Below are 121,599 nucleotides of genomic sequence, written 5' to 3'. Positions count from 1 at the left end.
CCTGGGGTGCATTAGACAGCATTAGGTTGGGGTGGGCTAGTGTTGGCTGAGACGCAGTCTCTCTGCAACATGTTCGGGGGCAGTTCTGAGCGCCCGAGAGGAGAGGAGGCCGGCCTTCCAGTCCCACCTGGGTGGCTCTGGTGGTTTTGCTCCTGTGGTTTCTCTCCCGACTTCCCGTCCAGGTGTGGTGCCCAGCCCCAGTGGATTGGATGTCAGGCCTGATGGATGCCGAGCAGGCTGATAGGTGGTGAGCTCGCCGTCAGAGGAGGTATCCAAGGGAGGCAGCCAGGCCTGAGGAGGAGGAGGTCTCCACCCGGAGGTCTGGGGCTCCAGGTCGGGTCAATGGGCCCTGGGGCAGGGAGGGAGGTCGGGGAGCTCCGGGCCTCCCCACCTGCCGGCCCTGACTCGGGCCAGGCCTGAGCTTCCCCTTCAGGGGATCCGGCCTGCGGGGGGGGGGGGGGGGATGGCACATCGGGGAGGGACGGGACGGGACGCTCGGGCCCGGCACCGCCCGCTGTCAGGCCCGGCCCCGGGGGCGCGGCCGCCCGCCCGCCCGCCCGCGCCCGGCGGCTTCCGTGCGCCCCCCGGGGGCTCGGGATCACCAGCCGCCGCCGAATGGCGTTGTGGCCGGAGCCCCGTGGACCACCAAGGCCGGCCTCTTCCTCCCAGCCCCGCGCGCCCCGACGCAGGAAGTGGACGGGAGCGAGCGCCCCGGCGCGCGGCGGCGGCCGCCCCGGCTCCTCCCCGGGGCCATGCGGACGCCCCGGCCACCGCCGCCCCGGCCACCGCGCGCCTGAGCCTGCGAGCCGCGCGCCCCGCGCCCCGCGCCCGGCATGATCCGCAGCGTCGGGGCGCCCGGGCGCGGGGACCCCGCGGGGTAAGTCCGGGCGCCCGCGCCCTCGCCGCCCGCTCTCCTCCCGGCGCCTCGGGGCGCGCGGGGACCCCCGGCCCCGCAGCCCACCCCTCGGCTCCGCCTTCCCGCCCTGCCCGGGGCCCCCGCGGGCGCCCTGGGAATGGAGCTAGGGGACCCCTCGAAACTTCAGGTGCCTGAACCCTGGATGGACGGAGGGCTCCCCGCGACCCCCTCTCCGGCGGCCCGGCCGGGGCCTGACGGTGACCCTCGGCTTTGGAGAGGGTCCCGGGCTTGCGCGCACGCGTGGGGATCCCCGGGGCCGAAGACACCGCGGGGCGGGGGGGTGGAGAGGTGAGCCCGACGGCCTGGGGACAGGCTTCCAAATGGGGTCCCCCGGGTGTAGTCTGGGGACCCCCGCCCCGCCTCGGGCAGGGCAGCTCTGGGGGGGGGCGCAGGGGGAGGAGCGCCTCCCCCCCAGGTTCCGCCCAGCCCCCGGGCAGCCCGGGGAGGTACAGATCTGGGGGGAGGGTTCGCCCGGGGTCCCCCAGGATTCCTGGGAAAGCCTCTGCCGCCTTCCCGGGCTGCACAGCTGATGGAGTTTAAAAAGTCCCGGGCCTGTTTTGCGGTAGACGCCCCCGGCTTTTCCTGACCTCACCTCCTGGGGGGCCCGGGAGCCCGGGGTGGGGGGAAGCTCCACCCGGTAAGGCCGGGCGGTTGGCAGAGCTGGCTGGCACGGCCCTGGATTGGGGGCAGCTAGAGGGGACTGTGGGGGGGGCGTGATATAAGAGCAACTCCTTGGCTGCAGCCTTATACCCTCCGGGAGAAACTGGGGTGTCCGATTTCAATCTGCCACACCCTGGGATTGTAGCTGGCTAGGAAGAGGGGGGCGGGGGCGACGCGGGAAGGTGGAGGGGCCGGTGGCTGAGCTCACCTACTTCCCATTTTCCCAGGGATGACCCGGCCTGACCCCTTTGTTTATTCATGACTGGACCCGTTATTTAAGGGAGAGAGGGGGTGCCTCCGGTTACTTACCTATGAACTGGGAATAAGTTGTAAAGCGTTCACTACCTTGGCCTAGAAGGGAAACCCCGAGTAGTCATTATTACCGTTACATTAGCACCTGTGACCTTGGCCTCTGCCTCCGCCTGTAACCTGGGGGTACGGGTGACACCTGCTGTCATGAGGTTGTTTGGGGACCGCCTGTCCCAAGCAGCTTCGTCGAATTCTGACCACCTCCCCGCCTCAGGTGGAATAGAGCTGGGCTAGCAAGGGCTCAGAGAGTATTGGTTTGCATTTCAGGTTAGAGCACCTTTGGGGCAGGGAGTTCCTAGACAGCATCTGCCCCAGGCTGGCCAGGAGGAGGGACTGTCCTGAGGACACTGTGTCAGGGCCGGCGTGCTGCTCACCCTCACCCCTTTGTGGCCGAACCTTTGGCCAGCAGAAGCCTGTGAAACTTGAGCCTCAGCCTGGCTGGTCTGACTTCTGTTTGTGGAGGCCCTGGTTTTCCCTCAGGGGCCCCCTCCTTCTGCACCCTCAAGAAATACAGGACTGAGCTGGTGGCTCACGCCTGTCATCTTAGCTACTCAGGAGGCTGAGATCTGAGGATCACGGTTCAAAGCCAGCCCAGGCAGGAACATTCGAGAGACTCTTATCTCCAATTAGCCACCTAAAACCCAGAAGTGGCGCTGTGGCTCAAGTGGTAGAGCACTAGCCTTGAGCTGAAGAGTTCAGGGACAGCCCCCAGGCCCAGAGTTCAAGCACCACCACCAACAAAAAATCTACAGGGCACTTTGCAGGTGCACCATAGCTCCTGGGCTGTGTGTCTACCCCAGCCCCTGCTGGCCACCAACTAGGTCTGAGTCCTGGGCCAGTGTATCCTGGCTCCCCTTTAGGAAGACCTTTAAGAAGCTAAAGGTCTTCACAAGCAAGCTCTGCTTTGTGCGTGGCGGGGGGGTTGGGGGCAGTGGTAGTAATGAGGCTTGAACTCAGGACTAGGCAGGTGCTTTACCAGTTGAGCTGCACCCCCTGCCTCTGTCTGCTTCTTGTTCACCTGGCACGCTGGACCCAGACCCTTTATCTTCTGCTGTTCAGAACTCTGCCATTTATTCAAGGTTCATTCATCACCCCCACAAATCAAGCCCTGGCCACTAGCATCTGATGTCCCAGGAGAAGGAACAAGTCAGGGCAGGAGGTGGGGGGACGCACAGGGTGTTCTTCTGGTCAGGTGGTCTGAGGGTGACACTCGAGGAGAAGACATTGAGCAGAGGCCGGACGGAAACGGGGACTAGGAGCTATCGTGGCGGGGATGTGGTTAGCTGTGGGCAACAGGACAGCAGATGGGGCTTGGGTGAGTCTCAGCGGGGCCAGCGCCCAGCATGGCTTTGTGCAGAGAAATGATAGATTGAAGACAGAAGCAGTGGAGGCAGGGAGACCTGAGGGGGCCCTTTTGGTGGCCAGGATGCTGGGGTCGGCAGTGGAGGCAGGGTTTGCTGTTGGGTTGAATTGAGATGGAGAGAAAGACGAAGAGAAAGAGGGGAACTTGACTAAGGCTGACACCACCAAGGGGTGAGCATACCTGAGAATGACATCTCTCAGAGCCCATTAGAGCCATAAGTGGGGGCTAGACTGGGGGAGCAGCCTAGCAGACAACTCGCTTACTCTTGAGGGTTTAAGATTTCCTTTGAGCTAGGCCTCCGTGGGTCATGCCTGTAATCCCAGCTATTCAGGAGATTAAGATGAGGATCACTCTTCAAAGTCAGTCTGCACAGGAGAGACTATTAAGACTCTTTTATCTCCAATTGCCCAGCAAAAAGTCAGAGTGGAAGTGTGGTAGAGTGCCAGTTTTGAGAGAAAGAAAAGCTTAAGGGACAGCACCCAGGCCCCTGAGTTCAAGTCCCAGTAAAGGTGTGCACATGTGTGTGCACTCATGCACACACACAATTTCATGTGAGAAAGAATTGTACTCTGGACTTCTGTGTACCCAAGAGATACTTGAGTGTAACCTTGATGCCCTCAGCCACCAAGGCTGTGTGGCAGGGATTTCTTCCTGGTGGTCCCTAGAGCACCAGCTCGGCCCTTCCTGGCCCTAACAGACACCTGGGGTCCCTTCCCAGCTCAGGTCTGTGCTCCTGGGCGCCAGGAGCCCTGGGGAGCGCAGGCTGGGGAGAGCCTGGGCACATTCCCCCCTCACACCCTCCTTGCCTCTCGCCCATTGTAGCCTCCTTTGGTGGCTCCCTGCCCTGGGCCTGGGTCCCAGAAAGCAATATGATAAAAGCTTAAAAATGTCCCGGGACCCCTGTGCTCCAGCACAGAAGATGCAGTGGAACCCAGCAAGAATGGTGTGTGCTTGAAATTGAAGGCCAGCCGGGTGCCCATGGCTCACGCCTGTAATCCTAGCTACCCAGGAGGCTGAGATCTGAGGATTGTGGTTCAAAGCCAGCCTGGGCAGGAAAGGCCATGAGACTCTTATCTCCAATAAACCACTCAGAAAACCAGAAGTGGCGCTGTGGCTCTAGTGGTAGAGCACTCGCCTTGAGCTGAAGAGCTGCCCAGGCGCAGAGTTCCATCCCCATTACCAAAGAAAGAAAGAAAGAAAGAAATTAAAGGGCACCCACAGCGCTCTATACCATGCCGGCCCTCTCTGCATCTGTTGTTCGCACATCACGCTGGCCCACAGAGCCCCAGCCACAAGGCCAGAGTGAACAGCAGCCGATGGCTGACCAGTGACTGCAGCTTCTTCCCTGGGCCCTCTCCTCCCCCTATCACGGCCAATGAGGTGAGTCACCCCTCTCTAGATGGGGACAAATGAGCAGAACAGAGCAGACAGCCATACCTCAGGGAGGGAGGGCCAGAGCACAGGCTTGGAGCTGGTCAGCATGGGGCAAAAGTGGAGTGAAGCCGGCCAGACTTCTGTGTACCCAAGAGGTACTTGAGTGTAACAGATACCAGATAATAAGCATTAACGGGGAGACAAAGACTTTGGCCAGGGAGAGATGGATGGAAACGGAACAGGGCACAAAGTGTGCTCTCCTGGTTATTCTAATGACTTGAGGGGGGCTATATGCCCAGCAAGAGCCCCAACCTAAGGGAAGTAGCCCTGAGAACCTTCACTTCCTGTTTGCCCTGCTACCTTCCTCTCTTAGATGGTCAGTTTAGAAGGACTGGAGGGGCCATGACTTATCTGGCCAGCTTTAGAACTTTCTAGAAGTATTGTGATCTAGGAAGTCTCACTTCTCTGGTCTCCCTGGAGGATCTAAAATGAGGAGGTCCCCAGAAGAGTGGAGCTGAAGGTGAAGGGCACAACTTCAATGGATTTTCTGAGCTGCTGCTCTGCCCCACCCCCTCACCATGACTGTTTTTGGTGACATGGTTCTGGCTGGCAGACACTGGACGGCCACTCTCTATCTGTGGAGGACTCTCTCAGGTAGAGTAGAGGGGTCCTGGGGCACTCTGGCTGCCTCAGAAAGGGTCCCCAATTTAACTTTTCTGTACCCCCAAGAAATGAGTTTTTTTTTTTTTTTTTTTTTTGGTCAGTCATGGGGCTTGAGCTCTGGGCCTGGGTGCTGGCCCTCAGCTCTTCAGCTCAAAACAAGCACTCTATCACTTGAGCCACAACACCACTTCCAGTTTTCTGGTGGCTCATTGGAGATAAGAGTCTCATGGACTTTCCTACCTGGGCTAGCTTTGAACCAGGATCCTCAGATCTCACCCTCCTGAGTTGCTAAGATTACAGGCGTGAGCCACCAGGGCCCGGCTAGAAATGAGGAATTTAAGAGTGTTGTTCTGTGTGTTTGTGTGTGTGTGTGTGTGTGTGTGTAAATACTTGACCATCTAAGAGTTGTCAGTTTATCTACTAAAGAAAATAAGACAAATTTACACATGGATATAGGGTCCTATCTAAAAGGTTGAGGCTCTACAGGTGAGTGTAACAGAATAGATAGACTATAGCAGCGTTTGAGTTGGGCCTTGAAGGACAAGTGGGGTTTTAGCCACTGAGACTGGCATATGGAGAGGGGAGTTGACCCTGGGTGGGACAGTGGGACAGGTCAAGTGCACGGAGCCCGGAGCAGCCCGGTGTGGGGGTGTTGGCGGGGTGCTGCGTGTGGTGACTTGGCTCTGTGGAAGAGTGTGACTCTTATTTTCCATAGGCCTGCTCCTCCACTTAGTAGCTCAGCCAGCCTGGGCAAGATGCCGCCATTTGAACCTTTTCTTCCCCCTCTGCAAAAGTGAGTAGCCCACCTCCCCGGGGGTTGTCATGGTTACATGAGATGATGTTCTTTTTGGATTTGAGGCTGTTGGGGACTGTGACTTGTATGTGTACTGTTTGTTGATTTTTCAACATCAATTTTTATTATACACTTCAAAAAGTTCAAATGCAAGCACAAAGCCTATGGCTAACTCTTGTAATCCAAGCTCCACCAGAGGCTGAGATCTGAGGATAGTGGTGCAAAACCAGCCCAGGCAGAAAAATCCTGGAGACTTATCTCCAATGAACCAGCAAAAAGCCAGAAGTACAGTTGTGGCTCAAGTGGTAGAGCACTAGCTTTGAGCATAAAAGCTCAGGGACAGTGCTCAGGCCCTGAGTTCAAGCTTCAGTATCAGAGTCAAGGGGGAAAAAAAAAGTCAAAAACCAACACCGAGAAATAGTGAAGTTGAAAACATCAAACACATACTTAGTAGAATCTGTACCCACTAAAAACACATAATTGTCTCCCTTTTTTTGAACGGGGTGTGTGGGGAGAGACAGAGACAGACAGAAAGAACACACCAATACTGAGACTTGAATTCAGGGTCTCACACTTTCGCTTAATTTTTTCATTCAAGGTTGGCTTTCCACCACTTATCCACACCTCCACTGCTGGCTTTCTACTGGTTAATTAGAAATAGAAGTCTTGCAGATTTACCTGCCAGGCTAGCTTTGAACCTTGATCGTCAGATCTCAGCCTCCTGAGTAGCCAGGATTACTGGCATGAAACATGTGTGCCTGCCCAGTTGTATACTTTAAATCCATGAGTGCATGTTGATTTGAGTTCCTCATTTTACACAGAGGGTTACTACTTCCTGTGCATTGGACATGTGTTACCCCACACATACCCCATCTCCCTGCCGTGTGAACCGCATGGATCTATGCCCCCCGGATTTTGTAGCTCAACCTATAAGTGTCATTTTAATAGGTAGAATTGGCTTGTACTGACTTGACTTTGTCCCACTTCTACTCTGTGTTAAATGAACCCCCTAAAAACCTCTGTGGGCTTGGGTTTAGGGTCCACTTCTGTGGAATTGGTCACCATCCTGGAATCTTTGAGTTTGAGGGTGAAACAGAGCTTGTTGATTAGGACCCTGAATTTTACTTGGGAATAAGTTTTAACCACATATTTCCCAATTTCCTTGCAACTAGATGTGGTCATCTGATTTAAGTTCAGGACAGAGAAGTCTAAATAAAGGGTGCAGTTTGCTTAGAGGTGCCCTTAAAGTAGGGGGGTGTCTTTCCTCTTTTTTATTGTCTGAAATGCAGCTGTGATGGCTGGGACTGAGGCAACCATTTGAACACTGAAGTAAACCTTGAGAATCAAAACTATGCAGGGTGGGAGTCACACGTGTTAAAATATCATTGTCGCTCAGGACTGCTTGCCCCAGAATTTTATATGTGAGAGGAATACATCTTTATCTCATTTAAATCACTATTTCTTGAGATTTCTGTCACCCACTTGATCTAGACTAAGTGTCTTGTCTCTTATCCATAACACTGGATTTTTGTGCCAGAAAGAAAATAGAAAGCTGCTTTACAGGGCTCCATCCTTCCTCCTTCCCTTTACTAGGGGAATCAGGGAGGAGGGTGGGGAGGGAGGGGAAGCAGGTGTACACTCACTAAGGCTCTTCCTGCCTTAAGGACTGCATTGCAAACATTTTTTTCCAGGTTGAGTATTTGTGCATTTTAGATTTCACTGGAAGCTTCAGACAGTATATTCTGTCTTGTGCTTCCTTCCACTGGGCTAGACATCACTCACGGGGCTTTAGGTCCACAGCGCTCTCTCCTAGGGGCCAGTGTTCTGTATCTCCCTCTGATGATGTGCCACAGCAGTCCGGCTGGGGCTGGGCCCTAGCTCCAGTCTGTGCCCTTCCAGCTCCTGCAAGCACATGTCCTTGTCACAGCTGAGTCTCTGCAGCTTGGTATTTTTGTGTTGGAGATATCATTTCCAGTAGACCAGAGCAGAGTGCTGGAATATGATATTCCTAGGTGTAAGGTGGCTGTCCTGTGCCTTAGAGAAAACTTGCGCTACATAAAGCTTCACCAGTCCTGCATTGTGCTCGCTCTCACGACACCAGCCATGCATAGTCAGTGCAAGGCCTCTAGACAGAAACACACAGAAAACAGGGTTGCCTACTGAGCCAATGCCCAGAGACTCCCAGGAGCCCAAGCCCTAATAAAGTCTTTACTACACGGTGCGATTGTACCTCTCCACTGCTTGGGCCTCCAAGTCAAGATCATCTTATCTGGAAGGGTGTGGTGTGTGTGTGTGTGTGTGTGTGTGTGTGTGTGTGTGTGTGTGTGTGTGTGTGTGTGTGTGTCTGTGTGTCTGTGTGTCTGTGTGTCTGTGTGTCTGTGTGTGTGTCTGTATGTGTGTGTGTGTCTGGGCTGCGTCCTGTCCCTCTGGTCTCAGGGCTGTGGTCCTCTCCCCCCTTGGGTGATGTCTGAAGGTTGGAAAGGACCATGTCCATGGAGGACAGTGGCCAGCCTTAGTGGCTTATCTTCTGTGATTCTAATGGAACAATTCTTGGGGAGGGGCATTTATGAGTGATTCAAGGCAGATAAAGGACAGGGACGCTTGGAGTTCACAGATAGATCTCTACCAAACACCTTCACTTGTATCCTCTGCACTGACTTCAGACATTTTGCCTTTTTTTTTTTTTTTTTTTTTTTTTGATCATGGGGCTTGAACTCTGGGCCTGGGCGCAGTCCCTCAGCTTTTCAGCTCAAGGCGAGCGCTCTACCGCTTGAGCCACAGCACCACTTCCGATTTTCAGGTGGTTCATTGGAGATCAAAGTCTCACGGTCTTTCCTGCCTGGGTTGGCTTTGAACTGCAGCTCTCAGATCTCAGCCTCCTGAGTAGCTAGGATTACAAGTGTGAGCCACTGACACCCAGCAACCTTTTGCTTCTTGAACTGAGGTCTCCAGGCTCAGTTGACCGGTGAGACACAGCAGGAAACACAAGAGAAGCCCTCAGCAGTGAGTGGCAGAGCCGCAACTCTATCCAGGCCCAGCATGGAGTGTATGCTGACTCTCCCCCAGCCCCTCACCCCTGTGCTGCCCGAGGCTCTGGGCCTGTGGTCTAAGTCCAGTGATGCCTGGCTCAAGGCTGGACTCCTGCTGTCTCTTCCCACCTTAAGAGCCCCACCCAGGAGGGGTGGCCTCCCCCTCTCCCCACCTGACTCCCTGTAGACAAGGGAAGAAGAGGTCAAGAAGGGCCCAAGTCTACCCAAGTCTCCTGTGGCATCTGCTAGCAAAGTCCCTGTTCTTGGAGTCAGGAGGGGGCACATTTGAACCTGGGTGAGGCTCTTCCTTACTTGTGTCTCTGAGGTTTCCCTGTCCCGGGACCTCCCTGCTTCCTACTCCAGCCACATGCCTTAGTCCAGGCAGCCTAGGGAGATTCTCTTCTCTCCACCCTGGAGGCTGGACGTCTCAGATCAAGGCCTCATCCTGGTGCTCAGCCCACTGCCTTAGTCCTCATGAGGCAGAAAGTCTGGCAGTGGCCACCTTTAGAAGGGCACTAACTCCTCACGGGCACACCCTCCAATCACCTAATCACCCCTAATCACCATGTGCTAACCCCTTCACTCAGGGTGGGAAGGGTGAGGGTTTACCAGCTCATGCCTGTCAGGAAGGATACACACATTCAGTCTGCGCAGCCAGTGTCTGGCTTCCTCCATCTTCCCACTCAAAATCTCACCATCTCCCCAGGTGGGCTGGGTGGCATGCGGGCAAAACCACAGGGTGGGCCTGCAGCCACGGAGGCAGCATGCGCTTGGTGTTGTGAGGTGGCCTGGGCCTGAGAGGCATGCACCCCCTCCTCTCCCGCCCCCCTCCCCCACACCCCCTCCCCCCACCCACTCCAGGACATCACAGACATGCTTGTTTCTGGCAGAGGAAATGTGGTTGCAGCGGCCGCTCGTGGGCTGCAGGCCGGCCCAGCGTCACCCGTGACTGGAGGATATGAGGTACTGACTGCAGTAGTTTCTGCAAGGTGCTGGTCAGGGCTGGCAGTGTCTCACGTGAGGGCAGCTACCAAGCATCTGTGTTGCATTCTGAGCCCCTTTTACTTCAGAAATGAGGGTTCACTTGGTCATGAAGTAGGTGGGGGCAAACAGCCTCTCTCTGTTTGTCTCTGTCTCTGTCTCTCTCTTTCTCTCTGGCCAGTCCTGGGGCTTGAACTCAGGGCCTAGGTCCTGTCACTGAGCTCCTTTTGCTCAAGGCTAGCACTCTACCACTTGAGCCACAGCTCCACTTCTGGCTTTTTTTGGTAGTTAATTAGAGATAAGAGTCTCAGATGTTCCTGCCCAGGCTGGCTTTGAACCATGATCCTCAGATCTCAGGCTCCTGAGTAGAAAGACTGGCATGAGCCACCAGTGCCTAGCCCCTTTCACTTGTTTTACTGCTGAGAAAACTGAGGCCCAGAGACAGATGGAGATTTTTCCCAGGTCACACAGCAAGCCCATGGCACAGTCTAGAATAAACCCTGACTGGCTCAGCTCCAGATATCTTCCTGCTGACCCAACCTTTCCAGTTGATCACCACTAAGACTGGAAAGGCCAGTCATAGTGCGCTCAGATACTGAGTGAGGACAAGAAGCTCCTTGTCCATTTGTGGGGTGGTGGTGGGCTGTGTGGGGTGCCAAGTAGTTTGGGGCCCCAGGCAGAGGGGCAGCCAGTAGGCCTCAGCCTCCTTGCTCCTATCTCTCCAGTGGGATCCCTGAGAGAAGGAAGGACAGGGCTGGGGTCATTGGAAGCCTAGGGCTTGGTGAGAGCAGGACCAACAGACACCAGGATGGACAGACACTAGGACAGATGGCCTAGGACTGGAATTTCATTTCCTCCAAGAACACCAAGACGGGAGCTATGGCTCGTGGTAATAACACTGCACGTGTGTAGTTTTCCTCTTAAAATTCCTTTTTTTCTTTTCTTTGCATTGAAAAACCAAGTTTGCAAGCAGTACCTGAATTCACACATACTCCAGAAAGATTGAAACCATAGAAAAGTCTAGATCTGCATTGTCCACTGCAGTAGCCACTAGCCACACGTAGCCACTTAACAAATGCAATGAAATTAACTGGGACGAATGCATTTCCAGTAACCACATTGTTACAGGTGCTCCAGAGATACACGTGACTGGTAAACAGTGACTACATTGGATGGTACAGATCTAGAATATTCCATGACAACATGGCTAGACTATGAACTTATGAAAACCTATTGCCAGCCAAAAGTAAATTTAGGAATCATTCTGTTTCCTTTGCAACTGTTTTATGTATTGACATGAGCATGATATCCATAGAGACAACATTCCTGAGTTTATATAACCCTCCATGTTTACAGTTCCTTCAGATCTGCCCAGTTCTTGGCTCTGTGGATACCAGATAGGAAATGAGTAAGAGTGTGGATATGAGAATTGTTCCCTGACTGTATTAGTCAGCTTTCCATGGCTATGACAAAACACCTGAGGTAATCAACTTAACGAAAGAAAGGTTTATTTTTGTTCCAGAGATCTCAGTGCACGGTCACTGGGCTCCGTGGTCCCTAGGCCTGTGCAGGCGCTGAGCTCACATCCTAGTGGGAGCATGTGGTAGAACAGGTATCAGAGGTGGCAGACAGGCAGCAAAGGGAGAAGAGCTGGCTTTATATAATGGAGTGCCTTCTCTGAAAACTGCTAAGCTGTGAATCCACAAATTGGTTAATTCATGGCTGAGGTCAGAGCTCTTGTGGTCCAGTCACTTTGCAAAGGGGCTGCCTTTTAATATTGTGCATCAGGACTGGGGCTGAGGAAGGGGCATTTCCTATCTCAGAAGTAACATAGAGACACACAGGCAGGGTAGGAGCCCCTTCTCTGCTCCTACAGGTTTGTTCTGCCCCTAAGTCAAGACAGTCTATCTATAACTGTGTCTTAGGCTATAAATGAGGGGCTCTGCTTTATGTTGCCTTTACCATTTGTGCCACAGCTCCACTTCCAGCATTTTGCTGGTTACTTGGAAATTAGAGTCTTATGGACTTTCCTGCCTAGGCTGGCTTTCAAACCTCAGTCCTCAGATCTCAGCCTCCTGAGAAGCTAGGGTTACAGGTGTAAGCTACTGGCACCCAGCTCCACAGTTTGTTTTAGATGATCACAAATAATTCTTTTCTTTTCTTTTCTTTTTTGTCTAACAAGGCAGCACAGGCCATACAATGCTGTGCTTTTGTACTTAATCACTTATCCTGGAGAGTTTCCACAGCAGCATCAAGAAAATCCTCATTGTTTTCAGTTGCCTCCTATTCTGTTTACTTAGCTAGTCCCTCCTATTCTGTTTACTTAGCTAGTCCCTCCTTCGTGGATGGTGCTTTTAGGTTGTTTCCAGTCATTGCTTCACTTCAGACAATGCTCCAGTGAGCCCCAGTGAGTCCAAGTGCCCGTGGGTCTTTCTGTACTCTTCTGTACTCTCTTCTGTGTCTGGAAGGATGCTTCCACAGCTGCTGGATCAGAATGCATGTGCATGTGCAGTGTATTCCCAATTGCTAAGTAGCCCTTGGTGAAGGCCGTATTCACTGATGTGCCCGCCCACCTTATGTGAGGGTGTTTTAGGGAGCATTTTCCATGGCTGTGTATTATTTCAGAATCTGCAGGAAATGGAACGGCTAAAATTGCCTTCTTCGTAGGACCAAAGTTTCCTATGGTACTAATATTTCCTTACCTACACCATTGTTGAGTATTTTCTTCTTCAACCACTATTCCGTGGCCTGAGCACACAGAGCCAAGTCCTCCTGACCCTGAAACAGAATCTGAGCGGGAAGGGGCTGAACATGGGGGAAGGAGGTCCTTCACCATTCCTGTCCAGTGTTCCACAACCGCGCGTCTCATCGCAGTGGACATCTTTGTCCACTGAGCTTTGTTTGCCTTCAAGGATAACTCTTCAGAGTAGGTTCAAGAAGGTAAAGGGCCTACCATGGTAGTCTTAGCCAAACAGAAGAGCAGCAGTCTGCCACCAGGCGTTCACAGAGCCCCTCTCTGCTACATATAATAAATCCTTCTTGGCCTTTCAATTTCCAGTATAGACACATGGCAGTATAGACACATGATCCGAATTCAGAAGGCAGAAAAGGCTTCGGGGAGGTGCTCCCCCACCCATCACCCGCCTTCCTACCCCTCCAGGTGGTACTTGGCCCCTGTTCTCTCTGTCCTTGGATCAGCTCATCCCAATGTGCATGTGTAACACCATGCACAGGCGCAAAGAGGTTAGCGGGACAGGCCTAGTCAGATCTGGTGTGGGCAGCAAGCGGCTGGAATCCATGAGGCAGAGAAGGTTCTAGAAGGAGGTGGTAGAATTCGGCTCAGGCTGCCAGGAGGCTGAGAGGAGACCCCCAGGTGAAGGCAGAGCAGCTGGGGATAGAAGCAGACAGAGGGCTCTGATGCTGTGAACCACTGGGCATCTGCAAAGGGCAGACCTGGGCAAGGGCAGGCAGACACAGAAGGCCCTCCGCACTGAAGCTGGTTCTGTGGGGGCCATGTGGTGCCCAGTGTGTGCAGGGAAGGCCTGGAAGGGACCAGCAGGAAGGCAGTGATGATAACCAGGTAGTGCCAGACACACCTAGAGGGGCAGGGACCTGCAGCATGCAGAAACGGAAAGCTTGAAGACCTTTGCCCTGCCAGACCCCTTGATGTGGGCTGCGAGGCAAGGCAGCCTGACCTGCTCTCAGCACTTCCGGGGGCCGGAAGACTAACTTCCCCTCTGACAGCCTGTGGGTAGGCCTGGGAGCTGGCCCAGGCTCTTGGGCTCAGCCACAGGGTGTCAGGGGCCCCACATCATCATACAAGGCCTGGTCATTTTCTGGGTGAGGGGAAACCTAGGAAAGCTCCTCAGAGCATAGTTTCCTGACACTGTGTTTGGCCAGAACCTTGTGCAGTTCTTCCCCGGGAACCTGGCTGCAAGCATTTGTTGAGTGTTTGTGAGAGACACTTCTGAAAACTGGCTCCTCCTCTTCCATCGTCATGATGCCCGTGATCAGCCTAGCGCTGTGGGCCTTTAGGCACCAAAGCCTGGGCCGGGGGTAGCCAAGGCAGCAGTGGAGGCCCGGCTTTACACACTCAGGAAAAAGATCTGGCAAGAGAAAGCTATGAAAATCTAGCATGGTTGCCTGCCTTCTCTCAGCTATCTGCTGGGCAGGGTCAGCCTGGCTAGGAAAGAAAAGCTGTCAGGTGGCCCCAGCCAAGGGTCAGCTGAGCCACAGACCCATGGAATTCACAGTGCTTGAAGGAACCCCAGTCCTTGGCCTGTTCCTTGGCCCAGTAGGCATGTAACGTGTCTGTTCCTCTTCTATATGGAGCCCTAACATCCCTAGTAGATCCCTGTACTCTCTCTTCAGCCTTCAGCATTCACAGTTCAAACAGTTGCTACCAGGCAGCTGGAGTTCACGTGGAAGTTCAGCCTACTGGCCATTTCAGGTTTAGTCCAACATTTCCTTTCTCCTGAAGAGACCACTGAGCCTGGAACCAGTCCATGGTCTGCGCAAGCTCAATGCCTGTCCCTTATGTCCCGAGGAGTCTTAGCGCTCACCCCCTAAGCCCTTGCTATCTCCCCCATTTCCACAAGTGTGGTCCTGCCCTCAGAACTCTAATTTCCCACAGCTTCTGAGAAGCTACAGAAAAACCAATGCCATCTTAGGTCTTGTTAATAGGAGTAGAGTAACTAGATGGAGGAAGGTGATAGTTACAATTCTAGGGGATTGATTCTTTCCCTGTATGACTGTATACATCAGAGGTGCAGAGACAGACAGATAATCAGAATACTTTTAAAGTATTATGAGGAGGCTCAAACATACTTCATAATGAATGGCCCCCGATGGTTGATTAGGCCAACAAGACTTGAAGACTTTGTCTTCAACACATGGTGCTTAGACAGCTTCACACTCATGTGCAGAGAATGAGATTGGACCCCTATCTCACACCATACATCAAAATGCACTCAAAATAGCACACACACAGACCTGAATGGAAGAGCTAAAACTACAAAACCCTTAGAAGAAAACTGGAGTTTTTGTCACCTCAGATTAGAGGTTGAGGAGTAGGAGTGTAAGTTTGAGGTCATGATGAGTTACACAGTGAGAACTTTTCTTTTAAAATGAGTCAGGTAGGGTGCTGATCACTCCTGCCAGCTTCTCTCCTCACGAGGCTGAGGATGACGATTCAAAGCAGCCTGGGCAGGAAAGTCTGAGACTCTTTTCACTGATTAACCACTAAAAGAAATCCACAAGTAGAGCTGTGACTCAGGTAGTATGCTCAAGCACCAGCATTAAGCAAAAAAAAAAAAAAAAAAAAAAAAACAAGAAAGAGGGTGAGGCACTGAGTTCAAGCTCTAGTGCCAACACTAATTAACTGTCTAAATAGCCAATTACAAAAATCACTCAGGTTGGAAATGTGGCTTAGGGGTAGAGTGCTTGCCTAGCATGCATGAAGCCCTAGGTTTGATTCCTCGGGACTACATAAACAGAAAGAGCAGGAAGAGGCGCTGTGGCTCATGTAGTAGAGTGCTAGCCTTGAGCAAAAAGAAGCCCAGGGACAGTGCCCAGGCCCTGAGTTCAAGCCCCAAGAGTAAATAAAAAAAATAGACAAGATCTATAAACAGTGAAGAACCACAGTTTTGGCCATATAATGCACAGGTGATTGACTGATCTCAGCTACCCATGGGACATGCAAATGAAATCCATAGGAGACCCTTCCGCACCATCAGGATGACTGTAACCAACAAGACAGACAGACAGTAACAGTGTTGGAGAGGTGGTGGGGAAACCAGAGCTCCCGTGGCCTGCTGGTGAGAAGGCCAATGCCCACAGTCACCTTGGGAAACAGGGAGGCAGCTCCTCAGAATGCTCCCCATAAAGCTCCCTTATGACCATGAAGTTCCACTCCTACGTATCCTCTGGAGAGAATGGAAAACAAGCGTTCCATACAGGAACTTGCATGTGAATATTAGCAGTGTTATTGGTAATGTCCCACAAGTGGAAACACAAATATTTACCAACTTTGGATGAATAGGTCAAATGTGGCATGTCTATACAATGGACTGTTATTTATGGGTTAAGAGAAGTGAAACACTGATACATTCTATTAGCTGCTGCAACATAGATGACACTTGGAAACATTATGTCAAGTGAAAAGAAACACAAAAGGACACATATTTCTGCTGGGCATGGTGATTACACATTCATATTCCCAATACTTGGGAGACTGAAACAGGAAGATCTTGAGTTTGAAGTCAACCTGGGCTACACTGTCTTGGTTTGTTTGTTTGTTTTTAAGGTTTAGAGCTCATATCTTGTATGCTTCTATTTATAGGGAATATCCAGAATAGGCAAAATCTATAAAGATAATGAGCACATTAGTAGGGCCAGAGTGTGGGATCACTGGGAGGAAACAGGGAATGACTTAGGAATTTTATTTTGAGGGTGATGAAAATGTTCTAAAACTGTTGATTGCCGGGATGGATATGCAAATATGTTTATACTAAAAGCCGTTATATGAGACTCTTCCAGGTGTTATTAACAAAAGGAAAATCCTAGCTATTCAGTAGGCTGAGATCTGAGAACGGTGATTTGAAACCAGGCTGGACAGGAAAGTCCATGAGACTCCAGTAAACTACCAAAAAAGCCAGAAGTATAGCTGTGGTTCAAGTGGTAGAGCACTTGCTTTGAGCAATAGAAGTTCAGGGCAGTACCCAGGCCCTGAGTTCAAGCCCCGGAACTGGCAGAAAGAAAGAAAGGAAGGAAAAAAAGGAGGAAGGAAAGAAAAAAAAGAAAGAAAGGAAGGAAGGAAGGAAGGAACGAAGGAAGGAAGGAAGGAAGGAAAGAAAGAAAGAAAGAAAGAAAGAAAGAAAGAAAGAAAGAAAGAAAGAAAGAAAGAAAGAAAGAAAAGAGGAAATAAAAGAAATTTCTGGATACACGAATGTAAACTCCTAGCTCAGAGGGCATGGGGGAGGGGAAGCAGCTGGTACAGTTGACCTCTGGGTGGCTTTGTGGGAAAGTGGATGACGTCTGAGCCCATAGCTGGGAGAGGTGCTGGGGAGGAGCCTGTCCCTGAAGCTCTGTGAAGTGTAGAAAAAAGCAAAAGGCAACAGAGGAAAAGGGGTGGGGGGGCCAGGGGGAGGAAACAGGGACAGATTTCAGTTAGACAGAAATTGAGAAGTGCTTGCTTCCTGGATCAGGGACAAGGTTGCCCCATGTGGCAGGGAGCTTCCATCCTTGGAGGACTTCAGACAGATAGGACTACTTGCTAGTGATGGTCAGCAGGGACTCGAGTTCTAAGGGAGCATCTGAGAGCCAGGGCAGCTGACATGCAGGGCTGGGCTTCAGCAGGCTACATCTCAGAGGCCTGGCCTACGGTATCCAGAAGCTTTGCAAGTAAGTCATTGAGGTCCGCCTTCAAACCTACTCTGGTCCACCTCCCGCCCCAGTGGGGGTTCCATCAGCCTTCACAGCTCATGTACCACCTTCCTCTCTTTGGGTAGGCCAACTTTTTCCTTCCTTCCTCCCTCTCTTCCTTCCTTCTCTCTTCCCTTCCTTTATTCTTCCTTCCTCCTCTTTCCTTTCCTTCCTCCTTCCTTTCCTTCCTCTCTCCCTTCCTCCCTCCTTTTCTTCCTCCTTCCCTTCCTCCCTTCCTCTTTCCTCATTTCCTCCCTCCCTCCCTTTCTCCCTCTCTCTCTTCTTTCCTCCTTTCTTCCCTCCCTCCCATGCTTTGCTGCTGAGAAAAGCCCTAGAGCACCTGCCCCCGTGCTGCACCTGTGGATCCAGCAAGGACAGCTGGGTACATGGACAGCTGGGAATGAGAGGGCTGCCCGGGCCATCGGCACTCACTGCTCAGGTCATGCCTAGCCTGCCATGCAAGGGCTTCTTGCTCTGGAGCTGCTGGAAAACTCCTGAAGCTGGTTACTTTGCTTACACAGCACTGTTGGTGACTAGGCGTCAATGCCAAGGCCCTGCCTTGGCAGGGCCCTCAGCAGAGCCGGAGCTCGGCCCCAGAGAGGCAGGATCTGGAGAATGGATAGCAGGCCCTGTGCCTGGTGGCCTAGCTCATAGGAGGAGCTGGCATAGCAGGCCTGGTTGACAGCAATAATCACAGCTGGAAAACCAAGTGTGGCACAGAGTTGGCTGCAATTCCTCGCTTCTGGCTGCTCCCAGCCAGCCTTGGCGGCATCTTAAGGCAGATACCTTGCTCTGTTGTCTTTCCTTGGTCTTCCAGGGCAGGTGCCTTGGGGGCTGGTTTCTGGAAGCTCTGCCACTTCTTCAACCTAATTGAAGATCCAGACCAGCCCCAGCCTCAGCTGCTCCTCTTTCATCTAGACCTTGCTTGGAGGCCAGGGGCTGCAACTTTTTTCTTTTGGCCATGGGGCTTGAACTCAGGGCCTGAGTGCTGTCCCTGAGCTCTTTTGCTCAAGACAAGTGCTCTACCACTTTGAGCCACAGCGCCACTTCCAGTTTTCTGGTGGTGAATTGGAGATAAGTCTCATGAACTTTCCTGCTGGGATGATTTTGAACTTTGATCCTTAGATCTCAGCCTCCAAAATAGCTTGGATTACAGGCATGAGCCACCAGCACCAGGTTGGGCTGCAGCTTTTGACTTCTTACAGATTCCTCCTGCTCCTAAGAGCCACCACTTTGTCATGTAGCAGGTGCTGGCCATTCCTGGAAAGCACAGTGTGGAGGCTCATCCCTGCCAGGTGTCTGGGGTGACCTCACTCTTAGCTGTTGTCTTTTTGTGGCCACCAGCTGGGTTCAAGGCATGCATGGAGGAGGGAGTGGGGGGATGGCCTCCTGCTGGTTGGTACACTGCCAAGAAAAATGGCTTTTCTTGGTGATTGTGTCTATGTTCATGCCAGTCTACATGTTTCCTGTGTACTTGAACTTGACACAAGCAGACCACAGATATGTGCCTGAGTCACTCCTAACATCAAAGTTTGTAGCAGAAAGAGAACTCCAACTGGGGAGGTAGAGGAATAGAAAAACATTGGCTAACATTTACTGCATTGCATATTCTAAGTCCTTAACAGACACTGTGCTCATTTTTCACAGTTAGCCTATTAAGCAAAGACAAATATACACAATTGATTAAACCAGAGCCTAGAGCAGGGATCACACTGGCTAGAAGCAAACCTAGGGCTCTGAGAACAGCAGGCAGGCTCCATCTGCATGGACCTTTAGGGACAGCTCTGTGGGAGTTCTGAGGGTGGCCTCTTCTCACCAGCCTGTGGTATCATCAGTCTTTTTAATTTTAGCCACTTTTGTGGCTGTATTGGTTGCTGTATTGTGGTTTAAATTTGCATGTCTCTAAAGAACGTGAATTTTGAGTCCTTAGCCCACTTATTAGCGAATTTGTAAGTCTTCTTTGCAGAATCTGTTCCAATCATTTGTCCTCACCCTTTTAAAAAAAAATGATTTACTTGTCTTCTGTTAAATAGATTTTTTTTCTAAAGGAAGGATAGTTTTATTATCTCCATGTATGGGAAAATTAACATTGCTAAATAGATATTTTTGTGAGTATTTTCCCCCAGCCCAATACACAGAAGTCTGAAATGATGGTGCATTTTAATTGATATCTTCCTTTATGCTATTGCTTTTCATGTTTGGTCTAATACTTTTGCCTACTGTTTGGAGAGGATCTTGGGGGAAGAACCAGCCCCTCCCCCCAGTCTGCAAGTGACAGGGTAGAATGAGGGGAGGGGAAGTGCAGAGTTTGTTAGAGGTGATGGACAGAGGAGCCATGGAAATGGGGGCTTATAAAGAGAATGCCTTAAATATCAGGAAACTGATCTGGATTTTTCAGGCAGTGGGAGTCATGGAGATTTCTAGAACAAGGAAGGGACACGATCACAAACAAGTACAATAACACAGTCTGGGGGAGTGACTCACACTGGAGCCTGGCAGAGTTTCCATTGATCATGCTGAGTAGCAGCACCTGGTATCTCACCAAGCCAACTGTGGAGAGGGCGTGGCTTCACCTTTGGGATCCTCAAAGACCCAGCAGGCACCCCAGGTTTCCTAGACTCAGGAAGCCCAAGGTCTGCTGTAGGGGCCAGTGAGCAAGCCAGAGGCCCAGCCCTTTCTGGGTTCTGAGGAAGTTGCTTGAATACAGAAACTTAGAGCCAACTTTCCACTGGTTCCTGAGACCGCTGGGCCCGCCTCTTCCCCTCTAGTCTTAGCCCCTCTCACCTCCTTCCCTCCCTGTGGAGTCACTCAAGGTCTGGGAGATTGCCCTTCCTTCTGTCAGGACGTCCTCCCCCAGATACCTCTATCCAGATGTCTAGTTCACTAAAGTCACCTTCTGGGGGGAGGCTTTCCCCACTTCCTTGGTCCTTCTTTTTCCCTAGGCAGTACCTCTCTCCCGGAATGGAAATGTCATGAGGTTTTTGGGAGGGAGCCGTCTCCTCTTTTCCTTCATTTCATTGTGACCATGCCTGGAAGCTACAGCTGTGGGTCCTGGGAAGCTGGTTGTGGCAGGAGTGACTCAGGTGAACCCCCTCCTCCCCCCACTCCAAGCCCATTTGATGCTGGGTCAGATTCTACAGGAGAAACCTGGGAAGAGTGCAGGGCCTACCAAGGGCTACTCAGCAGATGATAGAATCTTCTCATCCCTATTCCCCTCCCTCTCCCCCTCCCCCCCCCCCACACCATCATATCAATGAAGAAGCCAAGGCCTTGAGAGGATCAGACTTGGACCCTTGTTAGTAACCGAGAAAATGGCGCTGGCTGTCTCACAGCTGGAACAGGATCCTGCCTAGCCTCTGGGGAAGGCCTAGAGCAGAGCCAGGATGTTGATCGAAAGGCGCTTTGTGCCCTCCACATTGCCGTGTTTCCAGGTGGGGCTGGAGGAGCCTAATGGCCCCAGGATGCCTCTTTGCTGGGTAATTCTGGTCTTCCTCTTTTCCATTGCCTTCCCAGAGGAAGTACTGGGACTGGAGAGCCAGGTCAGTGCCAGCTGGGCCATCCCCGTCTTGACCTCCAGATGATACTTGGCCAGTCCACAGTCCTGGACAAGCAGGCATGCCCACTCTGCCCTCTGATTCCCACCATTTCCTGGGACCCCCTATTTTCCTAGTGCTCCAGCTCTTGCTTCTGCATGGAGCCCAGGCTGTGGACGCCAGGGCTGAGTGACACACCTACTGCGGTCACAGGCTGTATGGTGGAGACCTCCTCACACCCCCTGCACACAAGCTCACACTCATCTTCACAAGTCCTTCCCACCTCCACCCCCATGCCTTCCTGTCAGGCCCCTGCAAAACAGCCTCTTAATAGGACACAGCTGGACCTGTTGACCCTCCCCTGTGGGAAATGTGGTCTCCTCAGTCTGGATTTCTGGGTCTATCACCCATCCATTGTCCTGTGTTCTTCCACAGGGCTCATCCAGGCTCCATTGTCCCTTCCCTACCTTCAAGCTGGTCCTTACAACAAATACCTTGGATGCTTCTAGAAGGGGTGTCACCCCTGGGCAATGTCACAGAGACTCTTAACAGGCAGGGGCACTGTTCTTCCTTCCTGGGTTTGTTGGTGCCAGCTCTGTGTGATTAGGGTTTCCAGCCTGCAGGTTCAGGGAGAGACTTGGTTCCACAGGGAGAATGAGTGCAAACAACTCATAGCCCATCCTAGGATGCGAGGGCCCAAGGGGTCTCCTTCCCAGCTCTGTGTTGGGAGGGGGTCTTGTGGGAGGGGGTGTCTTGGTTCCCCAGTCCAAATCTCTTAAACCAGCCACAGGGAGGGACAATAGGAAGTAGTTTAGTTTTGCTGTTTATTGAGTCTAGAATCCTCTTCCTCTCCCCACCCTGACATGGTAACACATCCTAGGGGTGAGAGTACAGACTGTTGTATTGGGAGGAATACAAAGGAACCTTCTGGAAATCTTCCATGCCATCATTGTCCATAGTCGTATAATGCAAACCACATAGTAATTTAGAATTTTCTAATGCCCACATTAAAATTGATTTTAGTAAGTTGTACTTAATCGTACCTAAGATATTATTTCAATATATAAATATAATATATAATGAACTATTTTATGTTATTGTATATATGTAATGTATTATGCATATATTATATATAATAGAAAAAATTATTCCTTTCTGTACAGACCATCTGTGTTTAAGAGCCAGTAGCTGTAGCATGGGCAGCACAGGTCTCTCCGTCTGGGTGGTAGTTATGGGAGTACAGACTTGTAAAGATGTGGTCAGGGTGCATTTCACTGCCTGACAGTTAAGAATTTTGGAAGGGTTTTTGTTGTTGTAATTGTTGGTGGTGGTGGTGGGTGGGGTTTTTTGGTGTGTGTGTGTCCTTACTGAGGCTTGAACTCAGGGCCTGGGCCCAGTCCCTGACTTTTTTGCTCAAGGTTAGGACTCTACCACTTGAGCTACAGCTCCATTTTTATTTTATTTTTTTGTGGGAAGGGAGTTAATAGGAGTCTCAAAGAACTGGCCGGGCCAGCTTCAAACTGAGATCCTCAGTGCTCAGTTTCCTGAATAGTTACAGGTGTGAGCCACCGGCACTTAATTGGCACTTGGCCAATTAAGAAGTTTTAAAAGTGTTCTTCTTAGCCAGGCACTTGTGGCTCATGCCTATAATTCTAGCTACTTGGAGACTGAGATCTGAAGATTGAGATTCAAAGGCAAGCCTGGGAAAGAAAGTCTGTGAGACTCTTATCTCCAATTAACCAACCCCACCCCAAGAAAAGCTGGAAGTAGAGGTGTGGCTCAAGTAGTAGAGCGCCATTTTTTAACAAGACAGCTTCATGGACAGTTGCTCAGGCCCTGAGTTCAAGTCCCCCATACCAGTACACACACACACACACACACACACACACACACACACACACACACGTGCCCTTCTTCCAGGCTCTACTCAATGCCACCCGTGCATTCCTGAACTACCCCTGGCACTGCATTCCCAATCTAGTCCTTCTTTATGCTGTTCCATCTGCTTTCTGATAACTACCATAAGACAAGGTATTCGTTCTGTATTCCCTGACCCCCTTGGCTGGGCACATAAGTAAGCACAGGGAGCTGAATTTCATCGCTTTGTTGTACCCCATCACTCAGCCAGTTGCCGGACGAGCTGATCATTTGATCTTGTTTCTCAGTCCTATTCCAGATGTTGGCAAAGGAGAAGGAGAGGAAGAGAAAGAGGAAGACAGCACGGGGCTCCCTCAGTCATCCACCTTGAAGAGCCCCCGGCCTCACCGAGGTATCAGCATCCTGGAGAAGCTAGTGAAAACCTGTCCCGTGTGGCTGCAGCTGAGGCTGAGCCAGGAGGAGGCAGCCAGGATCCTGCAGCAGGAGGCGGCTGGGGTGAGTGCGCTCTCCTCCCCTGCAGCAGCCAGGGGCTCCCATGCTCCTCGTAAGGAAGCAGCTGCCTCCACAGCACTAACTGTCTGCTTTCTTTTCCCTCCTCGATCTGCAACCTGGCCACAGTATTTTCCCAGAATCAGCAGTGGTAACTGTGGACCAACTGGTTTCTGCTTGGGGAACAGGGATGGTTTGATAAGGGCTTTCTTGGCACCTGGCACCTAGGAGGTAAGACTGGTGCTGTGAGGAGGCCCATGCCAGCCTGCTCTGGCTTGGAGAGCTGGGTCTGGTGTTGGAGACCACAGAATGTCAGAGCCAACACAGTTTAGACCCACCGATAATACTTAACACAGGTTAGAGGCAGTGTGGTGGACAGAAATGTTGGGGGAATGAATGGTCATCCTTTTATGCAACTACTTAAAGAGAATAAAAGTATAATTTTAAAATGCTTTGGACGAAAGTGGTGCTGTGGCTCAAGTGTTAGAGCACTAGCCTTGAGCTAAAGAGCTGAGGGACAGCACCCAGGCCCAGAGTTCAGGCCCTATGACCGGACCCCCCCAAAAAAATGCTTTGGAGTCAGGCTATGGGTGCTGGGTTCAAGTCTTCTGAGCCTTATTTTGGTCACTTTGAAAAATGGGGCTTTAACACCCCTCCCAGGAGTGCCTATGCTCCTAGAAAGAGACATGGATGAAGAGATGGGTAGACAGATGATGGATAAGTAAAAGATGGATGGTGATAGGATGGATGTAGGTGGATGCATAGATGATAAGACAGACAGATCGATGATAGACATAACAAATAGATGGGAAAAAAATAAATGATCGATGATAAAACATGAACCAGAGCTTCTCATGTGTTACTTTCATCCCCATACACGTTTTCTTTTATGTTATTCCCTTTTCTAAAGAGCAATTTAATTTGCTTAATTATAAAAGTGGTACCATCTATATGTCCATTACCCAAGCTGGACAGAAGTGAATAAGTCTCATAAATGTCATTTCCACCTACTATAACCCAGCCCACTTCCAAGAAGGCTTATTTTTAAAACAGAGATGAAATTTGCATCACAGAAAAACAGCACTTCACATGTTCATGGTGGTGGCGTTTTTGTACCATCACGGTGTTGAGCAGACACCACCTCCTCCAGTTCCAGGGCCGTTTCTTTCTCCAAAGGAAAGCCTCCTCTCCATTAGTCCATGCTGCCCACTTTGCCACTGCGCTTGGGACGTATCCCCTGTGTGCTGGGCTTGCTTGGGACGTACCCCCTGTGTTCTGGGCTTGCTTCCTTGTCCTGCTCAGGTATGCCCACAGCACCCCTATGACCAAGGTCTCGCTGCAGAGGGACTCAGTGAGCCACTGGCAGAGCTGGGACTTGAACCCCAGCTGTCTGGGTGCTCCCGTGCCCTAGTGCACACTGTGTCTGGTTTGACACTTAGACTCCTGTCTCCCACCTGCTTTCCCCTAGGTGCTGGTTTATCCTGAAAGGAGCCCATGATCAGATATGTGTGGGGGTTCTAGGTGCAGGGCAGACTCGTTCACCCCAGACTAGGTTAAATTCTTTGAGTCGGAAGTTGTACCTGCAACCTAGAATGACTGAAACGCTTGGGTCTCTGGCAAAGTCCCAGCCTCCCCTGGCACAGAGTCTGGCCATGGAGCTTGGGGCTGGAGGGGGAAAGGTGGCACAAGGCCTCCTGGGTAAAGGCAGACAGTTGTCTTGGGCCAAGCTGGCCGCTAGGTCAGTTTTCTGGAGGGGTGAGTGGCAGGAAGGAAGGGGAGGCAAGGGTGTAGTACGGAGAGAAGCCTTGCTGTTGATGCTATTGCCAGAGCTTTGCAGGAAGGGAGGCTTCAGGTGGTGAGTTGGTGCCTTATTCATAGAATGGACTTAACACCAGCTAAGATGGCTGTGCTCAGTTTTATTGGATCTGCACAGCCAGTATCCTCAGCAGGCCCAGGTGGCAGTCCAGCCGCTGTTACTCCTCTGGGAGGTTCTGAGGGGATGCTTATCCCCTGACATCTAGAAACAGGCCCAAGAAGCAGGCCAGCTTTCCTTAGCCATATGAAGGTATGTGTCTAGACCCTGTGTGTGGGTGGGTCTGGGCCAGTGAGGGGCATTCAGGGGCTCTGGGACAAGCTGGGGTATATGAGTTGTGATCACTTAGTCAAAGGTACAGTCCTCGGGCTGGGAGGGAGGTCGGGTCTGCTGAGACCACATGACTAGTGAATTGCTGGGCTGAAATTGGAGTTGGGTCTTAGCTAGGCCAAACAGCCCTCCACAAGGGAGCCAGCCATGGGAAAGAAATGGAAATGAAGTTGGGCCTCCATATCAGCACCCACAAATCCAGCAACCATGGATGGGAAATATTTGAAGGAGATTGCATATGTGCTTGCATGTGTAGAGATTTTATTCTTTAAACAGCATAACAACTGCTTATGCAGCAGTTACGTGGGTTTTTTAGATATTGAGTCTACAAGATGATGTCATTTATGTCCAAATATAGTTGTGTTGCTTAATGACAGCGCTGTGCTGAACAATGCATCACTGGGCTTCTGTGTTCCCATTGTACCAACATAATAGAGTGTATTTACACAGGTCAAGATGGCTACCATGTGCAATTTTATTTCATCCTCACAGGTAGATGTAATTAATGTCCCCAATTCCAGGTGAGGAAATGAAGGCACAGAGATGGTCACTCACTTACCTGAAGTCAGGTTTTGCTGTGTAGGAGCCTTTCTACAAAACTGTGGAATTCCCATCGGGGCCATGACATCATCATTTTGAAAGATACAGGACCCTGGGAGACCTGAGCTATGACAGCAGGTGGTACCTGGAGAGGCAGAGCTGGCCTTGAACCAGTGGCCTTGACCACATCCCACCTCCTTCCCCAGTCCCTGCCTCCCTTCCCTGTGGCCTGTTCTCTGATAAGGATGTGGGAACACAGGAGCATTTAAAAAAAAATTGTATGTATCTAGCAACAAGGTCATCAAATGCTACCTTTGTTTGATTTGCTAGCTTTTTAGGCTATTTCTAGCATAATAGAGAAGCTGCAAAGACAGAGCAGAGTGTTTTTTCCCTGACCTTCACGTCTCCTGGACTTTCCTGCCCCCACTAGCTTTGAATCTGTGCGAACAAATCATCAAACTATGCAACTGTGGCTTCCAATCATTGAACTTCCTTGGTCCCTGGAGTTATCCGAAGCCCACTTCCTTCAGATGCCCTCAGATTTGACCTAATGCCCTGTTTATCTCCCCCACCTCCTCCCAACTCCATCTTGGACACACATTCCACGAAGTCATCGTGTCTCGGGACAGTTTCTCAGACTTTCCCTCCTCTGTCACCCCTGTTCAAGGAGGAGCAGCCAGGCTCGGTAGGATTTGTGCAGTGGTTTGGATGGGTTTGGATAGACTCACAGAAGGACCTACAGGTGAGGGCCATTCTAGTCGTATGGGATAGAGGGTACTAGTGTCAAAACAGCTTTCTCAGGAGGTGCTGGGCTTGCTCAACTGCTGAGCTGCCGCTCATGGGGTTTTCCACCTTGTCGTTTACCTTTTCCTCCTTCCATGCTGGCCTCCCAACAGGATAACAGATGGCCAGACCAAGGGTTGTACAGAGTCGAACAATCATTTGGTTCGTGATGGGACAGACACAAATGATTGTCATATGCTGCTTCTTTCCTCCTCTCCCTCCTTTTCCCCCTCCTCCTTCTGTATGTGTGTATGTGCATGTTAGACCTGGGGCTTGAAGTCAGGGTTTGGGCACTGTTCCTGAGTTTTAGTGCTCAAGGCTAGCACTCTACCACTCTAAGCCACAGCTCCACTTCTGGTTTTTGGTGGTTAATTGGATAATTGGAGATAAATCTCATGGACTTTTCTTGCCCCAGCTGGCTTCAAACCACAATCTCAGATCTGAGACTCCTGAGCAGCTAGGATGACAGACCCACCAGTGTCTAGCTCTCATATGCTTCTTAATGGATGCTTTGGGCTGTCTGCCTATATTGATCATTTTGTGTGATCCATATGGGTCCCTCCTGTAAGAGACCCTGCTCAGCTTCCCCCTACCCCAGGGGGAATGGCAGGTTTTACCCTCTCTCCTGGGTTAGATAGCCACATAAGTGACTTGAGATTCATTCTTCTGTTTAAGGCATCTGTCTCTTCTTCTTCACCTGTTTATTTATCCAGTCACTTGCTGGCATCACCATGGAACTGTGGATTCTTACTTGACACTTTAGGTTATAATACTATTCTACTTTGTGTGGTTGTTTAAGTTGCTCTATCTTTGATCACTGGGAATCTTTCAAGTGGCTTGCCAGTGAGTGTGCATGTACGTGTATGTATGTGTGTCTGGGCCTTTGTTTGTGGATTGATGTGAGCACCTTGTCTTTCTACCAGCCCTAGTCTGGGAATCAGCTACTTTTCCAAGGACAGTTGTTTCCTTTTATTGGAGAATGGTCTTATGAAGTGTGTTAGTCAGACTTTTTGTTACCATGGCAAATGTCTAAGAGAAACAATAAAGTGGAAAGATTTGTGTGTGTGTATGCTAGTATTGGGGTACTAGTATTGGGGCTGGGTGCTGCCTCTGAGCTTTTTTTGTGCTCAAGGCTAGCACTCTACCACTTGGGCTACAGCTTTACTTCTGGCTTTTTGGTGGTTAGTTGAAGATAAGAGTCCCCTGGACTTCCTTGCCCCAGCTGGCTTTGAACCTTAATCATATCTCAGCCTCCTGAGTAACTTGGATTCTAGCATGAACCACCAGTGCCCAGTGGAGAGATTTACTTTGGTTCATAGTCACAGGTTTCAATCCATGGTCAGCAGGCTGCATTGCTTTTGGGCCTGTGTGAGACAGAGCGTGGTGGAAAGGCCTGGCAGAGGAAAACTACTCGCCTCCAGGCAGGCAGATAGGAGTTAAGAGGTAGGCGGGAAAGCCAAGACACACCCTGCAAGGGCGCCCCAGCTGCCCACTTCCTCCAACTAGGCCTCCCAACAGTCCTAGCTCAGAGCCCTTATATCTGATACCTTTGGAAACACCCTCATAGACACCTCCTCCCCTCCCCAAGCTGTGCTGTGTTAATCTCCCAATGCCCAGCATGCAGGAGGCTCACAGTCTCCTTCCTGCAAGGAACACTAACTCCAATATTATTCGTTTGACAAGTGTATTTGGTGAGGCCTTGTCTTGCTCCCTTCCCAGTGCCCAGGCCAGGGGAAGAGGTGCTATCGCTGCTGCAGGATAGCTGGGTGCGTAGGAAGCATGCATGGCAGAGGCCCCATCTCCATTTGCAGTGAGGTCACCCAGCCCGTGATGAGGAGGGGCCTGCCGTGAGTAATCTGGCCACCATGTTGTGGAGCCTTGTCTTCATTTCACAACTGACTGCCTTCAGGGTGCCAGTCCTGGGGCTTGAACTCAGGGCCTGAGTTTAAGTCCCTGAGCTTTCGTGTTCAAGGCGAGTGCTTTATGACTTTGAGGCACAGTGCCACTTCTGATTTTCTGGTGGTTTATTGGAGATAATAGTTTCACGGACTTTCCTGCCCACCCTGGCTTTGAACTGTGACCCTCAGATCTCAGCCTCCTGAGTAGCTAGGATTACAGGCGTGAGCCACTGGTGCCTGGCTCTACAAGAACTTTTATAAGCCAATATTGACTAGAGGTCTAGCTCAAGTTCCTACCTACAAAACAAAGAAACAAAAAACATTATCAGGCCTAGTGTGGCAGTGCATGCCTACAATCCCAGCTACTTGAGAAGTAGAGACTGGGTGGGGGGAAAAAATCACACTTCGAAGCCAACCTTAGGCAAAAAGTTGTGAGAACCCTAATTCAGACAAGTTAGACATACATAATATGTGTCTATAATGTCATTGACAGAACCCAAGCCAGCCCAAGCAAAAAAAAAAAACTCAAGACCTTATCGAAAAACTAACAAAGTCAAGAAAGGGGCTGGGAGCAGGGCTCAAGTGATAGAGCACCTGCATAACAAGTTTGAAGCCCAGAGTTCAAACCTCAATACCACCAAAACAAACAATAGCAACCAAAAAAAAAAAAAAAAAAACCCTCCAAAGCAGTATCTCAGCTTTATACCTAGAAGTCAGTACTTCTTTGGTTGAGCTTTGCTATGCGTAGCCAAGCTCCAGGTGAGCAGTGAGCATCCTGTGGGTTTGGCTTTACAAGCTATAATTTGTAAATCTCCCACCTGAAGCCAAAAGACAAAACAAAACAAAACCACCTGCTGGGAATTGCCGGAGCCCTGGGCTTGTGAGTCAGAATACCCACCGTGCCCCTCCTACTCCTGTGCAGGTCTGTTCTTTTGGCTTTGAGTATTTGGATCTCTCCTTCTCCTTCCTTTTTTTAAAAAAGAGATAGAATCTCACTTTTGTAGCCGAAGCTGGCCTTGAATTCCCAGTTCTGCCTCGGCTTTCTGAGTGCTGGGATTACAGGCATGTGACACCACACCCAACCTGCCTTCCGTTCTTGAACCAGAGAAGTTAATTCTCCCATCTGAAGCCAGCGATTTCTTGCACTTTCAGTAAGAAAAGCCAGTAGTGTGTTTTGAAAGTTCTCTGGGTAATTGAGAGCTACAACCAGCGTTGAGAAACAGCTCAGCACCCTGCTGCAGCTACCTTCTAAAGGATTGGAAAGGTGAGCCTCAGCTCCCCCAGGTTAAAATTTGGAGACTGAGCGAGAAGAGCAATGTATCCTATCTTCCCAGTTCCAGGCCTCAGAGATCCTGGCAGCTCTGCGGGCTCTGGTAAGGCTTTACTTTAAGGGTGGCTACCATGTCCATGTGTGTCCAGGAGGCTTTGTTTGGCTACAGCCACCCACCTCCACCGCACAGCTCTGCAGTCTTGAAAAACTGACCACCTCTGTCCCTGCTTTAATGGCATGGTGGGAAATTTCCCCGTACAACTGGAAAAATAGTCTTAAAATAGCGAAAGTAGAAAAGCAGACGGTTCTGAATTGTGCCGGCCAAAATATGGATGGTTAAAGTCCAAACCATTTATAGTGCATTTATTTCACTTTGGGTTTTAATGCACTGGGGATGGGAAGGGTGAGGTTGCTACAGAATTCTCTGCCCAAGCAAATTCTGTCCCAGCTGTGGCTGACATTTTGGGCCTTTAAAAACCCACACTGGACCAAGGCAGACAGGGAGGGAATCTAGTCCCTCTGGGAGTGCCTCAGTGTACAGCTCTGATCGGGGGTGTGTGTGTGTGAAACACTCCAGGAGTGGTACATCTAGAAGAGTACTTTCTAGAAGGAAGGAGACTTGTGTCTCATCTCCTTCTGTACAGCCTAGAAAAAGCCAGCTTGAGAGAGAGCCAGTGACCTGCTAAGGGACACAGAACAGACTCGCTCAGAAATGGAGAGGGCATCCATTCCTCTGCTCACGCCCAGAGCTCTTGCCAGCCTCCCGCTGGGCTTTTGGGGGGAGATGGATGGAGGAAGCCTAGCTTCGAAGAAAGCTGGACCCCAGAGTGGGCATGGCACCAGGAGTTGGCACAGATGCAGACAGCGAGTTATGCTTTCTGATAGTTCCTACGTCAGGCTGTGGTGGGAGGAAGAAGTTGACAGAGGGAGAAAAGGGGTGAAGAGGACAGAGGGGGGCTGACTCTGTTGTCAGCTCGGTGTGGCACAGGCATGGCGTACTCCCAGAATGCCGTGGGTGGGAACAATGCCAGGGCTTCAAACCACAGCATGGCATGACGGTAGTGTCAGCCATCGGGTACTCTTCCCTACCCAAGGAGAAATCCAGAGGTTGAGCCCACGGAACTCAGTGATGGCTTCTGTTCCAAGTTCTTCCTGCCCTTCTGCCCCCCATCATCAAGATGTTAGCTTTTGAGCTCCAGATTTGTTTCCTCATGGTTACAGAATGGCCAAGACTGCTCCAGACCTCTCACCCATTCAGAGAGGAGTTAATGGGCTTTCTTCTCTGTCTTTTTATTAGAGAATAAATGTTTTTCCATGTGCTTTATTGGACCCCTCTAACTGTGAGGAAGGCTGGCGGAGGTGAGCAGGATAGTCATGATTAGCTGTGGCTAAGGTGGAAAGTTCTAGAAGTAGTTATGTAATGGGAGTGAATGAGCCAATTAGATGACAATCAATGGCTGGGGGTGGGGAGGGAGACCAAAAACAAAGGGGCAAAGGTAAGTCTCAGGGGATAGAAATACAGCACCTGTTACACTGGGGTCCTGGCCCATGATACAGGTTTCTCTTGCTAATAAAAAGCCCTCCTTATGGTAGGCATGGGTCTTCTATTTTCATCTGTTTTATTTTATTTTGGGGGAAAAAACCTTGCTGATCAATTCACCCTAATGGATGTGATCCAGAGTTTGGAACCTGGCATCCTTGCTTCTGGTGTGAAGAAGGGGAGCCCTGCCCTGTGTGTGAGCTCCTGGTGGCAACCGGGACCTCTGACCCCATCCAGAGAACACCAGGTCCCTCAGTTAAAGTGGGGTCCCCAGGCCACCCACACTTCGGTCCAACATGGCTTGCAATTTGAGGGCTCCCAGGGCAGCTGTTCAAGTGACAGGGCATCTCACAGAGCCCCCTGAAAGGTTGACGATCCGATGACAGCTTTATTACAAAGCATAGAACTCAGGAAGTACCAAATGGAAGGGATATGTGGGGTGAGATCTGGGGAAGGTCGGGTACAAAGCTCCCCTGCTCTGAGAAGCTGGGTGCAGCTCGCTCTCTCTCTCTCTCCCTCTCCCTCTCCCTCCCCCCCTCCCTCCCCCTGTCAACAGCCAAGGAGCCCCTGAGCTCCCACATCAGAGGTTGGATGTCCTCATCATGGCTGACTAAAGCATGGGCTCTATGGGGAACTGTCTCCAGCCTGCTCCCCTCCGTGGTGTTAGGGTGTGGCTGAGAGGTGCAGTGCTCTAATCCTGCTTGTTCCCTGGGACCAGCTTCTTCCCGGGAGTCAGCTGTCGGTGTTATCTTGGGGGCTCTCACAAGGCCTCCTTATGAATGAGACCTGCCCTGGCTCTCAGGAAAGCCCCAGAGGTTCACAGTGCTGTGCCAGGAGTCAAGGACAAAGAGCGGCCACGTTTTATCATACCCACTTGCTTGCTATCGCTCACACCCTGGCGCCTGTCCCACCACTCTCCATGGGTTTGATGGATGAGGAGGCACTGGGCCTTGAACCTTTAGAAAAGAGACAAAACAAGCCATGCCTGAGGGGCAGTTCAAGTTCAGGTTCTGTGTAGCCTAAGCAGAGGAAAGGATGGGAGCCGAGTGCTTCCTCTGAGCCCAGGGCAGGGCTGGGAGAAGTAGAAGAGCGCCAGCTGGCCCCCAGCCCGCAGGAGGGCTCCTCCAGGCTAGCATCCCCCTTCCTGGTTCCCTCTGCCTGCACTTGGCATGTGGAGAGGGCTAACTAACCTCCTTTCCCAACACAGCCACAGGCAGGGACTAATATAGACTCACCCTTACCACTCCTCAAATGTCCTCACACACTCACAGAGCCCAAGACCTGGAGAGAAATCAAGGAATGGGGGTAGAGGTCTAATGTCCAGGCTCTAGAGTCTTAAGGGCCTGAGCTCAAACCCAGCTCCAGCACTACACTCTACACAGTGATCAGAAGTATTTCTTGCCACATTCTTCCTCAGTTTCCCCATCTGTAAAACAGGAATCACTACAGAAGCCAGTGGGATCATGAGGCCCAGTGCTCTGGTGTTCGGGCACGGGGCAGCCAGGGCGGGGAAGGTGTCATCCATACATCTTAGTAACAATTACAATGATCTCACTCTATCACTAGTAGCCAGCAGCAGGATTTGGAGCCTAACGGGAAGTGTTCTTCCAGAGTTCCCCACACGGGGACCATGTCCCTGCCTTCAGGGACTGGGTCATACTCCAGCCATAGGCTTGGGGACCGAGCAGGGGGACTTCAGACTCCAGAGGTGCGGTGTATGTTGGGAGGATGGGTTGAGAGAAATGGGGAAAGTGATTCAGCCCCTATGTCCTTGAGTATCTGTGCTGCAGGTAGCTGGGGACATTCTAGAAGGCATCACAAGAGGAGGGGTAAGCTTGGGCAGGACCACTAGAGACTGAAGAGGGCATTGTAAAACAGCAGAGGTAGTGGCAGGGAGAGGCCTGTCCAGAGATCAGCCCTGGAGGCCACTGGTCCCCCTCCCTCCCCCAACACCTCCTGATGCAGAACTAATGCCCAGGCCCTTTAGAGCCACCATCTGGCATGACCCTTGCTTACTAAAGCACAAGTGCGTCCTGGCCTAGAGGCAGGTGTCTTTCTGTCAGTGTAGAGAGAGGCCCAGCAGCAGAGCCTCATCAAGCAGAACTTGCAGTCCATAAGGAGAAACCTTAAAGCGTAACAGGCCCAAATTCAATAGCCTGAACCCCAGCTCACTTCCTTATGTATAGTCAACCCTGGCGAGGCAAACCAGTGTCCTATAGTCCCAGGCCTTTCTGGACCCCTTGAACCCCCACTTCAAAGCCAGCCCCACAGTGTAGAGCCAGCATCTTAGGTGGAGGTCCTGAATGCTGAGCCCCCCCCCTCCCACCCCTTGCCCAGACTCCCTTATCTGCAGTGCCTTGTGACTGACATGTTCGGCAAGCCAATGAGAAAAAGACTCAAGGAACCTCCACGTGGCTGTGAGCCAGGTCCAAGTGCAGCCCCGGGTAGTCTTCAGGGGTGCTTGGCTGCTCCCCACCCCACACTTGTTTCAGGAACCTTCCAGCTGACTTCCACCTTACTGTGGTCTTTCTAGCCTCCACCCAAGTCTGACTCAGGAGCTGACTCTGTTTCTTCCGTTTCAGACGTTCCTCGTCCGCCGAGACAGTGGCTCGAAGCACCTGGTGTTGTGTGTTCACTTCCACTGTCGAAATGACAGCTCCTCTGAGGTGCTGGAGTACACCATAAGAGAAGAAAGATCCAGTAAGTCCTTGTCCTCCCCTCTTCCCCCTCCAGCTCACTTCCCCCTCTCAGCAGCAGCAGCAGCCATAATAACCCATAATAACCACAGCCTCTCCTCTCTACACCCACTGTGTTTAAAAGTCAAAGAATGAAAATTCGTTCAGCCTGCTGATGCTCCTTGGCCAGACCTGAATGCTAGAGAGAGGGAAGGAAAAAGGGGAAAAGAAAATGTCTGCCTTCCCCACCCCTGGTCCCGGTGACATCTTAGCCTACACACAAATGGTGATGAGACAAGTCATTTGGTTCTGTGGAGCCTCAGCATCCCCTTCTGTCCTAGGACATACAGTCCCCATGCCTGTGTGTGTCTCCAAGCTTTGTGCAGGCTGAAAGGCAAATGCGCTATGTGTGTGTACAAAAGAGGCCTGGGCCTTGATGGAGAGCTGTGTGGGGTCTCCGGTGCTGGGGTGGGGTTTTGCTGATGGATAAGATTTTCAGATTTGGGCCTCTCTAGACTTCTGGGTTCAGCATCAACCAGTCCCTTCCTCCTCTCATGGCCAAGCCTGTGTATACCAGGTGTTAACAGAGAAATCCATGGAATGTTCTAAACATTGCTGGCATCCGCTGAGAAGTCATGTTGCCCGGTCAGAAGCACAGTCACATTAAAGAAGTCTCTTTAAATATTCACAGCCAGTGGCTCTGCCTAGAATCCTAGCTGCTCAGGAGGTAGGGATTGGGAGGACTACAATTTGAAGCAGATGATGATAAGTGACAGCAATGTCAGTTGGAGAGTCATGGTGGGGGAACGTGGACATACAGAAGCTTCATTTGCTGGGTGTAAGGACTTTCACCCAGAGGACGCTACCTTCTGCGCACATGCAAGATTCCTCTTCGACAGGAACCTGTGGGTGACAAAGGCTCTGGCACATTCAGCATGTGGCCTCCAGTTTCTTAGGGCTTAGTCCATCCTACATGCTAGAAGGGAAAAGATCCTGGAGGAGCCTTGAGGGTAGGTCTTACTGTCCAGGCTTGGAGTGGGTGTGTCCCCTTTTGTTCACATTTTATTCGTAGGAACTCTCAATCACCTGATCCAACCTACTTGCAAGGAAGCCTGGGAAATGTAGTCCACGCATGTACTTATGAAAAAGCAGACAACCTAGATTTTCATGAGTTGCCAGGATTCTGCTCCCTGTGTGTGGGGGGGGGGGGGGAGGGGGGAGAGGGGGGCGGGCTTTGGGGCAGATAGAGTAGAACTGGGACAGACTGTTCATTTATATAGACACGTGTATAGCCAACTTAAATGAGTAGAGTCTAGAGGTGAGGGGTAAAGGAGTGGTAAAGAAAGGGGTTCTCAAAGAGGGATAGGACTGTTATATTTCCGCAGACCAAGTACTTAGTGTCTTATGGTAACTATAGAAGAGGTTGTTTGGGGGAAGGAAGGTGCGTGTACTGTTCTCCACGAACCTGAGTTCTTTCTCATGTGGCCAGCAGCAGGTATTGTCTGTAGGTGTTTCTAGGGCCAGAGGAGGGAGTGTTGCTCAAGGGCAGGGACCCAAAGTTTCTTGAAAAAAATCAAGAGGGGAAATAAGCCAAACCAGCACCCTGTCTGGTTCTGCTTTTCTCCTTTGGGCCTGTGCCCTTCCCACATTGCCATCCCCGCCTCCACCATCATTTCTAGGTCTTTGCACCCCAAATACAACACAGGTCCAGGAGACTGTATCTGATTTCATGACTCATTTCCAATTAATAGCTCATGAAAGAAAAACCAGAATTGGGCAGTAGTTAACAGGCTAAAAATGGGTGTTAAAAAGAACTTCAGTTTAAAACTGGCCCAATCTGGAATGCAGCATGGGCAAGTGAGAGTTGATGACCAAGGAACAGGTGGGTTGGGGGATGGAAAATAACTCGGGGGAAGCTGAAAGGGTAAGGATCATTCTTAGGTCATTCTGACCTAATGGCATTCTCACTGAAGACAGGCCAAGATGGACAGACACCACCTGACTTCCAGTAGATGAAACACTTGGTCCGATATTGAGGTCAGTCAGATCACAGGGGTAGGATGCTCTTGCTAAAACTGGATTTTTATAAGAAAGCACACAAAGTAACTTAGGAGAAAGTCCAGGGACCTGAGTAAAGTTTGATATGGTAAAAAGGAAAAAAATTCCATGAATCCCAAGACACACCAGAACTTTCAGGAAGGAAAGAGTTTATGTCCCTGAGTCCTGTCTTCCTCCCAGACCAGTAGAATTCTACCTCCTGGTAGAATTTCACTTTCCATTTTAAAACTTAAGAATTCAAGCTGAGCACTGTTGGCTCATACCTGTAATCCTAGCTACTGTGGAGGCTAAGATCTGAGGACCATGGTTTGAAGCCAGCCTGGTTAGGACAGTCTATGAGATGCTTTCCTCCAATTAACCACCAAAAAAAGGGGAGGGGCTGGAAGTGGAGGTGTGGCTCGTGTGGAAGAACACCAACCTTGAGCAAAAAAGCTCAGGAACAGTGCCTTGAGTTCAAGCCCCAAGAACAACACATACACACACACACACAACACACACACACAACATAACACAACACACACACACACACACACACAATACAAACAAAAAATTTCATGTAACCTAACTTTTCTAATCAATCCTTGTTTGAGCACATTCTCCATAAACATCCATTAAGCATGCCTGTGCTTTTTATTTTTTATTTTTGGTTGGTCATGGGGCTTGAACTCTGGGCCTGGGCATTGTCCCATAGCTCTTCAGCTCAAGGTGAGTGCTCTAGCACTTGAGCCACAGAGCCACTTCTGGTTTCCTGGTGGTTCATTGGAGATAAGAGTCTCACAGACTTTCCTGCCCGGGGCTGGCTTTGAACTGAGATCCTCAGATCTCAGCGTCCTGAGTAGCTAGGATTATAGGTGTGAGCCACTGGCTCCCGGCTGCCTGTGCTTTTTGTCCGCTGTGTCCCATACCTCCTTTCCCTGGGGCCTACCACTAGAGCAAAGGCCAGACAGTGTCAAGGAGGTAGCAGGTGGTCTGTCACTCACTGCTCCAACCTGCACTCTCTCTGTTCTGTCCCATACCCATGACCATGTGGGAAGAACATAGTCTGTGGAAGCCACAGAGCCTGTTCAGTCCCAGCGCTGAGTCTTCCTATGTGACCAGGGCGTGGGACGGCGCCGCTTCTGGCCTCCCTCAGAGAGTTCTGGAAGGAGCCAATGTGTCCATAGTGCCTGAGACTTGAGCCACTGTGGCCAGGGCGGGGGAGGGGTAGGTTGAAGAGGAAGTGGTCAGGGGAAGGCCCAGGCCTGGACCTGGAGCCTACACTGGGGTTCCCCACCCAGAGCAGAGGAAGGGGATGAGATAAGGGGGTGCCCCGAAAGTGAGTGGTCAGCCTCCGCTGAGGCCCCACACCAAACATTCCCTTTGACCACTTCTGTGTTTCTGGGAGCTTGGAGTGCTCTGTAGTTTCTTTGAAAAACACTGAGCCAGTCAGTTCAGGGCAGTCAGTCTTGCTGCCATGACAAACAACCTTACACCCCAGTGGTTTGCACAGAAATAACTTGGATGTACCAGTGTGCATGTATGTATGTGACCTGTGTACCCAAAGCAACATGAGCATATTTCTCACTTGTGTGATGGGCCGGCTGAGGCTTTTAACAATAATGTCTTTATGCTTTAGTGCAACTAGAAGAGCAACATAGGTTGGGGAGGGGAGAGAGAGAGAGAGAGAACCTGGGGGAGGGAGGAAGGGGGAGAGAGGAGAGAGAGAGAGAGAGAGAGAGAGAGAGAGAGAGAGAGAGAGAGAGAGAGAGAGAGAGAGAGAGAGGAGAGAGAAAGCAGAATTTCATGATAGCTCTGGAAGGTTCCACTTAGAAATGGCAGCCACCACTTCCCTGAGCATCTCATTGGCTAAACCAAGTCACATGGCCAGGTCAGCCACCAATGAGATGGAATATATATATGTGATCCAGCATGGAGAGAAAGTAACTCTTTTCTGAACAAGAAGTGCATGAGGAGTGGGACCCAACAGAAGAGGCTGGGCAAAAGGCATATGTAATGAAGCCAGACAGCAATGGATGAGGGTTTCCAGGCCTCTGGGTGGTAGCCCTGCCCGCTTGGTGTCTGAAACGGGCCATCTTGCCAGGAGAAGACTGCAACAAAAGTACCCCTTACCGAAAATGCTTGGAATCAAAAGTATTTTGGACATAGGGATTTTGGGGGGGGGGGCTGGAATACTTATGTATACTTAATGAGAGATACTATGGAAAACAGGATCCAAGTCTAAACACAAAACATTCATAAACACAAAACATTCATTGTCCCATATGTTCAAGATGTATCTTAGGCACGTAGCCTGAAGGTTAACTCTTAGAATGTTTTGGCACTTTAGCCTTCTGACTGCAGTTTGTCAGCTGTACTTGTGTTGGCTCTAAAAGTTTGAGATTTGGGAGTATTTCAGTTTCCAGTTGGGGGTGTTCCACTTGTACCTACTTTTTCGTTAATGTGCTTAGAAGGTGGTTACAATGGCATATTCATGGATGCCATTTTCCTGATGGCTGTTAAAAAAAGAAAGAAAGAAATGAGGAGAAAGGGTGGGAAGGAGGTGGAAGGGGAGGAGGGAGGGTGAGCAGTTGGCCCCTCTCTGGAAGAGGAATCCGGAGGCAGTGATGACGGAGTGGTGTGGTGTGGCCCACGCAGGAAGTACCACCACCTGGCATTCACAGTCAGAGCCTCAGCCCACTTCATTCCCTGCTGTTCCCTCCATCTCCCTGACTCCTGGCTTCCAAAGGACCTACCTGGCCAGCTCAGGTAGGATGTCTCCTCACCTGACCAAATTTCCCACTCTTGGGTGTGTGACTTTAGATCAAGTCATTGATGTGGGTACTGTCTCCAGGGCAAGTATGGTGACCCCTTCATACTCTTTGGCTGGCGATCACCACCACTGTAGCAGGGTAGTCCTGTAGCAGGACTTTTAACCCCAGCAAGGGAAAGATTGTAGGTGAGTCCTCCTGGGCAGTAGAGTATATAGCTAGGGCAGAGTGTCGCCAGGATGCCTTGGATTTCTCTTGGGCTCCTGAGTTACTGGAATGACATTTAATCTGTATTTGAATCAAGATGGACCAAGCCTATCAACAGACTTAGTCTGCTGAATAATAACCATTATTCATAAAGGAAAGGTTGGTATAGAGAAGGTAGCCTTAACCTTGTAGCTGGAAGCAGTATTGTCAATTGGATCTTTGTGGATCTTGCATTTGATCAATGCAAACCCTATTTATGTTTCATTTTGTTTGTGCGCCAGTCCTGGGGCTAGAACTCAGGGTCTGGAGGCTGCCCCTGAGCCTTTTTTTTTTCCTCAAAGCTAATGCTCTACCACTTGAGGCAGAGTTCAACTTTCAACTTTTTGGTAGTTTATTGAAGTTAAGAATCTCACAGATTTACCTGCCCAGGCTGGCTTCAAACTGTGAGGCTCAGACCTCAGCCTCCTAAGTATCTGGCTGTAAACCTTGTTCTTAAGAACATGAGCTTTGAGCCAGGTACCAGTGGCTCATGCCTGTAATCCTAGCTACTCAGGTGGCTGAGATCTGAGGATCATGGTTCAAAGCCAGCCTGGGCAAGAAAGTCCATGAGACTCTTATCTCCAATGAACCACCAGGAAACCAGAAGTAGCACTGTGGCTCAAGTAGTAGAGCACTTGCCTTGAGCTGAAGAGCTGAGGGACAGCACTCAGGACTAGAGCTCAAGCCCCAAGACCAACCAAAAACAAAAAAAGAACATGAGCTTTGGAAAGATGGACAGTGCTGCAAAGACGGACAGTTCTGGGTTTTTCTTGGGATATTCAGCAGGCTGCCAATCTGTGAGATGGGAGCATCTCCTTCACAGCCTATGGATGATGAAGAGGAACCAATCACTTAGCATGCACAAGGCTTGGGCCCCCCCTTGCCTGCATGTGGACATAGACAGGAGCTGCATGTTGCAACAGCTATTCCAGCCCAAGTGTAATAAATGCTGAATTCACATTAGCAGCTAGAATTAACATGCAGATCACACCTCCCAGCCTCACTTCCTGCCCTGCCCAGCCCAAGAAACCAGTACATTTCTTATAGCCCATGGAGGGATGGGCAAAAATAGCCATAGTTCACTTCCTTCTGATTTCACCATTCTCTTTTTTTTACCATGCAAACCTGAAGTTGGATTGAGGGGAGAGGAGCAGACAACTCACTCCAAAATCTTTGGCAAACTTTCTCTCTGTATGTGCCTGTAATAAGGCTGACACTCAGCTTTTTGCTCAAGGCTAACACTCTATACCACTTCAGCCTCAGCTTCACTTCTGTCTTTTTGGTGGTTAATTGGAGATAAGAGTCTCATTTTCCTGCCCAGTCTGGCTTCAGACTGCAGTTCTTAGATCTCAGCCTCCTGAGTAGCTAGGATTACAGGGGTGAGCCACTGGTACTTGGCCTTGGTAAAGTTTTCTAAATAGATTTTGAATCATAGTCATTTTTCAGCCCTCCTTCATCCACTTAAAACTTTTGGTATGAACTTTCTCTAACAATTAAACATTCCAAAGTCTTTGTTGCCATTAAGTATGTGCTGAGTGGCTTTTCAGGGAAAGTACTTATGACGGCCTCTCTGAGACAGGACCCCTGGCATTGACTCAACAGGGGAACAAGACACACATGCATTTAATCCCTGTAGGGAAGACTGTCCAAATTGCTTGACTATGAGTGTGTGCTTGGGGCATGACAGCTCATTACTCAAGCCAGGTGTCAAGGTGCATGCTTGTAATCCAGGTATGAGGGGAGGCTAAGGCAGTGGGATTGTAAATGCAAAGCCATCTTGTCTACAGAATGAGACCTTGTCTCAAAATAAACAAAAAAGTGCACCCCCTCCCCTCACCAGACTGATTGAAAGGGCAATAAACCCAGGGCTCCTTTGGGCCTTGGAAGTTGAGAATCATTATGATGAAGAGCAAGTAAGTGATGAAAGAGGACCAGCTTGGGAAGCTGAAACGTCAGCCTGCATCAGAGCTCAGAGGCAGGCCGGAGGACGTGGACAGGGCCCAGGTATGGGAGGCAGTGGAAGAGGAGGCTGCAATTGAAGGATTCGCCAGCTCGCCAAGGGCTGTGACAATCACCTTACACAAAAGTTTGGAACAGGAAGTGGCCCATGAGATTGACAGCTCAAGAAGCACTGCAAGGAAGGTGACCACCACAGCCAGGGCAGAGGCCGAGGAGGGAGGGACTGCAGAAACTTGCCTTGGCTGATGGCACGGTGGCTGCCCAGGAATGGGGGTTGAGAGCTAAGGAGAGGGACAGGCTCTGCAGCAGCCACAGGACAGGACAGGACAGGAGGACAAGACCGGAGGACAGGACAGGGAGCCCCCTGGGTAAGAAGCCAGGTGCAGCAGTACCTCTCCAGGACTTGTGGGCAGAGTTCTGGTGGAGGAGTAGGTTCTCCTCGGAGAGACGTGGACTGGGAAGGAAGCTCACAGACATGGAGAAGGCCCATCTCCAAGCCCAGGCCCTTGGAGGCCAGAGGAGGAAGTGGGTTGGTTGGTGTCAGCGGTGGCCTGGTCTTTTGTGCACATGGACTGCCACCTACAGGGACTTTGTAGCTTTGGGAACCCCACCTTGGGGAAGTAGCTTGTCTCCTCTGTTTGGGGGGAGAGTCCCTTTCTCTTGAGGGCTGACAGGAGGGCCGGGCTGGTGCCCTGGGTTTCTTGTCACAGGCCTGGGTTGTCATAGCTCTCAGCATGAATCCATGTGTGCAGCTATAACAAAACACCCGGGATTGGGCAATTGACAGAGATGAGAAATTTATATCTACTGGAAGCTGGGAAGACCAAGATTCCATTCCAGTGTCTGGTGAGGACTGGTCTCTGCACCAAGATGGTGCCACCCTGTGCAGAGGTGGATCACAGTGTCCTCTTTCATAAGGGCCTTGGGGTAGGGATATAGTTTAGTGACAAAGCACCTGCCTACCATGCAGGGGGCTGGGGTTCTAACCCCAGTACTATTAAACAAACTAACACAAACAAATAAATGACTTAATCCTTTCCCCAAAAGAGGAACCTGTATAGCCCAATGTCCTTAAAGACCCCACCCCCATAGACCGGCATGCTTTAATGAGGACACTGATCCCACTTCTGAGGGTAGCTTCCCGTGACTTACCACCTCCTCACCTCCTAGGATCCTACCTCTTATTCCTGTTGCAATATGGGTTAGTTTCTTGGGCTACCACAGATGAATTGGGGGCAGAAGTGGGGATTACCAGTATTCGCACCACAGCAACATGGAAAGGAGATCACATTTGCATCTGGGCCATCCACTTAACCCTACCAGCTATTTCTACCACCCTCTACTGTGCTTCATAAAAGCCAATACTCTGAAGATTCTTCACTCATGAAACAGATTTAGACTAGCAGATGAAAGACTAACGTCACCATAAAATCGGGTTCCCTGCAAGAAGCATGTGCATTGTAAGAGCAGTGAAAGGCACGGTAGCTGTAGTGGCAGAGGGGCAGGCAGAGCAGGGACACTTGTGCTATATCAGGCTGACCGCATCCCCTCCCCCCTGCCTGTCTTCCCTACAAGGCGTCTCAAGCCAGCGGTGGGGTTGCACATTTCCTTCATGTTCTTGTACATTCAGAGCCATTTCCTCACAGAGCAGGGGCTTCTGGAAGAGTGATTACCTGTATATCCCTGTCTACAACCACATGCCTCATTCCCACTGCCTCCAGTGTGCCTGGCTTGCTCTCTACCTCCAGACCTCTCAGCATGGGGTTTGTGTCTGGGTTTGTGAATGAGTACCGAGCACTCCGGTGATGCTCACGATGGTTACTTGCATGGCCAAGGGTGTGGCTTAATGGTAGAATGTGTCTGTAGTATATGCAAGGCTCTCCGTTCACTCCTCTGCACTACTATGTGTGTGTGTTCCTACACACACACACACACACACACACACACACACACACACACAAATTAACTTGTGTCTTCCTCATCCCTAACTGCTCTCTTCCCATGTGGCATAGGTCTTAGAGTTAGTAAATTTGGGTTTGGCTGGGCATGGTGATGCACACCTGTAATCCCAGCTACATTGGAGGTGGGAAGATCATAGTTCCAAGTTCAGCATAGAGCAAACAGTGCTAGACTCTATTTGAAAGACAAACTAAAAGCAGAGAGACAAGAAGTGTGGCTCAAGTGGTAGTTTGCTTGCCTAAGCAAAGAACAAAGGTCCAGACTCAGTACTTCAAAAAAAAAAGGGGGGGTGTGGTGGCCCAGGTTTGGTCATGTCTGGCATATAAGCAGATGAAAGTATCCCTTCTGCCCTAGCAACAGCTGAATGAATGGAGATATCAGCCATTTTTCTAGATTCATCAGAGTGGTAGGAACCCAGGGAAACCCACTGCTCCCCACACTAGAGCCATGACAGGCAAATGCCCAGAGCAGAAAGCCAGGCGCAGACTTCCGCGGGACCCAGCGGGGTAGGGAAACCTCACGCAGCTGGCCAGCTCCCCAAGGCAGATGTGAGAGTGGCAGGTAAGGACGGGGCGACGGCTGTGCACAGAGGACCCTCGGGTCTTCCAGCTTCACCACCAGGAACCCTGCCAAGTCCTCACAGTGACAGGCAGATTCCAGCAGGGGGATGGACTGTTATGTAATACACAGAACCTTGTGTTCTTTAACAAGATCTGACCTCAAGCTGGGGTTTTATCAGAGCCCAACCTACCCAACTGCAGTCCACAGTGGCCATCCCATCTCAGGGGAGGACAGTGATGGGCCCGGGTAGAGGTCAGGGGGTCAGAGGTCCAGGGTCACTAAACAATGGAGACCTACTCACAGGACTGCTGGCCTCTGCCCTCCCACAAGTCTGTTCACAGTGCTCTCTCTCACCTAGTATACCATCAGGCTATCAGAAAAATAAGAAGCCAAAACATGGGGTGGCGAGGCACTGATGGCTTATACCTGTAATTCTAACTACTTAGGAGGCTAAGATCTAGAGGATCATGGTTTGAAACTAACCCAGGAAGACAAGTACAAGATATTCCATCTCCATTTAACAAGCATAAAGCTGAACTAGAGACATGGCTCAAGTGGTAGACCACCAGCTCTGAACAAGCAAGCCAAGAGAACATAAGGACCTGTCTGACAAAAAAAAAAAAAAAATCCACAGGTTGAAGAAACTGACTCAACGTTAGATTTAATACTCATCTATGGGAATTACCAGACCAAGAATTAACAAGTATGATCAAGATGTGGAAGGCGCTGATGGATAGAATAGACACAGCAAGAAAAAGCCTAAAAGAAGTGCTAGAGATCAGAACCACAGGGACCCAATTGAAGAGGGTCTGGGCTGGACTTATTGGTTGACTAGACATGGCTGAGAAGAAACTCACTAGCACTGTAGAGAAAAGAGAATAAAGACTGGGGAAAAAGAACAGAATATTCAATAACTGTGATGATTACAGAGTATAGCATACATGTGATGGAAAACCAGGGAGGGAGGGAGGGAGGGAAGGGGAGGGAGGGAGGAAAGGGACCATAGAAGCAAAAAAGGAAAGAATAAAATATTTTAAATATTTTTTTTTAAAATCCACCAAATGACAATTCTGCATCCTGTGAAATTATCTAAAAATGAAGGATAAGTAAAGACTTTCTCAGACAAACAAGAAGTGAGGGATTTGTTGCTGACAGACCTGACTTTCAAGTGTTAAGATTTTTTTAGAGAGAAGAAAAATGATAAAGATCAGAACGTTGACTCTATCTAGAAAGGAAGCACATCAGAGAAAGAATAAATGAAGGTGAAATATTTCTTTTCTTACTAACAGGTAACAGTTTGTCCAAAGTAATTACAGCAGCAATGTGCTCCATTAAAGATCTACAGTGATGTCCAAGTGTCAGCAATGCTACAGGGATAGGAAGGAGAAATTAGGATTGTTTTGTTATTAAAATGTACTCCTACTACCTATGAAGCATTGTAATGCTATCGGAAAGTACATTGACTTTTTGTAAATATAAATTGTAAACTCTAAGGCATTTCCTAATCACTAAGAAGAAGTTCAAAAGTAATTGTAGCTTCAAGGCATTGTGATACATGTCTATAATCCCAGCTACTTGGAGATTGAGGTGGAAGGATAAAAAGTTTATGGCCTGCCTGGGTTACAAAGTAAGTTCAAATCCTGCTGAGGCAACTTAGCCAGACACTGTCTCAAGATAAAAATGAAAAGGACTAGGAATGTAGCTCAGCAGTCCAGTACTTGCCTGACATATGCAAGTCTCTGGATTCAATGCCAAGTGCTGCAAAAAATTAATAAAAATGAATTTAATTTAATAATAATTATTATATGTAGCTAACACTAAGGAAGGGAAAAAAGAAGAATTCAGGTAAAATCTGAAAGGCAGAGAGAGAGAGAGAGAGAGGAGAGAGAGAGAACAGAAGATAAAAATAAGACCCAACGTAAGAAAGCAATTTGAAAACAGTAACAAATATGGTAGACATCAGTAGTCAGCTTGTGGCTACTGTAACAAACTACCTGCTATAAACAACTTATGAAGGGAAGGTTTAGCTGGATGCCTATGGTTCACACCTGTAATCCTAGCTACTCAAGAAGCTGATATCTGAGGATCTTAATTTGAAACCAGGCTGGGCAGGAAAGTCTGTGAGACTCTTATCTCCGATATACTACTCAGAAAAAGCCGGAAGTGGCACTGTGGCTCAGTGATAAGAGTACTAGCCTTGAGCCCAGAGAGGCTCAGGGACAGCACCCAGGCTGAGTCTAAGCCCTAGGACCAGCAAAAAAATATTGGAGGAGGAGGGGGAGGACGACGACGACGATGATGACGACGACGACGAAAGGTTTGATTGAGCTCAGGCTCAGTGGTCTCTTGGTGAGTCACTGTAGGCCTGTGTGGAAGCCGAGCATCATGGTGGAGAACATACAGTGGTGTAGTGTAGCAGAGCTGCTCACCTCATGGCAGCCAGGAAGCAGAGAGTAACAGTAAGGGAGGAGCTGGCATAAGATACCCTTCAAGGCACGCCCACAGGGACTACTTCCTCAGGCCAGACTCCAACTTCTAATAGCCTAGTCAGCTAAGAACTCATCAATGGATTAATCCATCGATAAAGTTAGCATCCTTGTGACCCAGTCACCTCTGAATAGTGCTGCCAGCTGGGAACTAAGCTTTCAACACTGGAGCCTTTCTGGTAGATACTTCATACATCCATAATGACTGAATGTCAGTGGTCTAGAACAGTGGCCTGTCCCAGTGGGTCAAGAAACAATACCTATGTGCTGAATATAAACACACTCTGAATATAAACACACAGAGGAGAAGGTACTCCTTGTTTGCATTAATTAAAAGACAATAGAAGTAACTATATTAGACTTCAGCCCAGGACAAAGAGAGCTGTTAAATACTGATATAGGATCAGTTCAAGAGAAGAACCTAATAATCCTCAGTGTGTATGTGTCTAATAACAGAACAGCAAAATCTGGAGACAAAGACAGATAGACCTTGAAGGAGAACTAGAGAGATCCACTGCAATTTGGAGACTTCAAACCCCTTCTGTCAGATGTGGACAGATCCAAGTAGCAGAAAATCAGCAAGGACACACTTGAACTGGATGCTGCCACCTCTGATAGGAGGAACCAGACTATCTGTAAGGTGCTTCAGCCAAGAACAACAATGCATACATTCTTCAGCTCAACTGGAACATTTGTCAAAGTAAACCACATTCTAGGTCATGCATTCACCAGTTTGACAGATAAATTCCCACAGTGTCTGCTCCCCGCCTGCAATGGAATTAAACTGGAACTCAACAGCACAAAGAGAGATGCAAATCCCTAAATACTTGGAGATTAAACAACTCCTATCTAAATAACACATGAGCCAAAGAAGAAATCACAAGAGAAATTTAAAAATACTTGAAAGTAAATGAAAATGAAAACACAAACCTATCAAATTGGGGAAGGAGGGCAACAGAGGGCAGATCTAGAGGGAAATCAATAGCATTCATTGGATGAATACATTAGAAAAGAATAAAACTTGGTTTCATATTCAGTTCTTTCAGTTGACTAGCTCTGGGAACTAAAGCAAGTTATTTGACTTCTCATCCCCATTTCTCTCTGCCAATGAGGAGCCCCACAATACCTCCAAGGAAGCTGTTAGAGGAATAGACAAGCAAAATGTGTCAAAAAAGAAGAGCCAGCATCCAGGCAGACAGATTTCATGTCAGTGGGTCATTTCCTGTCTTGTTGAACTTGGGCAAGCTCCTGAGCCTTCTTTAAGCTCACTCTCCTCACTTGTAAGACCCTCTGATAGACTCTGGGGAAGACCTAGAGAAGGGAAAGCTATGTGTTAAAAAAAGAAAGAAAGCTCATGCCCCTGTGAGAATCATATCCCAGGACAACCCAGGCCACACACACACACACACACACACACACACACACACACACACACACACACACACACACACACACACACACACACACACACACACACACACACACACACACACACACACACACACACACACACACACACACACTGCAAAGAACAAAAGCAAAATGGGTTAAGGTGGGTCAAGTGGTTATACCACCTGCCTAGCAAGTACAAGGCCTGAATTCAAATTCCAGTACTTCAAAAAAAAAGAAAAGAAACTTCTTCTATATAGCCCAACTTAGAACATTCTTCATATGCCTCTCCCTCTACTGAATCATAACATAAATATGTGGTAGAGCACCTGCCTAGCAAGCACAAGGCCCGAATTCTAACTCCAGTACTTCCAGAAAGAAAGAGAGGTAGGGGAGGGTAAGAGGGAGGGAGGAAGGAAGGAAGGAAGGAAGGAAGGAAGGAAGGAAGGAAGGAAGGAAGGAAGGAAGGAAGGAAGGAAGGAAGGAAGGAAAGGAAAATTCCTCTATATAGCCCAACCAAGAATGTTCTTCACATGCCTCTTCTTTTACTGAATCATGACACAAAATATGTGCTGACATTTGGTAGGTATTGGGCCTGGGCTGGGTGTAGGGAGAGAGGATAAAGAAGTAGAACAATAATGAGTCATTTGTTAAGCCTTTTGTATGAATTCATTTGTTCATATATATATATATATATATATATATATATATATATATATATTCATTTTTCATGAGCCATACCTCTAGCCCTCTGGTTATTTTTGAGATAGAGTCTAATTGCTATCTACATGCCTGGACTGCAGTCCGTGTCCCCACCCCCCTGCTTCTGCTATAGCTGGGACAGCAGGTGCCAGCATGCCCAGTGTCTCCATTAAGATGGAGTTTCATGTTTCATGGCCTTGAACTATGATCCTTTCCATCTCAGCCTCCTGTGTAGCACGGATAACAGATACACATCACATCAGGCTCTTGGTATGAGTGAGATAACTTGCATTCTATATATATTTTTAATTTTTATGTTTATTTATAAGGGTGACATACATAGGGTATGAGTACATTTCTTTTTGGAAATGTCACCCCTTCCTTCTGTGTATTTTTTGACGGTTGTGGTCTGTAGCCCCTGCCATCAATCTGGGCTAGGCTGTGGTTTCTTTGACCAGCTAACTGAGGCAGAAGTGAGCTGTGCCAGGTCCGCATAGGTTTTAAGGGAGCCAGAGTTCTGCCTGGACTGTGAGAGCTCTTCTCCATCCTGAAGACAAGGACCTAGAGACTTTCTGGGACAGATGGAAATGCAGGATGGAAATGGGGTTGGCTGCATCCGGTCTGAGCATTCCCAGCTTTGCACAAAAATGTCTTGGACCCTCCAGACCAGACCAGCCACCAGCTGCACGCCACTGAGTGACGCATGAGTGTTCCAAGGAATGGAAGAGTCATCCAGCCGAGCCCTGCCCGGATTCCTCGCTCACAGCTCATGGCTGCACTTAGGTGGTTGTTATTTGAAGCCAGAAAGTGTTTCAAGTAATGTTTTCCCACAGCAATACAATAGATAGCCAAAGCAATCAGAACCCCCACTTGACAGAAACTGAGGCATGGAGAAAAGCTTGTTAGCTTCCTCAGAGTCACATGTTAGCAAGCGGCAGAGCCAGGACTTAGACCCAGAAACCAGGCTCCAAACACATGTTCCTAGCACTGTGTTGCTGCTCTTGCGTTGAGAATATGCCCTCGGGAAAATATTAATTAGAGGATTCCGTTGACATTTGTTTATTCGTTTGCTGGGTTTGAGGACAGCAGGCATAGGGGTGTGGAGATGGGTGTGTTCAGATGGTGAGGATTTTATGGCACTAAGGCAGAGTACCCCCAACACCAGTGAGTGGGTGTGACTTGGGAGTGTCTCTGAGGGGTGGATTGTCCTTTGGGTGAATAGAAATGTCTTATTTGGACAAGTGGCACAATGCTGGGTGTGTCCTCGTGGATGAGGTCAAGCAAAGAAGGGGAATGCCAGCCAAAGACAGCCGGGGCTGGCTTCCATGGTGCTCCTGGCCCCCTGCCAGGCATCTACCAGGTACACACATGGACTTCCACTCATTTGGAGGCCATCATCCATTTCCTTGTTGCAGGAGGCGGACTGGGCAGAGCAGAGCAGGGCAGAGCAGGGCAGAGCAGGGCAGGGCAGGATGTCTGCAGCATCCCTGGCCTCCAACCACTAGGTGGCAGTCACACTATCTCCTGAGTTGTCTCAGATTCCTGATCCTATACCCTGTATAGAGTATCACCCTAATGTATGAGAATGGAGCCCAGGGCCTTGGGCCCTATGTGCAATGACATCTCCAGCCCTGAGATTTTTTTTAATTGCCTGTGTGTCCCATATTCTATTCCTCGTGGACTGTGTGGCCTAGACCAGCAGTCCAGGCCACAGATAGAGGAGTTGGACTCTTCCAACCCACGTTCTACATCTTGACACTCCAGATCTGTGACCAAGCTGCCCCCTCTGTTCCCCGCTTCCAGGTCTCCAGCTCTTCTGAGTGCCAGTCAGGTTTTTCTAGACCTAGAATTGAGGTTCCCAAATGCAGTGTGGGAGGGACTTTGAAGGATCCTGATGTCGAAGCAGTTCATGGGGGGGGGGGAGTGGAGAGTGTCCCATGGCACTTGGGGCTGTGGTCCCCAGAATAACCTGCCTTCCCCCTACCCATCATCCTCTGCTTCCTGACAGCAGCGTTTTCTCAGTGGATCCCTTCACAGACATGCCCTGGCCTGCGTGGGAGCAGAGAGGGAAGTGGTGTCTCCTAGGTCCCAGCTCCCGGGGCTGGCACCTCTGCCCTGCCCCTTCCCCTGCCTGCTCCTTCTCCCCACACCTGCCATTAGCTCTTTATTTAGTTTTTCCTGACACACAGCAACTGGAAATCTGTCTATTGTCCCCCTTGTGTTTTGGCATCTGAGCCTATAAATAGTTGCCAGACAAAGTCCCCATCTGCACAGTGACAGCTCCTCCTGTGAGCGCTTCTCACACTCTGAAGTCTCACGTTCACGCTTGCTCAACAGGAAGGACAATTCCAAAAAAGGGGGTCTTTTATGTTAGTCCGAACAGCATAGTAAAGCGTCACCGCAGTTCCACTGCCTGTGTGGAGTTCACAGACGATGCTCTCAGAAAACACAGGCCCCACCACACACAGGACATAGCCAGAAAGTTCTAGACCTGGGGCTGTGAAAAGAGCTGCGTTCTGGGTCTGAGTCGGGCCCGTGACCACATCATGGTGGAAGTCACAGCAGTGGCTTTCAGGGGTTCCCAGGGCCCAAGCCAGGGAGCAGGGCCATAGTTCAACCCACAAGAGCTGACTCCTAGGGAGAAGGCATCTTCTGTCTGTGAAATAGGACTGTGGCCTGAACCCCAGTAAGAAGCCCAGGCTCCGCCCTCCATCCTGCGCTGCTCTTCTGCACCATAGGTGACTGGTGCTCTGGATAGAAGCTGCTGTGCGTTGCCAGGGCCCTGGTTGTGGGAAGGTACTGGCATCTGTCTGGTCATGACTTGGTCATGGTGACTTAATGTATTTTAGGGTTAGCCTCCTCCTCTATAAAATAGAGAGTGAGACTGATTAGAAATTAGAAGGATGAAAAATCCAGAGCCTGACATGATTATTAAAACCTGTAACTCCTCAAATCTGTCCATGGGCCAGCACTGGGAAGCAGGGAAAAGGAGACGGTCAAAAAAACAAAATCAGGGCTGGGCACTGTGGTTCATGCCTGTAAGCCCAGCTATGCAGAAGACAGAGATAGGAGGATTGAGTGTTGAGGTCACTCTAGACAGAGTTACCCAATAACCTGAGTATCATGATACACATATGTAACTCTAGCCATGGGAAGCAGACACCGGAGCATCATGGTCTAAGGCCAACCTTGGCACAAAGCAAGACCCTCTCTGACAAACTAAAGCAAAAAGGGCCCAGTGGTTCAGATTAAGTGGTTCAGTTGGTTGCCTAGCAAATACAAGGCCCTGAGTTCAAGTTCCAGTATCACAACAATAACAAAGAATAAAAACTTATAAACTCCCCAAAGCAGTACCAGAGAGAACCATACTGGAAAGTTCCCAGGCTGCCAACGTGCAAGATGAGGATATATCATCCCTGGACCTCAGTTTCCCCATCTGTGCGGTGTTATGGGCCAGAACTGTCTGTGGGCCTTGGTAGTGAACATCTGAAAGAATACTGGCTTGGGTCCCTGGGTGGGTGGGGCCCTGGGCCTCCAGGAAGCCCTCTCTCTTCCCCCAGCTGTCACTCCTGGGGACAAGGGACGCAGTTGGCATGTTTCAGAAAACGGGGCCTTTGGCTGGGCCTTGTGGTCATGGCGGACATTCCTTCACCACACACCAGCCAAGTCGTGGTTCCCATGGCAACTATAGTGCGACTGGCCTCTACCACAAAGCAGCTGTGACCTGCAAAATGGGGAAGGAGCCCAGTCTTCCAGGGGCTTACCGGGGATCCCCTGGTGATGATGGTAGGGGGGACATCCCCTAGAAGAGGGTTCACCTTCCCCTTTCCTACACGAGGCCCTGAAGCGGCTCCCCAGCCCCCTGTCACTCTGACGTTTTAGCGCTGTGTCTGCACCCCCCCTCTTTCCAGTCAGGGGCCCAGCTCAGATCAATTGTTGCTTAGGAACGGGGGTGGGTGGGCAAGCACCTATCAGGATCCAGTGTTCCCAGCCTTTTGGGGTGGCAGGGAGATTAAAAGGATCTTGTCTCGGCTATAACAGGGACCTTGGAGTAAAGGCTTCTTGTTGTGCTCTGGTTTGGTGGGTCCCTCTCTCCAAGCATTGAACCCCGCCAAGGTCAGTCCACTCTGCCTGCCCTCAGGGACAGGATGTCCACCCTACCTGGAGTCCCTTTGGCTTTTTTTCTTTTTGGTCAGTTGTGGGGCTTGAACTCTGGGCCTGGGCGCTGACCCTGAGCTCTTCAGCTGAGGGTGAGCACTCTACCACTTGAGCCACAGCGCCACTTCTGGTTTTCTGGTACTTAATTGCAGATAAGAGTCTCACGGACTTTCCTGCCCTGCCTGGCTTTGAACCTTGATCCTCAGATCTCAGCCTCCTGATTAGGATTACAGGAGTGAGCCACCAGCGCCCAGCCTCCTTTGGCTTCTAATCTACCAGGCTTCTCTGTTTTGTATGTGTGTAGTGAGACCTCAGTCTGAGCATTTTTCCCACTATCAACCTACTTTTCACTCATCTAAAGAGATTGAGCTGAATGTTTTGAACCTCTGCCCCCAGGAAGGAGTTCTAGAGAAGTGCCCTGGCCAGAGCCAATGGAAAAAAAAAAAAACCCTGTGGGCTTCCTGTCTGCTACCATATCCATCTACTCATTACCCTAGAGCATGAATGCAATAATCACTTGCTGATGAAATAATACATAGGATAAATGCCCAGCCAGAGAGTAGCCCTGAGCACAGCCTTCACATGAGCGCCACAAGTGGAAAAGTGAACTAAGAAGGATTGTTAGTTGGGTGCTGGTGGCTCACACCTGTGATCTTAGCTCCAGAAGAAGCTGAGATCAGGAGGATCATAGTATGAGAGAGGAATTGTTCACTAGGTTCTTGATTCACAATAACCAGCCAAAAGCAGGGCTGGAGGCATGATTCAAATGGTGGAATGCCAGCCTAGCAAATTCTAATGCCACCAAAAAAAAGGGAATTTGGACTGTTGATCAAAATGTGTAAGAAGTGAGAGATTCCAGGGTTACCAAAGCTGTTTGCTCCTGTGGAAGGTTGAGTTAGTGTTCGTGGGCTTCATCCATAGCCCTTGGTGTAAGGAAACGCCCCCCTCGCAGACCAATCTCCACCCACGAAGGCAGCGCCTGCGCAGTAGGTGAGGCGCCGCCCACTTCCGGCCCAGGGGAGACAAGAGTTATTGTAAGCAGAGCTAACACTTGGCAAGGTGAATTCTCATACAATGGTCCTTTTCTCCTCAAAGTCCAGTGAGGCCTGGATTCAGATTTACTACCCTTTATTTGTTGGCTGAGATAAATCAGAACCTGAAGAATTCAGGTTCAGTGGCCATTCTCTGTATGCAGAGGGCATGATAAAGGTCTCGTTGGGTGAATATGAATTCACCTTATCCACTGGAAGTTTGTGGTAATTACATCAGGCATGCCTGACTTTGAGAATTTCTATAGAAAAAGTGTCTGAAGAATATTAACAGCCAGGTGCCGGTGGCTCACACCTGTAAACCTAGCTACTCAGGAGGCTGAGATCTGAAGATTGTGGTTCAAAGGCAGCCTAGGCAGGAAAGTCTGTGAGACTCTTATCTCCAATAAGCCACTAGAAAACCGGAAGTGGCGCTGTGGCTCAAGTGGTAGAGCGCTAGCTTTGAGCTGAATTGCTGAGGCACAGCGCCGAGGCCCAGAGTTCAAGCCCCACAACCAACAAAAAATAAAATAGCCCTGCTGCTTTGAGATGTATTTTGATAGTTTGCTGAACATACCAAATTATCATACAACCAACACCAAGAAAGGAGAGCTGCTCACTGTGGGGTAGCCCAGAATGCCAGGCTGGGTTTCTGTGTGCATACGCGTGCGTGTGGCTTGAACTCAGGGCCTTAAGTACTCCTTTAGCCTTTTCACTCAAGGCTGGCACTCTACCACTTGAACCACACAGACTCTCCCAAGCTCTCCTGCCTAGGCTGGCTTTGAACACTTAATCTTCAGATCTCAGCCTCCTGGAATAGCAAGGTTCACAGGTGTGATCTCCTGGCATCACCCACAGGGATGGGTGAGGTCCAACTTCCTTCTCCCACTGATTGTGTGGTCCAGGGCTCTATTCCTGCTGTGTTACCCGCCCACCCCCCCTTTGTGGCAAGATGGTGCTGTGCTGAATTCAGGCCCTAGGTGGCGCTGGACCCTCATTGCCCACCTCCCTCCCCCCCCCCCCCCCTCGCCCCGTGGGGAACACTCAGAAGCTGGAAATGACTGTGGGCTGGAGTTTATCTCACATCTGTGTGAACCTCCACCCAGTTCCTCTACCCAGTTCTTCCTCTCTCTACTTATTTTTCTTGAAACTCATTTTTAACATCTGACCTCATGAGAAGCCCCCATCTCTTTGCCACAGATAAATATACATATTTTTAGGAACTATTGAGCCTGGTGCTTAGAATCTAAGGCAAATAGAAATCAGAGTTGTTGGCATACAGTGTGTGGTTCTGGGTGGTGGAGAGCTATTCTGGGCTTTGGATGCTGGGTGATGGTCACACCGAGGCCTGCTTCATCCATTCCAGTGTCAATCGGGCCCCTGCACCCAGGTCCTGCCCTCTTCTCTCCCCCATCACATGGAAACTGGGGCTCAGCTGTGCTGCTCACATGGCACCCTCTTCCCCACTAATGCCTGGAAAGCCTGTGGGCCCCTGAGCTCAGGGCGCTTTGCCTGGCATGGGGTGAGAAGGTTGATGAACGGCGACAGGAGGTGGGATGAACTGGGGACCTCCCACCACTGACCAGGCTGCCCTGTGCCCCTGGCCGCATGTAGTCCAGAGCCTGGTTCTTCACAGGGCGCCTCCTAGAGGCAGGGCTGGGCCCTTCTTCCCACTCACCCTTCCCGGTCCCCAGGTTACTGAATGGTAAGACTTAAGATTAGTGTGATCTCACACACTCCTTTTTATTTTGATCTGTCTGAACTACAGGCCTCAGTTCCTAGACATTCTTTCTATCACTTGAGCCACACCCTCAGTCCTTTCTGCCGCAGTCATCTTGCAGATGTTTTTGCCTGGAGCCCACCTCAGACTGAGATCCTATAACTCACACCCTCAGGCAGAGCTGCGATCACAGGTGCACCCTGCTGTATCCTGCTTGTTGGTGAAGATGCAGCCTTGGCAACTTTGTGCCTGGGCTGATCTCCAGCCATGATCCTCCTCAATCTCTGCTGCCTGAATAGCTAGGATTACAGGCATGAGCAACCATGCTCTACCTTGACATGGTTGGTTTTCCTTATATCTAGAATCCTCTGTGTTCATTTGCTAAAATAATAATAATAATAATGTGTGTATTCGTTAAGGCAAGCTATGTTACTCCCTAAACTCTCAGGGCATTGACACCCTCAGGCGGGGGTCAGTCGTGAGGCTTGAACTCTGGGCCTCGGTGCTGTCCCTGAGCTCTTCAGCTCAAGGTGAACGCTCTATCACAGCACCACTTCCAGGTTTCTGGTGGTTAATTGAAGGTAAGAGTCTCACAGACTTTCCTGCCCAGGCTGGCTTTGAACCTTGATCCTCAGATCTCAGCCTCCTGAGTAGCTAGGGTGACAGCTGTGATCCACCAGTGCCGGGCTCACCTCAGGTCTTGGTGGCAGTGGTTTGCTTGGAGCTGTGCCAGCCAGCATGACCATGGTGGAAGTCATGCCCCACCAGCCCTCAGGAGCCGTCGCCTGCTCCCTTGTGTTTGGGGTATACTAACCTGGGGCCTCTCTTGTCTCTCCACAGTATTGTACGTGGAAGGCTCTGTTCTTGTGTTTGAGGACATCTTCAGACTGATCGCATTCTACTGTGTCAGTAGGTGAGTGGGTGGCTCCAGGAATGGCTGGGGACAGACGTCCATCAGTCTGTTACGGACATCACTGGTGGCTGTGGGGAGGCAGGTCAGAAACAGCAGCACAGAGATGCGGAGATGCAGCGATGCCTCTGGCTGCCATGCCCCTTGGCTTTGCTCTGGTAACCATAGGAGAGGTGTTGGCTCGCTGGCTTCCTGACCGGGGGTAAGACCCCCACCCCCACCTGTCCCCCAACTTCCTGCATGATGCGTATCACAGACAGCTTTGGGGTCCTGTGTGACCCTGACCATGCTTTAACAGGGATTCCAGAAGGAACTTCCAGCAGGGGCAGCAAGAGAGGCTTCTGGGGCTCCGTGGGTGGGAGCTCCCATGATGGCTCAGTGGCTTCTGGGTGGAGCAGGCATCTGCAACCAGCCTCTGCCCCGGTCCATTCATTCAGAACTGGTTTCAAATCAACAAGAATTTAAAAATATATTTTGGTGCTATAAGCCAGTGGCTTAAGTTGGAGGTGTTTAGCCAGTATGGGTAAGGTGTCCTGGTGGGCGGGCATGACAGAGCTAATTACCATAGCCCATGCCTTAGCAGCCCCAGCCCTGCTCTGCACCAAGGGTGTGTGTGTGTGTGTGTGTGTCTGTGTGTGTGTGTGTCTGTGTGTCTGTGTGTCTGTGTATGTGTCTGTGTGTGTGTGTCTGTGTGTGTGTCTGTGTGTCTGTGTGTGTCTGTGTGTCTGTGTGTCTGTCTGTGTCTGTCTGTGTCTGTGTGTCTGTGTGTCTGTCTGTGTCTGTCTGTGTGTCTGTGTGTGTCTGTGTCTGTGTGTCTGTGTCTGTGTGTCTGTGTGTATGTGTCTGTCTGTGTGTCTGTCTGTGTGTGTCTGTGTGTGTGTCTGTGTGTCTGTGTGTGTGTGTGTGCTGGTCTCGAGACTTGAACTCAGGGTGTATGTAGGTTCTGTCCCTGAGCCTCTTTTTGCTCAAGGCTAGCACTCTACCACTTGAGCACTGTTCTACTTCCAGCTTTTTTGGTAGTGTCCAGTATGCAGAATTTTACACCCATACAGGTCTTTCCAACAACTCCATGAGGTGACCTGTAGTGATCCTGGCTCCTTATTGCACAGATGAGGAAGCCAAGACAGAGCAGTCACACAGCTGGTAAACAGCAGGGCAGGATTCAAACTGAGATCTGGCTCTAAAGCCCAGCTGTTTGCACTGCTGCCCACTGTGTACATCCTGTAACAGTGCCAGTGAGCTGGCATGGCCCGTGTGTGCCCCAGGCTACACTGAAGAGGCCCCTGGCCCTGTATGTGTTAAGATGTACCAGGCTCTTAGGAGACACACTTTTCCTATTCCAAGAAGTTTTCCCCTCAGAAATAGGAGCCCAGTGTAGTGTTTGGCATATGCTAGGCACTATGGATGAATGAAGGAAGGAAGGAAGGAAAGAAGGAAGGCATAATTGCAAGGCTCAGATCTGGAGCTGTCACTTCATCTGTCTGATCCCCACCGTCCTCATCCATGAAATGGGAACGATGCCAGTCCCATCAGGGCTGCAGGAGGGAATTTGGTAATGCACAGGAAGAGATGGTGCAGTGCCCAGTGCCCATCAGGTTGGGAGTCTGCTGGGCTGCGGGCTTCTTTGCATCCAGGAGCTGGGATCACCAGAGCTCAGTGATGTCACCTCTTGAGTTTTTCCCATCTTCAATGCTCCAGGAGAGCAGGTGACAGTTTACCTTGCCCTCAGATTCCCAAAGGTCCCTGGGGGGCACTCACAGGACACAGACTGGCCTGACCAGAAGGATGGGAGTCCCTGAGTTTCTAAGCATCTCAGGAGTGAAATGTCCTAGTGGGAAGATGCCCAGGCTGGGAGCTCAGAACCCATCTCCTGCAGCTGTGACCCCAGAGCAGACACCTGCCCCAGCTGGCACTGTGGACGTGCAGACTCCTGCAGAACCTCATGCCTGAAGGCAGCTAGACCCGCTCCCAAGACACTTCATATGCCTGGCATCCCCTCCAGAGGGGTGCTTTGATATGCTGGTCAGTGCTCACCGTTACATAGAGCTGTGTCCCCAACCCTACAGCAAGCCCAGGCCTGGCCCTGAGCAAGTCCACCAGCCCCCCTCCTCCTCCTGGAGCCTGCTCCCCACAGGGCACTGGGGGCCCTGCTGGCCTGAGCCAGAGGCTACTCATGGAGACATTGCCAGGACAGCATGACCAGCCCTGGCCCAGTGTGTGGTGGTGACTTCCTCAGAAGGCCTGGTCCTTCTTGCCCTGTGCTCCACAGAGGCTGTGTTCAGGGCTCAACAGCAGCCCACGCCCAGAAATAGAAAAAAGGGTGCTCACCTCGAACCCGACACTCTAGGCTGGGTGAGGGCTCTAGGTCCTGACTCTGGGTATCAGATGGGCCCAGGAATCTATATTAATAACCAATTTATAAGCAATGGATCCATAGCCCAGGGTTTGGAAACTTCACCCAGGGATCAACACGCAGGGGGTTTCCCAGGATGGGCTCCCAGGGCAGAATTCAGGCACAAGGGTTGAGTAAGGGCAAGGAAGGGGAGCAGGGCAGGGAGGTGGACGGGACCCCAGCTTTCACCAGCTCCTACACTCAGCCCAGGAACATGGGAGCAGACCTTAAAGTCATCTCAAGTTAAAGCCACAGAGCTGGGCTTTGGCACCACTCAAACCAGACGTGAACCCCCTGGCTCACATTTGTGAGGTTCCAGGAAGCCAGGGTGCGGGTCAGCCTCATCTTTAAAAGTAGCTGCTGTCCAGCTCTGTTGTACCCAGAGAGCCCTGATCTGGGGCCCCCAGAAGTTCAGGCGAGCTGGGACTGGTTGCTGATGTTGAAATTGGGGTGGTCTCAAAGGACTGACTGAGCCTCAAAATCTGCTGTCAGACTCAAGATTGACTCACGTTGAACTGTTAGATGCTCGGTCACTAAGACTGAACAGCTGGGAGCTGGTGTTGGAGAATCCTTCTGAGGGAGGGTCGTAAAATGACTTTTTAAAACAATGAAATAGTGAATCGGACTAGAAGTTTTCAGAAAGTGTCTGGTGTAGGTGGAATTAACTCTTGTGATGCCAAACAGACTCTCATTGAGGATTCTGACAGAAATTCTAGCTGAGGACAGAAAGATTAGGTGTGAGAATTGTTCTTTGCATTGTGTGACCCAGCTGAAATTTGGAAATACATTTTTTAAGAAAAAATAATCTATCACCTGTACTAGTAAGTCATACCTATGATCACAGCTAATCAGGAGGCTGAGATCTGAGGATTGTTGTTCAAAGCTACCCAGGGCAGGAAAGTCTAGTTATCTCCAATTAACCACCAGAAAGCCAGAAATGGAGGCATGGTTCAAGTGGTAAGTGCTAGCCTTGAGCAAAAATGCTCAGGGACAGTGCCCAGGCCCTGAGTTCAAGCCCATGACCAAAAAAATTAAAAGAGCATAGTGCTTATACCCCAGTGTTATTGTAAAGATTAGGTAGGAGAAAAGGTTCCAAAAATTACAAGCTTACACCTGTAATCTTAGTTGCTCAGGATGCTGAAGTCTTAGGGGTGAGGTTCAAAGCTAGCTCAGGCAGGAAAGTGTGAGATTCTTATCTCCAGTTACCAGTAAAAAGCCAGATGTGGGGCTGGGAAGGTGGCTCAGTGGTAGAGTGCTTGCCTGGCATGCCTGAGGCCCTGGGTTCGATTCCTCAGCACCACATTAAGCAAAAAGAAAAAAGCCGGAAGTGGCGCTGTGGCTCAAGTGGTAGAGCGCTAGCCTTGAGCTGAAGAGCTGAGGGACAGCACCCAGGCCCAGAGTTCAGGCCCCACGACCGGACCCCCCCCAAAAAAAAAAAGCCAGATGTGTAGGTGTGGTTCATGTGGTAGAGCACCAACCTTAAATGGAAAAGGCTAAGGAACACCACGAAGTCCCTAAGTTCAAGTTGCAGTACCAGCGCACATGCTTGTGCGCACGCGTGAACACACACACACACACACACACACACACACAGTAAGTGGCTGAAGGTATTGCATTAGCTGGGTGGTCTTAGCAAATCTTTTAACCCCTGAGCCTCTTCGCCATCATCTGTAAAACAGGAATTAACATCTTATTACAGAGCTGCTGCACCATCACACAATAATAACAATAATAATAATAATACAGACAGTTAGCAAACCTCCCATCTTGTGTGTGGTCTCGTTGGCTGGGAAGAGGCACCCCTGGGTGGGTGCCAGGTCATGGGGTGTGGCCTTGGAAGGCGAGGGCTGTGTGGAGTGTAAGTAGACGTGTGGCGGTAGCTGCACACACGTGTGTCCAGGACCGCAGGACAACGCGGAAGGCTGTGCGGGACCGGCGAGGGGGAGCGAGCTGGACAGGCAGTGCAGGGACCCGCCTGGGAGGTGGGCGTGGCCAGGGCTTGCTCCCCTGCTGTCCCCTGCAGTGTCTTGAAAACGACAGGGTGGAGGGACAGGTGTGGGGAGATTGGCATAGCATCCGGACTGGTCTGCTGGTAACAAACCATTTGAAAACCCACCCACAGGGCAGCCCCTCAAAGCTAGAGACTGGGGTAGTGGCGGGGAGGGGAGACCTGAGGTGAGAGCCTGCCCAGCCTGGGGCCAAGCCACTCCTGCCTGGAGGGGCAGCCAGGCAGCTCCAGATGGCCTTGGGTTCACAGGAGACTGGCAGGACGACCTAAGATCAGCTGGCAGTCCCACCCAGTAGACAGTAGGGACGGCAAAGGCCACGTCCCGAGGCTTAGTGCCCCTCTGGGTGCTCTTCCTCCCCCTAGGGGAGTGTTTCCCAAGCAGGGGGCGGGGCACTTGCATCAGCCCTGCCCATCAGTGACCTTTGCCAAATCCTGGGAGACCTGGAAATGCTTCCCTGCTTCTGCCAGGAGCTGGAGGGCTCCAGTCTAGGATTCCATGGACAGGAGGAATGACAAGGAAACATGTAGCCCTGCCCAGGGCGCCAGGGAGGCTTTCAGCACAGGTGGGATTTGGGCACTTGGAACTGGGCTGGGGGAGGGGGGGGCGGGCAGGGAGGACACAGGGAATGAGGGAGCAGATCTGTATCCATGTGGTCCTGACGGCTTTAAGGTCTCTTGTTGGTGATCCCTGGGTCTTCTCATCAGAGAAGACGCTCTCTGGGGAGGAAGTGGGCTGAGCAGGGGCAGCCGCACACCGAGGAGGGGCAGGAGGAATGGCAGGGAAGGGCTTATCAGGCCTGCAACGCCAGGATGAGGCATAGAGCCAGAACCACCCACCCTGGGCTGCAAGTGAGGAGGACTGAGGCCCAGAATACTCTGTCCACGGCCCACCACAGGGCCAGAACATCTTCGTTTTCCTTCTCTGGGCCTCAGTTTCCCCTTTGCATCATTTCTTGCGATCCCCGGAGGGGGCTGTAAACCCCGGGGTCTGGCTGTGGGCGCACCCGAGTGCCTGACTGTGCATCCTGCCTGTCCCCACACAGAGCAGTGCAGGTCAGAGTGCGGAGTGGGTGGGATGCTAAACAGTGCCTTGGAGGAAGCCTGGGCCTGCCAGGAGAAGCCCGAAGTCATGACTCTGCCCACTCCAAGGGCTCTCCTGCATCTTGGGGGTCCCTGGTGCGGATGCTGGACCTAGATATCATCCAAACTTCCCTCAGCCTCAGTCCTTGCCCCCAGCTCCAGGGACGTTTCTAGTCTTGTGGAAGAATGGAGTAGCTGTGGGAGGAGGCCCTTCCCGTATGGGCTGCGGGTCTGGGCATGGCTCAGAGCACCTCTCCCTGCCTTGACTACTCCCTTTGTGTCTTCACAGAGATTTACTGCCCTTCACGCTGCGCCTGCCCCAGGCCATCCTAGACTCCAGGAGCCTCTCAGACCTGGAGACCATCTCCAAACTGGGCCTGGGTAAGTCCTCTCAGTGGGAGCAGGGAGCAGGGGGGCTTGAGGAAGTGGGGCTCAAGGCTGTTCCCCCGGAGCCTATTCGATGAGGCTTCTGATGGATCCTACTCTGCTCTGGCCCAGGCTATACCCAGGCAATTTTCAGTCGCAGGAACCCAGAGATCCTAAAGCGCAGTCTCTTTGTTGGAAGCTCAGAAAGAATGACTACATCAGGCTGGGGCTCTGAGGAAGCAGGATCAATGAGACTGTTCTGGATAGGGGGCCAGAGAGTTGGCCCAGCGGCTGCCACAGCCCTGGCTCCCAGGAGAAATGCATCATGGGTATGACTGGATTGGAGTGGCCACTCACCCCCTTTCCTAATTCCCTGCCCAACTAATGATTCCTAAGCACAGACCCTCAGCTTTTGGATGACAAGGAAGGAAAAAGGAAAGAAGAATGAGTTGGGGAACAGAGGTGCTCAGCACCCCTCCCCATTTTTGTTGTTGTTGTTGTTTTTGTCAGTCGTGGGGCCTAAACTCTGGGCCTGGGCGCTGCCCCTCAGCTCTTCAGCTCAAGGCTAGCACTCTACCAATTGAGCCACTGCACCACTTCCAGCTTTCTCTGCTTATGTGGTGCTGAGGAATTGAACTCAGGGCCTCATAGCATGCAAGGAAAGCACTCTACCACTGAGCCACCTTCCCAACCTCCCTACTTTTTGCATCATTGCAAGCGCTCATGCTGATTAGCTGCTTTCTGTGTATCAGGTAACCCTGAGTGCTCCGCAGGGCTTGATAACTTTGACACTGGACTGTGCCTCACCATGCAGGCCCTCGGCACAGCGCAAGAGCTGCCTAAGGCCTGGTCTTTTAGATGTTGGACTTATGCCCTCTCAGGAACTTGAGTTAGGACAGGTGACTATTCTTTTCAAGTACATAGTTCAGATAGCCTTTCCCAAGGCCTCAAACAACAGGCATCTAAGCATCATTGTGGATCATGGGTTTGTTTCATGCCTGGAATCCTAGCTACTCAATGAATGGTTACATTTGTATAAAGCAATCAGAAGAGGCCAGTGTGCAGAGTCAGAAAGCAGCTTAGAGGCACAGAGAGAGGGAGTGACTGCTAATAGGTGTGGGGTTTCTCTTGTGGCTGATCAAAATGCTCTAACACGGATTATAGTGACAGTTAACACAACTTTACAGCTACTAAAAGTAGTTGGGGAAGTAGTTTTTGTTTCTGCTTTTTTTAGCGGGTGAATTAAGGGAATTGGTATGTTGATAAAACAGTTACACGGAGAGCAATGGATTCAGGACTCCCCACACTGGGATAGACACAATTGAGATTCACACTTGGGGTTGGCTGAACTGGAACTTGTGTCCTGTGTCTGTAGGTACTGCCAGTCCTGGTGACCATGCTGCCCCCTGCCCCTTTCCTCACCTGGCCTGGCCTCCAGTGGGAAACAATATGTACTGAGAAGACCTGGGCATGGATTGGGACTGGGGAGCAAGCCCTACCCTCTTCATCATTCCCTGTGTGAATTTCTGTGTGTGTGTGTGTGTGTGTGTGTGTGTGTGTGTGTGTGTGTGTATGTGCATGCACATGTGCACACACTAGTACTGGTATTTGAACTCACAGCCTATTTATTATACTTTAGCTTTATCATTCAAGGCTGGTGCTCTACCACTGGAGCCACACCTCCACTTTTGGCTTTTTGCTGGTTAATTGGAGATAAGTGTCTTGTGAACTTTCCTGACAGGACCAGCTTCGAACCATGATCCTTAGATCTTAGCCTCCTGAGTTCCTACGATTACAGTCATGGTCCACTGTCCCCACTCCCCCCACCCCATGGTTAATATTTTTAATGGCATTTTTAGGAAAGGCACATGCTCCACAGTGCTTCCAGATTTGCCAGTAGCTTTCCCCCTTTACAGTATAAAGTGTGAATTCCCCCCACTTATTAGGAAGCATTGGAAAGTTGATTTGGATTGACTATCCACTAGCCCATGTTTGGAATCATCCATACACAAATCTCCTGGAGTCTCTAGATACGTGAGCTGATTCCATACAGCATGGCACTTTACTATGTTTCCTTTTCTTTTCTTTTTGACCAGTCCTGGAGCTTGGACTCGGCCTGAGCACCGTCTCTGAGCTGCTTTTCCTCAAGGCTAGCACTCTAACACTTGAGCTACAGCTCCACTTCCTTCTAGCTTTTTCTGTGTATGTAGTACTGAGGAATTGAACCCATGCTAGACAAGCGCTCTACCACTAAGCCCCATTCCCAGCCCTCTACTGTATTTCCTTGTCCCCTTTCTACTCTGTGGCCAGCCCAGACCTCCTGCGATGGAACGTTAGTTTTCACTCAGGATCACCGCCAGCCCAGCACGTCGCAGGGTCCAGGCTCTCAGAATGTGAGGCATCCTAGCAGGTAACATCCCTCATGGAAGCTCAGGAGGCCACAGGGCCAGTGCACACAGACAGAGCGATGGAGGGACAGACCCTTCTTTATGGGAACCTGAGAGGAACCAAGCTGAGGCTTGGCGTGGTGCCACCCACCCAGCATGGGCACCCAGGCCTCTGCTAACCGCTGGGATTGCGTGACACATTTCGTTTCTCCTCCGGCCTTGACATTCTGCAGGCTGCACTACTTCTACTTCCTTTTTTTTTTTCTTCTTCTTTTTAGCAGAAAACACTGCTCCTATGCTTTCCTAACACCCCCTCCCCACATCCGACAGTGAAGCCCCTAATACCCAGCTTCCCTGAGGGGACCACTACCCAGGCTGAGTTGGGGGCACGGATGCAGCATCTTGGGCTGAACCCCAGGGTCTGCTCTACTTCTGTAAGAATCCAAATGGTTCTCGAATGGCGGCCCTTCCTGTGTGCCCTCCTTTAGCCTTCCTCCCGGATTCTCTCCTCGCCCCCTCACCCCTCAGGCTGTCCCCTCCTGGCCAGCCAAGCTGGGGTTGCACTGAACCCTCCCAGATGCTGTCTCCAGCCTGGCTGGGCCGATCCTCATGGTACTCACCCTGACTCTGGGCAGCTGTCCAGTGCAGAGTCCTGCCTTGGAGGCTGGAGGTTCAGAGATGGGTGAAGAATTGGGGCTGCCGGATAGAAGCCCAGAGTGTGCTGGAGAATCAGGCAAAAGGGGAGAATTACAACTACAACTGTGGACACTATAGAGATAGGGACACAGGAGCAGCCCAGAGGCACTGGGCACCTTCCACCAAACAGAGCATAAGTAAGAGCTTGGCCAGTGGGGAGGGTGGAAAAGAGTTCCAAGTTGCAGGAACAGCACAGGCAAGATCTGGAGGTGGGTGGCACCTGACATAGACAGGAAGAAGTAAGTAGCACATGGAGCAGGGAGGAGACTCAGTAGATAATTCTAGAAGAGATGTCTGGAGCCGGATGGCACAGGCTGTGAACAATCGAAGCAAGCAATAGTAAGAGTGCCCAGGCCCCGCTGGGCATTCAGTTCCAGATGGTATCTACCCCATGACTTCTTTCACATAAAGGACATCTGTGGGACCCTGACGGGGATCATTGGGCTGAGCACCTTGCCGTTCAAGCCAGAATGGCTGCCTAGTGCTCCTCACCAGGACATCTCCCAGACTGGAAACCTTATGGGCCCGGTGAAGACATGGACTCAGGGCTCGCTCACACCATGGGGCCAGAGAATCTGTAAGCTCAGTGCCAGGCAGCGAGTCTGGTATACTCAGATCAGTAGCTGCCCAAGGAGGGATGCCATGGCCTGGCAGGTCCCAGGGCGTGGGAGAGCCCTCCAAGGACGTGCCCTGGCCTGGATCTCTATGGTTGTGCGGAGCTTTGCATACGAGAGAGACACATGGAATCTTACCATTGTTATTGTGGGCACAGCCGGCTGTTCAGCTGGCTTCCAGACCCAGGGCAGGCCTGAGGGTGAGCTCCACCCCCTTCCTGGATCCCGTCTCCCTGGAATGGGCACATACTTGGCTGCCCTCACCTTCTTGCGATACCTCCTTTCTGCCATCAAGAGCCTATTTTGGTCTTGCTACATTTCCGGTTTAGGGCAAGCCACCCGCCCCCCCCCTCAGACTCCGAGACAGCAATCGAGGTAGGAAATGGCGCAAGTTCCTCTGAGGGGAGGCCCTAAATCGAGTACAAAACACAAACCTGGGAGCCAACGTGACCCCGTTCATACCCCAGCACCTGCCCTTGCCATCCTATGGCCTCGGGCGAGGGCCTTCTTCTCAGAGCCTCTGGTCTCCATCAAGGGCAAGGCCTGTGATCAGGGCTCAAGAGCCAGGCCAGGTGAAGTCTGGCACCCACAGGCTGGCTTCTCAAGTGAGCTCAAGAGTGGCCTGTCATCCAGATGCCCAGTCCCTGTGCCATGTTGGAGGACCCTAAGCATCTTTTGGCATGTGGTACAGTGTGATCCCCAGCAGCCAAGAATCCCAGAGCCAGACCTGCCCTGGTGGTCCGGCTCCGCCACAGCCGAGACCAGGAGGACCGGTCAGCAGTCAGCCGTGCAGGACTCGGCTCGGCAGGAGCCTCAGTTTGCTGCACCCCTGTGCCCCTCACCCCATCCCAGCTGCAGCTCCTTCGTGTTAACATTGAGCATCCAAACTTGGGCTGCTTGCCGTGACAAGGGCCCCCAGGGACAATCAGGACTGATTCAATGGCCATAATCCATCTGTCCTTCATTCTTCCTGCAGGTCACAGCCATGGTGGCCAGATTGGGCCCAAGCCCCTTTCCTGCTGTGGCAGGGTGACCGCTTTGCACCCTGTGATGTGGATACTAGGGCACCTTCAGGAACCGTGTCCTCTTCCTCCCCATACAAGTGTGCAGCTTCCTTGGCCCTGAGCCGGCCAGCAGCACCTGTGCCCTGCACAGTGGGCGGGCTCCTCACAGCCCCTCCCTGCTGGAGAGGGCGGCTCTGGGGCTTCCCCCAGCTCAGGAAGCAGTGGGAGGGGCTGGCAGGCCCCTTCCCCCATCACACCAAGGCCTCTCCCCCTCTGCTTTCTACAGGCTTCTGGGACTTCTCACAGAATCCCCAACGAGCAGCCAGCGGGGAGCCGCCCAGAGACTCAGCCCCCGGAGCCCCCACAACCTCCAGCCTCAGTCCCACTGCCCATCCGGCCAGCTGTTCCTGTGAAATCGAGCTGTCCATAGGAAATAACCACCTGTGGTTTGTGAATCCCATTTTCATCGAGGACTGTGTACTTCCCACTGACTCACCGCCTGCAGACAGCTGCCCAGAGTCTGCCACCTCGGATGCTACCTCGCTCCCCTCCAGGTGGGCCCCACGACGCCCACCTCCCCCACCCCCAGTGCCTGCCCTGCCACCCTGCGGCCCGGCCCAGCCTCTGGAGCTCCCTGCACCCGCTGGTCCTTTGCCTGGCCCCCCGACAGCATCTGCACCCCATGCCCCTGGCCCCCTGGGCCCCCTCGGGGAGGAAGATGTGAAGCTGGGGACAGCCCCCAGTCCCGGGCAGCCGGCCCTGGCCCCAGCGCCTCCTCTGCCTATGAAGAAGAAAAGCCTCCCCCTTCCTCCTCCCAGACGGCGAATCTCTGGGAGACTGTCCCTAGAAGAGCAGAGTGCCGGACCAGCGGCACAGAGGAACCATCTGGGCCTTTCCAGGGCCATTTCTCTCTGCATGCCACCTCAGGGGACCTCAGATAATCCTAAGGACAGACCTCAGGGCACCACAGAGCAAGGCCAGGAAACAGAGACCAAAGCCAGGGATCTGGGCAGCATGCCAGAACCTTCCAGGAAGACCAAACAACCCCCAGTCCCTCCCCCCAGGAAGAAACGGGTCTCCAGGCAGGTGGCCCCTGCCCTCCTGGCTGCCCTGGAGAGCTCCAAGCACCCCCCGAAGGAGGCGACCTCTGAAAAGGCCACACCTGATGCAAACAGAGAAGACGGGAGTCCTGCCTCCCAGCCTCTGACACAGAACCTCCATGTCCAGGCCTCTGTCTGTCCTCAGAGCACGCCAGAGTTCACAGGGTCCTTGCCCTCACTCTCGGACAGCCTGGGGGTCCCTGCCCTGGCCACCGAGCAGGACTCCTATTCCACCAGCAGCACTGAGGAGGAGCTGGACTTCAGCAACCCCAGTGTGAAGAAGAAGCCGTCCATGATCCTAGACAAGGCGCGCCACCGCCTCAGCTTGGTCAGCTTCGCCAGCGTCTTCCGTGTGTTCCTCTCCAACGACCGCAAGCTCTACAAGAAGGTAGTGGAATTGGCTCAGGATAGGAGCTCCTACTTCGGCTGCCTGGTGCAGGACTACAAGGTGTACAGCCTGGAGATGATGAGCCGCCAGGCGTCCAGCACGGAGATGCTACAGGAGATTCGAACCATGATGACCCAGCTCAAGAGCTACCTGCTGCAGAGCACCGAGCTCAAGGCACTGGTGGTCCCCAACCTGCACTCGGATGAGGAACTCGGTCAGTGCTGAGCGGGGGCTTGGAGCCGGGCCGTGGGGGGGGGGGGGGCAGGCAGGGGAAGGGTCCTGTGCAGTGGCCACCAGTGACCATCCCACCCTCACCCCTCTTTCCAGATGTGTGTATCCATCTCTGTCTGTCGCCAGGTGGTCTGACCAGCCACCCCCTTTTCTAGATCCTTCACCTTAGTCATTAGGAGCTGTGATTTCCCCCCCCCCCAACCCTGCTCTGCAGGGGCAAAGGCACGACCCTTCCCTTGAGCGGGATCACTGTGGGGTGGTTTCTGCCTGCAGGCCCGTTCTCTCCACGGGACAGAACCTTCCCTTACTGAGCCAGTAGCCAGGTCCCCTCCCTGGAGATAGTCAAAGGGCAGCATAATATTTCTGCTGCTAACCGGGCACCGGTGGCTCACGCCTGTCATCCTAACTACTCAGAAGCCTGAGATCCGAGGATTGCAGTTCAAAGCCAGCCCTGGCAGGAAAGTCTGTGAGATTCTTATCTCCAATAAAGCACCAAAAAACCAGAAGTAGTGCTATGGGTAAACTGGTAGAGTGCTAGCTTTGAGATGAAGAGCTGAGGGACAGCGCCCAGGCCCAGAGTTCAAGCACCATGACCAACAAAAAGAAAAAAAAATTCCTACTGCTATCCAGAGCAGATAATTGTCACTTTGGAGTTGGGTAGATGTGAGTTCAAATCCTGGCATGGCTTTCACCCTATCAGAGCCCAGGTAGGTTGGTCCCTCCTTAGCCAGGGGTCAGAGCACAGGTTTTGTCACAGTTATGGTGACATTAAGGTTCACTAACTCCCGTCCATGAGTTGATCATGACTGTTACGTGGTGATAGCATTTGAGTAGTGAAGGCAAGCCGTGAGGCAAGGAAGATGGTAGGTACCAAGGTCCTGGGGCAGGAGCAGGCCTGGCAGGCTAATAGAGCAGATGGGTGGGTCAAACAAACAAAGCATGAGTGAAAGAGGTTTGGGGCAGATCCAAGTGTGAATGGGACTCATTACAGCAGAGGAATGTCATGACCAGACATGTTGTTACCAAACACTAGATCTGTGTTGACCGTGGGCTCTAAGCCAAAGCAAGAAGCTGCTGACATCATCAGCAAAGAGTGATGGTAGCCTGACCAGCCCTGCCCAGGGTGACGGTGTAATAACCCTAGAGGGAGAAAATCCATGGGGGCTCTGTTAGAGGTGACAAAGGAGTTTTATTAGTTGGTCTGCAACCCTGTCCTGGGTTTCCTCAGAACTAGGAGCAGCTGTAGTCTCTAAGTGGGGGGCAAGTTTCTTCTTCCTTTCCTCCTTCCCAGAGAGCTTCTCTGCTCTCTGCAGGCCTCTCTGCTTTCCGAAGGCCTTTTTCCGTAGGCCTCTCCAATCTCTGCAGGCCTCTCTGCCTCTCCTTAGGCCTCTCTGATCTATGCAGGCCTTTCTCCACTCCACAGGCCTCTCACAGATGTTCGCTTCTTCTGCAGGACTCTGCCAGCCCGGGTCTCCCTTCAGGCCAGCCCTGACTCCTCAGGCAGGCCAGGGCTCTCCTCCGCTCTGGGAGCTGTGTCCTGTGCCATCTCTTGCAGCATGCCCTCTTCTCTGTCTCCTCCCCGTAACCCCCTCCTCTCTATATCCAGTGGCCCACCCCCCAAACCCCCTCTGATGCCCCACCCCCCTGCCGCCTGGCATGTGTGGCAGTGAAGTCAGCGTGGGGCGGGAGTTTCCACCTCCTCAGGTCCTCACAGTGGCTTTGGGAGTGATGAGAAGCCAGGTTCTACATCAATTGTGTTTTCCGAGACTCGAGTCAAGTGGATTTAGAAATGGGAGGAGGTCACCGCTGGTCATTTCCCGGGCACACTGAGTGACCTTGGTGCGGTCAGCACTGTGACTCTGCGCACTGACGGCAGGCTGGCCCGAGCCCGCCCAAGAGCAGCACTAGAGTGCAGCAGTGGGTGGTCTGAGGTCCCTGAGATGCCTTGCCAGTGTCACGCCACCCAGTGGCAGGGCAGGGTGCAGCATCTCCACCGCAGGCCCGCTCACCCTACACTCTCACCCGCCACAGAAGCCATCGTGGAGTCGGCCCTGTACAAGTGCGTGCTGAAGCCGCTCCAGGCGGCCATCCACGCCAGCCTGCACGACCTGCACAGCAGGGACGGCTCGCTGCAGCAGCTGAAGGAGAACCAGCTGGTGGTCCTAGCCACCACCACCACTGACCTGGGCGTGACCACCAGCGTGCCAGACATGCCCGTCATGGAGAAGATCCTGCAGAAGCTGGCCGGCATGCACAAGGCCTACTCGCCTGAGAAGAAGATCGCCACCCTGCTCAAGACCTGCAAGCTCATCTACGACTCCATGGCCCTGGGCAACCCAGGTAAGTGGCCTGGGAGCCCCTGGGGAGGAAGGGCGCCATTGCTGCCGCCCCAGAGACAGGTGAGAAGCCACACTGTTTGTGTGTGCCAGGGGCAGGCTGTGTGGGAGTTCGATGCTGACACTGTTCTGAACCTGCTGACTCAAACCACAGCAGTGTGACTAAGAGCTGGAGGGCCCCTGGGGAGCTGGGAAGGCCCTCCCACCTCTGGGGCCCGCTGACTCTGGCAGCTTCTGGGCCTGCAGGACTCCAGTCTGTACCCAGATGATCCTTTTGCCTTGGCAGGCCACTGGCCTCCTCTCCCCTCCCACATGGACTGGAGCCGTGGTGTTGGCCTGTGAGATCTGACCCCGTTTCCACAGAGGTCACTTCCTTCCTAGGCCTTCAGATTTTGAATGGGAAGGGGACACTGCCATAATCAGGGTGGGCAGTGGATGCAGGCGTGCGGGACAGCGGTGGCCACTCTGAGAGGGACAGTGGTCACTCTGAGCAGGAAGGCAGTGGTCACTCTGAGTGGAACAGTAGTTACTCAGTGAGTGACATTAGTCACTCTGAGCAGCGTAGTAGTCACTCTTAAGTGGGACGGCAGTGGTCACTCTGAGTGGGATGATAGTGGTCACTTTGAGCAGGACAGCAGTGGTCACTCCAATTGGGACAGCAGTGGATACTGAGTTACTCAGGCCTCGGCTGTGCTCGCAATGGCTTGTGTTCAGTGCAGTTGGAGCCGCTGGTTGAGGCCGGCTCTGGCAGCAGGAGGGCAGCCTCTGCCCGTGGCCGGAAGCCTTGGAGACCTGGCCTGAGCTTATTAGGGGAGCCAAGGGGCTTTTTTTTTGGGGGGGGGGGTTGTTGCTAGGACCTGCTGCAAAGTCACATTGCACATGAGACCCACTGCACTGGGCCTTCCTAACAGTGCCTCCCAGCGCTCCTCTGAGCAGACAAGAGCAGGAATCCCTGTACCACAGCAAGCAGAGCACAGATGGACAGACAGACAGACAGACAGGAGAAGTTCATCCCAATCACCCTCCAGCTGGACATGAGCAACCTGCCCAGCTGCACATGGCAGCCATGGTCGTGGGGAGGAGGAAGATGGTCATCTCTGTATCCACACAGATTGGGTTCCGATTCCTGGCCTGTCACTTGCGATGACAGTGTTCTGTCATTGGAAGAGGGCCTGAGGTGCGGGCACAGCGCGTGTGTCCCCTCGATGACGCGGGCTCTGGTTGCGGAGCGGGGCCTCTCATCCCGCTTGTGGAGGAACGGGCCTGTTCGCCGCAGGGATGTGGGTGGGGGTCTGACACCGGCCCCGCCGCCTCTCTGGTTGGACTGTGGTTTGGGTTGTGGCCCTCCGACTGTTCATGAGACAGAAACACCCTCAGAGGCACACCTCACAGGTGGGGCTGTGGCTCGTGTGGTCATGGTGGGACTGTGACCAGCAACCAGGGCTACCGCAGAAACAGAGGGTCGTGAAGGCTGGCCTTGACGGAGTGGGCTGTAGGTGGAAATGAGGTGTCTTGTGCAGTCTGCAGTCCTGACAACAGGCCCAGGCTGGGAACGCAACTGAGTCTCTCCTCAAATGTCCCCAAAGAAGTAAGGGGACAGCCAGGCACTGGGGGCTTCCGCCAGTAATCCTAGCTACTCAAGAGCCTGAGGTCTGAGGATGGAGGTTGGGAACAGGAAAGTCTGTGAGACTCTTATCTCCAGTTAACCAGCAAAAAGCCATAGAGATATGGCTCAGGTGGTGGAGACAGGGGGCAGGCTGTAGAGCCCTCAGAGAGGGCAGCATGGACTGGGCGCCCACAGCTTAGGCCTGTAATCCTAGCCACTAAGGAGGCAGAGATATGAGGATCGTGGTTCAAAGCCAGCCTGGGCAGCAAAGTCTGTGACACTCTTTATCTCCAATAAACCACCAGAAAACCAGAAGTGGCTCTGTGGCTCAAGTGGTAGAGCGCTTGCCATGAACTGAATTGCTTAGGGACAGCGCCTAGGCCCAGAGTTCAAGCCCCATGACCGGCCAAAAAGAAAAAAGTGGGCAGCATGGTCAGCCCACAGCCCAGAGCCTGGAGAAGACACCTGGTTTGCCCGGCAGCTGCCACGCGGAGCTAAAGCTTACGATGTGCGAGAGCAGGGCTGGCAGAGCAACGTTCTCACCTGCACCAGCCAGGGCCGTCCTGTATGGCAGGTAGAGGGACAGCCAAGAAACGAGGTCCAGCCAGAAAGGACACAGCTGTGTGCACCTTCCGCTAGACTCAGAGGGCCGAGCCAGCCTGGGACCTCAGAGGAAAAGCAGGACAGCCAGGAGGCAGACCAACCATGCATATGCCATCGTCCCTGCCTCAGTTTCCCCCATGTGAGTGGGCACAGCCATCCCACCCACAGGCTCTCGCGAGGCTGTCATGTGCTGCTTTCTGCACGGTCCCCTTCAGCTGGGACTTCATGACTACAGATCTCACCTTGCGTGACCCCACTTCCAATGGGGGCCATCTCCCCTCCTGGGCCCCCACAGGCTGGCTGGAAAGTCAAGGCCCAAGGGCTTGCAGACCCCGAGACAGGACGGGGACCCCACAGGCGGCCGGATCCCATACCGCAGCCTCGGTGTGTCCCCGCGACCCACAAGCCTCTGGCTTCCTGGAGTCCTGGTAAAACCCAGTCCCCGGGCCTGCCCGTCACACACCGTGAATTTTACTGTCGATGAGTTTGACTCCTAGAAACCTAGCCGGGCCCAGGGCTGAGGGGCGGGGCCAACTGCAGGTGCATGCACAGGGGCGGGGCAGCAGGAGGACTCAGAGCAGAGGGAAGCCAGTGTGACTCTGCGCTCTCCAAGGCCAGCTCCATGGGGACATTAAACCACCAAGGTCCCAGCAGGACCCTGGCTTGGCACAGATTCCCCAGAGAACCCAGCAGGTGCCTCATGGGATTGTGGAGTCCTTCCACAACAGCTGATCACTTGGGCAGAAGTTGGTAACTCCCAACTTCATCTCCCCTAGGGGGGAGGGCAGAAGCACCCCCCTGGGAGCCCAGCAGCCTCACCTGCAGCGCCCCCCTACAAGAGTTGGCTTTCCAGGCTCATTGGTGATCCTGGTTGGGACCCCAGCTTCCATGCTGGTCTTAGACAATAACGTCACGGGGCTTCAACATGAGGGTACACCGTGCGTGCCTGTGAGGACGGCCACGCAAAGCCCCCAGAGTGGGGCTCAGGCCCTGTCCCCAGGTCTGTTCTCCTATTTATAAAGTACAGCTGGGAGCCTGGGGCCCGAGCTCGTGCCTGTAATTCTAGCTACCCAGAAAGCTGAGATCAGGATTACAGTTCAAAGCCAGCTCGCACAGGAAAGACTGTAAGACTCTTACCTCCAATTAACCACCAAAAAGCCCCAACTGGAGGTGTGGCTCAAGTGGTAGAGCACTAGCCTTGAGTGGACAAGGTAAGGGATGGCGCCCAGGCCCTGAGTTCAAGCCCCAGTACTAGCAGTCATGTGCATGCACACACACACACACACATGCACATACATATGCACTTACACATACAGATACAGCTGTGGGAGGGCCCAAGGATGTGTGGGCTCTGATGCCCGGATACCTGAGCCGCTACCCTCCCACACAGTACCACAGCTTGTTTCTACCTTGACGGCCCCCCAAAATGACAGTAGACAGCTGAGCCCCAGCCACTTCACCACAGCCAGTCCTGCTGGACATCTGCACACAGGCTTCTCTGTGCGATTGTATGGGAAATAAAAATGCTTTTTAAAAAAGTCATTCACTTGGAGATCTTTTCAGACTGCACACAGTCCAAGGACAGAAATAGAGCTGATTAACTTCCTGCTTCACCTGCGTGCCCCTGCCTCACTCCATGTTTTGAATGGATTAAGTCACACGTCTGCTTCTACACACACACACACACACACACACACACGCACACACACACACACACACACACACACACACACACACAGTCCTGGGCATTTTATCTTGTGAAATGTTTGAGGCCTTGCTGCATGCTTTGTGTAAGGACTGCAGACCTGCACATTTCTTTGTGCATTTCATAAATTGGTTTTGGGTTTTGTTTTGTTTTTTAATCTGAATGGCTGGGCGAATCAAATCTTTTGAGCATTTTCTCCATTCCAAATCCAGTGGAAGACTGCACGCGTGGCTGCGTTATAGTCTCTAGGGTGTATTACCTCTAGTCTGCAATGCGTCCAGAGACTTGCCTTTTATTTATTTATTGTGCAGGTACTGTGACTTGGCCTTGAACTCAGGGCCTAGGCTGTGTGGCTGAGCTTCTTTGCTCTAGGCTACTGCTCTACTGCTTGAGCCACAGCCCCACTTCCAGTTTTCTGGTGGCTAATTGGAGATAAGAGTCTCACGGACTTTCTTGCCCGGGCTGGCTTTGAACCTTGATCCTCAGATCTCAGCCTTCTGGGTAGCTAGGATGACAGGCGTGAGCCAGTGGCTCCCAGCTCGCTCCCTTTTCTTTTTTGAGACTGAAGGGCGCAGCCCCTTCCCCACCCCCTCCTTTGACCTTTAAGCAAGTTCCTCATTCGGTGTTTTTCATGTTTTGCCGATGGGGAGCATGAGGAGCTGATTTCCGGTGGTTGGTGATTTGCTCCGTGCACTCAGCCCTGCGCCGCCATGGCCTTTCAGGCAAACCAGCTGCCTTGCTCCGAGGGTCTGGGAGCTCCATAGCCCAAGACCTGCCCACCTCCTCCACTGTCACCGCAGGACACCCACCCCGTGCTCCCACAGCAGGGCCTCTGCACCGCCTCCCCACGCCTGCGGTGGTCTCCCCCACACGCCTCTTTGGCCGCCATGATTCTAGTTTTGCAGCCCATGGCTGAGCTTGCCTGGCCCATTTGCAGTGAGACTAAGACAGATCAGGAGGCTGAGATCTGAGGATCCTGATTTGAAGCCAGCCTGAGCAGAAAAGTCTGAGAGACTCTCATCTCCAATTAACCACCAAAAAGCCACACGTGGAGGTGTGGCTCAAGTGACAGTGCCAGCCGTGAGAGGGGGAAAAAAAGCAAGAATATGAGACCCTGAGTTCAAGCGCCAGTACCAACAGAAAAGGACAAAAAGGAACTTATGTGTCAGGGCACAGGCGTGGGCCGGCCCAGTGGAGGCCTGCAGGGGTCCCGTGTGACTGCGTGTTGTCCAGGCCCGCGAGCATGCCCAGGAAGCCGGCTCTGATCAGGGCGTCCGCCACCTCTCAGCAGAGAGCACATCAAGAATTGGCAGCCGGTGGGGCTGGGAAGGTGGCTCAGTGGTAGAGCGCTTGCCTTGCATGCATGAGGCCCTGGGTTAAATTCCTCAGCACCACATAAGCAGAAAAAGCTGGAAGTGGCGCTGTGGCTCGAATGGTAGAGGGCTAGCCTTGAGCTGAATTGCTGAGGGACAGCGCCCAGGCCTACAGGCCTACAGCTCAGGCCCCATGACCAACAAAAAGAAAAGTCAAGCAAGAGAGAGCACAAGGCTCCAAGCTCAAATCCCAGGAGCCAGGCACTATTGAGGTGTTGGTTTTAAAGACTGAGTGAGATGAAGTAGCATCCTGAGCAAGGCTGACACGTTGGCAGGGAAACAGACATTGGAAAGATCAGTGGACACATAAGTGGACATCGCTGGACATTGCCACTTACTACAAGGCAGGGGACAGGATCTGGGTGTCACAGGAGTCTCCTGTCTGTGCAAGTATGCAGGGAACACCTCTCCAACCTCACTCTGCAGGGACGGCACCTAGGAACTCACTGGAAATGCATCACATCTGGTCTTGTGGGGTTACCAGGGAGGACACCCAAAGAAAGGAAGCTGCTTTAGGCAGGAGTCATAATGGAGAGGAAAAAGTGAATCACAGAAGGTTAGGCTGCCCCAGGACATTTGCATCCGCCACCTACTTTTCGGAAGAACCCAACCAGCAGAACTAGAGGGTGTGGGTAGTGATGCAAAATGCTACATCCTTTCCTTCTAGTACAGGGTCTGCAGACCACAGCCTCCCGCCTGCTCGGGCTGGCTAGCCTGATTTGGTGCCTGGAGTCTTATTGAAGCAGTTTTATTGAACAGTTACTGGGTACCTGTGACAGCTGGTGCTGGGAAAGAACCTGCATGCTCTGCAAACCTAAAAATACTCACCGGCCCTGCAGAGAGCAGATGATTAACCCTTCCTTGAGACATGCTTCCCGGAGGACCTCATGCCAGCCCTCTGAAGCCATCAACAGCCCTCAACTTAACACGCTGCGATGGGTGTTCAGATGGGGAAATCGAGGCTCCCAGGGGCTTCCTGAGCCACCCTTGATCCCGCAGTCCTGGGGGGGGGGGTCCTTCCTTCGTTTCCAGGTCAAGAGCTTTCTCTGAAAGAGCGGTGGCCTTCTCCACCGTGTCTCAGCCCAGAACACACGCAGAAGGCCCCGGCCAGTGAGGAAGAAAGCGGAGGCCACCGGGAGATGCAGCTGGCAGGGCCTGTGCGCCGCAGGCCTGCAGGAGCCCCGGCCTCTCCAGAGAGACGCACAGATCCCAGGAGGGTCCCAGCCGCCCTGAGGCCCCACCGTGCCCAGGCCCAGCCCTGGGCCTCCACGAGGAAAATGCAGCACTGGCTGTGCTGGCGGGGCTGCCTGGGGGCTGGGGCAGGGGGCTGGGGGAACACCTCCCACAGCCCAAGGCTGGTCCAATGAGAATCCACGCACAAGCCCTGAGCTGGAAGAGAGAGGGACAGTGATAGGACAGTTCAGAGAGGGTCAGTGATTGATCGCAGCTCACACAGCCTCCATCACTGCCCTGGGGAGGAAAAGAGGGAAGGGCAGACATGAGGAAGTTGGAGTGGGAATTACCCAGCGTGCATGAGAGTGGGCAAGCGGACAGGGCTGGGAGGGGAAGGCAGGGAGGAGGTGGCATGAGGGGGGGAGCTGACATACGGTGAAGGAAGGCTGCCTGTGAACAGGACAGTGAGCCCACTGAGACTTGATGGGTTGGATGTCTGGAGGATGGGGAGGCGGGGAGACAGGCACCATCCTGAGTGAGCTTTGGTGTCCGGGCAGCCCAGGAGGGCTTCCTGGGGGAGGTGGAGCTTGAAGTAGCGGAAGCTGGGGTTGTGGGGGAGGAAAAGGCAGATTCCAGCTGCACCCAGCTGGCCAAGCTGATTTAAGGATTCACTGGTGCAGTGACGCCTTGTCAGTGATGGCTCATGCCTGTCATCCTAGCTACTCAGGAGGCTGAGATCTGAGGATCGCGGTTCAAAGCCAGCCCGGGCAGGAAAGTCCGTGAGACTCTTATCTCCAATGAACCACAGAAAACCAGAAGTGGCGCTGTGGCTGAAGTGGTAGAGTGCTTACCTTGAGCTGAAGAGCTGAGGGACAGTGCCCAGAGTTCAGGCCCCACAACCAAAAAAAAAAAAAAAAACCTTTCGAGTGTGACACACGTGGGTGCAGTACGCGGAGGGGATGTGGCAAAAGCCTCAGGTAGGGGCCCAGGGACCGGCTCGGGGGCCACTGGCCAGCTGGCTGGTCCATCTGGACAGGGCAGGGAGGTGTCTGGACTCTCACAAAAGACCTTGAACTCCACAGCGTGTGTGGACTGGACTTGGTTCTCTGGGAAGAAGGGAGTCACAGAAGGACAGCCTACAATCAGACCGCTAAGGAGATTCAAGGTCGGGGAGGCTTAGGGGATGAGGCTGGAGAACGGTGAATGCAGGAGGCCTGAGCAGAGGGCAGACCTCGCCTTGCATCTTGGGACGGAAGGCTTGCGGTGGGGGGAGGGGAGGTGTCCCAGGAAATGCTGGAGAAATTGATACATGCTCTGTGGGTCCAGGGGTCCTATGGGAGGCTCTTCCACTCTCTGTTCACCCAGCACGACCTCCTGGGCCCCTTTAATAAAGTGCCAGCGTGTGTGTGTGTGCAGGGGACGCGGAGAGGAGGTGCTCACGGGGGGCTGGAGACACCAATGTGGGATGAGAGGGGTCCCTGGTAATCCCAGGGGGCGGCCAGCATCACTTGAGGACACAAAATGATTCAGGTCCTGAGGGGACCTCTGCCTTCCCCACCCTCCTCACCCGCAGAATCGGGGCCTCTGGGTTCCTAAGCCAGAGCCCCACTCCAACACCCTTCGGCTGGAAGTCATTCCCCTGGCCTGGGGCACTTGGGACTGGCGTGGGCACTGGCGGGAGTTTATTAGCGTCCTGACCCTGAGGATCGTTGGGGCAACTGAGAAGCCAGTGCCTGGGAGGTGTGTGCCTGCACCTAGCTGCAAGGGAAGCGGGAAATGGAGCTTCCATCTTGGGAGGCCATGTCCCAGCGAAGCCAGGAGGCCCGTTGCTGTGAAAATGCAAAGGCTGGAGAAGACTGGAGAGGCAGAGCAGCTGTGCTCTCCAGCGCGAATGCCAGGCTTGAACAAGGTTGAGCAGACGGGAATGCAAGCACCACCCCCTCCCCTACCCCCCCCCCCCCCGGCCAGTTCTCCTGAAACACAGTTCTTGGCTCTGCCCAGCTTTTTCACTCAAGGCTAGTACTCTACTATTTTGAGCCATAGCACTGCCGGTTATCTGGTGGATAATTGGAGCTGAAAGTCTCATGGACTTTCCTGACTGGGCTGGCCTTGAGCCCTGATCCTAAGATCTCAGCCTCCTGAGTAGCTAGGATGACAAGCATGAGCCATTGGTGCTCAGCTGCCCAGAGCACTTTAACTTCCTTGTTCCTCAAGCTGCCCTGGGCCTGGGCCTCCCAGAGAGCCAGAGCCCAGGTGCTCCATGACCTTCTCATGAGCAGTCAGGAAGCGCTGACGTGGGGGTGACCGTGGCACCGCACCCTGACAGGGGCAGCTCCCGGGAAGCCTGGCACTTACCGCCTCCTTTTCCTCCAGGAAAGCCCTACGGGGCGGACGACTTCCTGCCCGTGCTCATGTACGTGCTGGCGCGCAGCAACCTCACGGAGATGCTCCTGGACGTGGAGTACATGATGGAGCTCATGGACCCCGCCCTGCAGCTGGGGGAAGGTGAGTCACACAGGCCCCAAAACCAGGGGCCCAACAAGGGCCTTCTGGGACGTGGGACCCCACGCTCCTGTTCCAGGAGAGCTCACAGAGCCAGGAAGAGAGGATATTACCATTGCTCACTGGTAGCTGGAATGGGAGAGAAGCCCAGATGATGAAATCCAGGGGGCTTTCTAGAGGAGGTGACATCCAGGCCGAGCACTGAAGGATAAGCAGAGAAACAAGGGAGAGATGTCCTGCGTAGCAGGAGCAGCAGGGGCTGGTCAGACAGCAGAGGCTGAGGGCAGGGCGCACGTGAGCGCGCTGGCAGTGGTGGACCTGAGGCCTTGCTCAGCTCTGCTCAGCCGGCCCAGCGCAGGACCCCTGTCATGGAGGAGGTTGACGTCAAGGCTCTGCAGGCCCTGGTGGCATATGAGAGAGTGGTTTTCTATGCCCACCTCCGTTTCCCTTCCCCTTCTCCTGCCCACACTTCCTCTGCCCGCTGAGTCTCAGCCGCCTCCACCAAGAATCCCCTGAGATGCTGTGGCCATGGGGGGACTCCCAGAGCCCCTGACCTGTCCTCTGAGTTCCCATCCACCCATCCACCAATACACCCATCCACCCATCCACCAATCCACCCATCCACCAATCCATCCATCCACCCATCCATCCATCCACCAACCCACCCATCCACCAACCCACCCATCCACCAATCCATCCATCCATCCCACCCATCCATCCACCAACCCACCCATCCACCCATCCACCAACCTACCCATCCATCCACCTATCCACCAACCTACCCATCCACCAATCTACCCACCCACCCATCCACCCACCCATCCACCCACCCATCCATCCACCTACCCATCCATCCACCCATCCACCAACCTACCCATCCACCAACCTACCCATCCACCAGTCCACCCACCTACCCATCCATCCACTCATCCACCAACCCACCCACCCACCTACCTATCCACCATCTACCCATCCACCCATCTATCCACCAAACCACCCATCCACCAACCCACCCACCTATCCACCCATCCATCCATCCACCAATCACCAACCCACCCACCCACCTATCCACCCATCCACCAATCTACCCATCCACCTATCCACCCATCTACCCATCCACCAACCCACCCATCCACCAACCTACTTGTCCACTTATCCACACATTCACCCATCTACTTATCCATCCACCTATCCACCCCTACATTTATCTCTATACCGTCCACCTATCCAGATATCCTCCACACCCGCCTATGGATCCTCCATCCATCCACCTGCCCCCCCCCACTCACTCATCCACCTAGCTCCCCACATCTAGCCACCTTCCACCCATCCATCCCCACCACAGCTAAGTACTCATCTACTCCACGATCCACCCTTCCACCTATCTACCCATCCATCCACTGAGCCAGCCTCCGTCCATCCATCCTTCCATCCACTCACAGTGTGTTCCCCAAAGCATCCACCTCCCTTGGGGAGACTTTTAAGGCAAATGTGCAGCCGGGCAGAGCCTTGCCGTGACATCCAAACGCCACCCTTGATAGCAGCCCTGGCCATGCGAGAACTTGGTGTTGGCACAGGGGCCGAGTCTCCTGCACCTCCTCTGCCCTAGTCCAAAGCCAGGGTGTGGGTTGGGACTGCGTGTCTCCCCTGCCCCTCTCCAGCCCGCAGCACAGGCCTGCCGGTGGGGGTCTGGAGCCTCTAGCACCAGCAGGACCGTGGGGGTCTTCAGCTTGGACAGGGGCCTCGCCTTCAACAGCCTCCACCCTGTCTGAGCATGTCCGAGGGGAGGGGAGGTGGGAGCTGCTCCTGAGTCTCCCCACACTGCCGCCCAGGATCCACCAGCTCCGCCCTGAGGAGCACAGGACCAGTGGATGGAGCCTGCAGGGGTGCGGAAGGAGGGGACTGGGCCCCCAGCGGTGCCCGCCCCCACAATCCTCACCTTCCAGAACCCTGAGGTTCTTGGAAACTGGAGGAAGCAGAGGAGGGATCAAAGGCAGCCCGGGGCTGGGAAGGGGGAGGGGCCAGGGTAGCTCTGGGTTAGAGGCTCTGGCATTCTGCGGACGTGGCTGTGTTCGCCCCCTTCTGGCTGTCATGGCCAAATTAGGTGAGGCCGCTCCAATGGATGATGCCTTCTCTCTGTCACAGTAAGAGGGTGGCGCAGCTCTCCGGCTCCTTCATAAGGTCACTGATCCCATGACCTTGTCACCTCCCAGACACCCCACTGAATTCTCTCCCCAGGGCGGTGAGGATGACCACCTGTGGATGATGGAAGCAGAACAGGGCCAGGGTTGGCCTCTACCTTCCTGCATCTCATGGTTCATGGGAATAACAGTTCTGCCATCCACAAAGTGCCCACAAGGCGGCCTGCAATCTTGGTTACTCAGGAAGCTGAGATCTGTTTTTTTGTTTGTTTGTTTTTGGTCCAGTCGTGGGGCCTGAACTCTGAGCCTGGGCGCTGTCCCTCAGCTCTTCAGCAAGGCTAGTGCTCTACCACTTGAGCCACAGCGCCACTTCCGACTTTTTTCTTTTTGCTTATGTAGTGCTGAGGAACCGAACCCAGGGCCTCAGACATGTGAGACAAGCGCTCTACTGCTGAGCCACCTTCTCAGCCCAGGAAGCTGAGATCTGAAGACAGATTGAGCGCCAGCCAGGGCTGAAAGTCTGAGACTCCTGTTTCCAATGAACCACCAAAAAGCCAGAAGTAGAGGTGTCGCTCAAGTGATAGCACCAGCCTTGAGCAAAAAAGTTGAGGGACACTGCCCAGACCCTGAATTTAAGCACTAATACTGATGAAAAAATAAACAAGCCAGGCACCTGAGGCTCAGGCCTGTAATCCTAAGCTACTCAGGAGGCTGAGATCTGAGGATCAGGGTTCAAAGCCAGCCCAGGCAGGAAAGTCCATGAGACTCTTATCTCCAGTTAACCACCAGAAAACCAGAAGTGGCACTGTGGCTCAAATGGTAGAGCACTGGCCTTGAGCTGAAGAGCTGAGGGACAGTGCCCAGGCCCAGAGCTCAAGCCCCACGACCCACACCCTCCAAAAAAGTAAATAATATAAGAAAAGAAAATAAACCCAAAACAAAAGCAAAGCCAGCATGTGTGCAAGCTAGATCCAGTATGCACTGCGGCCTTCCCCCCAGGTCTGTGCCCCTGATCTAGCAGCCGGCTAGGTCCCACCATCTCTGCACCTGGAGAGCAGGAAGGGCTGATGGGGCCGGCTCTCTCTCTGCACCCCTCCCCAGCTTCCAAAGAAATCTGAACAAACACCAGTCCCCGGCCCCTGCTGGGTACCTGGCTTGGAGCCAGTCAAGAATCCAGAGTGGTGTCTCGTGGGCTCCGAGCCCCTCCCCAGGCTGGCTGACGGCTGGCTGGGCCCAGCACTCACCCCAGAGCAGGGCTCAACGCAAAAGTCAGAGTGGTGTTGCCTGCCACCTAGCGGTGGTACCAGGCCCTGCATGGCCGAGTCAAAGAAGGAGTCGCTGGGAAAAATAGGGCCCCAGCAGACAGAGGTCCTGAGCAGGGCTGGAATCACGGGAAAAGCCTTCCTGGCCATTCAGGCTTTAAGGTCAAGTAGATAACAAACAGTTTTAATAGATACTCCAGGCACCTGGTCCAACTTGGGTTGGGCTGGGATTGAACTCAGAGAGTGGAGTGCGAGCGCCCCCTGGGGGTGGCAGCGGGTGGGGCTGGGGGCGGGGCTTGGGTGGGTGGGCGGGGTCTGTGGTGGGCGGGGCCTGCCCCCTGGACCAGCCTCCCTCCTGTAGGAGTTGGGATGCCGTCCTCCATCCTGCACGCCCTTGGTCCTCAGGCTCCTACTACCTGACCACCACCTACGGGGCCCTGGAGCACATCAAGAACTATGACAAGATCACGGTGACCCGGCAGCTGAGCGTGGAGGTGCAGGACTCCATCCACCGCTGGGAGCGCCGGCGCACGCTCAACAAGGCCCGGGCCTCGCGTTCTTCCGTGCAGGTGATGCTGGGGGCCAGGGTGGCAGGGCTGGGGGACCCTGGCAGAGACTGAGCGCTCCTGCCCACCGGCCTGTCCGCAGGGGCGCAGTGGGCAGGGTTCCCACGCCACAAGAGTCAGTGTGTGTCCGGCTCCGTGCTGGACCCATGGGGCGCCCTGGATGCACGCTGCGTCCGGGCCTCCTCCACTCCATCCCCACACACAGGCCTCCGGGAGGACGGCATCCAGACACCCACCGTTCCCTGGACCTGCGCGGCTCAGCTCCCTGGCTGCCCAGCCCCCACTCAGGCCGCCCTGGTTCTCGTCCTCAAGAAGGGGAGGAACACCATGGCTACTCTGTTTCCAACAGCCCCCCTCCAGGAAGGCCTCCCTGGCACCCCCCTCCCCCTCCCCACAGACTAGGTGATGCTGCTTCCTCCTGTCACTTCTCCATCAGCGTGGAGAGCGATGGCTCCTCATCTTCTGTCTCTGAGAGATTACCACCCACGGTTCACAGGTGTCTCAGAGACCAAGCCCAGGGCTGGTGCAGACCAGGATTGCAGTGTATAGAAAAGAGAGGAAGTTGGTCTAACAGCCAGGCAGCAATCCAGAGCCGTCCACAGCAATCCAGATCACTATCATGGCACCCAGAGCACACCAGTCCTGAACCTCACTCCCCATTTGCAAGATGGCCACGTATGTGAGGAAGGAGACCTGGATGGACTCAGCCATACACTAGCTTGCTGTGTGACTCTGATTGAGCCCAGTGTCTCTCTGGGACTCAGTTTCCCTGACCATACAGGCAGAATGTGAACCAGATGAGCTGTATGGAGTCTATTCTCAAATCAACAGCATCTGGTAACTGGCTTCGGGGGGGACACAGCACAGTGTGTGTCCCTTCCATCATGCTTGGAGATTCCGTCATGCTTGGTCTCGGCCTGGCCCTCCCCCTTTACTTCCTGCTTCTTCTCGGTAGTTCCTGCTGCTGACTCAGAGCACCATGAGATGAGCCCCAGCAATAGGAGAGAGGCCCAGGATGGGGGTGAAGATCTAAGAGGGGTACACTCTGCCTCCTCTTAGTACTTCCTCTGCACCTGACACCTTAAATCCCTTCCCCAGACTGAACGTCCAGAGACTGTGTCAGCAGTAGTTACAAAGGGCCCTTGGGGGGCTTAGTGGAGGACAAGGAGAACACAGGACACTACTAAGACACAGAGAGGGGTTAGAATTTCCTTCTGGAAGAATCCCTTTGCTAGGAGCCTGGCACCCCTGCACCCTTTTGGCTGCTGAGCCATCCTCTTGCTGTTTCCACCCTGTCCACAAGAGGGCAGCACCGCACACAGTTCCCATCCGCCCTCAGGATGCAGGATGCCTGCCCTTAGAGGTTGTCCCAGGTTCGAGCTCCCTTTATGGACAAATGCACAGCCATGATGCCAGAACTGATGTAATCCTTGGTCCACAGCTGAGGACACAGAGGGTGACAAAGGTCAAGGGCCACACAGTGAATGGGAACAGGTGCAGAGCCAGGCAGGTCCTGGCTGGTGGAGGGTCGAGTCTACAGGGTGCATTTGTGCATGTGAGGGCTCCTGTCCTCAATTTGTAAGATCCCTCTGCACATGTCCTGGGTCTCCGTCCTGTCCCCAGATCCCTCCCTATTTCCTCTAAGCTTTCACTCCTCTCTCTGCCCTGCCTCCGAACCCCAGGGGCAACTCTGGCCTGAAAGGGCTGAATTGTTTCACCAGTGTGAACTGCAGGGTGCTAAGGTAGAGTCTGAACTTCCAATGGGTGGGTGGGTGGATGGATGGATGGGTGTTGGATGGGTGTTGGGTGAGTGGATGGACAGATGTCAGATGGCTATTGAGTGGATGCATGGATGGATGGATAGATGGATGCATGGATGGATGGATGGATGCATGCATGGATGCATGGATGCATGGGTGTTGGGTGAGTGGATGGACAGATGTCAGATGGCTATTGGGTGGATGCATGGATGGATGGATGGATGGATGGATGGGTGTTGGATGGATGCATGGATGGATGGGTGTTGGGTGAGTGGATGGACAGATGTCAGATGGCTATTAGGTGGCTGGCTGGATGGATGGATGTTGGATGGATGAAGTCTGTGGCCTGGCCACCAGGGGGTGCACTTGCTCACTACTAGGATTCAGTGTGGAAGGGAGACTCCAGAGGGAAGGCTGGCCCCACAGGCTCAGTGCAGTCAGAAGGGGCTCATGCACCTGTTCCCATCACAGCTGCCCTGCCACCTCTGTACAGAGAGAAGCCTGGGGCTCCAAGACATCAAAGACCCTCCCAAGGCCACAGTGGCCCCCACCACTGGCGTGAGCCGGACATGGGAGTGGGGGGTGACACCCAAACTCTGCTTGGCCCCGCCTGTGATGTCAGGCCCTTTCCTCTCGCCCCACAGGACTTCATCTGTGTGTCGTACCTGGAGCCTGAGCAGCAGTCACGGACCCTGGCCTCGCGGGCAGACACGGCGGCCCAGGTGCTGTGCGCACAGTGCGCCGAGAAGTTTGAGGTGCTGCAGCCAGAGGACCACCGGCTCTTTGTGCTGGTGGACGGGCGCTGCTTCCAACTGGCCGATGAGGCGCTGCCCCACCACATCAAGGGCTATCTGCTGCGCAGCGAGCCCAAGCGCGACTTCCACTTTGTGTACCGGCCCCTGGACGGTGGCGGGGGCAGTGCCAGCCCACCCTGCCTGGTTGTGCGGGAGCCCAACTTCCTGTGAGGCCTCGCCATGGCACTGTTTCCTGAGACTAGCTGGAAAGGCAGGGACTGGCTGCTCTCTCACTTTCACACTTTCACACTTAGGTCCCCCGTATACCAGCCAACACTGGCGTTCATGTCAGACGTGTATACCAGCCACCAAGCATGCCTGACCCAATGTGGCACAATAACAGCCAAAATTACCATAAAGCAGCAGCCAAAGGTGCTTCCTGAGGCATAGTCATAGCCCTGAGAGGTCATGTTTTTCATTACACAAAAGGAAAACAGACTCCTAGGGGGACGAGGCCCCCCCATCCAGCTACAGCAACAAGCCCACCCCCTGTTCTCACAGCTCCTCAAGCCATTCCCTCCACTTGCCCCCTGCCACCCCACTGTGGTCTTTTCCAGATGAAGGCCTGAGCTCAGGACTGGCTGAGGAAGGGTCCCCTGGCCACAGCCGCTCCCAAGGCCCCTCAGGACAGAGCCGGCATGGCCTGGACCTGCCCCGCATCTCAGGATGAAGACAGGCCTCACCCTGCCCAGGGCCTGTCTTCAGCCACCAGTGCCCACAGTGCCCCCTTGTGGCACCCGAGCCCAACAACAAGCAGCTATGTGCACACTGGGGCCACCAGGCCGAGCCACCACCTGCAATGCATGGACAAACCCAGCCTCGGCCACAGGAGGAAACAGACGGGTGCAGGGATGACTGGAAGATGCACTGTGGGGTTAATAAAGACCATTTGAAAATGGCACTTCCTTCTCCAGTGGAGCTGGAGTTCTGCCTGCCAGCCCAGGACCCCGTTCTCATCCTAACCCCTTCCAGGAGGGCCCACCTGCCTGCAGGCTCAGGCCCTCGTCCTGCTTGCCCTCGGCCTGGTCTTTTCATTCTCGCCATCCTTGGGCGCCATTCCTAGCTCTGGGTCATTTCCAGAACACCTCTCATCTCCCTGCTTCTTCCTCTTTCAGCAATACCATTCCTATGGTCCATGCATGCTCAACTCCTATGCATCCTTCAAAGCCCAGCCCCTGCAGGAAGCCCCCCTGATGCCTCAGCTTGAGCCACACAGTGCTCATCCATGGACCCACACCCCAGGCTGGTTTCATGAGAGATCACCCATGGGATGGCAGTTGTGGCTGGTACTTTTTCCAGAACATCAAGGTGAGGTGATTAGCTTCTGTGTCCCTGACGTTGAGCGTAGGTAGTTAACAAGTGACTGATAAATGTCACAAAGCTCTTGTGGGGCCCCAGTGTGAATGGTCCCAAGCGGGGCTCCATCCATAGATCAGGGCTGTGCTGCATGCTGCCAGCCCTGAGGTCCCAGGGTCTGATGGGAGAAAGCAGACAGACAACCCTGGCAGGCCCCCTCCCAGCCCTGTCCTACCCCACCCTGCAGCCTCTCCCCCAGGGGCCGGCACTGGGAGGCCCCAGCCGCAGGTAAAGGTCAGAGGGACCCCTCTGGCCCCAGCAGCAGATGAAGCTCATGTTAAGGTAGGATTAGGGCTTCACAGCGCAAATGGATCACCAGCGCTGCCCTCTGGGATGATGCCTGGCTCCCGGGATGGGGACAGAGCTGGCGATGGGACAGCGGGAGCTGCTATAAGGATCCTGTATGTTCTTACAGTGCGCCAGCGCCCCCCCCCCCACCCTGTCTGAGGACCCCATCAGGAGAAGCTAGAGAGCCTTCTTGGGGCCCCAGAGAGCCGGCAGTCTGGGGTCTCAGGAAGCTGAGCTGCCACAGGGCAGAGGCTGATCTTGGCCAGCAGATGGCGCCCTTCCACCTGAATTCTGGGCAGTAGTGGACTGAGCATTGTGTAACCCACACAGTGGCCCTGGGAAAGAAGTCGATCTAGGCTTTTTGTTTTGCTTCCTACTCCTCCTCCTCTGTCTAGACAGTTACCCAGCTGCAAAGCTAATCTTTTTTTTCTTCTTTCTTGTTTTCGAAATGTAAACCTGGGCTGCTTCATCTTCCATAGGGATGAGATGACAGGTGTGCACCACCATACCTGCACCCTGTAGAACTCTCAGCTCTCCAAAAAGTTAAGTCAATACCACTGCCGACCAGAGGCCTTACTGCTGACATAAAATAGTTTTCACAGAGGGGCTGGGAAGGTGGCTCAGTGGTAGAGTGCTTGCCTTGCACGCCTGAGGCCCTGGGTTCAATTCCTCAGCACCACATAAGCAAAAAGAAAAAAGCCGGAAGTGGCACTGTGGCTCAAGTGGTAGAGCACTAGCCTTGAGCTGAAGAGCTGAGGGACAGCGCCCAGGCCCAGAGTTCAGGCCCCACGACAGGACGTCCCCAAAAAATTAGTTTTCACAGGCTTTGTATGTTGTGTGTATTAACTACGTGAAAATACAGACCACCACTAGAGTTCACGTAAGCGCTGCAATACGTGGCTTTGTGGGGAGGTGCACCGTCGTCTGGGGCCTGTATAGATGCCCTTGCCCAGTCATCACCATGGCAACAGGAGGCTGCAAAGCTGTCTTGCAGCTCAGTGTGGCCAATCAGCTTCCTTCCTATTAAGATCAGATTCTACTTATTATGTCCGGTTCCATGCACATAGGGTCTGCATTGATGCAGCTTTGAACTTTTTCAAAATAGACTGCATGTCTGTTTTATGAGTATAAAGGATAAAATAGATTGTTCTCTACACATATCCTATGCATTCTTCCTACCTTCTTGTTTTGTTTTCTTGTTGGTTGTGGGGCTTGAACTCAGGGTCTGGTAGCTGTCCCTGAGCCTCTCTTTGCTCAAGGCTAGTGCTCTACCACTTGAGCCACAGCACCACTTCTGGTTTTTGAGTGGTTCATTGGAGATGAGTCTCCTGGGGGCTTTTCTTCCCAGGCTGGCTTTGAACTGTGATCCTCAGATCTCAGCCTCCTAAGTAGCTAGGATTATAGGTGTGAGCCACTGGCACCTGGCTTTAAATACCTTAATTTTCTAATCATGTGGTTCAGCTATATATTTTCCCCAGTGATCACAAATCTCCCACACCAAACCTGTATAGAAACAGATGTGCACAGCTCCATCCTGTATCATGCAAGGACTGTGGATTGGCAGGCATCACCCTTGAAAAGAAACCTTATACCTGAGCCAGGAGCACCTGTATCCTAGCAACTGGGGAAGTTAAGGCAGGGGGGTCACTTGAAGGACAGCCTGAGCCACAGAGCAAGATTTAATCTAGAAAGAAAAGGAGGGAAGGAGAAAGGGAAACAGGAGAGAGGAAGGGGAGAGGGCAGACCCGCGAGTCATGAGCATGCATGCATTCCTGGTTAGTTCCCTCTCACAAGGCCTTAGTACCATGAACGCTCCAAACTTCCCTCCATCTGTGGATCTGCTCTTCTGGACACCTCGCCATAGATGGAACCATAGAACAGGGTGGGCTTGTGTGGCTGTGCTTTAATATTGGAACAAATAGGACACAACATTCCCTTACACTGCCATTCAGTATTCCGCAGGGCAGGCACAGTTGGCGTTGACATCACAACAGGCCCATCAGAAGACCTTGGAGTGGCTGCCAAGCCAAGGACACAGAGGCGCTGTAGAGCGACACCTTTTCCAGCTTCCCCTCGCTGCCCCACACCGGGTGAGGGACAGGCCCTGAGCCTGCTGCTAGACCTGTGACCTGCAGGGACGGAGGAGATGGCACTAGGGGAAGTGGCTTCCTGTGAGTCAGCTGTTGTCACTGTCTCCAAACTGAATTCTTTACCGTGGCCCAGGGTTTCACTGGCAAATGGAGAGGGCGGGGAGACACTTCACCTCATGGTGGCCAGGAAGCAGAAAGAGGAAGGGACTGGGAGTAACTTTCAAAGCCCACACCAGTATCTCGGGGGCCTCAAGAAGTTCCCACCACTTTTCAGAAGAGCACCATGAGGCTCAGGACCAAGCTTTCAGCCTATGAGGGGAGGGGAGAGGAAGGAGGAAGGGAAGAGAGTATGTTTCATAGTCAAACCGTAACTAGGAGGAAGAGAAATCAGGGAAAGGTGAAGAACGGCTTTGTAAGGTGATGAGATATCCAGGCAAGAGCGCCTGAGTCGGGAAGGCCCCGGAGGTGGCGCTGCGGGACGGTGGAGGAAGCCCTCCCGGAGCCCGAGCCACACAGCCAGGGCCAGAAGAGAAGGCAGGCTTCACTCATAAACCTTTTATTTCTTTACAACGTATCTGTTATCGCAGAATAAAATAGAAAAGCAATCAAAAATTAAAACATTCTCTAAAAATAATTTTTTCCATTTGGGGCTTACAGCTTTGTCCAAAAGAAAAAGGCTGAACAGCAAATTTGTCAGAACAAATGCCACACTGGTCCCAGAAGCCCCCTGCGCCCCCCCCCACTCCCCACCCCGCAGTGAATTTCTTGCTCCTGAAAACCCATGGCAAAAAAAAACTCCCAAGAAGCAAACGCCCGTTTCTCAAAACTTTGGCTAGTCCAGCTGTAGTCTCTAGAGCTTCACATGGGCCTGCGGGGGGGGCTGGGGGGAGGGGGGAGAAAAGCAGGACCAGAGTGGCAGGGCAGGTCCCACTGGATGGCCCAGCAACAGCTGCCCTCTGACCCCACTTCTGCAACCTCCGGCTAGCACACATCCTAAGGAGTGGATGGTATTTCTCTTGGAGAGGCTTCCAGAAGGTAGCTCTTCAGTAGTGATCAAGGCACACCTTGTTCATGGACATCTTTATTCTGTAAGGGACAGGAAGAATGTGGTGAGCCAGGCCAGCCCCGAAGAAGGAATCCAACCGAGAGCCGAGGCTCCCATGGCCCAACCTCCAGCCATGGCCACGGAGGACTCAGCAAAGCCGGCGTCCACCACCAAGTGTCCTGCCACCCACAGGGAAGGACAGCAGTGTGCCCTGCCTGCTCCCACAGGGACCCCCCACCCCCACTTTCCAAACGTAGCCCCAGGCTGCTTTACCTCTCGATGGAATAGTGTTTCTCGCAAAGGTTGACCAGCACGTACAGGTGTCTCAAGGCGTATTCATACTGCAAGGAAACGAGCCCAGCATTACCATCGGCATACCATCAGCATTACCATCTCACCACGCAACTCGTTCTTTTTGGCAGTACTGGGGTTTGAGCTCAGGGCTTTGCACTGACAAAGCCTGTGCTCTACCACTTGAATCATGCCCCGGTCCTTTTTGTGCTTTTTGTGTTGCTTTGTTCATTAGCAACTCAATCTCAGACATCGATCCTCCTCTATTTATACCTCTCATATAGATGGGAATTTTGCTTCCTGCCTGGGCTGATCTAGAACTATGATCCTCTCAATCTCTGCCTCCTGCCAATCAACCCTGAGCTTCAGAAAACACCACAGAAATGAAATACGTCAGTCAGGGATTCCTTAACCTTTTGGGGACCTCAGGCCCCTTCCTCCCTCCCTCCCTCTCTCCCCCTTCCTCCCTCCCTCCCTCTCTCCTTCCCCTTCCTCCCTCCCTCCCTCTCTCCTTTCCCTTCCTCCCTCCCTCCCTTTCTCCTTCCCCTCCCCTCCCTCCCTGCCTTCCTGCCTGCCTTCTGCTGCTACTGGGACTTGAACTCATGGTCTTGTGCTCACTTTAATTTTTCACTCATAGCTGGTACTCTACCACTTGAACCAGAACACAGTCCAGCATTTTGCTGGTTAAGAGCGAATAAGAATCTCACAGACTTTTCTGCCTGGGCTGGCTCGGAACAGCAATCCTCAGATCTCAGCCTCCTGAGTAGCTGGGATTACAGGCGTGAGCCACTATGCCCAGCTCTCTTGATAATCTAGTGACAGTCATTTGAGTGTCTACCAAGAAAAATGCCTGCAGGCCAAGGTCTGCAATACAAGCAGACCACTGTGCTCTCCGCCCCAAGGAGGACACTTGACAGAGAATCCCAAGGGCCCTGCCTGGTCAGCAGGACCTCCCCTAGGTCTGCCCTTAGGCTGCAGTGACCCCAGCTGACCCCCAATGCTGAGGCACGCTATGAAAGCAGCACGGAGAGCACATGATGAGCAGAGCATGGCTGGGTTCCAGGAAAACTCTATGCAGTAGCAGGCTGCGGGGAGACGCAGGCTGCGGGGAGACGGAGACGCAGGCTGCAGGCAGCATTTGTCTGTAGGTTACAGTCTGCCAGCTTTCCTTCAGCACGATCCCGCTGTGCTGATCACAGGCCTTTAGAAAATGCCAACTCCAGACACTGTATAATCTGCAGAAACCCCATTCTCTCGTCTCCTCCGTGGGCCGGGGAGGGTCCAGCAGGGAAAACCCACGCGTGGCTGGGGTGAGGGCTGGGGCCTGGCAGGGGCAGCCACAGCCGGAAGAGAAATAAACAACCCTGAAAGCGGATGGACTGACCGCAAGTGCTGGGGGGGAGTGATCTCAGGCCCCCCACAAAGAGCCCAGGCCGGGATGGCCCTTTCCAGGGGCACAGGGTGGGATTCGCTTTGGGGGCTCACCGTGGACGAGTGCCAGTTGAAGCAGTGGGTGCGGAAGTGAGTGACCGCCTTCTGGTAGCACGCATGCTCCGTGAGCAGGGCTCTCTGGGTCAGAAGCCGCTGCACCGCAGCATCGGATTTTGCCAGCAAGGAGACGATTTTGTGCACGGACTTCTCGATGATGTGTCGGGCCTGGGGAGAAAGAGACAGAGAGGAACGCGATAGAAATGCGTCTTCAAGGCCAGGCCGTGCCTGCTCACGCCTGTAATCCCAGCTACTCAAGGGACTGAGATCCAAGGATTGTGGTTCAAAGCCAGCCTGGGCAGAAAAGTTCTTGAGACTCCTATCTTCAATGAACCACACACACACACACAAAAGCCAGAAATGGAGCGGTGGTTCAAGAGGTAAAGAGCCAACCTTGAATCAAAAAGCTCAGGGATGGCATCCAGGCCCTGAGTTCAAGCCCTAGGACGGCACTAAAACATAAACAGAAAAACCTTGTCTTCATATGGCTTCTAGTGAGTGGAGAGAGAAGCCAAGAAACGCAATCTGAGAAGGCACACTGCGTGGTGTGTGTATGGAACGTGTGTGGTATGTGGGCATGTGGTGTGTGTGTGTGGTACATGTGTGTGCATGTGGCGTGTCTGTACGTGCGCAGTGTGCTGTGACTGACCTAAGGAGGGAGTGGTGGAACGTGTCCCGGGGCAGACGGCGGTGGTGCGTGGCGCTGCCCTGCCGTCCGCCGGGGCCAGCGCGCTGCCCTGGGTGCAGGAGCTCGCTAGATGGCCCAGAGGACACGGCTCTACACACCCGACCTCACCCGCCCCGCCTCGCTCTGCTTCCACCCTGTAGGGATCCCACAGGGTGCTGGCCCTCCTCTGTCCCCTGCAGACCAGCCTGTGGCGTGGGACATGGGGTCCCGAGGCCCCTTCCCACCCATCTGGGTGACGCTGGCTTCTTCCACCCCAGCAGCAGAGCTGGCAGTCAGGACAGAAGCGGCGGGAAGCAGGGCTGCTCTGCTCGCTGGGACGTGGCTTCTGGAGTAGGGTCGGGTCTGGCTGGCGCCACATTGGCTACAGGGTGGATGACAGGGTCTGGCATCTTGTCTTCATGATGGGGGAGGGAAACACCCCTGCCTATCACCTGCCTCTCAGGAACCCTGGAGACAGGGCTGGGCATTTGAATTTTTTTTTGGGGGGGGGGGTCTGGTTATGGGGCCTGAACTCTGGGCCTGGGCGCTGTCCCTCAGCTCTTCAGCTCAAGGCTAGCGCTCTGCCACTGAGCCACCTTCCTAGCCCAGGGGTGGGCATTTGATAGGTTACTGAATCTGTCAGTCCAGTGCCTGGGACTGGGAATTTCCTGTGGATCTGACCCCTGCTTCAGACCCTATTCAGGCCAGGACCAGCCTAGCCACCATTACTCCATACCACGCGTGTCTCCTTGATCGTGTCCTGTGTCCTGTCTCCTGGCTCATCTCTAGTCATCATGGCATCCCAATTCAGCTCTCCATTGGAGCTGAATTGGATTGTTGAAATTGTTTTGTTCTTTCCTCCCTCTCTATCCTGTTTCCTAGCTGTGTTTTGTGTATTTGGGTGCTTCAGGCCTTTGTAACAGCGGGAGGCCTGCAGCCTGCTAACTATGTAATAAAGACTCCAGGGCTGGGAAGGTGGCTCAGTGGTAGAACTTGCCTTGCATGCCTGAGGCCCTGGGTTCGATTCCTCAGCACCACATAAACAAAAAGAAAAAAGCCGGAAGTGGCGCTGTGGCTCAAGTGGTAGAGCACTAGCCTTGAGCTGAAGAGCTGAGGGACAGCACCCAGGCCCAGAGTTCAGGCCCCACAACAGGACCCCCCCAAAAAAAATAAAAATAAAAATAAATTTTAAAAAGACTCCACGATTCCATATTCCAAAATGTGGCTTCTGGGATGATTCACTTTACAACACTTCCCATACAAATTACAAGAACATAAAATGGGGTTATTTGGGGGGGCGGGGGTACTGTTATTTTGGTGAGGGGTTTCTACTACTGGGGCTTGGATTCAGAACCTGGGCACTTGTCCCTTAGCTTTGTCACCCAAGGCTAGTACTATACCACTTGAGCCATACATCTCTACTGCCAGCTCTCTGCTGGTTAACTGGAGATGAGACTCTCATTCTTTCCTACCTGAGTTGGCTTCTAACTCTGATCCTCATATCTCAGTCTTCTGAATAGTTAGGACTATAGGCATGAGCCACAACTGTACCTGGCTTTTTAAAAAAAATTTACTGTTATTTTAGAGGTGATATACAAGGGGGTTACATTTACATATGTCAGGTAATAAATACATTTCCTTTCGTACAGTGTCATCAGTTCCTTCACCTGAATTTTTTTGGTTTTGATGGTCCTGGGGCTTGAACTCAAGGCCTGGGCACTGTCCCTGAGCCTCTTTGTGCTCAAGAGTAGCATTCACCACTTGAGCTACAGTGCCACTTCTGGCTTTTTCTGGGTGGTTTATTGGAGATAAAGAGTCTCCTGGACTTTTCTGCCCAGGCTGGCTTCGAACCCCAATCCTCAGATTTCAGCTTTTTGAGTAGCGAGGATTACAGGATTTTTGTTGTTGTTGTTTCAAGATAAGATCTCACCATGTAGCCCAAGCTGGCCTCAAACTCGAGATCCTGCTTCAGTATCCTCAGGACTGGGATTACAGGTGTGCAACGCCACATACAACCAAAATGAGTTTCTTCTGGTTATTTCTGAATGAGTGATTTTAAATCTAGGATTTCTTTGTTAAAAGTAATTATTTTGCATAAAAATGGGTGCAAAGGTTAACTGGAGATGAGAGTCTCATTCTTTCCTGCCTGAGCTGGCTTCTAACCCTCATATTTCAGCCTTGTGAATAGCTACAATTGCAGGCATAAGCACCGGCACCCAGCTTTGGGAAGCATTTTTGAATTTGTAGCAGACACTAAAGAAACCCTTTGTGAGGGGCTGAGAAGGTGGCTCAGTGGTAAGAGTGTTTGCCTTGCATGATGCTCTCATGCACCACATAAACAGAAAAAGCCAGAAGTGGTGCTATGGCTCAAGTGGTAGAGCACTAGCCTTGAGCTGAGGAGCTGAGGGACAGCGCCCAGGCCCAGAGTTCAAGCCCCATGACTAACCCCCCTCACCCCCTAAAAAAAAAGAAAGAAAAAGAAACCCTGCATGAGTCATGCTGCTGTTAAAGCCAACCAAGAAAACCAGGGTTCCATGGCTATGAACTCTTAGAAGGTTAAGGACAAGATGCCTTTCTGTGCCATTTCAATGTTGCATGCAGTAATATCAGCAGACCCAACCCACCAAGAACAAAGCCCTCTGGGACCAAGAACGACGGGTCAGGAGGCCCCCGACCGAAAACGCATGAGGACTGCGGTGTCGGACACCAGCTTGAAGCACGTCCTGGCAAACCAGGCGGTCACTCCTGGGGTGTGGCACTTGGGATAATGACGGATGCTCATTTGAAACCAACACGTGGAATTTGAAATCCCTCGTAGATAGTCCGGGCCGTCCATACTCCAGTGCCCTGTGTCAGTGTCACTTATGAACCAGTGCTAATCCAGGGCCGTGGGGATGGAAAGGAACAGATGACCTCCTGCCACGCCAGTGTCTGCACAGATGTGGTTTGAAACTAACTCTACAATTCTAAACCAACAAACAGGCTCGGTGGTCAGTAGGATTACCCGGGAACCTCAGCAGGGACTTCCAGCTGCGATCATCACTGTCTTAAGGTAGCAGAAGTGCTTTATGGATTAGATATGTGTGCACACGCACGTACGTGTGTGTGTGCGCGCGCGCAGGCACGCACACATGTGCATGTGCTCTGATAAGAGGGCTTGAACACAGAGCCTCATTCTCTCACTCAGCCCTTTCACTCACAGCTGGTGATCTACCACTGAATCCATGCCTCTACCTTCAGCTTTTTGCTGGTGAAAAAGAAGACACTCCCAGAGTTGTCTACCTGGACTGGCTTCAGACTGTGATCCTGACATCTCAGCTTCCTGAGCAGCTTGGATGATACTTGTGAGCCCCCAGAGTCCGGCTTGTGGGCTGGATTCGTCAACAAACAGCAAATACAAATACTGTACAAGCAACAAGGTTGCAAAAGAGGGGAAGGCACATGCCACGGCCACCTGGAAGGCCACACGAGAGACGGCTCCCAGTCTTTACCTGACGAAGTCAAGGTCAGGTTTACTAAGAAAGGATGAGGATGAGCACTGCATTGCCCACTGGCTTCTACTCCACCCAGGGCAGCGGCTGGCACAGTGCCCGGGAAGAGCCTTCCACCACACTTACATCCATATGCTGCTGGATCTGCTTGACCAGCCGCCGAGACTGCTCCCAATCGTTGGTGGCCATCAGCCTCCTCTTCATGATCGCCATGGGCACCTCGGGGCTTGGGGTGAGGTCCAGGCGTGTGACTGGAGGCAGAGAGATGGGGGAACTGGCTCTGTGCTTCACGCCCTGAAACTGCATCAGCTTCATGGAGGAGATGGACTGAGGAGAGAGAGAGAGAATGAATGAATGCATAGTTCAGGTGTGGGCCCAGCCCCTCTGCAGGAAGCTGTGAGGGGTGTGATACACTCAGAGCATGCACGCTTCTCCCACATGCCTTCCTCTTATGCACCTAGCTACAGTGGAGCTGTGGTTCTCACCAGGAATCAGGTAGGTTCAGAGATATTCTGTCTCTTACTCAATCGAAGTCTGCAAGTTTGAACCCAGTGGGGCCTGACGAGAGCCCCCCAGGACCTCTGGACTGGCCGTGCGAGGCCGCGCCCCTTCTAAGCCTCAGCCATTCACACACCTGGATCCCATTTTTCTGCACCAAGCCGTGCCCCAGGTGGGTGGAGGAACAGAAGCGTGCAGGGCCTCGCTCACCTTGTTTCCGTACTGCATGACGTGGCTGGTGTTGGTGTGGGACTTCACCAGCTGGTACTGCCTGTGGAGCGTCTCTTTGGTCAGGTCCTCCTGCAAGAAGGAACACACGGACATGTCCAGAGGCCGGGAGCCTGGAGAGCCCGCAGTGAGGGGCCCCCGCCGAGGGCTCACCACGTCCGAGTCCTCCATCCAGTTGACACTGTACCAGTCGCCCAGGTACGTGCCCCTCGCGTCGTCGTAGTAGCAGGCATAGGACGACTCGTTGGGGTTGGCGGCGGTCGTCGCATAAACTACGAGGAATTAAAGGTGCCTTCGAGTTGTGCCTTGTCTCCCAGCCTGGAACTACATTTGAAGCTGGGCTCTTCCATCCCTGCTATCCACCAAGCCCTCAGGTTAGGGAAGCCAGCACAGTGGTTTCAGGTCTACAACCTTCACTTCTTTGGAGGCAGAGATCAGAGGATCCCAGTTCAAGGCTCCCCTACCTACCATTGATGTCGTGAGGCAGGTGGTTCATCATGGAGCCAGACTCACAGGCTTCGATGTAGAACACCATCTGCGGGGCAGAGGAGTCACGTGTCACGTGAGCACCTGCCCTGTCAGGCAAAGGCCCCTGGGGCTCTGCTGCCCCCTCTACCCGTGCTTCTGGAGCCTTTCTACTCTGGCATTTGGGAGACCTTGCTGCTAGAAGAGGCTGCTGCCAGAGGCCACGGAAGCCATTTGACAAGGCGTGCCATGTATGGATCGCTAATGGAGTAAATGATTTAGCAGGTGACGTGAGGAAAGATGGAAGAGAACGAGTTTCGCCAGCCACCGCTGCTGATCCTCCTTCCAAAGAGGAAAACCGCAGGGCACCCCATCTTCTGGATCTCCATTGTGTCCCCCCCAGGGCAGCCTCTCAAGGGTGCCAGACAGGGGAGAGTTCCAGAGTGCACACAATGATGAGTGTTCCCCTGAAACAGGATAGTCCTGGGAACAGCATGAAGGTGTGGCTCCCAGACCTGCAGCCGCTCCCGGGCTTCCCACCCCAGCTCTCACCTGGGGCTGATTCACACTCCACGCCTCCCAAGCTCTCTCTGAACTCCATCAAATGGCCAGTGCCTATACATGGTTAATCAAAGCTGACCGGAGGATCCCTTTCTAGAAAACCCGTCCAGCCAGTCCGGGGCCAGGTACACACGCTGTGAGCTCTGCTGGCAGATTTCCCCCTCCCCCCCCACCCAGGCCGACATTACCTTCTGGTACATTTTGTGTTTGTGCATATAATGAATGGTGTCGTTCAGGTCCTTGACATGAAGCTGAAAAGGAGGGACATGCAGTTGAGATCAACTCGCTAAAAGAAGCCACCTGCTGTGTCTCACCCACCCACACTTCATAAATCCCCTTTCACTTGTCCTTAGAGGCAAACTCAATTCATAGGACAGCCCAGCCAAAGCCCCTGAGTCTCGTCCACTCATTAGAAGGGGAGACAGCACTCTGGTCCATGCGTGTTCACACACTCATTTCTACTGGGTCTACACCGACACATCTGGTCCCTGGACAGCTATGGCCCCATGACAGGAAATGAAGAACCAGAAGAGCCAGCCTTGGATGGACTGTCCACTGGCATACCTGTCCCCAAGCCCAGTGCCACAACAAACCCAGCCTGGTGAGATGTTTGAATACACACACCACAGGCGTCATCTTATCCACTTACTAAGAAAGCTACGAAAAAAAAACAAAATTGGGGGACATAATGGCAATATGTGAAGATTTACCTAATATGTGTTACAGCCCATATTTAATCCCTGGCACCAAAAAGCCCAAAGATCAACACGGTTAGAAAAAACTCACATCGTCGTTAGGAAAAACCAGTAATCCCGTAGCACCATGGTCAGTGAAGTAAACGAACACATGGTCCCGGGGTCCACTGCAGAGACAAGGAGCAGAGAATGAGAACGGAGAGGGCAGCCTCTGGGTCTAGTTCCATTGCCTTTTTTTTCTGAAGGGTTTCCTTTCTTTTTTCTTTTTCCATTTATTTATTTTTTGTCGGTCGTGGGGCCTGAACTCTGGGCCTGGGCGCTGTCCCTCAGCTCTTCAGCTCAAGGCTAGCACTCTACCACTTGAGCTACAGCGCCACTTCTGGTTTTCTGGTGGTTAATTGGAAATAACTGGACTTTCCTGCCCAGCTGGCTTTGAAACGCAATCCTCAAATCTCAGCCTCCTGAGTGGCTAGGATTATAGGTGTGAGGCACCGGCACCCAGCTCTGAAGAGTTTTCTTCACCCAAAAGTGAAGAGGATATGTGAGGATCACGGAGAAGGCTGGTGCCGCCCCCTTCCTCTGGCTCCAAAGGTTACTCTGAACCACAACCCATCCCGAACCCCTCAAATCCGAAGGACAGCTGGAACGAAGGGGCCTTGGCAAGGTGGCCCCATCACCTGGCAGTCGGTGACCTGAGCACACGCTGGTGTGAGTGGGATTGTGGAGTCCCATGAGAGCCACCGTCTGCAACCAGATCGCCCCGAGAAGTCGGTGCCTGGCACCCCACTGCCTCCCGTAGGCCCCACCCTCCGATGCCCCTACCACCCCTCCCATGGATCCCTCAGAGAGCTCGCCTCCCTGGCCACAGTAAGTCACCAGAAGTCAGTGCACCCTGTGTGGGCTCCACCTCGGCTCTGACTCCTGCAAGCCTGCTTCCAGCCTAAAGGAGACAGGCTAAGAGATAAGCACAGATAAGCACCTGCCCACTGCCAGCGGGGGAAACACTGGGTGAGTGTTCTTCAACATGATCTTTAGCCTTCTTGGGAGGCTGACCTGGGATCAGGGCACAGGCTGACAACAAGTTGGGACCCCACAACCTGACTAACCCGTGGGAACTCACATCTGCCTCACTGTGCCCCCCAGGGTAGGGACACACCAGTGCCACAAGCCACAAATGACAAAAACAATGAGATGATAGTCACCAGGCACAGGTGGCTCACTGTAATCCCGGCTACTCAGGAGGCTGAGATCTGAAGATCACGACCTGAAGCCAGCCAGAGCAGAAAAGTCCCTGTGAGACTCCTATCTCCAATAAACCACTCAAAAACAAAAACCAGAAGTGGCACTGTGGCTCAAGTGGTAGAGCACTAGCCTTGAGCACAAAGACCTCAGAGACAGCACCCAGGCCCAGCAAAAAAAAAAAAAGAAATGGTAAGGGACACCGGATCACAGGGCTAATTTGAAATGGGCTGTCAGGATTTACCATGGACACTTCCCCCTGTCCATCCTCTCCCGGGTGAGGACAGCCCCATGCTGTCACTTCTCAGGTGATCAGGAGCAAAGAATGACATCGGTTTACAGGTTTCCTGGGTTCTAGCTTACTGAGAGCACTCCATGTCCATAAAGTAGACGTTACCTCTGCAGGACTTTCCCAGATCCTCTGCCCTTCACGGCTTCTGCATCACCCCTCAGCACGGCAAGGAAGTTTTGGGGGGTTACATCCTATAAGAAACCCAGAAGTCAAAATCCAACGAGACTCTGCTTCCTCCCCAGGCTTCCTGCCACACACGTCCAAGCTTTGGAGCAAGCCCTGGGAGCCAGGGAGGACCCCGGGCAGGGTGGGGCTCCTGGATCCTGTGTGTAACCCCCAGACAATTCCCAGCTCTGAGATGACAACTCAGCAAGTCTGCCATTCCTTCCTGAGCACCATGAAGACACCCCAAGATACAGGCAGCTGGGGAACCCACAGGGGAAGAGGTAAAGCCCTCAGACCACAAAGAAGGAGGCAGACCAGGAGCTGTGGGCTGTCCAGTACACACAGCTGCTGCCTCAGACGCTGAGTCCTGAGCACATTCAGTGTGCTTAAGAGGGGATTTTATGAAATTTATATTCCATCAATACAAGGGGCTGGGAATGAAGGTGTGGTAAAGTGCTTGCCTTGCATTCATGAAGCCTGGGTTCAATTCCTCAGTACCACATAAACACAAAAAGCCCAAAGTGGTGCTGTGGTTCAAGTGGTAGAGCACCAGCCTTGAGCAAAAAGCTCAGGGACAGTGCCCAGGCCTTGAGTTCAAGCCCCGGGGCTGGCAAAAATAAATAAATAAATAAATATAAATACAACACAAGCTGGGTGCTGGTAGCTCACACCTGTAATTTTAGCTATTCAGGAGACTGAGAACTGAGGACCACGGTTTGAAGCCAGCTCCAGCAGAAAAATCCATGACAATCTAATCTCCAATTAACCAGCAAAAAGAGGGAAGTGGAGCTGAGGCTGAAGGGGTAGAGCAACAGCCTTGAATGCAAAAGCCAGGTGAGAGAGAGCTCAAGGCCTTCATACTAAAAAACAGTGCCAAAAAAGGACAACAACAAAAAAAGCCTGGTGCCCGTGGCCACTCAGGAGGCTGAGATCTGAGGATCACAGTTCAAAGCCAGCCTGGGCAGGGAAGTCTGCAAGACTCTTATCTCCAATAAACCACCAGAAAACAGGAAGTGGTGCATGTGGCTCAAGTGGTAGAGCACTAGCCTTGAGCTCAAGAGTTGAGGGTCAGCGCCCAGGCTCAGAGTTCAAGCCCCACAACTGACAAAAAAAAAAGGACAATGTAAAAACAACCATCCAAAATGGTACCATGTAAATTCCTGCCTCTTGTACAAGGCGCTGAATATAATGCTACCACCAGAGAGAGAGAGAGAGAGAGAGAGAGAGAGAGAGAGAGAGAGAGAGGGAAAGAGAGAGAAGAAGCAGACTTTTGCCAGGCACTAATGGCTCCTTCCTGTAATACTAGCTATTCAGGAAACTAAGACCTGGAAGATTACAGTCCAAAGCCATCCTAGGGGTCTGGGAAGGTAGCTTAGTGGTAGAGTGCTTGCCTTGCATGCATGAGGCCCTGGGTTTGATTCCTCAGCACCACATAAGCAGAAAAAAGTGGCACTGTGGCTCAAGTGGTAGAGCACTAGTCCTGAGTTGAAGAGCTGAGGGACAGCGCCCAGGTCCAGAGTTCAGGCCACACGACTGGCCAAAAAAAAAGCCATCCTAGGCAGAAAAGTTCATGAGACTCAATCTCCAATTAACTAGAAAAAAAATTGGGATAGAGATATGGTTCAAGTGGTAGAGCACCAAATATAAGCCAAAAAGCCAAGTTCAGTTCTTGAGCTCAAGCCTGGTATTTATTTTTTAAAAAAGGAAGCAGTTATATTACATAGATGACATATTCAACTTAATTATATTTAAATTTTTTAATATGAAGTAAAACAAAGTCATAATAAATTTTGGATGAAAGTTTATCACAAAGATAAGTGCTCCTAAGATTAAGATATCTTGAGTATAAAGACATTGTGGTGTTGTTAAATACTTGTCAGTCTCCATCAACTGGTAAGAAGATAAGAAGTCTTAGAAGTTCAGGAAAACCCTGAACTATTTCACACCCGGAATGGGGCTGAGAAAACTGGTTAACCACAATACCTCAAAAGAAGAGAGAGAGAGAGAGAGAGAGAGAGAGAGAGAGAGAGAGAGAGAGAGAGAGAGAGAGAGAGAGAGAGAGAGAGAGAGAGAGAGAGAGAGAGAGAGATTTAAAAAAAGAGAGAGCTAGCCGGGCGCTGGTGGCTCACGCCTGTAATCCTAGTTACTCAGGAGGCTGAGGTCTGAGGATCACAGTTCAAAGCCAGCCTGCAGAAAAGTCTGTGAGACTTTTTTTTTTTTTTGGCCAGTCCTGGGGCTTGAACTCAGGGCCTGAGCACTGTTCCTGAGCTTCTTTTGCTCAAATCTAGCACTCTACCACTTTAGCCACAGCACCATTTACGGTTTTTTTCTGTGTATGTGGGTACTGAGGAATCAAACTCAGAGCTTGATGCATTCTAGGCAAGCATTCTACCACTAAGCCACAGTCCCAGCCCTCTGTGAGATTCTTATCTCCAATTAACCACCAGAAAACTGGAAGTGGCACTGTGGCTCAAGTGGTAGAGCACTGGCCTTGAATGGAAGAGCTCAGGGACAGCACCTAGGCCCTGAGTTGAAGCCCCACAAATGACCCTCCCCCCCTTCCAAAAAAAAAGAAATCAGGTTGTCATGGAAGGAACTGTATTACCTGGCTTAAAGTATGCCAAGGCTAGAAACTAAAATTCAGTAAGGTCAATGTATTATGAGCAGTTTCTCTTTTTAACTTCTCTCTTTTCTTTCAAAGCTCTTATAATTCATCCGGGGGTAATGGGTACTAATAGCCCTCCACTGTTTGAGGCCAGGAATTTGAAACCAGTTTGGCCTATACAGGGAGACACTGCTTTTAAAAAAAAATAATGGGGCTATGGGCTGGGAATGTGGCTTAGTGGTAGAGTGTTTGCCTAGCATTCCTGAAGCCCTGGGTTCAATTTCTTAGTATCATATAAACAGAAAAGGCCAGAAATGTTGCTGTGGCACAAGTGGTAGAGCACCAGCATGGAGGCTCAGGGACACTGCGCAGGCCCTGAGTTCAAGCCCCCGAAACCAGCAAAAAAAAAAAAAAGGGTTGGGGATGTAGCTTATAGTACATTGCTTACCTAGAATAGGAGAGGCTCTGGGTTCTATCCCTAGCTTGTCCCCCCTCACAAAATACTAATTCACTCCACAACCAAAAATCCAAATCCAAACATCAAACACTAGGTAGACACCAGTGGCTCATGCCTGTAATCCTAGCTACTCAGGCAGTAGAGATTGGAGGATCCTAGTTCAAAGCCAGCCCAGGCAGAAAAATCCAAAAGATTTCTTTTTTTTTTTTTTCTTGTTCCTGGGGCCTGAACTCTGGGCCTGGGCGCTGTCCCTCAGCTCTTCAGCTCAAGGCTAGCGCTCTACCACTTGAGCCACAGCGCCACTTCTGGCTTTTTTTGCTTATGTGGTGCTGAGGAATCGAACCCAGGGCCTTATGCATGCAAGGCAAGCGCTCTACCACTGAGCCACCTTCCCAGACCCTCCAAAAGATTTTTATCTCCAATTAACCACCCAAAAAGTCGAAAGTCGAGGTATATGGCTAAGTAGCAGTGCCTCAGTCTTGAACAAAAAAAGCTAAGGGACAGTCAGTGTCTAGGCCAGGAGTGCAAGCCCCAGTACAAATAACCATGAAACACTGACCAAAAATCCGAGTAGCAAGGTTCTGAGTCTACAAATACGAGAGAGGGGGAAATGACCAATGGAATGGACACAAAGGCGGGGCCGGCGGGGCTCACCTCTCCGGTGTAGTCCTTCAGCACGCCCTTGTACACGTCCGTGCCATTGGGCCTGTTGATCACGACGCCGGGGGTCGGGTTGCTGAGAATGAAAAGACACAGCTTGGGTGCAGAGCTCCCCAGTGTCTCTTCCACACACGCCCCGCGGAGGAGGGACAAACCCAAACAGCCGTGTGGAGGACTCCTCTGACCGCCTACTCCGGCACCCCCTTTTTGAGTACCGTTGGTTTTGGGGAGGCAGGAAGGACAAGGACACGCTGAACAGGACGGCTGTGTTGTGTTTACACACAGCTGCCCACGCTCAGCAGCACAGCTGTGCTGTGTTTACACACAGCTGTCAGTGACACAGGCCTGACCACTCCCCGTGCAAGCTCAGATGCCCGATGCACGTGGCGGGAAAAATAGCTTTTTGGCAATGTTTGGTCAAAACCACATGGGGTAAATCCATGAATCGTGGGCTCCCGGCAAAAACAAAAGGACTGGGGCATGACTCAAGGGCTTGCCTAGCACGAGTGGGGCTCCGAGTTCAATCTCCAGTACTCATCCTAGCTACTCAGGAGGCTGAGGTCTGAGGAGCATGGATCAAAGCCAGCCTGGAAAGACAAGTCCATGAGACTCACTGCCTATTAACCACCGAAGAGCTGGCAGGGGGCTGTGGATCAAGTGGGAGAGTGCTACCTTTGAGCAGAAAAAGCTAAGGGCCATCACCCAGGTGCTGACTTCAAGCCCCAATATTAGCATGTGTGTGTGTGTGCGTGCACACATAAATAGCCAGTACTGGAAAGGGAGGAAATACTTGCTTAGGAAACAACTGACAGCACTAAAGCTGTAGGACTAATTCTGGGAGAACCCGGATTTGATCTCAGGACCTGCTCCCTCCCAGAACCTCAGCAGAGACCTCGTGATCAGGGGATAGAACGGTTAAACTTAGTGCTGTGCTGAGAGGTCAAGGGAACCTTTGCACACTAAAATGCACAACCAAAAAGCAACTGAGGGGCTGGGTGCCAGCGGCTCATACCTATAATCCCAGCTACTCAGAGGGAACTGTGATCTGGGGATCACAGTTCAAAGCCCAGCCTGGGCAGAAAACTGTGTGACATTCTTCTCTCGCAAGTAACCACCAGAAAACTGGAGGTGGCACTGTGATTCAACGTGATAGAGCACTAGCCTTGAGCAAAAGAGCTCAGGACAGCGCCCAGGCACTGAGTTCAAGCCCCATATCTGACTTTAAAAAAAACAAACGTGAAGATGGCATTAGGAGATTACTACACACAAACAAGCTTCTGCTGGGCACAGGCCCTGGGCCCCTGGCCAAGCCTAGTGGCGCCTCCCCCACATTTCCTATGCCATGAAACCTCCCATCCCCAAGACATAGCGATCAACACGAGGGCCCGCCTTCTCCCAGCATCAGCCATCTACAGTCCCTGGAGTCCGGATGCCGAGATGGTTTCCAACCCCACAGCAAGCTCACAGTGCGCGCCCCACTTACTCTTCCGAGTTGGCAATGTCGTCATACATCATCACAATGATCTGCTCATCCGGAATCCCATTTCGGTGGATGATCTGATAGGCGTGGCATGCGTCAGCCTGGAAGGAACCACAGAACAGTGCTAAGCTTCACCAGGGCAAGGCCCAAATGTTTTAGGGGTTCCGTCTCCTGTGACTCACTCCCTACTGGTCAAGTTTTTGAAGTGTGTGTGTGTGTGTGTGTGTGTGTGTGTGTGTGTGTGTGCGCACGTGTGTGTGTGTGTGTGTGTGTGTGTGTGTGTGTGTGTGTGTACACGGACTGGTGCTTAAACTTAGCTTTTTTCACTTAAGGCTGGTGCTCTACCACTTGAACCACAGCTCCACTTCTGCCTTTTGGCTGGGTGCCAAAAGATAAGAATCTTACAGACTTTCCTGCCTAGGCTTTGAACTGCAATTGTCATTATCGCAGTCTACTGAGTAGCTAGTATTACAGGTGTGAGCCACTGGCACCTGGCTCATGTTTCTTTAGCCTCCATCTTAAAAGATCCTTACCCAACCCTGTTACCCAATGGGAAGTGGGTGTCTATGTGGGCTACTTACTACCACACCCACAGGTGCCAGGCCCTTGGAAAGCGCTAAGTGACTTGTTCCCTTGGTTCAGACCACACACAAATCGAAAGCACAGGGGCAGGCCTCAAAACCAATCACTCAGAATGACACTCAGCAGCTGGGCAGGCCGGTCCATACCCCACGGCCCCTCCTGAGCAGAGAACCTCAGCCTCAGCCACAGACACTATTGAAAACTCTGAGGCAAGGGTCCAATTCAGGAGCTGGAATGGAAAATGTTCTGTTTTTTTTTTTTTTTTTTTTTTTTTGGGGGGGGGTGTGCCAGTCCTAGGGCTTGAACTCAAGGTCTGGGCACTGTCCCTAAGCTTTGTGTTCAAGACTGATATTCTACCACTTGAGCTCTACTTCCAACTTTTGGGTGGTTAATTAAAGATATGACTCATGGACTTTTCTTCCTGGGCTGGCTTTGAACTGGAGTCCTCAGATCTCAGCCTCCGGAATATATAGGATTACAAGTGTGAGTCACTGGCACCCTGTGGAAATGTAACTTTACTGAAAAACATAAAAAAGATAATCTCCAGGCCTAAGTTCAAAGCTGAATACTTCTAAGAACTAAAGACATAAATAATAATTTAAAACACACACAAGTGAGGTGACATAAACACACACAGTTCCTGGCCCGCAGAGAAGAGAAACACTGCTTTCCTGTTTGAGATGACACTGGCTGCCTTTCACATCATGGAAATCATTTGAGGACAGAAGGGAAAAAACATTGCCTAACTTTCTGCCCACATAGAGTCCATTGTCCTTCCTGGGACAAAATCTTGAAGAGGCGTGGAGGGAAGGGAGAATCCCCCCCTGCCAGAAAGACAGCCTGGACCAGAGCTTTCTAGAAACACTAAGGCAAAAGAATAAAACCTTTTCTTTGTATAAGCTAATGATCCCAGGTACTTTGTGCTAGAGACAGAAGATCATGAGTCAGAAAGAGCTCAAGTTCATGGATCAGGAGATTGAAAACTATAAAAGTGATCATGAAAGAAATGATGAACAGGCTTGTTTTGGAAATTTAAGAGGATCCAAACATGTACATGGAATTGCAAAAGTGCACAACCAACTTGAGAAAGAACAAAGGTGGGACCCTTTCACTCTGACTTCAAAATGACCCTGGGAAAAGGCTGGCCTCTCACTGAAGGCCGGGAAAGGTCAGGGATGGATCGAGCCATATGGGACAAGTTAGATCATCAGAAAGTTGGAGGCTGACTCTCCTCCCATGCCCTACAAAAAAACTGCCTCAGAATGGATCAGGGACTTAAAGGCACCAATAAAATGTGCACAAGACAACAAAAGAGAGTATTTGGGCATCTAGAACTATAAACTTCAAAGATGGCGTAGATATGACAAGAAAAGCTTGTCCTTTAGAAGAAGCTCATCAAAAACATAAAATTTAGAAGGAGCTCATCAAAAACATAAAATTCACCGGGTACCCCAGCTCACCCCTGTAATCTTAGCTACTCAGGAGGCTGAGACCTGAGGATCACAGTTCAAAGCCAGCCCAGTAGGAACATCCGTGAGACTCTTATCTCTAATTAACCACCAGAAAACCAGAAGTTGTGCTGTGGCTCAAGTAGTAGAGGGCTGGCCTTGAGCTGAAGAGCTGAGGGACAGCACCCAGGCCCAGAGTTCAAGACCCATGACGAACCAAAAAAAAAAAAAAAGTAAAATTCTAGAGCATCCAAAGATACTACTGAGGGGCTGGGAAGGTGGCTTAGTGGTAGAATGCTTGCCTGGCATGTATGAAGCTCTCAGTGTCACATAAACAGAAAAAGCCAGAAGTAGTGCTGTGGCTCAAATGGTAGAGCATTAGCCTTGAGCAAAGAGAGGCTCAGGGACAATGCCCAGGCCCTGAGTTCAAGCCCCAGGACCCAGGACTGGGAGGGGGAGCGGAGACAGTATCAACTGGTGGTACAGCTTACAGTGGCAGAGCTCTCCCATGGCATGTACAAGGGCCTGGGTTTGACCCCCCCCCCCCCCCGCCTTCCAGTACCAGAGAAGACAATGGGACTCCATGGAGTGAATGAAAAGACAAGCAATGGGTGAGTGGGGCAGATCTGCAGAGCACACATCTGGCAGAGGACTCGTACCCAGACACGTGTAAGTCTTGCGCCTCAGCAAGACTTCATCAACTGAATCGAAGATTTGAATAAACATTTCTCCTAAGACATGCGTGGCTAGAAGCACATGAAAAAGATGCTCAATGCCATTACTCATTAAGGAAATGCAAACTCAAACCACAATGAGATTGGCTTCCCAACCAGACAGAATCCGAGAACCAGGACCTCGTCCACTGCTGCGCAAGTGTCAAATGGTGCAGACATGGAGAAACCATTTAATAGCTTCTTTAAAATGGGAAGAGGACTGAACTTAGGGCCTCATGTTTGCTGGGTCTTTAGCTTGCCTTTTAGTCTATTACTCAGTGAAGCTTTCTCATGGACTTTCCTGTCTAGGCCAACCACAGTCCAAGATCCCCCTACCTCTGTCTCCCAAGTAGCTGGGATTACAGGTATGCACCCCCACACCCAGCCCTAAACTGACAGAGGTTTAAGGGGAGCTAGTGCGGTGTTGTTCTCCTGCTCCATAATCCACATTGCCAGCGGCTTGTGCCCATCTTACAGGGGGTGTGAGCTAAGGATGGTGAGGGTTCGACCCCAGGCCTTCCGTCCCTCGCTCCACACCCAGAGTGCTGCAGAAGAGGCTGTGGCTCTTCTCTCTCCAGCCCCAGACACTGGGGCGCCTTTACCTATGTAAAGCTGAAGGCGTTCTGTGCTGAGTCAAGTATGCAATGAAAGTAGAGCTTGACCAGCTCAGACAGTTGGGAAATTGTGTCTAAGAGGCTCCCATCTGTCCTGCCTGCATTTCCTCCTGGAAATCAGCAGAGCCCTGTGAGGTAAGGCTACAGGATTGAGCAAGACCTCATGCGAGGGCTGGGCGGTGGTGAGCAGCGATGGCTCTGCCCTGGCTGCAGTGAGTCGTCCGGCAGTCTCTCGGGGGCATCTCCAGCCCCCACAGACGCCCACCCCAGCACTGGGAGCGCCGGGAGCTAATTGGCTGGGAGCAAAAGCTCCTTACATCTGGCATGCTCCAGTCCAGGGAAGGGAAGCTTCACAGCCCCTCCCCTCCCGACAGGCGTGCGGTGTGCCCAGCCGCTGTGCTGTCAGGCGCTGGGGCTCTGCAGCACATCCCTGCACCCTCTGCCGCCGCCGCTGGCTCCACAGAGACCGATGATGTCATCAACCTACAAAAGTGAACCGATGATGCCATCTGTTCACTCTAAGCCCGCAGGTGAAGTGCAGAGCAGCATGACACGTGGGGTGGTACAAGGCCATAGTCTGGTCCTTCTGGGATCCCATGCCGCCTCAGGCAGGTGTGGGAACAGCCCAGCAGCACCCCTGCAGCTCTGCCCCATGACACACCTTCAGCCTGTCACCCACAAAGCCACAGGATTTACTGTCTCGTGGGTGTGTGTGTGTGTGTGTGTGTGTGTGTGTGTGTGTGTGTGTTCCTGGGATTTGAACTCTGGGCCTGGGCACTGTCCCGCAGCTCTTCAGTTCAACACTAGCACTCTACCACTTAAACCACAGCACCGATTTCTAGCGGTTTATTGGAGATAAAACTGGCTTTGAACCTTGATCCTCAGATCTCAGCCTCGTGGATAGCTAGGATTATAGATGTGAGCACCAGTGCCCAGCTGTCGAAGTTTGCCTCCTCCCATCTTGAGGCAAGCAGCAGCAGTGAGGCGGCCCAACTTCTCTATGGGATTCTGAGTGGCTACCTTCCCTCAAAGGGAAGGAAGGGGGCGCTGTTAACTGGCCGTCAGCTCCCAGCCTGACCATGAAGGCCTCCCTGACTCCAGCTTTCCAGCCTACTTCTCCCCACCTCCCTTCTGCATCCCCAGCTATCTGGACCACGTGCTGTCCTCATCTACCCCGGGACAGGCTTCTTCCTTTCTAGCAGGATCAGGAGATTCCCTGAGTCAGAAATCCCTATTCTCTCAACAGGAACTGGTTTGAACATGACCATGTGATGGAATTTTTGCCAGCCACACTAGAGGCCAAGTCCCCCTCCTCCATTTGCTCCCAGCAAAAAGGTTTGGGGTCTGATTAAAAGAGGCAGGAAGAGGGGCTGGGAAGGTAGCTCAGTGGTAGAGCACTTGCCTTGCATGCTCGAGGCCCTGGGTTCGATTCCTCAGCACCACATAAGTAAAAAGCTGGAAGTGGAGCTGTGACTCAAGTGGTAGAGCGCTAGCCTTGAGCTGAAGAGCTGAGGGACAGCACCCAGGCCCAGAGTTCAGGCCCCACGACCGGACCCAAAAAAAAAAAAAAAAAGAGGCAGGAAGATAACATACACAGATGGCCTCTTTTCCTCTACAAGGTTTTTGGGTTTGGGGGGTTTGGGTTTTTTTTGTCGGTCATAGGGCTTGAACTCTGGGCTTGGGCACTGTCCCTGTGCTCTTCAGCTCAAGGCGAGCGCTCTACTGCTTGAGTCACAGCGCCACTTCCGGTTTTCTGGTGGTTTATTGCAGATAAGAGTCTCACGGACTTTCCTGCCTGGGCTGGCTTTGAACCATGATCCTCAGATCTCAGCCTCCTAAGTAGCTAGGATTACAGGTGTGAGCCACCGGCACCAGGCTTGGATTTCTTAACAGTAAAGAAAGGAAATGTGAGAGCAAAACCTGATAATGTCATGCTCAGAAGCCTGTGTCCCCGGACCAGAGCAGACATGAACACACTATGGAGCCAAACTGCCAGGGCTCAAATCCAGGCTCCCTCCCTTACCAGCTGTGTGACTTTAAAGAAGCTACCTAGCCTCTCTGTGGCTCAGTTTAGCCATTCTAAAATGGGTCTGCAGCTAGGGCCATTCTCTGAGGATCAAGTGAGAAAATAAGCAAGCGCTCACGAGCAGCGTTCTTTACCAGACAGCGCCTTGGGTGAGCCGCAATCCCAGCCTCCGACTCAGGCACACCCCAGGGCGGCCAGGGGGCCACGGCGGGGCGTGCTGCTCCTGGCTCATTCTGGAAGGAGCCCCCCTCCCCCATCCTCCCAGCGCCAGCGTCCTCTTCCCAGCCCTGGTCCAGCTCGGCTGCACCTGCTCCACAGGCTCCCATTCTCCAGGATGGAGACTGGCCTCCCCCCTCCCTCCACGCCCTAGCACGGGGCTTACAGAGATGCCCTCCAGACTCAGCTCAGGGCACTTAACGCAGAAGGCACCGCTACTTGGCCAGGGAGCCAAATGGAAAAGAGTGAGCCAAGTCCATGGAGACAGAAAAAACACTAGAGTCTGTGGGAATGGAGCCGCACTGATGCAGCCCGGCAAACGCAAACCAATGAATACACAGTTGAAACATTGATGGGGGGAGTAGGGGGAGAGCTTACGAAGTCTCCAGAGTCAAAGCACATGCTGCTGGCTGGCTGGGGACAGCGCCAGGTCAGCAGGGACACGGCACACAGCTCATCTATCCCCACAGTCACGAAGCCACCGCGCTCACCATCACAGCCACAGTGCCATGATCCTCCCACACTGGGGACAAAGATAGGTTGTCAGTGGCCGTGCCTTACTCATTTCCTTTCTCTCTGCACATTTCACCGCTTGCCTGGATAAACTAGTAGATTTCTTGCTCGCAGTTGGTGCTCTTCCACTTGAGCCAGGCCTCCAGTCTGGCTTTTTACTAGTTAATTGGAGATATAGTCTTGGGGGCTTTCCTACCCAAGCTGGTTTCAAACCATGATCCTCTGGATCTCAGTCTTCCTGAGTAGCGAGGATTTATCTACTGGCTAAGGGACAATTAGGTAATAATAATAATAATGTTTAACTGACATATCTTTTTAAGTTGGTTGGGTTTTGTGTGTTTTAATTGTTATTATAAAGGTGATGGACAGAGGGGCTGCAGTTACGTAAGTCAGGTAAAGAGTACATTTCTTTTTGGACAATGTCATTCCTCTACTCGCTGTCTTCATTTCTCTCTCCCATCCCAGCCACAAGTTCATTTTCCACAGTGTCTGGCGGTACCACTGCAGCACTTGGTCACCCTTTGTCCCTCTACTTCTGTGTCCCCCTCACCCACCCAAAGACAAGTAAACAAACAAGATGAAAAGAAAACAAAAACAGCAACAAAGAAAAAAACCTCTTGCTTCCATTTCCTGGAGTTTGGTTTGATAAGTACTATTTTATACAATCAGATGCACGTAGCATTGCATCTTTGGGTTCCTCCCCTAAGAGTGTCCTCCTTTGGTGTCACTGTGTGTGATGTCTAGAGTCCTCTATCATTTACCATGTCCCCTTATACTTTAGAGCTAGCCTCCGCGTGAGAGAAAATGTACGCTGTTTGTATCTCTGAGATTGGTTAAATTGGTTGTTTAAAAGCCAACTTGGAGCTGGGAAGGTGGCTCAGTGGTAGAGTGCTTGCCTAGCATGCATGAAGCCCTGGGTTCCATTCCTCAGTACCACAGAAACAGAAAAAGCCAGAAGGGGCGCTGTGGCTCAAGTGGTAGAGTGCTAGCCTTGAGCCAAAGAAGCTCAGGGACAGTGCCCAGGCCCTGAGTTGAAGCCTTAAGACTGGCAAAAAAAAAAAAAAAAGCCAACCTGATGAGCCAGTGGGTTCATGACCTGTGACCTGTCTTTATCTTTCTCCCTGGAGGTTGCTCCTCACCCTGTGGGGCAGGTCTGTGGTTAAACATTAAATTTTAAAAAGGATTGCTTTGCCTTAATAACTTTTTACTCAAGTCAGATTTCCTGTTTGGCTAGCACTCCAAAACCACACAAGAAATGAGGTATAAGCAGAGAAATCAACCTCCTGCCCCTCCCAGGAGAGCAGATGGGGACGGGAGGGGGGGGCAGGGGGAAGTGTCCCCGTCCTGCCCCAGGGCGGCCAGGGACACAAGTTAGCACCTGCACTGTCCAACATGGCAGCCACTAGCCCCTTGTGGCACATGAGCCCTTTGAATGTGGCCATGCAAACGGACTCATCAGGAGCCGTGAACATAAGGCCTCTGATTATTAAGTTGATACTGATGATATGTTGAAATCCTAACTGTTTGGGCATCCCAGTTTAAATGAGATCTTCCAGCTTATTTCACCTTATTTATTTAAATGTTTTAAAAACATAAAAACACAGCTACTTGACCAGGTACCAGTGGCTCACGCCTGTAATGCTAGCTACTCAAGAAGCTGAGATCTGAGGATCAAGACTCAAAGCCAGGGCTGGGAATGTGGCTTAGTGGTAGGGTGCTTGCCTAGCATGCATGTAACCCTGGGTTCGATTCCTCTGTACCATACAAAGAAAAAGCCAGAAGTGACACTCTGGCTCAAGTGGTAGAGTGCTAGCCTTGAGCAAAAGAAGCTCAGAGACAGTGCCCAGGCCCTGAGTTCAAGCCCCAGGACTGGCAAAATAAAATAATGACTTCACTGAGATATATAATTCCAGAACATTCTGACTATCCCAGAGCATTCCCCATTCTGCCCCATTCTTGGCCACTTTTGAAGACATACATATTTTAGCAGCACTGGGCTTCGAACTCAGGGCCCATGATTACCAGTCAGGTGCCCTTTCCCTTGAGCCACACACTCTCAGCCCCAGCAACCTTTATATCTCTATAGATTTCCCCAATTGGAACTTTCATTGCAATGGAATCATAAAATAAGTGGTCTCTGGGACTGCCTTCTTAGCATTAAGGTGCATCATATTCATATGAAAGCAAGTATAATGACTCCATCCCTATTTTGACGGCTGAGTAATATTCCGTGGCTTTTCTCGGGTTTCTCCACCCATTGGTTGATGGACATTTGAGTGACTCTGGTCTCTTGCTATTCGGACTAAAGCTGATAGGAACAATCATGAATAGGGCATATAACTCAGAGAAGAATCGCTGGGTCACAGGGCGAGTTCACAATTCACCTCTTGAGAAAGAGCCAGAGAACTTCCAGAGTGGCTGCACCAGTGCACATTTCCCTAGGCGGCGTCCATCCTACCAGCCTGGACATGCTGTATCACCTGCAATGGCCACCTCCTCTATCCAGGTCTCAGTCTCGGACCTTCTCTACAAAACCAACGACACTGGGTCTCAACCCAGCTGGGTTTGCTGTCGGAGACCTCTGGCCGTGTCAAGGTGTTTTAGGGTGTCACTGGGGAATGAATGGGCAACGCTGATATCATATCCAGTAGAGGCCAGAGACGCCGCTAAACATCTAACAATGCACAGCACAGGCCAGCAACAAAAAACAATGACCTACATCTAACCAGCACCAAGACCGGGAGGAGGGAATGCCCACGTTAGATGCAGGTGCTGCTGAGAACCTGCCACTGTCCCCACAGTGACACTTTCCAATATGCCACGTGATCATTTACCAAGTTACGACACGCACGGCATAGCAGCAGTGAGTGAACGCTCCCGTTTCTCTGCCCCTTGCCAACCCGCAGCACTCTGCCAGCCCCACAGGCGTGCAGAAGGCTTTTCTAGCCCATGCCTGTAATCTCAGCCATCAGGAGGCAGAGACAGAAAAAAAATCTCTGCATCCTTCTAGGATAGCCGAGACCCCATCTCAAATCAAGCCAAGTCTTTTCTACTAGGAATAGTTCCAACTGGTCAGTTTCTTCCTTGCCTGCATCGTTAGCAGAAGAGTCTCATTCTTACCTGGTGCCGGTAATTATACCAGCCATTGGAGCCCGCCACAATCACCACCCAGTGCTTGCCCCCGTCCTCGGGGTCGTCCACGCCCACAGGAATGGCATCTGCACCCAGGACCAGGCTGAGAAGCAGCACCGCAGCGCTCTGCGCCATTCTGTGCCTCCGGAGTCCAACTGCAAAAGTCAGAGAAGCAAAGTGTACAGCCACGTATAAAGGACTGATAAGAACAAAGAACTTTAAGAAGGGAGGCACTGGTGGCTCACGCCTGTAATCCTTCTATTCAGGAGGCTGAGATCAGAGGATCAAGATTGGAAGCCAGCTGGGGCCGGAAAGTCTGTGAGAGGCTCATCTCCAATGAATCACCAAAAAAAAGTCTATCCTGGTTGACCATTAGCTCAGTCTTTGTCCTTGGAGGAGTTGTGGAGAATTGTTCTCACTTTATTACTAGAACAGAACAAAAACAAGGTGGTTTCCTGAATTTGGGCTGTTGGCTTTAAGATAAGACATTGCTTGTTGAGGGACCATCTGCCTTATAAGTCTGGTCATTCCAGGAACCTAAGGGGAGTGCAAAGAGACTGTGGCAGAGAATAGCTCAGATACGACGTTGGGGAACTTGTCATGAATTCACAGGACTCAGCAAAAGCATCTTTCAAGTTGTACCTGACATCTTTTGGTGGTTTTGGTTGGGGGGTGTGGGGGGTGGGGGGAGGGAGTTGTTGCTTTTTGTGTGTTTTATGTTCGACAGGGACCTAACTATGTAGCCCAGACTGGCCTGGAACTTCTGATCTTCCCACCTCTGTTTCCTGAGTACTGGGATTACAGGCAGGACCACCATGCCCAGTCTGAATTCACATTTCTTTTTTTTTTTTTTTTTTTTTTTTTTGGGTCCAGTTATGGGGCCTGAACTCTGGGCCTGGGCACTGTCCCTCAACTCTTCAGCTCAAGGCTAGCGCTCTACCACTTGAGCCATAGCACCATTTCCGGCTTTTTTTTCTTTTTGCTTATGTGGTGCTGAGGAATCGAACCCAGGGCCTCTGGCATGCAAGGCATGCACTCTACCACTGAGCCACCTTCCCAGCCCCCATGAATTCACATTTCTTATTTAGTATTTTTATTGTTATTATAAATGAGGTATACCAAGGGATGACATCTCTTTTTGGGCAATGTCGCCCCTTCTCTCACTGTCTCCCAGTTTTACCCTCCCAGCCCCACCCACAAGTTGTATATTCATTTTCAACAGAGTGGCCAGTACCATGGCTGCATTTGTTCACCCTTTGTCCCTACTTCTGTGCCCCCTGACCTTCCCAAAGATAAATACGCAACCAAAGAAGACAAAAAGAAAACCAAAACAGCAACAAAGGAAACAAAAACTTCTCATTTCCTGGAGAATTCACAGTTCTTTAGCCCCAGGGAAGTTCCATGGATGGGTAACTGCCATAAAAGGCCCTCAGATTTGCTTTCTATGGTTGTTCTAGGTAAGAAAGTAGACTTCACCAGACACAAGTGAGGGTGAGGTCAAAGATGGCCTCACGCCATGCAGGTTCCTCTCCAAGACTCAACCCTGTGCTAACTACGAAAGGGGCATGTAGAGGAATGTGTGAAGAAACAATCCAGAGTCCAGGCCACAGAGAACAAGAAACAAAACATGGAGGTCCCAGAGCACCCCACGGGAGTGTGGCACAGCTCTCCCCCAGCTCAGAGCTCACCCATTCTTTTAGTTTTTGGTCAGTCATGGGGCTTGAAGCCTAGGCGCTGTCCCTCAGCTCTTCAGCTCAAGGCTAGCGCTCTACCACTTGAGCCACAGCACCACTTATGGTTTTCTAATTGGAGAACAGAGAGAGTCTCATGGACTTGTTCCTGCCAGAGCTGGCTTTGAACTACGAACCTCAGATCTCAGCCTCCTGAGTGGCTAGGATTACAGGCGTGAGCCACCAGCTCCTGGCTAGAGCTCACACATCTGAGGCGCATTCCATTACTGCCAGTAACCAGCTCGTCTCAGAGCAGCTGGCCTAGGTCAGCAGCTTTCTGATCAGCTATTATATTCTTCATGACCAAGTAAAAGCACCAACGACATCATGAGTAATCCTGCAGCATCCCACGAGTCTCTCATTTGTAATCACAGGGAAAAGCTAAAGAGGAAGGGGTTCAGGCTGGGAAGGTGGCTCAGTGGTAGAGCGCTTGCCTTGCACGCATGAGGCCCTGGGTTCAATTCCTCAGCACTACATAAGCAAAAAGAAAAAAGCCGGAAGTGGTGCTGTGGCTCAAGTGATAGAACGCTTGCCTTGAGCTGAAGAGCTGAGGGACAGCGTCTAGGCCCAGAGTTCAGGCCCCACGACCGGACCCCCCCCCCCAAAAAAAAAAAAGAAAAAAGAGGAAGAGGTTCGAGGCCCTAGCTCACCTGGATCCCACAACTGCCTTCAACCTAGCCACAATCCATGAGCCCAATCCCAACACCCCCCAGCTCGTATCCATCCTCCCAACATCCACCCCACAGTGTGGCCCAGCAGACACACGGCAGTCAGCCACAAGATGAAAATCAGAGACTGAGCAGATATTCCAGAGGGAAGGGGCAGGCCAGGTTGTCAGATGGGAATGACAGCCATGGAGAAAGGTGGGGCTGAGACAAGGAAGATTACAACCAAAGGGGAAGGAATTCCTTTTCAATAGAGAAGACTGTAAGATGTGAAGAGTAAGTCTATTTGTAACAGCAAACCCACAACAAGTGGCCGTTGCCTAGCCAAATCAGCCGTGAGATGCTTTTGACAGTACGCTGGGAAATCTTTAAATACTATAGCTCACACCTGTAATCCCAGCAACTCAGGAGTTTGAGATCTGAAAATCAGAACCATCACTGGCAGACAAATCAAAGAGACTCTTATCTCCAGTTAACCAGCAAAAAAGGTAGAAGTGGAGGTGTGGCTCAAGTAGTAGAGCACCAGCCTTGAGTGAAAAAGCTAAGCTAAAGTAGGATGCCCTGAGTTCAAGCCCCAGTACTGGGAGGGAAAAAAATGCAACTAAAGCAAAATTTGACTAGATCTTTCTTTCTTTCTTTCTTTCTTTGTCAGTCATGGGGCTTGAACTCAAGGCCTGGGCACTATCTCTGAGTGTTTTTGCTCAAGGCTAACACAAAGAGCCATAACACCACTTCCTCACAAAGTTATCTTTGTATTTGATTTAGGTTACTTTATCTTTTTAAGAGAGAGATAGAGAATGAGTGATTCAATGGCAAACTAGACTCTAGATTTAATAACCTTTGAAGTCCACCGGATTCAGGTTCCACAAAAACTAAGTTCTGAGTCTCAAATGCAAATAATTCCTGGCTACCAGCAGGAAAATGATTCTGTCTGTGGGTGGTCTATGCGTTGTTTTCCCAAGACCAGCTTTCCTCCTGTTTGTATTTCTACTCAAAATTACCCATGGGGGGGGGGGGGGGGGTAGGAGGAGGGGATGGTGCACTGACCAAGCCACAATTCCTCCCCAAACTTCCTCATGCACAGTTAAGAAAATCTTTTTTTCTTTTTTTTCTTTTTATTTTTTGGCAAGTCCCAGGGCTTGAACTCATGGCTTGGGCCCTGTCCCTGAACTTCTTTTGCTCAAGGCTAGCACTCTACCACTTGAGCCACAGCACCACATCCAACTTTTTCTGTTTCTGTGGTACTAAGGAATTGAACCCAAGGCTTCACGCCTGCTAGGCAAGGACTCTACCACTGAGCCACCTTCCCAGCCCCCAGTGAACATATATTAAAGATTTTCTTGGGCTGGGAAGGTGGCTTAGTGGTACAGTGCTTGCCTAGCATGCATGAAGCACTGAGTTAAATTTCTAAGTACCAAATAAACAGAAAAAATGGAAGTAGCCAGAAACTAACAAAAAAAAAAAATGCTTACTGTGAGCTAAGAAGCACCCAGCAGAGGCTCACCTATAATACTAGTTATTCAGGAGGCTGAGATATGAGGATAGTGGTTTGAAACCAGCCCAGGCACACAAATCCATAAGACAGAAGTAGCAGAGCTGGAGCTCAAGTGGTAGAGATCTAGCCTTGAAAGAAAAAGCTAAGGGATAGCACTCAGCCCCGGGGTTGCCCCAGTACAGGCCCAAAACAACAACAACAACAAAAAACCCTCACTGTAAAATAGCCTGGTGCCTCTGGGTACTACATGTTTTGATCCTATCAAGTGGCTGTGAATGGGGATGAACGGGTCCCATTTAGGACAGTATAAAAAAACTGTGGATGTTTGCACAGCAACAGAATAGGCTGACATCCTCTCCGAGGAAAAACCTACTACTAAGTAACACATGGCGGCATTACTGGACACGGTCTGTTCTACTTCCTCAACAGATCATCCCTCCCTCGCCCTCTCCCTCTCCCCCTCCCCTCCTCTCCCTTCCACTGCTACCATGTATAAAACTCACCACCATTCTCCCTGAGACCACTGCGTCTAGCTCTCTGTCTTTTCTACCCTGCAAAGTATCTGAGACACAGAGCTCCTTGGGAAGCAGTCTCGAGGGCATTATTCACACACTCCATCCACCACCCGACCAGCTTCACAGGCTCCACCACTGCAGCTACAAAAGCAGGGTGGTCTCCGCGTCTTCCCCTCGCTGTTTCTCCACGGATGAAACCCTCTCCTGCACCTCACCAGCTCCTGCCCAGCCCTCCACCTCCACTCAGCAAAGGTCCCTGCATGGTGACACATGCCTGTCATGCCAGCACTCAGGAGACTGAGGCAGGTGACTGGCTAGGCTGGGCGACGGAGAGAATTCGAGACCATTCTGGACTAGGAAAACAAGACTCGGTCTTAAAAACAAAAGCTTAGAAACGCTCAAAGGGAGCTGGCTTTGTTGACCTAGGGGTAAGGAAAGCTGGCCCATTCTGGTCACTCGATACCCCAGGGTGAGATTCCAACCCTGCACACCCATTTTCACCCAGGAGACAAAGCGCGTGAGCCAGAGTTCCTCCTAACAGCCCCCCAGCTGGGGCCAGGCTGGGGCGGTCGGGGAGGCCAGAGTTCCTCCTAGCAGCCCCCCAGCCGGGGCCAGGCTGGGGCGGTCGGAGAGGGGGCAGCGCCCGGCTGGCCAGGCCGGACGCGTTCCTGGAATTCCCACCGCCGCAACTCGGGAAGATCGGGGCGCCGCGGACCCCCGGCGGGACTCCCGGGGTATTTCTGCTGTGCGCCCCACAGGTCCTCCACCACCACCACCCCCTCCGCTCTGAAAGCACCGCCGCCAGAACTCTCCCGAGAGCGGCCCCGACCCCGGCCCCGCCCGACACCTCCCCAGTGCGGGGGAGGGGGGGCGGAGGAAGGCCGGACGCGCTTAGCCCTGCGTGGCTTCCTTGTGTGCCTCAGTTTCTCCCCTTTTGTCAAAGCACGCATGCGCGACGCGAGAGCCCTCCCCGCCGGCACCACCCCGCAGCACTCAGGGCCGGGAGGTGGCGGGACGTCCCCCAGGGAATCCTCGGATTCCTGTCCAGCAGTGGTCGGGGAACGCGAAAAAACCCCGCACGCGAGGCCAAGGGTGGTGGCAGCCGGCGCCTCGCCCGCAGCCCGGGTCCCGATCTTCCCCCCGCCCTCTCCATCTCCTCCTCTCACCCCCGAGCCTGGGTCTCGGGCCCCGATCGCCCCTCCCCGCCCGCGGTTACCTGCGCGGGTGGCGCCGGCTGCGGGGACGACGAGAGCGTGAGAACCCCTCCGACGCCCGCCCTGCTGAGATTGAACCGCAGCGCCGCCGCTCCCTGCGCTGGGCCTGCTGCTCCGCGGTGATTGGTGGGACGGAAGGGTGGGGCACCTGGGAGAACCAATAGGAACCGAGAATAAGGCCGGCCAGGAGGACTACAAATCCCAGCGTCCCAGGGCGGTGCTCCCGGGCCCCGGCTGGGAGGCTGGGACTTTGGCCGGGCTTGGGGTTCCTTACCTGGGGCAGACCCGGACTCAGGGGAGGTGAAAGGTCAAGCTGATCTCCTGATTTCCAACCTGGTGATGGATTGGAGCTACCTAGGGGATCTTTCAGATTTAGTGAAGCGCACTTGTCATCTTTATGGATTGT

At 52.1% G+C, this 121,599-nt stretch overlaps 2 protein-coding genes across 3 annotated transcripts; one reads left to right on the top strand and one right to left on the bottom strand.

Moving 5' to 3' along the window:
- The first annotated feature begins 614 nt into the window (after positions 1-614).
- LOC138810502 (ras and Rab interactor 3-like) lies at positions 615-87,717 on the top strand. Of its 2 annotated transcripts, XM_069997697.1 has the most exons (11): positions 4,620-4,628; positions 6,001-6,078; positions 23,209-23,416; positions 34,167-34,284; positions 56,113-56,185; positions 61,952-62,043; positions 67,016-68,431; positions 70,480-70,788; positions 79,618-79,749; positions 83,555-83,718; positions 86,120-87,717. In XM_069997697.1, exons 1-11 carry the CDS (start codon positions 4,624-4,626, stop codon positions 86,438-86,440), a joined length of 2,916 nt encoding a protein of 971 aa, XP_069853798.1. In that variant the 5' UTR covers positions 4,620-4,623; the 3' UTR covers positions 86,441-87,717. The 2 variants fall into 2 exon arrangements, with proteins under 2 accessions (XP_069853800.1, XP_069853798.1); XM_069997699.1 differs by lacking the exons at positions 4,620-4,628; positions 6,001-6,078 and adding an exon at positions 615-877 and having other exon boundaries at positions 86,120-87,716.
- A 2,826-nt stretch (positions 87,718-90,543) lies between these two features.
- On the bottom strand, positions 90,544-121,314 carry LOC138810501 (legumain-like). Its single transcript, XM_069997696.1, has 14 exons — positions 121,196-121,314; positions 115,563-115,729; positions 106,334-106,431; positions 104,845-104,926; positions 101,069-101,154; positions 99,524-99,599; positions 98,926-98,988; positions 98,180-98,246; positions 97,865-97,983; positions 97,694-97,783; positions 97,112-97,312; positions 92,825-92,995; positions 91,322-91,389; positions 90,544-91,089 (listed from the first exon to the last, which is right to left on the bottom strand). Exons 2-14 carry the CDS (start codon positions 115,707-115,709, stop codon positions 91,047-91,049), a joined length of 1,311 nt encoding a protein of 436 aa, XP_069853797.1. The 5' UTR covers positions 115,710-115,729; positions 121,196-121,314; the 3' UTR covers positions 90,544-91,046.
- Between the last annotated feature and the right edge of the window lie 285 nt (positions 121,315-121,599).

Source organism: Dipodomys merriami, unplaced genomic scaffold, assembly GCF_024711535.1.
Source record: "Dipodomys merriami isolate MVZ:Mamm:240054 unplaced genomic scaffold, mDipMer1.0.p SCAF_50, whole genome shotgun sequence".
NCBI lineage: Eukaryota > Metazoa > Chordata > Mammalia > Rodentia > Heteromyidae > Dipodomys > Dipodomys merriami.
The sequence above is the reverse complement of the archived record's forward strand: the minus strand, read 5'-3'. Positions and strand labels throughout refer to the sequence as shown.

Bases quoted from the DNA above. Each gene is read 5' to 3' on its own strand.
- LOC138810501 (XM_069997696.1), bottom strand. From the start codon at position 115,709: ATGGCGCAGAGCGCTGCGGTGCTGCTTCTCAGCCTGGTCCTGGGTGCA. The intron at 97,984-98,179 runs GTAGGTAGGGGA...AATTCCTCGTAG, and splicing joins CCTGCCTCACGACATCAATG to TTTATGCGACGACCGCCGCC. The intron at 97,313-97,693 runs GTGAGCGAGGCC...CTCTCTCCTCAG, and splicing joins TCATGCAGTACGGAAACAAG to TCCATCTCCTCCATGAAGCT.
- LOC138810502 (XM_069997697.1), top strand. The intron at 68,432-70,479 runs GTCAGTGCTGAG...CACCCGCCACAG, and splicing joins GCACTCGGATGAGGAACTCG to AAGCCATCGTGGAGTCGGCC. The intron at 83,719-86,119 runs GTGATGCTGGGG...CTCGCCCCACAG, and splicing joins CCTCGCGTTCTTCCGTGCAG to GACTTCATCTGTGTGTCGTA.